Here is a 144179-nt window from a genome sequence, read left to right on the forward strand (position 1 = left end):
TGTACTAGAACTAAATCATCTTGAGCTTTTCATAAAGATAACCCACATGATACACTACATATTACAATCCTTGATAATAGATTGGCCAACTATTTTGGGGGAGGGTGGCTAAAGTCGTCGAGGAGAAAGTCTTGACCTTGGGTTCCATGGCGGCGTGTGTGGAGTGCTTGGACTAACCCCAGGTTGGGTTGGGGGTTCAGCCCAGCTTGGGGTTAGGGCTGAACCTTAGAACCTTAGCTAGGCAACTCGAATCGAATTGCGGCCACAAACAGAGAGACGCTCCCGACACGATTAGCTAGCTAAGGCAGGGATATGGACTTGAGGACAGGCGGCAGCTGAGGAGAGAAGCTTCGACGAATTTGTATGGAAGGGTTGAACTTAGACGGCGGCACTTAATGACGAAGTTGAATGAGCTGTACGAGGTTAGACGGAGGAGCTGAATCGCCGGTTGAGCGAGACAGATGAGAGCTGCTGAGGAGCTAGGCTGAAAGCTGCTGAGCGAGACGGCAGAGAGAGAGAGAGAGAGAGAGAGAGAGAGAGGTTTGATTGAATGGAGAACTTTGAGCTAGAGTAGCCAGCTGCCAAGCGACCAACAGAGCACACAAAGGGAATGGGTGGGAGCTTAGGAAGTGAGAGACGTAAAAATTCAATCCCTCCATCCTTCTACAATCCCTAAGGTCGTACACGCCAAAGTGTTACTAGAGAAGGCAGTGAGGATACATAATTAAATACTGGAGCTATTGAGGGCGTCGGTGTAGATCATTGGAGCCAAGCTTGTACCGTATCTTCTACACAAGTACATGAGACTTTATCTACCAAGCATGTACCGTATCTTCTATACCAATACATGAGACTTTACAGCTTCCTTCCAAGAGGGCACGTGGTAATATTTCTTCTACAAGCCCCACTACTCCTTGAGCACCATGCTTAAAACAAGAGGCAAAGGATACAAGGTCACACTGCGGAGGGCATTGGAGGAATTGTGGTCGCTTGAATGCTAGAAGGTCTTGGAGGGCATGCGTGGATCAAGCAGAGCTGCTCGGAGTTTGGGCGGAGATGCCTAGGTTTGGTTTGTTCAAGGTAGGGCTTATGTCTTGGGAGCAATGCAAGGTTGAACCAGCCTTGGGAGCATGAATAACAAGTGGTGATAGGTAGTAGCAGCGTGCACACATTGTAAAGAAGGGGAGTTTAAAGGCCTTATGACATGGGAGGGGTTTTGTGGGAAATTGCATTTCCCATATGTTGAAAAGGGTTTTTTGGGGAATTTGGTGGGAAATTCATTCTTTGTGGCAGCTTGTAATTTCCCACCTTTCCCGCTAGCATTTGACCTTGGTATATTTGTGGGAAAAGAGTGGCCTCCTCCTTATGACAGGGAAAAGCCCTAATGACATGGTGGGAAATGTGAGAAATGGGAAACCCACCATGTGGACAAATTCCATGTCACAATGTTTTCTCCAAAATTTTCGTCCTCCATCAATGAGCTTCTGGCTTTGTTCCCCCAAGCAGAGCTCAAGCGTGGAGGGAGAGTGGAGCCCCCGAATTTATTTATAGCCATGTTGGAGGGGGGTAAAAAGCACACACAAGCTAAAAGCTGAAAAGCCAACAACCACACACAAGCTAAAAGCTAAAAAGCCAATAGCCATCTAAAAGTAGAGGTTAAGAATTTTAGAAACTCCCAAAAACTACGAATAATCACAAAACTCCCACTCAACTCAATCCTAAAGCACTGTAGGAGAGCCAATGCTAATAAACATGTTAAATATGACCATGTGATACACTATGGACAAATAATTTACACACACTTCAATGTATAGACAGATAAGAAGTGCAATCAAAAGCCTATTTTCAACAACTCGTGAGTAGGATCAATACATATATTCTGCATTGTGAACGTTGGATCTCTTTATATGCAACATCAAAAAGAGTTGTGGATCACTATTATCTCTTCTGTCTCTTGCATCTGCATCCTCAAGAAAAATCATTGACTTGAGAACATAGGATCAATCAACCTTGCATGTACTAAAAAAATCGTGACCACTGCCAATTATACAAGGGGAGATGCTACTGCTTATGTGCTAGTTACATCAAGTTTGACTGTGATGTTCATCTCCACAGTCCTTGCATGTAATGACATGTGGATATGTGCTTATTTGAAAGCATATGTTCATGTGGTACACCAAATTTGATGGTTCATAATGTTATATTAGCCAGTCCCCTGCTATTGTGATGGATATCCCTTGTAGATGACTATCATGAGACTCAAAATGCATTGCTCATTGCTTTTACTGAATCAGTTTGGGAAGCTCATAGGTCCATCTAGATATATATGCTTCTCAGTGGTCCCAAAAGAAGGAAACAAAGGTCGCAGACAACAAGCTCTTGGGATGGTTACAAGGTTCCTTAGGCAACAAATCATTTGAGAGACACTCCAATGGACAAAAAAAGTCCTCTAGAAGAAATTAACTTTATGGTAGTTAAAAGCAGGAGGGGCACTAACTTTGAAAAGACAGTAGCTCTATTGTTTGAGCATTCTCCCTAAAATGCCCATGCCTTGTAAATGAGAAGGAAAATAAGAAAAGACAATGGGGAAAAAATGATAGCTCTTTGCCTTGCTGCTACTACTGCCTTCTGACTACTGCCACTACAACTCCAACCTAACCAAACATATGAAACATGTGTCATAGAGGTTGAAGAACTAGGTGCCACAAAATAGGGAACAATTTCTTGGCATAAAAGCTCTGAGAATAAGCACTAGCACCTATAGAATGTATCAAATCAAAGGGAAGGTGCCAGTATGGTAAGCCATCGGAGTTCTCATGGAATGCCATCAATCGGCTAACAAAGCATCCATCCATCTAGATCTATAAAAACCTAGAAACCCGCCCACCAATACAAATCAGAAGGATGGACATGAGCAAGAACTTCTCAGATACTAGCCAATACATTGCAACATCAACGTGCCTGCTTGGAGGAGCACCCACACCCTTTTCGATGCATCATAGAACAAAGTAGGTAACATGATTTGATTCTGCTTCCAACAGTAGAGGAGCAAAAGAGAAATAGTACGTAGCTCAAAAAGCTAACAATACACATTCAACCCATGCAAGAAGAGTGGGAGCTCAGTGGGAGTGGGGGGCTTTCAGCTCTTAAGATCCTATCACAACCTATCAAAAAAAGAACAAAGAGGCTAATTAGTAGTAGTGCAGTCGCATGCAAGGTGCCTTTATTCACCGCTTGCCTCTTTATTATGCGAGAAAGGATCAACGACTCAATGCAATTTCGTCATTGACAATGATCCTCCTCTTGATGCAACAATTTCCCAAAATGCTTAGCTGCATTCTAAAGACCCATGAAGAGCATTAGTTGCGCTATTTATTCAGCTTGCCATCCGCTTCTGCAAGCTAAAGCATGCACACCAGAGTGTTGCGAGAACTAAAAGGTTCTATTTTGCTAGGTATAACCTATGTTATTGTTGGTCATTTGAGAGCCACCTCTATCCACCCAAGCTTACTCTATTCGATGAGCTCTTCAAGGTATCTTTACAATGCCTTCTATATACAGACCAAGCTGCTGCTCTTCTCCACATAGCCTTCACGGTTTCAACCTCTTCTTCCAAGCTCGTGCCTACTTGATTGCCTTTTGCCCCTACCTACCTTAACCTCTCTGTTCCAAAATTTTCTTACAAGCATATGTATCGATCACCAAAACTCTACACAAATTTCTAGGCTTCTGGGTAGAACCCAAGATGGGAAATCGACCACATGAGCATGTGCAGGCGATGGAGCCACGAAAAGCCGAAGCTTCAAGGAAGTGGGGGAAAAAGGAATCCCCAGTAGACAATTGCATGATCAGAGATGCTTCGTCCCCCTTTCACTCCCTACTCTCATTCTTTTAGTCATGTCGCGTGGCTACAATCTTGCAAATTGAGAATGTAAAACTTACAAAACTCACCGAGTCGAAGGAAGCCATGCGCGAGAAGGAGATTTGGCGAATGTTGTCAGCCGAAAGTAGGCCAAAGGTTACCGAAGGTAGGTTGAAGGAGGTGTGGCGAAGGTAAATGAAGGAGACGTGGCAAAGGTAGATGAATGAGATGCCTCGAAGGTAGACGAAGGAGATGTGGCTAGGTAGATGAAGCTGAGTTTCCCACCATTACGCCGAGGTGGAGAATGGTGGGAAATTCCTACCATCCATGTAGGATGATTTTCCCAACAATTTCCCAAAAACCCCCTTTTTGTGATATAGGAAATAGAATTTCCCACGAAACTCCCCCCATGTTATAGGCCTAAAGATGTCCACATCATAGGAAAGTCTAGAAATGGTGGGAAATATCCATGTTCCCAATTTCCGACCATATCATTACCCCTTAAGGCTGCTATTGTGGAAGAGAGAGCCCCTCATATAGTCAAAAGCATTTTTGGCCTACCCTGAGGGGTAGCCTAAGCAACGTTTTGTATTCTGCAAACAAAAAATCAGTATTTTGTGCATGCTGAAATTTTGGTTTTCCAGTTGTCATATTGTTATTGGTTTGCAGGTTCGAAGCATGTGGTGGAGTCCATTTTTGGTCTTCTATGTGCTGTGGCGTACTCTCCATCTTATTCTCTCCCTCAATGCGAGGATATTTTTTGGCTATCTCTGGGCTTGACCTTCCTAAATTTAATTTATGCAACGCCACCTCGTCCTGCTACGAATTAAATTCTTGAATGTTTTAATCGGTACGATGAAACGAGATTGTTGCATTGGCTATCACGGGGTACTTATTATTATGGTGAAGCTATTATCACGGGTTACTTTCGGTGAAGCTATTATGCTTCTGTCTTTATAAACGGCGTTTCAATCAAATTGCATTGTGTATGTCGTCTGTTCTTCCTTTGCTCCATTCGGAATCCGTGCGATAAATGCTTCTACTGAGTACATGGACACAGACAACGGCGCATTCCTCAAAAGTTTGTGAGAAGATCCGAATTCGTCTGGCTTTTTTTCATTATGATTTCTTGATATCGTCTTTCCTTGCTTCATACTTACATATTTTGTCTCTAATTGCAGGTCTTGCTAAAACCTGTCCTGAGGTAATCCAATCTCCGTCAACTCCCGTCTCTGCAAAGCACTGTCCTGGTGAAGAGGTGGAAAATGTTGTCCAATCGACACATGCAAACGAAGGTATATGCATGCAGACTTTGGTTACCTTAACGAATACTTTAGGAACAAGAATAATATGTTAACAATGAATCGCACGCTCTGCGCTTCTCTACGCATGCAATCATTTTTGCCCTGCCCTAATTACTCACGCATACAGTTCTTTGTCCATTTTCTATTGTTGAGGTTTCTCATTCTTCTTATGGCCGCGTTTCTCTCGGATCCTTCCGTTGGGCCATTCCGTCCATCTTAGTGTAGTCTAAGAGCTTCATTTGCTTCTTTTTTGGTATTCGATACCTCCTCCTCTGTCCATCCTGATTAGATACATCCTCCTCTATCCCTCCTGAATATCGTTAGTGTAGCTTACAATTTCTTCATCTTTTTATTCAACACGCATGATTTCGTTCAAAGTTGTCTTTGATGTACTTACAAATTGTTGGAATTGTTATTCAGTACGCAAGGTTTGAAAACTGCTAAATAGCGCCACTTCTTGACAGATCCTGGCAATGGCAAGTTTAGTCGAGGAGGTTGCTTTTGTTCGTGATTTTTTATGCTTATTCAATATATTAGTGTCCTTTGTTCTATGCAATTATCCCACTTCACTTGTCAAAGAAGCAGCAATTATCCCGCTTCACCTGTCAAAGAAGCAGCAATTAGAGATTATAAAAATTGTGGTAGAAGCAAATTCTGATCGCACTCTTGTCGTCTTGCTCCCTCAATACATTGTTTTTTGGTAATAATTAACTCCATGAATTTTGGTTTATAAATTGCCTTGTGGACTTTCGAAATTAATAGATTTGTGCATTCACTTGCACACGCTATTCATTATACTCCCAAGTCTTGCACCCCTCCATTGTTTTTAAGAATTTTACAACAACTTTTTAGGAGTGTTTGACACGCAACTTAGGGAATGTTTGATATTCTGATTGTTTCTTTAATTTCCTGTGTTTAGTTTTGCAAAATTTTATCATTGCTATCACAATTGCTTTGTCTAATTTTACAAGTAGTGGTTGTCGTAACTCTAAATAGTTGACAACATAATCTTTTTTTAAGTCTCCTGGCTATCTCTGCTTGTTCATATACCAAAAAAAGTGCATCCCCACCTAGTCCAAGGTCAAGTCCCGGCACTCCCACTAGACCCCCAAACGAGAATCTATTGAAAAATTCTGCAATCAAGAAAACGCCATGCCGATCTCACTGAAGAGTTCTTTCTAGGAAGTGGCTCAAGAAGCCTACACTCAAGGAGACTACGTCATTACTATTTTTTTCAAGTTATACCTTTGAAAAGATGGTGTTTGCTTACTTTTTATTCCTCTTGTGTGTCAGTGAAGCTCCTCCACGAAAACCCAAAGTGTGTAAGCTTTAAATCCACAATTACATCTTGCATACAACGTAGGAGCATGTCTACGGAATTCAAACTCGAGGAACCCAAAAAATCCATACCCAAAGGAGGCATTAGCAATGTTATTGTGATTGATTGACAAAGTTGTGATTGAAGTTACTTAGTGTTTAATATTTTGGTACCAACTTGGTTTTGAGAACAAAAGTTTAACCTTGGTATTATGGGATTTCTTTTTCCAAATGTTACCTCATTTGGTGTGAATGCTAGCATTTATTTTCTTTAATATTGTTACAAAATTTGCTTGAAATCAATTTTCTTTGTAATATGGCAATGTCGTGCGACCAACTTTAACTATGCTCGCTTTGATGGAGATGCTACAAACCCCTCTACACCAGCAAAAAAATGTGAGAGTGAATCCTCTTTGGGAGAGCCACATTAAAAACATTCAAGAATATGAAAAGAGTTTGCACGACTATGTGTGCATGCACAATGAAACACTAGAAGACAATCTCACAACCGATGCTTTGGTTCATGGAATATATGCAAGCCAACAAGTTGTAGACTTTGAGGATAAGACTATTGCCGTTGCTCCATCAGAAGGGCTCTCTCCTGTAAGTATCTTCAAAGACAAATAGTGCGAGGAACTGGTGTACCCCAAACTCTTCCTCGGTGAACAACGTAAGTACGACATCCCTGAATGAACTTCATACCAAGACATAGCTTGTTGGGAACTAACAAATGTTGATCGTAGGCTCACACTATGTATAGATAATATGTTTTTCAAAATGATGAAAATTCTTGTACGCCAAGTTCTTTCATCTTCTTGGGTCCGCATGTGTAAAGCATTGACAAAGGGTGTCACTCTACAAGTAAAGGATGCACTCTTGGGTACAAGCATTGAAAAGCTTCTTCAATCAAACATAGGATTTTGAGATTTCACACACTTGAGGACTTCCATTGACTACAAGTATCAACTCAAGAAAAACATTTTTGCAATGTTGCAACAACTAGGACCTCCATGATTTTTTATCACGCTGTCAACAGCAGAGAAGTTATGGGAGCCGTTGATGAGCTTGCTTCTTAAACTAAAACCAAGTGAAAATCTTGAAGCAACTAATCCAAACTTGGTGACACATAATTTCATTCGTTCAGACCCAGTGACAACAGCCCAGTACTACGTGCACAGATTCCAAGCACTTAAAACTTTGTTGAAGAAAGATCAAACTATTATAGGAAAAGTGAAAGACTTCTTCTTCGCTTCAAAATTCCAAAATTGAGGTAGCCAGCATGATGGTTTGTTATGGGTAGAAAATGCTCTTGTGTTTGGTACATCAACAAACAAACACATCGAGGCATTCGTTGATAAATACATCTCCACCGACATCGATAAGTTTCCTCTTGGCAGAAAATACATGCAAATGCACCAGCATCAAAAGACATGCTTTAAGAAGAAGAACAAGTGCAAATTTGGATTCCCCGATCCCCTATGTGTGTAACAAGAATCTTACAACCATTGTTAGAGGGTCTAGAACACAAAGCCCTCAAATAAAAAATGAAACAAATTGCCGACTTCCTATTGGAGGACAAAAGTAAGTCAATAGACTACGTGGACTTTCTTAGAGCCTTGAACATGACCAAAGAAGAATACATTCTAGCAATACAATCAACCATTTCACAACCAACATTATTCTTAAGGAGACCACCAAAAGATATATACACAAACAATTTTAATCTCATTCTATCCAAGTGATGGATAGCGAATACAAATGTGCAATTCATCCTCAATCCACATGGCGCTACTGCATACTGCACCTCCTACATAACAAAGGTGGAGAGAGAAACCATAGAAGCTGTGAAAATCGCTCTAGTAGAAAGCATTTCCACAAATGCTCCACCAAATGAACGCATTCGCAAAGTCGGTGATGCCATCTTGAACACTCAACATATTAGCTCACAACAAGCACTATACTTAGCTTTGTCATTGCCACTAACATCCGCCATGAGTCAATTTGAATACATCAACACAAACCCTCCTGAGAAAATAACATATTTGCTAAAATGGCATGAACAGCTTCAACATTTGGATCCAAAAAGTACTGACATCTTATTTGATGACATTATCACAAAGTACTTGAAACGAAAAAACACCCTCCACGACATTTGCTTGGCAACATTCACAGGTGAATACAATGTTTCCCCATCCAAAACACAAAAAAGAAAGAAAAGAAAAATTACCCGTTTCAACAACTACAGTGAGATCAACAACCCAGAGAACTACTACAGGGAAAATTGCATTTTGTTTTTTACGACGACTAGACGAATATACAACTACATGGCATGACATGTACAATGATTGCAAACACATTATAGAACCCAACAGAAACAAATTTAACAAACTCATACCTAAGTTCCCCTTGAAATCAAATAGTACCTCATCAACATTGTCATCTTCTAATGACTCCACATTCAAGAACAATGACAAATACGACATTGGCATCGATATGCACATTCATAAAAAATCAGTCGATCATCAACAAAAAACGTTGCTTGCATACAAGATAATACCTAACAATGAATACCACTCCTCCTTGCGGCAAATTAATGAGGAGCAACATTTGATTTTCGAAGACATCATGCTAAAGAAAAGATGTCATCCCACCGCGAAGCTCTTCCTAATAGGCAATGTAGGAACATTGAAAACATTTGTTTTGCTGCTACTGATAGTGCAAGGACTTTTAAGACACTATTCTCACGTACAAGGTACCACCTTGCAACTACCAAAATACTTTTGCTTGCTTACATTGGAAAAGTGGCATTCAACATTGGTAGAACAATAATTCATTCAGCCCTTCAATTGCCTCTCATGGCATCCCATTACACGAACCTCTCCGCAAAAAAATTGCAAGAACTATCACAACTTTACAAGACCTTGAGGTGGTAGTTTTCGACGAGGTTTCAATTATCGGACATAGCACTCTAGTTGCAATAGACATGCGGCTCCGCAAAATAAAACATAATCATCTACAACCATTTGGAGGACTAGATGTCATCTTAGGTGGAGATTTGTGTCAAGCAAGTCCTACAAAAGATTCGTGGATATTCACAGACAAATCAAGAAACTCAACAATAATGTCATCCTTTTGGAAAGACAACGTCCCTTTATATGAACTGAACACTCTAATGCGCCAACAAGACAATAATTACTTAGAAATTCTCAATTGAATAAGAACAGGGGAACACAATCTTCAAGATATCTCTTACCTTAACATGCAATATCATCGTCAACCAAAAGAGAAAGAAAATGTCCCTCACTTCTTCTATACAAACGCAACAAAAGATGCTCACAATGAAGAGGTTTTTGAATTGCTTCAAGAGAATCCACACATCTTAAAAGCAATTGACAAAAGACACAAGACATGCAACAAAACCATATCAATGCCAATTTGCCCAAAAAATATTGGAGGGTTACACAAGACCCTACATTTGAAGCCAGGAATGATAGTAGAAACATGCTCCGGCAATTCGGACATACCGGATGGGATAGTCAACGAAGCGGACGGAATATTCAAACATTCCAGCATAAGTGAAGGACAACTTATTGTTTGGGTTTTGTTCAACAACAAAAACATAGGGAGAAGGACACGTTACAATAGCTCCAGCCTCTACCAAGAAAATATTCCGCACATTTGGACTCCAATACACCCAATAACAAGAGAATTCCAAATTGGAAAGAACTACTTAAACACCGCCTCTGGGCATCAATTTCCCATACAACTGGCAGTCGCTAGAATAATCCATCAATCCCAAGGGCTATCAATGGATTCGCTTGCATTTGATCCGTCTTTCATAAAAGCACATGGCCTAACATATACGGCTCTTTCACGCGTGCGCGGCCCAAAAAATCTTTTCCTTGTGAGGCCAATCCAACCAAAGCACATCAAAGTTGACAACAATGTCCTACAAGAAATTCAATGACCATGCATTCAGCAAAAATGGAATCTAGACCAGGTAGACTTCTCTTGTTCCAAAAATAAACAATTGACATTGCAATCACTAAACACAAGGTCTTTAAATTCACACTATGAAGACATACTCCGTGCGAAAAGCCTCCTAAATGCAACAATACTATGCCTGCAAGAGTTGCAGAGTCCTTTAGATAGTTGTCTCTCGCTGCCAGGATTTACATGCTTGCAAAATAACTCCGGTGTTGGAATAGCAACATGTTTCCAAAATAATTTAATCTTGAAGACAAAAGAATACATCTCAGGAAAAATGTGCAAGTGCCTCCTCACAATTTTAAGCTAAAATGATTACTTAGAAAACACAATCATTAACGTCTACAAGGGGCCCTCGATACCACAATCCACACTACATCTATCTTGGAAAAATTACTCAACAAGATACATCATGGGATCGTGACGAGTATCATAGGTGACTTTAATATTCACTATGATCATTCGAACACTACTACATCACAACTTCTCACATTCATGACAAAACATAACTTCGAACAATTGATACAACAACCACCAACAACCATTCGAGGGTCCAATATCGACCACATATGGACAAACACTAAAAATGAAAACACAATTGACCACTCACTTGTGTACACAAGCATTGTAAACCAAGGCCTTGTTAATGTAATTCAACTTGTTCATAAAGTATATTGACGTCATCATTTTAGGTACCAATGGAACTACGAGGTGAAGTTCAATTGTATGCACGCTTGTACAACGATTTTGTATCGGTGACTAGTCGACTGGTCATGGACGAAATCGAGCGGGGAAGTCTGGGCGACGCCTTTCTAAAACAGCAGGAGGAATCAGGGGGAAAGGGAAAGAATTTGGATGGCGAATTTCTAAAACAGCAGGAGGAATTAGGGAGTATAGGCCCTGAGAGAAAGGGAGAGAATTTGGACGACTCCTTTCTAAGAGTCGAGCAGGACGCGCATCAATCTCAGACTGTTTCACTGGGGACTGAGGGAGAGTCCGTGCTTTCTCAAAATGATCACGCAAGTACGTCACAGGAGGTGACACATGAGACGGAAAGTGCTGTTCTTGGAGATGCCTCTCCTGGCCTGGCTGAAGACCGGGAATTGGCCGACGACGTGAAAAGAAAGATGCTAGCTGACATCTGCAAGGGAGTCGTTATTTTGAAGCGCAAATCTGACGTACCTGGAGGCCACTGTTATGTGTATTTGGTTGGCACAGCTCATGTCTCGCAGGTGCTTATGGTGAACAATCAAATTCATTCATCGACTTTTTAAGTTACACTCCCTACACTTGGGTTGCTTCGTGGACGGACTGAATTTTGTATTCCTTTGCTGAATGAATTCATCACTTGTGCCAGGAGTCTTGCAGAGAAGTCCAAGCAGCGACTCGTCTCTTGAAACCGCAGGTGCCTTTCTGATTCTTGCTCGAGCGTATTATTTTGAGTACGTTCATGCCTTTCAATCAAGCACGATTCATGGTGTTGCCTTCACAACGTCGAGCCTGCAATTTGAGTGAAATTTGCAAGTGCATCAATTGGCAGGTTGTATTTTTGGAGTTGTGTGAAAAGCGGAGATTTATGCTTGCGTCAACACACTTCCAGGTAAAAGATTTTGTGCGGCTTCTTGGTAGCGTTGCCATTTTCTCATAGCCGGCCAGTAAGTAATGTGCTTGGGCACTTACTGTACAATATAGAGCACATCGTATGACCGTGTGTGCTTAATGCAGCGTTGTATGCTTACTTTTTGATTCAAATGAGGCATGTTGTGTTGGTGTGCATGATTGCTCATTGGTTGTCCGGATGCACCCCTAATATGGTTGAAGCTGTATCCTTCTCCATAAAGGTTTGGATCATGTGAGACAGAACGAAAGGCATATAAGTGCACTAAATCAGAGATGGACTTCGACTACTGAAAGGATAACAAAGGTATGAGGTAAGTGTGCTTCTAAGTGGGAAGTCTCTTTGTAGATCAATCTCACAGTGTGACATGGTGTCCTGCATGCCTATTCAAACTTTGGCGACTGGGTATGTTGGATGGGACCAACTATTTGATCTGGAAGATCAAGATCCAGAGCCACATGGTTGCGTGTGCCTTGTGGGAGATAAGTGAGGAGTGGAAAAGAAGCCTGCGGTTCCAAGTGGATATGAAATGCAAGGCAGACTGAAGCATGAACAATTCTGCGTGACCTGTACGAGAAGGCAAATACGGGTTGGATTGTAACACTCCAAAATCAGTTGTTCATGTTGAAGATGGAAGATACCGTGGACAGATTACTGGTGGAGGTCATCGCATCCTATACTTATTTGGGAGTTCCTTTCTCTCGCCCAATTCATGAGGAGACCAGCGATGCAAGCCCGACTAAGAAATTTGAGCTGTAGGTGGCTGGGTAAGTGAACATCTATGCTGTAATGAGCGAGCCACTCTAGGGTAAGGGGGCCAGTACTATGGAGGGCTAACTTTTTAGCACTAATCCATGGCGGAAATGGCCTTCCTAAAATTAGGATTCAGATTTGAAGCTATCGCTGTCATCGGGTCATAATAGGGACCTAATTTTTATTTTCAAACTTTTCAAAAAAATTGTGGAAGATAGAAATCTATGAGTGCCAGTGCTTAGGTCAGGTGAGGGCCAGTACTAAGGCACTATGTGTCCAAAAAATGGTGAAAGGAGGGCTTGACACATCATCTTTTTCTATGAAGAGAATTGGGTGGCACCTGCCTCCCTATTGGGGGGGTTGATGACATTTTAAAGGCACCCGCCTCTTTACTGGCCCCTTTACCCTAATGCTGAGTACACTACCTAGAAGCTACAATGGGCTTGTCACAACCCTCGCAGCTGGAGAAAGAAAGAGGGAAAGATTTATTAATGTCTGCTGAGGGTCAAAATAGCCTATGAGACCAAAGGCAATTGACTCCAATCATGGAGATACATACACCCTCCATGGGGGGAGGGAATTGGGATGTCTAGGACACCTCCCAAAAGTTGCTGATGATGAAGATGAAAAAGAAAAAGAACTTAAAACGATGGGAGGGAGCTCCGAAGGTTTATTAATGTCTCTTATTGTCTTGTGTCAGTCATGAGTAGTCTAAGCTTCGCATCCTAACTGCGGGAGGAAGCAAGGTAGAGACAGTATGAGGCAGAGACTCTCAAGCCGTCCTACTGGATGGGTAAACTTTGGCGTTGGCCTCTCTTGGCATTTTTGACTATGTATTTGAAGAAAGAAAGTGTCCTATAGGGAGCAGTCGCATCAGTCCACTCTCTCCGAGGTCCCATGGTAGGTGTTGGAGTGGGTATCCCAAGGTTGCCAAAGATAACCCATGACAATTGTTGGGTGAGTGTCTATCCATCACGAGTTAGTAGACACCATCGTCAGTCACCACTGAACCCGACCACTTTGATTGTATGAAGAACAACATCCTCAATTGGCTCTTACTTTTGCAGTCAAAGTAGTGTCCAACCCTCTGCAATCTTGTAAAGGACGGTCTTTGCTCCGACTTGAAGGGAAATCTGAGAGCACGCCTAGGCAGTGAACTTGTGGGCCGTCCGCCTCATTTGCAAGGGGTATGACAGAGTTAATCTCTAGGGTCCATCTATGAGATTTATCTAAGTCCTGAGTGATAGTGTAACTCCGGCAAGGACAGTTTTTAAAAGAGTCAGCAAGTGCCCAGAGTTGAGGTGGGTCCTCTCTTTCATGTGGACCACAACATGAATCCTGAATAGCCTAATGGACATTGTAAGTCATCAACAAAATGCTTGTTCCACATGATATACTATTTGTACCTTTTGCCCTAAGCTTGAGGAGGCAATAATCATCTCATGCTCGGCCTCCATCTTCGCCTCTATAGGGAACGCACCTCTAGATCTGGTGCGTGAAGAAATCGTTCCAAGGCTTGTTGCCCGAAAAAAGTCCTCTAACAACTAGCTTACCTAACAAGGCTCTGTATGAGATGCCACGGATTGATGATATTGAGGTCACCCACATGTGAGGACATATGATAGTGGTCTAGGCCACTTTGGTCCTCGTGTCATGCGTGTCATTGGATTTGAACCATAGGAAGTTTCATAACAGTCTCCTAAACTGATTAGTGTAAGGATGTGAAAAAGAACTATTAGGACCTGATGTACCAAGTAAAGGCTAACACTACCCGATTCACCACAAGGTCTGTGGGATAGGTCTAAGGGGGGTGGAGCACCAAAAAAGTAGCTTACTTCTAGTGTTTTAGCAAATTGCTGGGTGGGGGTAATATCCATTGGAAGTAGGAGAGTGTGCCATGTGTCACCATTGGGAAGTGTGTTGGGTGCGGGGGTCCCACTCCCCGCCCCATAGCCTTGCACATGTGCCCCCTCACCTCCCCAAAAGGTCCCGGAAGGATGTGAGGAAAGTTGTCCACTTAGGCCAGGGTCACATAGAGATACTAAGTGCTCATGGGATTACTCCCATGCCATGCGAGGCGACACGGCTCTTTAGCTTCCAATTTCTTAATGCACTTAGTCCAAGGTGCCAGGGGGGGGGTATTAGGACCACATGAGGCCCATTATTTCAACACCCCTCCTTGTTTCTAACTCCTTTGACTTGACCTAGGTGAACACCAATCACAAAAGATTGACCAATCATACAAAGCCACAGGTCAGAACAGTGCGGCCAATCACATAGAGCCCCCAATCAAGTGCCACCTATCAGGACAAGGAAAATGGCCAAATTATAGGCATTAGAACATTATTACAATGATGTGCCAATTTGATGGTGCAACATATGTTTATGCTTATGATGGACACCGACCGATATTGTTATGGTGGTGGATCATCTGAGTAGATAGGACCTGTTGTCATGGGGACGTTATTTTTGTTGTGCAAATAAACCCCCAAGGTGCACCCACTAGGCCCAAATGCTAGGGACAAGGCAAGGTTTAGAGGGGTCATAAAGGTTGGGCCCAAGGAAACCCAAAGTGTTTCATTGGTAGGAGGGTTAGAGGCATTAATGAGCCACGTGGCAGTCCCAAGTGTGCATGTGATGGCAAGTGTGACCTCTCTCTCTCTACCTGGATATCTCTCTATCCTTGGACTTTGATTGCACCTTGGTGGATTAAGGTTATGTACGGATCTTTCTCCCTCTCCGTGATCATCTTGAGGTGATTTCGCTATTTGTACGGCTGAGGGGCACGATTTCCAAAACACATTTTATGAAGCCATATTGGCTGTAGGAACATTTAATTAAGTCTGTACGGGCTGTTGTTGTACGGACTTTTCACTTGCTGTATGGAGTTGCTGGCACACATTCCGAGATGTCTCATCGCTGATTGTTCGGCAGATTGCACACTCCCCGAGGCACTTGCTGCTACTGTACAACCCATCCTTGCTGGCCCCTGATCACTCCTGCTCTCTTTCTCTCTCTCATTCCAGCCCGTTCTCTTCCTTCTTCTCTCTCTCTTAGCTGCTCATTCCTCCAACTGGCCTTTGCTTTGGGAGGTGCTGACCTCTAGAGGTGAATTCTTGTTCATTTGCTACTCTGGTTCGTGGCTGAGGGTCAATGTGCATTGCTGGGAGCCTGGAGAGGGGATAGGTGCAAGGGTAGAGCTTGCCCCTCTTCCAAGGACAGCGGGTATGGTCGTTCTGGTCCTCTTTTGATTTACGTTTTGTCATTTTTGGAAGCTTGTTGTTGCATTTTTGTTCGAAGTCTCCCCCTTGGTCATTCAGGCTGTGGACAGACACCCAATCACAGAGTGTGTGCCTAGATTGGTGCCAGAGGGGCAGTGTGTGGATTTCTTCCTGTTTTGAGGCCATAGGTGCAGTTTGACACCTGTGTTGATGCAATGTCGACCTGAAAGGCTGGACATTGGCTTGTGGGACTGCCAAACCCTGTGCAAGCTGGATGCCTTGTGGAATGCCTGGACAGCTTTGCAGTGGACAAAATAGTGGGAAAATGCCTTAGCCTTGCCCTAGCAGTTGGGAACCAGTGTGTGCACTGGAATTGGATGCAGGTTGAGGCCAAGCATTGGCTCTGACAGAGGAATTGCAGGAAGCACAGCACATGGGTGAGCCCCTGGTGTAAAAGCAGATTCCTTTTTCCAAAGAATTAAATAAATACCGAAAGGGGTGCCAACCAGTGGGTGTCTTGTATATGATTTCATTGAGCAGGGGCATTTTAGCCTTCATGTGGTATTTCTGCAAGTTTATTTTCTAAGTGCTGGAAGTAATGGAATATGGCTGTAAAATTGATGTAGTTGTCAGTTTAGTTACGGTACACTGCCCTTTAGACATCTGAAGGCCGGTTTCAGTGGATCCATTGAGGGTAAAGAAGGTCAGTATGATGAGGGACATCATGTTCTTTCGGGGCATGCCACTTAAGGTATCGAAAAATTAGGTGCAGAAGCCCTCTTCAAGATGAAAGTGGCAAGTGCAGTGGGCACTTTGACACGATTGACTTAGAATCTGGCTGACATTTTGAATGCCCCTCCCACGAACAAAAAGACAAGCAGAGGAAGCAAAGGCTTATGCACAATGATGCACCTTCAAGTGGACAGCCACCCGTGACTCCATCTGTAATGCCCTCAAATGCTCTTGGTATGGGGAATGCCCCACAAGGCAACAATTTTCAGTCGGTGAATTATGGACAGCAACCGTTTCCTCCTTTAGTGATGCACGCAGGATACTTCAGAGGAGGGTCGGTCTTCCAAGCAATGGTGAGACAACCCACAGAAGGACTAGGAATGCCTGGCACATACTTGGGAAGTCTTTAATCAGCAACAAATGATGGGGGGTATGCCGGCTGCAAATGCCAACATGATGTATGCAAACACAGGGATGTAGCCTGGAATGTAGATGGGGATGCCAGGAATGATGGGTGGTTCCATGAATAAGCCACAGATGTAGGGAATGGGACCTGGTATGGTCAATCCAGCCATGGGAGTTGGCAGTAATGCACAGAGTTTGGGCCAGATGATGCCACCTCCCTATTTGCAGCCACCTGTGTATGACAACATTGAACCCAAGGGCAAATTGAAAGACTACAAAGAGGGTGGGGCTGCTGTTAAATTTAAAACATTCAATGGGACATAGGACATGCTGAAAGCATTGACTTTTGTGCAACAATTTGATGCCGCCTATGGTGGTGGGAACTTCACGGAGTCATCAAAGGTCAGGAAGGCAGCCACATTTCTGAAGGGCAATGCACTTCAATGGTGGACTAATTTGCTCTTGCAGGGTAGAGCCCCTACCACTTGGGTTGAGTTCAAGCAGTCTTTTCATATGCTTGGCTCACCACCATTTTTGAAGTGGACATAATGACAGCTTTGGCACAAGCTGGATGCTGTGAACTGTAAGAACTTTGGAAGAGTACAACAAAAAGTTTTGGGAAGCCTTGCTGCCCGTGAGTTCTTACAGGCTTGTGGAGCTGTCCGAGCAGATTGAGAAGTTTTGTTGTGGGCTGCCAAAGGAAATTTGGGACTACTGCACCAAAGCCAGAGTCTACAATACTCAGCTGATAGAAAATGCCACTACAGTCATGCCCTCTTGTAGGGAAAGACTTCGGGCTTCAAGGGCAGCAACTAGGAGGCACAATGGTTTAGGGGCAGCAAGCAGGGAGGCCATAAACATTTCAGAAAATTTGAGCAGCCCGTCAAGTCTAGATTTGTGGCAGGATAGAGGCAAGTGCTGCCTCAAAAGAAGATGTCAGAGGAAGAGAAGATGACGCCAACAAATGTTTCATATGCAGGGAAGAGGGCCACTGAGCACATGAATGTCCAAACAGAAAGAGGAAGTTTCCCTCGTCGGATCAGAATGAGAACAAGGGAGAAAAGGAGGATGACCAGAGGGGTAAGAAGCCTAAACCCCTGATGGTCTTATACTGGATGTCACTGGAGCCATGTAGGATGTGGATGCTACGAAGTTATGCAGAGCATGAAATCAGTGGCCAGACCGCTTTGTTGTTCTTTGATCTAGGCGCGAGAGCCAATTTCATATCACCAGAGCTGGCTGGAAAATTGGGCATAAAGGCAGAAGAGATGGGGCCACTATGTGATGCGGATATGGCTTGCCCAGAGCACAGCGTGTCAGTTACATCGATTATTGGGAAGCTCCGCATGCACATTCGGAGCTACGTGGATACTGAAGAGTTCTATATTATGCCGTTGAATGGATGCGATGTTTTACTGGGTATATCTTGGCACCACAGGAAGGGAGCACTTTTGGATGCTAGAAACAGATGACTTTGACTCACCGGGGGAAAACTTATGTTTTGGATGAAGGGAGAATCTATTCCAGTTGTATCGGCTTCGGCCATTTCAAAATGTAATGAAAAAGCATCTTTCTACGTACTTGGTTTTTGCAACTGAAAAACAGCCAGCAGAAGAAAGCTCTAATTTTTATAAGCTGGATAAAGAGAAGACAGATCTCCTTTTTCAGTTTCATGAATGTTTTTCTGACTCCCTACCATAGGAATTACCTACAGAAGGCCTTGAGGACCATGCCATAGATGTCCTTCTAGGTAGCAGTTCGCCAAATAAGCCTCCTTACAGGGTTAGTGCAGCCCAGCAGGAGGAGATCATGAACCAGGTAAAGGATCTCCTGGAGAAGGGGTCGATTCAGCCCAACTCCTCTCCCTATTGCTCCCCGGTCTTGCTTGTGCAAAAGAAAGATGGCTCGTGGAGGATGTGCATAGATTATAGGGCTTTGAATAAGATAGCCATTAAGAATAGAATTTCGATACCCAGGATTGATGATATCTTGGATAGGTTAGAGGGGTTTGCAATGTTCAGCTGGATAGATTTGAAGAGTGGCTATCATTAGATCAGGATACGACCTGAGGATGTGCATAAGACAGCTTTCATGACCACATTTGGCTTGTATGAATTTCTTGTGATGCCATTTGGGTTGACAAATGCACGTGTCACCTTCAATCGGATGATGGACAGAATGTTTAGAGAGCAGAGAGCCTTTGTTGGAACATTCTTTGATGACATCATATTGTTCTCTAAGAAAAAAACTGAGCATAAAGAGTAGTTGCTGGTTAATGCCAAGAAGAGTGATTTTTTCATAGATGAGATCCACTTTTTGAGGCACATAGTATCCACGGATGGAGTCAGGATGGATCTTGCCAAAGTGGAAGCCATAAGGAATTGGCCACCATTGAAAAACATCCAATGAAGTACGGAGCTCTCTTGGCTTATGCTCGTACTACAGGCGGTTCAACCGCTATTTTGCTGAAATAGCATCACCCCTTCATGCCCTACAGAAGAAAGGAGTGTCTTTCAAGTGGGGTACTCAGGAAATTGCAGCTTTTGAAGAGCTTAAGGAGAAGCATGCTCCTTTCCTATCATTATCTTGCCAGACCTACGCAAACCCTTTGTTGTCTAGTGTGATGCCTATGGGAACATCATAGGGGGAGTGCTTATGCAAAGTGCTTATGCAAGATGGTAGAGTGGTTGCATACGAGAGCAGGGTGCTCACTGATACTGAAATGAATTTCGGAATATATGAGAAAGAGATGGCGGTTGTCATACATGCTCTTTTTACTTGGAAACATTACCTCTTACGTGCTGATTTTTATGTCCAGACAAATTGCCATCTTACTCTGAGAAAGCTGTCAGAAAAACACATGCGGTGGGCAAACTTCCTTTCAATGTTTCATTTTCAGATTGTGCATGTGCCTGGCAAGAAGAATGTTGTTGCAGGTGCACTTTCCAGCAAGTCAAGTCACGATGCAATATAAGAGAAACCGCAAGTTTCAGCTGTCACTATTGCATACCACAGTGAACTTGATGCCATGAAGGACCAATATGGCAATGATGATGATTTTGCAAGGATTTATGATCAGCTGGTTGAGGGCCATAGGCATGAGCACTATATACTCAAGTATGGATTCCTGATGATGCCTGGTAGACTTTGTGTCACAAAGCAGTTGAGGCCAAAGGTTTTAATGGAGAGTCATGCCCACCACATGCAGGACATCGAGGCATTGAAGCCACAGTCAAAGGTGGGGAGCACTTCTTCTACTGGCCGACTTTGAGGAAAGATGTTGAGGCATATGTGAAGACATGCATCACTTGTCAGAAGGTAAAGTATGACAGGCAAAAGCCAGCTGGATTGCTACAGCCATTGCCTATTCCGGATAGACCGTGGCAAAGCATTGCCATGGACTTCATCTTTGATTTGCCTGGTACACCACCAGGACATGATGGAATTTGAACCATAATTTGCAGATTCAGCAAACAGGCCCACTTTATTCCAGTGCGGAAGAAAATTACAGCAGATGAGATGGTGAGATTATTCAGGTCTCATATCTTCAAACACCACGGGATGCTTCAATCCATTGTCAGTGATCGAGACCCCCGTATGACCAGCCTTTTTAGGGGATGTCTTTTTGAGAACATTGGCACTATGCTGAATTTTTCATCTTCTTTCTATTGCCCTGGATCTTCTAAAATGCTATGTTTTAGAGCAGCAAACAAAATGGGAGCAATTTTTGACCTTTCTTTTGCCTTCCACAATTTCAAAGGGTGTTTTCCTTGTGGAAGAATGCACTGTATTGTTGTAGGCAAACTCAACCAAATCTTTGAAGCGGTTAGATTTAGATGATCAAAAGGTAAAAACAGCTCCCAGAAAAGCAATAAGCACGGGCGTGAATTGGTCTTGAACGATGATGTTGCTGTGTTTTCAGAAAGCAAGATTTAGACGGATGAAAGGCAAGGATAAAGTGTACACCAAACTGAAAATGCGGTACTATGGACCCTTCCAAGTCTTGTAGAAGATAAATGATGTAGCTTACAGGCTGAAGCTACCACAACATTGGACAATTCACAATGCCTTTCATGTGAGTTTGTTGAAACCTTTCCAAGGCGATGTGCCTGAAGAGATGCTTGATGAGAAACAGCCTGAAGTGGAGGAACTGGATAAGATCTTGGTTGCAGAACAGATCTTGGCGCACCGTGAAAGGAAAGTGAAAGGTAGAGTTTCCAGAAGGTATCTAGTTAAGTTTCATAACTACTCAGCACTGAATGCCAAGTGGATGGAGGATGGTGAACTAGCAGATTCACCTAGGGTATTGTAGCTCTACCTGGAAGCATTTCAGCTTAAGCCCACTTCGGTGCAAAGGCTCATTCAGGCTCAGCAAAGCGGAGGTATGCAGCATTGCCTGATACTCAAGAGGGGGTAGCGCTTCCACCCCTTCAGGACAGATAGGCTCACGTATCTAGAGGTCGCTTGGTGACACTGTAGGTCTCACCCGAGGGTAAGGCTGAGGGGCACTATTTCCAAGGCACATTTAATGAAGCTGTACGGGATGTACAGAACATTTATTGTCGCTGTACGGACTTTTCACTTCCCAAGGTGTCTCATCGTTGATTGTACAGCTGATTGCATGCTCTCCGAGGCACTTGTTGTTGCTGTACAGCCTATCCTTGCTGGCATGTGATCCTCCTGCTGTCTTTTTTTCTCTCATTCCAGCCCGTTCTCTTCTTGCTTCTCTCCTCTTAGCTGCTCATTCCTCCTACTGGCCTTTGTTGATCTGCTCCCTTTAGTGAATAGAGTGCAAGAGGTCGGTTGTGGTGTGTTTGAAAGATCAAGAGGAGTGGGCTGGTTCGATAAGGGGAGAGAGAGAGAGAGAGAGAGAGAGAGAGAGATGTATTAACGTCCGCGGGAGGCCTCGTGGGCCCTGGATCACATCCTATACCTTCTGCGTGAGGCACCTCAACTTCACTACTTACTTAGCACGGTCCATGTTGTGTTTCACGAGACATGCAGATACAGAGAATCCGATATTCCCCCCAAGCTCGCTATTGAGATTTTTACCCCTCAGCTTCAGCATCTCCAGGGTACTCTCCACCTCCTTCAACTCCCAGATATCCTCCTGAGCAGGTTTCCCCTTCCCAAGACAGTATTCACTCTGAAGGCACCCTCTCTTGGATATCCTCCTCTCCCGACAACAACTCCTTACCCTTTTCCAGATCCGTGGACTCTGCAACCAACTCCTATCCTCTCAAGAGTGGTAGCACCCACTTTGGCATCACCGGTGTTACACCTCCTCTACCAGATTTCCCACGGGTGGTTCCATCGTGCCTCCCCTGCCCCATCCAACATGAGCAATCTCAAGGAGCAGCTTGGATCTTCCTCCGGGAATGGTACAAACTAGAGCACAATCCCATGCTCTCCTCATAGGGACCCGAGACATGTCAAACCGCTATCGTCCAACCTCTCTAGAGATTAGTTACTTGAATCTTAAAAAGTTCCCTGAAGCGACTATATATGGCGAAGCATTACTTCAACTCTAGATTTCTCAACTTCATGACAACATTTCTGATATGGTCCAGAAAGTCCAGCAACTCGAGGATTCCCAAGTATCACACATACAGAGGATGACGAGACGCCACCCTCCACGACTTTGTGGACCCGTTTCACGAGAGGTAGAAAACGTTGAACTTTGTGCCCTCTACTGCTTACTTCAAGCTTCCAAAACTAAAAGACTTGACATAAAACTACCGGAAGCCTACACCGTTGAATGGAATCACCGAACAGTTGACCAGTGGCTCACCAAAATGCGCATGTATTTTGACACTGTCAACCTCACTAAGGCAAGAAGATTGCCTTGGTAGCCTCTCTCCTGAAAGATACAACTTTTCTTTGGTGGCAATGACGCTTCAAGGACGGCAAAAGTGTGCTAACCTGGGACCGTTTTAAACATGTGCTGTCGTGGGGACATGAATCTCATGTGTAGCTAACCCTGTGGCTACTTTCATGGTTACTTTGGCCGAGGGGACTGGCCTAGAGGAAGCACCCACTTCCTAGAAGTCCCTAGTCCATTTACCAGTGCACCCACTAGGCCCAAATGCTAGGAAAGGGAGGGGTCTAAATGTTGGGCCCAAGGAGAAACCAATGTTTCATTGGTTTAGAGGGTTAGGATTTTAATGTGAGGGACAAACCAATGTTCCATTGGTTTGCAAGGGTTAGAGCTTTAATGAGGGGGCCACGTGGCAGCCCCTCATGCATTACCTACCACCTCTCCTTTCCTTTCTCCTCTCCTCAACGTTACGGGATGGTCTCTTACGTTTCTCGAAGGTCAAAGGCTTGGCACGTTTCCAAAGCTCCCCGCTCCACGCATTTCTTGGGTCTCCATGCCTTTCGAGGCAGTCCGTACGGCTGTACGGACTGCAGGCGCTGCATTCAAGGCCCCCCCGTACGGGCCATTAAAGCTGCTGTACGGATATGTTCCACGCTGTATGGGGTCCTAAAGGCTGTTGTATGGGCCTGGTTTGACATAGGTTTGCTGCTTGCACACCTTCCAAGACAGCTGCACGTACCTCCAGGCTGCTGCCTGCATCCAGAGGTGTTTTTGATCGCTGAATTGCTGCTGCACGCTTTCTGAAGCACTCATTCCAAAGCAGTGCTGTCATTTGAAGCTGCACGGGTCAATTCCAAGCTGCAGGTGGATTTTTCCATGGAAGTTTAGCCCTTCTCCACTCGCCCAAGCCTCTGCACCCGTGAGCCTTGCTCTTCTTTCTGTTTTCAGCTCTCAGAATGTGTATCTGTCACTTTCTCTCTCTTTTCCCTTGGTTGGAAGTCTTTTCTACGTGCGTGGGGCCCTAGGCAGAGGATAGGTGCAGGAAAATCTCGCCCCTCTCCCATGGATAGCGGGTATGGACATTCAGACTTCCTTTTGGTTTGCTTTTGCTATCTTGAAAGTTTGTTGCTTTGCATTTTGTTGTACGGAGTTCTTTCTGGGCATTATAGGCTGTAAGTAGAAACACAGTCACAGAGGGTATGCCTGGTTGGTGCCAGAGGAACAAATTGGTTGCAGTTTCATGCCTTGAGGCAATTTGAGCATGTCTCGGGATTCGTATTGATGCCTTGTCACAGTCAGGTGTCACAGTTGATGAGAAATGCCTTAGTTTTGACCCTAGCACTTGGGTACTAGTGGTGCACTGGAATTGGATGCAGGCAGAGGCCAAGTATTGGCTTTGGCAGTGGAAAATGCAAGCATAACAATATAAGGGTGCGCCCTTGTTGTAAAGCAGAGTTCCACTTTTGAGGAATTAAATAAATACCAAAAGGGGCGCCAAGATATTTGGGGCCAATGTGGTGTCTCGTGTAATGTTTCTTTGAGCAGGGGCATTCTAGCCTCCAGCCGGTTGTTTTGAATTTATTTCTAAATGTTTTTCAGTGGCAATTAATTAATAGAAGTGATTGGGATGAAGCAATGTGGCTGTGAAAGGAATGAATGCTACGTTAGTTACGGTTTACTGCTCTTTATGTAACTAAAGGCGGGTTTCATGTGCTCTGTAAGCAGTTCATACCTGCCAATGCAGACTTCCAAGCATGCTCAAAACTTCGACAGTTGGAGCAAACAGGCTCCTGTCTTCCTGCATCTCCCAGTTCACCACATTGGTTCGATTGTCCAAGAAGACCCAAGCAAAATTCAAATATAGGATCTAGCACTTTCCAGACAGAAGATGCTACTCCCGCACAAGACGAAAGGCAAAGCTGTTCGAGTGGCAAATACCGTTCACATGAGCCTTGCCAACAACCCCGAATCTTCCCTGGCCACTCAAGTACTTTGCGTCCAAGGATCGATTCGAGGAACAATGGTCACTATCCTTATCGACAGTGGCTCTTCTCATAACTTCCTAGCTAGTTCTATGGTCAAACCACTTCGGTTGACCACTAGTCCTAACTATTAGATTGAACTTGCTAACGGAACTACCTTCTTTTGCAACACTAGGGTCAAAAACCTGTCCTTTCACATACAACATTGTACGGACAAGTTGAATTTTCACATCATGCCCCTTTCCCCATCCTGGGACAATAGTGGCTCTATGACTATGATCCTTCAATCAGTTTTCGTAGCCATACAATTAAGTTTGTCCACCAGGGAAAACTTATCCAATTAATTGGTTCTAGGGATGCTCCTTCAACACTAGCTGCCTCCGTCCTACAAGTTAAGAAGTGGGTTTGTACACGTCAAGTTTAGACTGTACTTCTGTTGGTTTTACGACAGTTGACGAGACTCCGATAAAGGATACCTCCTGAGTACCTCAACCAACTATTTTTCCAGCCTTACTTGGATATTTTTCCACAGGAATTGCCAAAGCAGTTACCACCTCAACGACCAATGGATGATCCAATCAAACTTATTCCACCGTTGAAACCTCTTTATCGGGTTTCTTACACACAAAATGACTCTGTGGATCCCAAGAAGATTGAGGTAATCCGAAATTGGCCTACTCCTAAGAGCATTCATGATGTCCGTTCTTTTCTCGGTTTGGCAAACTTCTACCGTACAAAGGTCTAAATTTTCAAGATTGCAGCTCTGATGTCTGAATTATTGAAAAGCACGGCAGTATTCCAGTGGCTTTCCGAAACAGAGTATAGTTTCTAACAGCTCAAGCAAGCACTCACTACCACACCTGTTATGGGTATTGCTGACCCAAACCCTCCGTTTGAGGTCATGACAGATGCTTCCGACATCGCTATAGGAGCAGTCTTGAATGGAAGAAGGCATAGTTATTGCTTTTGACAGCCATAAACATTCCAATATGCAAACCCGATACCCAGTTTATGATAAGGAGTTTCTTGCCATTGTACATGCTCACCGCTCATGGAAACATTATCTCATGGGAGCCGATTTGGGGACCATCATTCTCTAAAGTATATCTTCACTCAGCTAGTAATGAACGCTCGTCAAGCACGTTGGGTTGAGTTTTTGGCCAATTTTCACATGACCATTGAGTACACTCCATGACTATGCAATGTGGTTGTAGATGCTCTCAGGAGGTTACCTCTAGCCTCAGCTATGGTGATCTCTATATTATCTATGGATATCCCGAATTCTTTCAAAGGGAAGTATCTCCAGGATAAAGACTTCGGCACAGCAATACAGGTTCTTTTGGAAGATCAACCTTCTACTTCTCTTATGCAGACGACCTTTTTTATTATCAAGATCGCGTCTGTGTACTACATGACAAGGATGTTCGACGTCTTTTGCTAAAGAGCACAGGTGGTTCCCTATGCTGCACATCCTGGCATCAACAAGACTTACAGGCTACTCAACGCAACATACTATTGGCCTCAGATGAAAAGTGACGTCATCAAAATGGTTACATCTTGCTTATCTTGTCAACAGATGGAAGCAAGCCGACGACTTCCCGTAGGACTTCTTCAGCCTCTTTCAGTTCCAACTGAAAGGTGGGAAAGTATTTCCATGGATTTTATTACGACATAACCACGATCATCCAGAGGTAACGTTCAGATTATGGTAATTGTTGATCGATTGTCCAAAATGGCACATTTTGTTGCTTGCAAGAGCAGTGCCCACCAGGCTCTGGACATCGCCAAACTCTTCATACAACATATCTTCCGATACCATGGATTGCCCAAAAACATCGTCTCTAATAGAGATCCTAAGTTTACCAGTCACTTTTGGATTTCTCTTTTCGAATCCTTGGGTACAACTCTACTGTTCAGTTCAGCCTACCACCCATGGTCAGACTGAAAGAGTCAACCAAAATTTGACATATATTCCTTGTTCAGTGCTATTTCAGTCTCTTTTCTATTCCTTAGCACCTTTCTAAATGTAGTAAATCTAGGATTTCTTACACACTCAAGGTTTGGGCCTTCTCTACGCCCATGATTCTTCACTTACCCTGAATGCTTTCACAGATGGTGACTGGGCTGGATGCTATGACACTAGGGTGTCACAAAATGGTAACTGTTTTATGTTTGGAGTTTCATGCATTTCTTGGTTCAGCAAAAAGCAGCCTATAGTTGCTACTTCTAGTTGTGAAGTTTAGTACAGGGCAGCTTTTATAGCCACCGAGGAATGTATCTCGCTACGGAAACTACTTGCAGATTTGGATGTTGTTAAGCCATCTCCTACCACTACTACTCTGACAGTCAGAGTGCCTTAGCCATTGCATGAAACTCAGTGTTTCTTGTGAGTACTAAGCACATTGAGGTTCATTATCACTATGTCAGAGAGAGTGTTAGCAAGGGATATTTACTTGTCTTATGTTCCAACACAAGACAATGTGACATATATCCTCACCAAGGTGCTTTCATGACCCAAGTTGAAAGCTTTTTGGCAAGCTTTACACTTGATTCCATTTGTGATGTGATTCTGCCATCCCTTACTTCCATATGTTGCTATATCCTCTTGGATGAACATGTGCAGCTATGGCATTAGTTCTAGGTATCTTTGAGACGTTTCTAGCACCCATACCATGGAGGGGGGTTTGATAGGTTTTAGTCCCTGCTGGTATGGCCTTGTAGGTTTGTTTGTGTGCTAGTGTGCACATTGTGCACTATTAGTTCGATAGCTTAAAGTTAAGCTTATAAGTTAAAAAATTTCCCCATGCGTTACTAAGCTAGGGCTTTAGGGTTAGCCCTAAAAGCGATGAACCATCACTTCTTTTGTACTTCTCTTGCACTCTTGTGCTGCTGCAATAACTTACACAGCTCATTTTTCAGCTTCCAAGGTCAGTTTCTTGTGCTCCAAGGACCCAACAATAACACAAGTTTGGCCATGGTTTTATTAAGATTACAATGTTTATGTCATGACGATTAAGTATTGATTGGGACCATTCCAGAACTGGAAGGTTGCATCAAATGAAAAATATACTTGAAGACTATTTGGTGAGTAAATGTGTTCTACAATCTGGTTTTTCAAACTTTTGTTCACTCTACTTTATTTGCGGGTTACTAAAATGCAATGGTATTCTATTGTCTTTACAAGCAAGTGCTGTGTACTTTGTATTGCCTATCTTAGACAGAAACTTGCTTGGAGACCTTTTATATGAATTGTATGCTTGAGTGTACGAGCATGTGGATATGTGTTCATATGTGATAGCATATGTTAAAACATTGATGTATACTATACTAAAGTGGGCAGCAATTAAAATTTTAGCATTGGCATGACGCTATAAGCTTATGAACCTGCAATTATAGTTTTGCTGCTATAATGTAACACAGTTTAAGCAAGTTTCGAAATAATCTTGACAATTCAACATTTTAGAAAAATTAGCTGTTCGGTTCCAAAGTCAACTGCAGATCAGTTTTAATAAGAAGGTTTAACTTTATGAGTTGATGGATTGCTCAAAGAGATGTCCATATTGGTAAATAATGATATCTGATCTGTGCAAGTTTTGAATCACTTGATGGTGATATCCCTGCACAATATTTTTTAGTCTGTGTGTGCTTGCTACCTCTGAGGGATCATATGCTTATGATGTACAGGAGCCCACACTAAAGGAGATGCTAGGCATGTGGCAAGAAAAACGATTGAATTTTTTGGGCATTCTTTACAGTTGGTTTCTAGCAAAGGTAAGCTTATAAATAGCCCTTTTGCATATTTACATTAAAAAAATTAGGATGTCTAAATTGTAATTGCGGCAGGGTCTGGATAATCGCTGAAATGTCTGAACATATTCTCTTAAGGCTGGAAGAGGTAACTGATACCTAATGCAGAGTTTCGCTATGTTAAATTGGGCGTATGATTGCTTGGAAATACATGTAAACATTAGGACTATGTAAAGCCAGCTATTCTTAGTAAGCCCTTGTTCTTGTACTAATAGAAAGTTTGCCCCTTTTATTGGCAGGTCTTTAGGACTGCTGATACTTCTGTCCTTCATACTTCTTTTCAAAGCGAGCTTTTCTTAAACAATACAAAATTGTGGCTTTCTTCTTCTAAGGATTCGTGCCTATTAAAAGTCATAGGAAAGGAGTTTAAAGTTTGCTATCCAAGAAGAAGAATCTTTAGGGGTCCAAGGTCTCTTTCCACATTGGGAATTGATAGTTTTGAATCTAGTTGTGTTACGCTCTAGCCGAGGTAGCATGACCTCGGAAGAATCAGTCGACATTTCCCAATGAGACGATTTTTCTTCTTACTACAGCAGATCACGGGAGTAGCACCACAGAATATCCTCCCAGCCAAATCCTTGCTAGAGCGTGAGAGCTCTCAGAGAAATCGAAATCACGTGAAGGTCCATTCTCCTTGTCTCACTAACTCCAGCAAGCCCCATCTCCCTAGATGGATCTAGATGCCACATGTCATCATCATAGGGCCTTTCCTAATGCATCTTTTCACCCCTCTCATGGGATACTTTAATTTCCTTTGCCCCTAGGCACATTGCTTGCATTAGGCCCTTGGCCTTAGATCCACCTAGTCTGGTGCTATCAGCCCTCACCTAGGACCTTGACATTAATTCCCTCCCGATCATTTTACATGAAGCGCAAACAAATATATTACAAACGTAGATCCTTAAGGATTCTTCCGAGGTCATGCTGCCTCGGCTAGATCGTAACATTCCTTCCCTCTTTAGACATCAACGTCCTCGATGATAAAGTCTGGGAACACTCTCCGCAACTGGTATACGGATTCCCAGGTAGCTTCTGATAGAGGCAGACCATGCCATGCAACCAACACCGTAGGTATCTTCCGATTGCGCACTTGCATTGTTCCTCGGTCCAGGATTCTTGTTGGTTTGCGCCTTGGATTATCCTCTATCTCTTGAAACAAAACGACACCTTCGATTAGTGAGTCACCAATATGCAAAAATTTCTTTAAACGAGAAACATGAAAAACCGGGTGCACCTTGCAACCCTGTGGCAATTCTAATTTATAGGCCAGGTATCAGAGCCGAAGGTGAAAGTGAGTCTGCCTGGGTGATATCTGAAGCTACTGCGCATGCTGGGCCTGACCTGATTGAGTTACGACGAATTGAAGTCGCAGCAATCTCTCGTGAGGATATTTTTACTCAGCTACAGCAGTGCAGGATTAGTTCCTGATAGCTTCAGCGCCTGTTGTGGATGGGCGACGCGCAGGCAAAGAATACGGAGAATCTGGGAAGTGTGATAATAACCCGTGAGCGTGGTGTCGTCGTTAGAGACGTGGCTACGTATTGGACGCTCTGTTCTTCCGCTGGCTAATTCACAAGTGTGAATTAGAAAAAGATCGTTACGCGGGCTGACGAGCCTGAAGGTTGGGTGGGCTGATGAGCAGTAATGGGCTGGATCACGCACAAGAGCGAAGGCCAAAGGCGTATTGGGCACTGGTGAAGCTGTCGTTTTGAGGTCTCGTTGCAAGGATGTGAGCGCAGAGAGCTACAGACAAGCAAATATCTCTGCTTACTGTTCCAAGCGGTATATCTGCGCTACGTGAAGACTCCAGGGGTTGCAGATTTTGCGAGTATTGATATCCGGCGTCATGATCTAGCACAATATCAAATCGGGTGGCAGGAGCGAACAACCAGGGAGCTTTCCTTGGCTTTCGTCAATTCTGTGTTTTTTTTTTCCGACCTTAGTCTTTGTTGATGCTCCGCTTGCATGAAGAGGTTCTCGTGAATATTTAGTCTGCATGAAGGTTCGATGCCATAGCAGGGTACATAGCAGACTTGGGATTTTTTTGACTTCTTCAAATTCCTGTGGGCAATCTGGGAGACTATGCTTGTGCATATGCGTGTGTGCTTCAGTCAGAGTTGATTTGCAGGAATTTCCCTAGTATAGGAAAAAGCGGTATTTGGGTTATGCCTGTGTCAAATGCCTAGTCAGTGTGCATGTGGGATTGCAGGTATTCCCTAGGATAGGGAATTGTGTCAGAGTGCCAGTACACTGAATTTTGTCAGTTTGTAAATACAGTGTTCTAGCGGTGTTTTAAAAAAAAAAAACTACAAAATAAAACAAAACACCCATTGACCTGAATGGAAGTAGAAGAAGGAGCTTCCAGGATGGACCCTGTAGAGTCAGGACTCCGGCCGACCCAGTAGGTGTCGTGCCCAGTAGTTCACACTTTATCTGGCAGGATTGCATTACTTGAGGATGCCTTGCAGCAGTTATTAGCGCAACAGTTGCAGGCAAATGCAGGGTAGTCTGAACTTAGAAGAGTGATACAGAGTATGTCTGCCAGACCTTCACGAGATGAGAAAGGAAAGGCTCCAATGGAACCGGAGTCTAATGTCCATACGGTCGAGCCTAGGAAGGCTAAAGCACCTAATATTGCCAATTATAGGCTGGAAAAGTATTCTGGTCGGATGAATGACCGTAGTTCTGATGTCATTGAGACCTGGTTACACAAATGGAATGAGGCGTTCGCCATTTGTGAAATCAGAAATGATATCAAGAAAATCCGCGAGGCCACCCACATGTTTAGTGAGGAAGCGGATAGGTGGTGGATTAAGAAACAGAAAGATGGTATAGCATCCACTACCTGGGAGGAGTTTAAAAGAGAATTCAGAAAACACTTCTTACCTCCTGACGAAGCATCCCGAGCTTGGGATCAATACAGAAACCTTCGTCAGAGAAATTTGTTAGTGGCAGAATACACTGATAAGTTTCGAGAGAGCGTAATGAAGGTTGATGAACCCCTACCTCAATCAATCCAAGTGAAAGATTTCATATTTGGATTGAATGATCGGATTATTATGGAAGTTCGAGCTAAGTATGCGAACATGTTGGATGATGCAATAGCCATAGCCCTGAACTATGAAGATGCCAAGGGCAGCAGGCCAAGTGGGTTTGCGCAGGTCGGAACCCAGTATGGGTACCAGAAGAAATCTGGGTTTAAGAAGAAGTAGATTAGTAAAGGGAGTGGTTCTCAGCCGAGTGGTCAAGCCAAGCAGGTGAAACCAGCTGAAACTCCTAAATCAAGTACCACCATTGGAGTGAAGAGGAAAGTAACACCAATGGCAGCCCGGGCTTGGTCAAAGTCTACCTTAAACCCAGAGCAGAGAGAAAAAGCGAGGAGAGAAGGCTTGTGTTTTGGTTGCCTTCAGCCTCATCAGTGGAAGGATTGTCCACGAAATAAGGATCGTCGGATGGTTGAGATGGTAGTCTCAGAATGCGACGTGGAAATGGAGGGAAGTCCCAGAGCGGAACAGATGCAGATTTAGCTAGCGGGATCTTCTCAGAGGTCAGTACCTTGTTTATTATGTGTGTTTGTTGCTAAGCTAGTAACGAGTGCACCTGATAACATCCTATCTAGGCCCGCAGCAACGTGATATATAGCCTTTAATGATACGGAGTTAATTAAGATGAAAGGGCAAGTGACCAATCATGATGTCATTGTGTTGTTTGACTCGGCGTCAAGGCACAATGTGATTAACTCCAAGCTCGTGAAGAGGCTGAAGTTAAAGACTAGCCCATCTGACTATGCGTATACAGTCAGGATGGCAGATGGAAGTTTAACTGAAGTATGGGACCAAAGGGTTACCCAGTTGGAGCTTCGTATTCAGGACTACGCTTGATTTTGAAATGACTAAGCTTGCTCATGCAGATATAGCCCTGGGTATGGCATGGCATTCTAGGAAGAATCCAGCCATTGATTGAAAAAAGTACGTATATCAATTCAAGATGAATGATGTGCTTTATGTCTTACAAGGTGAAAAAGATATACCTCAGGGACCGTTGGTTTCCGTGATGGAAATCCGAAAAGCTCAAGAATAGTTTTTATTCCTTTGTACGGCATTGGTAGAGCCGGTTGATGATTCTTCGGCTAGCACTGATGTTGTTCAAAGTGGTGAGATGGCCAAGTTGGCTAATTTAATAGTAGAGGAGTTCTCTAAATGTTTTAGGGATGAGTTACCTTATGGGTTACCTCCAGAGCAGAACGTTCAGCATAAGATTGAACTGATCCCGGGGGCAGAACCTGTAAATAGACCTCCCTATAGAATGAGTTTTACTGAATAGGCGGAGGTGCGTAGACAACTGGAAGAATACCTCAAGTTGGGGCAGATTCAACCAAGTTTCTCACCCTTTGCTTCACCAGTGATATTAAAGAAGAAAAAGGATGATACGTTTCGCCTCTGTATAGATTACAGAGCATTAAATAATATCACTGTTAAGCACAGGTATCCAATGGCTCGGATTGATGATTTGCTAGATGCATTACATGGAGCCATGATTGTCAGCAAGATAGATCTTAAGTGTGGCTATCATCAGATCCGGATTAGAGCCGAGGATGTGCATAAAACCGCTTTCAGAAGCAGGTTTGGTCATTATGAGTTTTTGGTAATGCCCTTTGGACTTACCAATGCTCCTGCTACATTCGTCATGCTTATGAACGATATACTACGTCCGTATATCGGAAAGTTCGTAGTACATTTTATTGACGATATTCTGGTATTCAGTAAAAGTATTACTGAGCATCGTGAACACTTAAGAATAGTGTTCAGTACTTTGAGGAAACCCGGTCTTTATGTAAATAAGAAGAAAACTAGACTGTGTATGGTTAGACTTGAATATTTAGGATTCATAATTACTCCAGAGGGGGTAGAAATGGATCCAAAGAAAGTGGCTGCAGTACTAACTTGGCCGATCCCTCAGAGTCTGACCGCTTTGCGATCATTCTTGGGATTTGTCCAATTTTATCGAAGGCATATCAAAGGATATTCCGAAATAGTATCGCCATTGACTGATCCGACCTCAGATAAAGTACCTTTTATATGGGGACAGAATCAACAAGAAAGTTTTAACACCATAAAACAAGCTGTGGTCACAGGACCGGTGTTAAAAATAGTTGATCCGCAGAAACCGTTGTTCCTAGAAACCGATGCAAGTGGCATTGCGGTAGGAGCAGTTCTCCTTCAAGAGGGAAGGCCAGTAGCCTTTGAAAGCAAGAAGCTTTCTCCCTCTCAGCGAAATTGGCCAACTCATGAATTGGAGTTGTATGCTGTTATCCATGCTTTGAAAACATGGAGGCATTATTTGTATGGTTCAGAGTTTTATGTGGATGTGGATCATGATACTCTGAAACATTTTTGTAAACAGCTTGACTTGAGGGGCCGCCAAGCTAGGTGGGCAGAGCTCATGCAGGAGTTTAATTTGATGATTCGGTACCGAAGAGGGAAGGATAATAAGGTTGCTGATTCGTTGTCTTGCATTATGCACAATATGAGTTTTATGGTATTAGAGAGTGCTCTAATGACCGAGACTAGAGAAACTCAAAAGGTGGACGAGTTTGTCCAGAGCTTATGGCCTAAAGCTCATGTGTTTAGACCCGGGGAAGAAAAGGATGACCTGGCATCCAGAAAAGGCCAAACATATGCAAAATATACCATAAGGGATGGTATGCTGAAAAGAAATGGCAAGGTTGTAGTACCTAGTCAGAATAACCTCAGGCAGAGAGTCATTCGACAATGCCATGATAGCCCATGTGCGGGACACCCAGGAGTCGAGAAGACATATAATCTCGTGAAGCGAGATTTCTTTTGGCCAAGGATGAAAAAGCATATTCATGAATATGTGACACAGTGTTTTTCGTGTCAGGTAAGCAAGGCCGAGCGGGTGAAGCCACCCGGACTTTTACAGCCCTTGGAGATACCACTAAGTAAGTGGGAGAGCATTTCCATGGACTTTATTGTAGGGCTGCCTACGACACAAGGTGGATATGATTCTATCCTTATGGTGGTTGATCGTCTAACCAAGATGGCTCACTTCATTCCGACTAGAGAGTCTGTTAGTGTCCCGCAAGTGGCAGATTTGTTTATTAGACATATATTTCGTTTGCATGGATTGCCTAGATCCATAGTGTCAGATAGAGATGTCAGATTTACCGGTCATTTTTGGACAGCGGTATTTGAGACACTAAGGACTGAGTTGGGAATAAGTAGTAGGGATCATTCTGAAATGGATGGTCAGACGGAGAGAGTCAACCAGATTTTAGAGGATATGCTGAGGGCATATGTGTCATTGAGGCAACAAACGTGGGACAAGTGGTTGCCATTGTTAGAGTTTGCCTACAATGATAGAAAACATTCCTCTACGGAGTTTAGTCCGTTTGAATTGAATTATGGCCATAGACTAGCAAATCCAACTACAGTTGGAATACCTCAGAGAGTGCCTAGTGCCGCGAACTTTGTGATTCAGATGCGGGAGATGCTAGCACTTGCGAGAGCTAATATCCGCCAGGCTATGGATAGAGCCAAGGCGTATGCGGATGAAAACCGGTCTATAAGAGAATTTAAGGAAGAAGAAAAAGATTTTCTCAGAGTTCCTTCGCACTCGAAGTCGTTAACTTGAGGAGAGTGTGCTAAGTTACCACCTCGATATTGTGGGCCGTGGTTAATTCTAAAGAGGATAGGCAAGGTGGCCTATAAATTAGAATTGCCACAGGGTTGCAAGGTGCACCCGGTTTTTCATGTTTCTCGTTTAAAGAAATTTTTGCATACTAGTGACTCACTAATCGAAGGTGTGGTTTTGTTTCAGGAGATAGAGGATAATCCAAGGCGCAAATCAACAAGAATCCTGGACCGAGGAACAATGCAAGTGCGCAATCGGAAGATACCCACGGTGTTGGTTGCATGGCATGGTCTGCCTCTATCAGAAGCTACCTGGGAATCCGTATACTAGTTGCGGAGAGTGTTCCCAGACTTTATCATCGAGGACGCTGATGTCTAAAGAGGGAAGGAATATAAATGCTCTAGCCGAGGTAGCATGACCTCGGAAGAATCAGACGACATTTCCCTTAAGGATCTACGTTTGTAATATATTTGTCTGCGCTTCATGTAAATGATCGGGAGGAAATTAATGTCAAGGTCCTAGGTGAGGGCTGATAGCACCAGACTAGGTGGATCTAAGGCCAAGGGCCTAATGCAAGCAATGTGCCTAGGGGCAAAGGAAATTAAAGTATCCCATGAGAGGAGTGAAAAGATGCATTAGGAAAGACCCTATGATGATGACATGTGGCATCTAGATCCATCTAGGGAGATGGGGCTTGCTGGAGTTAGTGAGAGAAGGAGAATGGACCTTCACGTGATTTCGATTTCTCTGAGAGCTCTCACGCTCTAGCAAGGATTTGGCTAGGAGGATATTCTGTGGTGCTACTCCCGTGATCTGCTGTAGTAAGTAGAAAAATCGTCTCAAGTTGCAACACACGAGGCCAGGGGATATTAAAGACAGTGGTACTAGCTTGTTCCATGTACAGCTCTAGTTGCTCCCTAGTCAGAACCCTCAGATCACCTTCGTTCCATCTCATGGTTGCCATTCTGAAAGCATGGGCCAGTTTCAAGAGCACTCTTCGGAGGATTCCTCCTTGCTCTCGTGAAGAGATTGATAGGCAACCCATCATGCGGAATGACAGTATTTTAGATGATCATGGCAGACCACTTGGTGCCTCACTCTACATGCAGTGGTCCAGGTGGGAGAGGGGAGCTGCATCATCTTTGGGGTCTTGGAAAGCTTTCCACAGGCTTCCAGAGGAGACCAAGTCTCAGTTGACAGGACATCTCAGAGGGAGTGCAAGGAGGATCTTGCAGATTGAGGCAGCCCTTCTAGAGGAGTGCGTAGACACAGATGATATGCCACTCACTTGCTCCACTTGGGCAGGTACTTTTACGAGAGGCGGTGTTCCGCTTCAGGTTTTGGCCTTTTGAGATGCACATGAGGATGCTTTAGTTTTTACTATGCAGGATGGTGGCAGATTGCTCAGATCCATAGAGGACATCTTGCTTGAGTCTGCTTTTCAGCCTATCAGGGTTGTAGGTCTTTTGGTGCAGGGATCAGATTCAGAGTGGTTCCTCGACCCAGACCCCCGGCTACTCTCCATCGGGTCTTGGAGGCTTTGGCTCTACGGGGGAGTTCCCATTAGGTATTTGCAGTGGGACCTTGGAGAGTGGGAGTGGATTGACGCAGGGCATCGAGAGAAGAGCATCCCTTTCTTTCATTACACGGTGAGATTTCAGCTTAGTAGTAGAGGTTGGAGACCTTCCAAAGTTCCATTGGGAGACATTTGATATCACTGCGGATCTGCAGAGGTGCTTCTGGAGGAGACTCTGGAAATCCCACAGGAATAGAAAGATCACTCTCTTCTTTTGGCTTTCTATCCATGGTGGGATTGCTGTGAACCTTTGGAGATCCAGGTTCGGAGCCGACCCTACTTGCCCTCGTTGCCTCTCTGCTTCGAAGACTATTCAGCATTGTTTATGGGATTGCAGACAGGCGAGGATGATTTGGATGGGGGTAGCCAGGATTTTCAGTCACTTTGCCCACTCCCCATTCTTTATGACATGGGGCTCAGTGGCTTGGCTCTCTCTTACAGGGCCTCAGGTATTCTATGAGAGACTTGACTCCTCTCGGGCCATTTTGGTTCGACGTCATCAGATTGAGTCCTATTCGTTGGATGTGGTACCACACCTTTCTTTTACAAATGTACATGCCTCTGTGGATACTTCTTGGGAGATTTTAGCGAGCATAGCATCCTGGCATATCTGGAGAGCCAGATGCACAGAGGCTATGGAGGGTACTCAGGTTCATTCCTCGCACACTTTGGCTAGTATCTGGATAGACACCGTACATACTTTGATGGCTGTATGGATGAGTATATAGGGAGACTTCCGTGCAGCCTCAGCTAGGAGGGCTTCTTTCTTCAGGGAATGGAAGGATTCTCCTTTCTTCTCTGAGACTCCTATAGGGTTGAGGTGGCACTTTCAGCCTTAGCCTTGGTTGTTTGCCACCTCACTTTGAAGGGGTTTTATTTATCCTCATGATTTCATGATGTTGTATTTCCGCTTAGAGCTTGCTCTAGCGAGTTTCTTTCTTACTTAATAGAAGTCTCTTTTTTGCAAAAAAAAAAAAAAAAGAACACACAGACCTCACAATGACAACATATGACTTCATGGGGCCGCTATCTACGAGGGGGCTCTATAGAGTGGCAATAGATGCAGACCTCATAGATGTTTTGGAGATGTCACGGCAGCTCGTTTCTGCATGCTTGGATGATCTCAATGCCTTGCCATTCATGATCTTTGGGATATACTTCCAATACTGTTTTTCAGTTTTCCTTCTTTATGTACACATTTTAGAGTTGTGCTAGACACCTTTAGCTCCCCTACATGGGGTGTATGGGCATTATCTATTCCACCTTTGGCCTAATAGGCCTTTTTGGTCTTCTGTAGATGTCAATACATTCCCTCTCTCCCTTGTGTCAGCACATGGTGTCTTTATGAGATACTATTTTGGAGTGTACCTTGTTTCATAGGCCCGTGAGGCCTCCAAAAGATGTTAGTATTCTTTCGTTCTTTCTTTTTTTCTCTTAAGTAGCAACTTACTAAACAAAAAGTTACACTAACCTGCATGTGGTCTTGAGACTCCAAAAGAGTCTAGATTCTATCTAAACAGGCCTGCAAGTGAGCTAGCTGAGTCTCCTCCCTCCTGTAGGCTCGATACATTGACCCAGCCCCAAGCCTAGGGTCTAGACCATCCTCAGACGGGCTGTTCCACAAAGTAAGAACCTGTGTCTCATACTGTCGTCCCTCCTCCATGAGGGTGACATCGCTATTTTTCTGAGAAGCTTACCCTTGTTGCCTTGTCATTTGAAAAGACTCGTGCATGTGTTCCCTTTTGAGCGACATTCATATGTCATGTTGATCCCATTCTGCTTGTGGCATTTTCTCCTTGAGCTGATTGATTTGAAAAGACTGATGTGGACTTCTCTTTATCAAACCCCCATGTGTAAGATCAATTTATTATTAGCCCTTATTTCCTAGTCTTTCACTTTCGCGTAGAGGTAAGCTTTATTCACTTTTTCATTGACATCGGCGATCATTTCTTGTTTACTTTACCTCACATGAGTGGTGACCATTTCGTGAACCGTAGAAACAATTGGCGGGGATGTGTTACATTTATGCAGTGTCTCTTTGGTGACTTCCTACTTTCCACATCTTTCCATGTTGTGGAATCTTCTTTCCATAGCTGCAAGTCAAAGCTTGAGCTCTTGGATTTCTTCTATCTTTGATACTTCTTCGCGTACGGGGTGGGTGTTGGGGCCACTGCAATGTTTGAGTACGAATACTGGTTGGTGGGGGTCTAGGTAGCAAAAGTTTTCATCTTCAGGAGCTCCATGGTGGCTTGCAACTATCTGGGCACCACTTCGTTGATGCTAACCCCGAGTTGAGTCAGGGGTCTCAGAGTAGAAGAGAGACCTGCAGAGTCTAAGAAGAGAGACCTGGGCGAGCTGGAGCAAAATCTATATGAAGGGCTAGATGAGTGAAGGGTTGGAGTGGGAGTGGTAAACGATACTACTGTTAAAGATGAAGAGTCTACTATTAAGTGACGGACTATGTAATGCTTGAGTGTAGGGTTGCTACCCGAGTGATGCCTAAGTGAAGTGTTGCTGCTCGAGTGACGCCTAAGTGAAGCGCTGTTGCCTGAACAATGGAGCGACGGAGAGTACCCTAAGCAGCGATGGTTGTTGCCTAAGCAATGAGATCAGACAAGAAAGAGAGCTGAATGGAGCGACAAAGGGAGCTGAGCAAGAGGCAACGGAGAGAGCTGAGCAGAGCGACAGAAAGAGTTGGGTGGTGAGCGATGCCTAAGGGGCGGCTGAGAGAGAGAGAAAGTCTATTAATATCCACGGGAGACCAAAAGATCTATGGATAACAAAAAAACCAGCTAGTACATCCGCTTAGGGAGAGCACATGGCAGCTCCCAAGGAGTGCAAAAAAAGCAACTCCAAGCTATTTAAAGTACCTACATTCTAGTCTGAAAATCATCCGCCATACATCAGTTTAAGATCGAGAGTCTTTTGATTTGGATTTGAATTAACCCTCGCGGTATATTGTCTTGCCCATTTTCCATCCTTCCTACCAACCTTGACCTTGGCTAATTCCATTGCCTTCTATTTCAACTGAGTTGGTGTGAGCTCCTTGGCTATCCAAATTTTGGTCCCTTAAGATTGTTGAAGAAGTTTGATCTGTAAATCTCGTGAGTTAATGGCATGTCCTATACAATGCAGGATACTAGTTGCTCTGGCATCTTCATCATTGTTGATTATCCATTCAATGTTAGAGATGGTTGCTTTGATATGTGCTAATGTATCACTGAAAGAGTCCTCATCTCTTCAGGAATCCCCCCTTTTCTTATCTTAAGTGCATTGTCACATTGGGCTTCATGTGCCTTAATCTCTTGTTGAATGTCATTTTTACTTGCCTTTGTATCAACCTCCACAATCACTTCTTTCTTAATTGTTTGTACTTCAGTGTGGACTTAGATCTTTGACTATAGAGACTAGTTGAGGGTAGGGGGAGTTAATTACCTCATCTATTATGGCTTGCTTGTCATGTCCTTCAAGAACCTGAAGTCTAGCTATCATGGCTGCCAACTGAAACTTGAACTCACTCACTTCTGGTTGTAAATAGATGGCTGGAGCCCATAAATAGGCCCCCCTTCCACAGATCTATTCTTAAGGTCCAATGATGGGTCCATCGAGCCCCCCTCGGTGATATATCTTTGCATATGGAGAAGATGTTGAAGCTGCAAGCATAGAGTAGAGAACTCTGCTGGTTGGATAGGCTGAGGAGGGGAATTTCGAAGAGGAACCAGGCTGTTCTATATTAGCCAGATTTTTTCTTACCCCCTGTCTGAGACTAACCTCGGGTTGGGGTGGGGTTTTAGCATAGGCTTAAAGAGGGGTTGTTGCTGCTACTGCTTGTGAACCCTAGATTAAAGCTTGAAGCTGTGAACTGTTTGGAGCTGGATGTTGACTGCTGGAACGGCGAGTCTTGGAGCTATGAACTGCTTGAAGCTGACATGTGGGCTGTCGAGTTTGACCTGCGACGTGGAACTAGTGCTCATAGTCGTGCGACCTAACTATGTGGCAGCGCGACGAGTTTGAATTGCGGCCTGGAGGCCACGACCTAGTTGTGTGGAGGCGTGACCTAGTTGTGTGCCTGGAGGGAGGGAGGGAGAGAGAGAGAAAAGAAAGATATATTAACGTCTGCAGGAGGCCTCGCAGGCCTACGGGACAAAGTGCAAAATACACCAAAGGGAAAAACTCATACAAGCCACAAAGGGCTGGAGCAAAGGGCGCGCTAAGGCCCTTGCTGAGTACTATGCTGAAATAAAGAGCTAAATACCTCAAGCAATATCAAGTACAAAACATGCTATATCATATCATATCATATCATATCATGTACTATCTGAAGCAGGATGAGAGCTGGAGCTGGAATAGGAACTCAGAATCTGAAACCCAACACTGTGGTGGCTCGTCTATGACCTTCCACTATCTCGAATGGAGCTTTACCTGTAGAAGAATGGTTGAAATTTCTCCCATTGTGAGTGGTGCTCTGAAACATAGCATTTCAGCAAATCCAATGATGTGGAATTAGCCTCCTCCGATTGCCATCTGACTGTGGAAGAAAAACAGAAGAAAATTGAAGACTAGTGCCCATATTATCAAAAAGTCCCCGCCAAAACAAGCTAGCCTAGCGAGGATCTCTATCACTCACGATAGACTTAGGCATGCCATGATATTAATAACTTCGCCATATGATCTGCCCCAATCTTCTTTTGAGGCCCCTCTAGGAGATGAAGTCGAGCCTTCACTTCTGATAGCTCCAGCCTCAACTCTCTCACTACTTGGTGTAAGTAAAAAATCTGTTCATGGTGTCCAATGATGGGTCGTTTTGAACCTTCTTGTAGGTACGTGCGTGCATACGGAGGCGGGGTCATGGCTGCAACTGTAGCATATTGTGTCCTAATTGAAGTTGCTGGGGTAGAGGGAGATTTTGAGGAAAGAGTCGGCCATTCCATGTTGGCTATTGCTGCTGCGACCCCCTGGCTAAGCTAATTCCCCGGCTGGTGGGCTGGGGGTTCAGCCCAGCTAGGGTTAGAGAAGTGTACACTGCTTTGAGCTGGAACGACCTGTGAAACCCTAGCGGTGGTTAGGGTTTGCTGTTGGAAACCTGCGTGGCCTGTAAAATCTAGTGTCTAGGGTTTGCTGTTCGAAGGCATGTTCGACGACCCTAGCGGCTAGGGTTTTCCTTGCCGGATGACCCTTGCGGCTTGGGTTGTTGGAACGACGGTCTAGCGGCAGCTAGGGCAACCTGGTTGCATGCTGCTGGCTGAGCAGCGACTTGGAACCTGGAATGACGGGTTGGTTGAACGACAACCTGGCTGGCTGAGTGATGACCTGCGAGGGGGCTACATATGACGACGGAAGGGAGGGAGGAGCTACAAGCGACGACGGGAGGGAGGGGGCAACTGACGCGTTTCGGACGCGTTTCGTGTTTCGGGGGTTCGGGCACGAGGGAAACGCCGTTTCTAGCCTAAACTGCGCCGTTTCGGCGTTTCAGCGTAACTATGTGTCCCAATGCAGGCACCACTTGATATGTCCACTATGTCCAGGCCCACCACTTGCCACTTGTTCACTGCACAGAATGTGTAGGCTGCACTCAGCCGACTTCTCTGGTGTCTCGACCTCACCTACTCAATGATAGTCCTTAGGGTGAAGATGTGGTCTAGAGTGGAGTGTTGTCTCTGAAAACCTACCTGCCCTAGAGCACGTTGCCCATGTGCCTCTGTATGGCTGCTGATCTCCCTCTCCAGTATCGATCCATATATCTTGGCCATCGTGTGGCCAATCATGAGAGTTCTATAGTTCCCAGTATCCATGGGGTCACCTGCCTTGTGTATCGATACTATGGTGGTGGTACCCCATGAAGGTGGGAAGCCGTGACGTATGGCGTGGTTGAACATCTGTGCTAGTACCGGAGACAAAACCTCCTATCCATGATCGAAATGCTCAATCCGTAGCCCCTCATGGTCTTGTGCTCCATTGATGAGATTACATCTTTCATAGACCGTCTAGGGGGCGAGGGAGCACCACTAGCAGACTTAATGATACAAATTCTACTATACGCGGATGACATAGTCCTCCTGTCATCTTCGGCAGGTATGGGGCGCCTTTTTGGAGGTGTGATATTTCAGCAGCAGAATGGAGGAGATTTGAGCAGCTACAGGTGATTATGGGCTCTAGGATGATTCAGAGTAAGCCCTCAGTCCCCCATCAAATAGTATAGGGAGAGTTTGCCATGACCCCCCTCCAGGTTGATGCCATCTTTCAGACAGTGACTTTCCTCCATATAGTTTGGGACCTACCTTGCGAGAGACTTCTGAGGCTAGCACTAGAGTCCTCCATACGACTAGCAGAGAGTGGGGTAGATACAGCATGGTTTGCCAGTCACGGCATTCAGATGGATTGGCTTCCCCCGTTTTAGTATAGCATGGATGCACTGCCTGAGTTGATCCCATGGGATGAGATTAACCGCATCATACAGTTAGATCTCCTCCAGCTCCACAAATCTCGCACTTGGGGGGGGGGGACCAGGAGTTCCCCACCAAGACCCAGCTCTACTATGACCACTTTCTAAGAGTATCGGAGGATGGACTCATCATCAGACCTCAGTACCTAGAGGATAGAGGAGTCTCACACGCATTGAGGATTGCCATCGAACAAATGCGGGTCTCGTTCCATCAGCTAAGGATCGAGGCAGGGAGAGTTGCACGCATACCCAGAGAGCAGCGGACTTGCAGGTTGTGCATAATGGGGGCGGTCGAGACAGAGGAGCACTTTCTATGTGTCTGCCCAGCCTACTATGAGATCCGAGGGTGCTACCACTGCCTTTTTCAGGAGGGGCACAGCTTTGGCTCACTCTCATGACTGATCCACTTCCAGAACTAGGTCTGTATTAGGCTCTACCTGATGGAGATGCGACGACATAGGAAGACACTACTATGACATATCAGAGAGCAACAGGATGGGACCACCGCAGCACAGGGTATTGAGGTAGACCAAGCGCAGAGACAGGTCACAGATTTATATGCATTTGACTCAGGTCCAGGGCACTCTGGGATAGAGAAGGCGGCGCTAGCCGACATGAGAGATACATGGATCGGTGGAGAAAGCCGACACAGCACTGCTAGGCGAGGGACACAGAGATTGCACACGCCGCGACAGCCGACCAGAGCACACACGATCGAGGTTCGACTTATTTCAGCTCTCCTTAGGGGAGATCGACGGAGGCGAGGTGTCACCCTTGACATAGCCCATCGGATCCGGAGATCGAGGAGACCACACCCTCCACCACCACGGGAGACATCCCGACAAATGCAGATACGTGAGCTCTTTGCATCTCATCAGAGAGCCACCATGAAGGCTGGATATGTGGAGCCGGTTCATGCACTCAGGACTCTAGCTCTGAGCACTTCATATTTTTTCATGCCACCCTCATGCTATTTTGCTACTTTTTTGCTATTTTGTCCTAGTATAGCATTTTAGTACTCAGCAAGGGCCTTAGTAAGCCCTTTCCCCCAGCCCACAGTGGTCTGTATGAGTTACTTGATTCCGTACGAAACGCGGCCCGAAACGGCGTGCAGAAACGCCGAAACGGCATTTCAGAGCCGAAACGTGCCGTTTTCGGTGCTGTTTCGGGCGTGACCTAAAAACAGGGATAGAACCAAAAAAAAACGCCGCGCGCCTGTTTTTTTCGTCACGTTTTTCTGCTCACCTGCCTGCTGCTCTCCCCCACGATTTCTTGGCCCGCCTAGTTCCCCCCCAGCCCTACGAGTGGTTGCTCTTTTGGACACCCGGCTTTGGTGAGCACATTTCCTTTCTCTATGCTTCTCTTGCCACAAACATCTTGCTGTTTTTTGGCTGCAACCATTGATTCTTGGCTTTTCCCTTTGAAATTTTATCTATTGCAGCTTGTACAAGTGCTCTTTTTGCTCATGGATATGGCTTCACAAAGCGTTGTCCCTCAGCAAGAGAAGGAGTTCACCCAATCGGATTATTGGTGGAGCCAATTTGATTTGGTAGGCAAGTATGACTCCAAGAAAGGAGGAGCTCGCAAGTTTAGATGCAGATGGTGTGGATTGGAGCGAGGAGGGAACCCTGATAGGGTCAAATGTCATCTTCTTGGCATTAAGGATGGGGGGATTGGGCTATGCTCCGTAATCTCACCACAAGAGAAAGAAAGGCTGAAAAGAGAGGTTGAAGTATTGCCCACTACAAAAAGGGCAAAGACAATGGCTTCCACTGGTGTAGGAGCTTCTTCAGGTGCTCATGCAACACATGTTCAGTAGGCCACTGCATTTCGGAGTCCTCTTCCCTCTGCTACTACGGCTTCTTCTTCTGCGAGTGCACATGGAGCTCCTGCTGATATTCCTGCTACATCTTGGTCTACTTCACATAGGCAGGGCAGTCTTTACACATCATGGCATCCGCAAAGGAAGGCATAAGTAGATGCAGCTGTGGCCTGATTTTTTTACTCCAATGGGATTAGCTTCAATGTTGCTAGATCACCCTACTTCAAAGAGATGGTGTCAGAAATCAAAACATTTGGATCCACATATACCCCTCCCACATTTGATGCTTTGAGGGGCAAGCTTCTAGAGGATGAGGTGGTGGCAGTTAAGCAAGCTATTGAACCTGTGAAAGAGAAATGGGTAAAGTATGGGATAAGTTTGGCTGCAGATGGATGGAGTGATGTGCGAAGTCACTCACTAGAGGGTATCCTTGCATATTGTAGGGGATCTGCACTCTACATACACTCCATAGAGTGTGGAGTGCAACAAAAAACAGCACCTATATTGATGCAAATGTGGGCAGATGATGTGGAATATGTGGGGCCATCTAATGTTTTGCAACTTGTTTCAGATGGGGAAAATACCAATAAGGCAGCAGGTGCATTGTTGGAGCAAAAGTATCCTCATATCCATTGGAGTGCTTGGGTAGCACATTGCTTGAATAATTTATTGAAAGAAATTGGATTGGGTCAAGAATGTTATTGACAATGGAAAAGAGGTGGTTAACTTCATCACACGACATAATTTTTCTCTTGCTTTGTACCGTAAATTTGCCAACAAGGAGCTTTTGAAGTATGCAGAGACTGTTGGAGATAAGTGCACACTAAGTGTACTATTTCCTAGTCTACATTTGTCTAAGTCTAAGTCTAGTCTTTATGTCTTGAGTGTGTGCCATGTGGCACTTCTACAATTATCCCATAAGCACTCTTGCTTTATGTCTTGTACTTTTGCCCATATATTCATGGGTCACATCATTGTAATCTATCAGTCTAGCTTGTGTCTTGTCTACACTCTTCTCAAGGTATTTCTTGTCTTTCAATCTTGTTATTTCATTTCCAGTTTCTAGTTCTAGTTCTTGCTTCCATATTCCAACATGGTATCAGAGCTAGGTTGATCCCTCTTCTCTCCCCTCAGTCTGCCTCTTCTCAGATCTCTCCCCCGCTGCAGATCTGCCCCTCTTCTCAGATTTCTCCCTCTTTCTGTACCGCCATTGCGCTCCAGATTTGCATGCCAGATCTGTGTATTCCCACTCCAGATCTGCGCCAGATCTGCGCTCCAGATCTGCGCACCATTTCTGCCAGATCTGAGCGCCAGATCTGCGCAGTTCAGCCACAGATCTGAGCGCCATTTCTGCCAGATCTGAGCGCCAGATCTGCGCAGTTCTGCTGTCACTCCTGCATCAACGTACCTGCTATCCGTACAGATCAGCGTCGTCCGTCCGTACTCCGTACTCCGTACGTCGTCTGTACTCCGTACTCCGTACGCCGTCCGTACTCAGCTGTCTGTACAGTCCGTATGACTGTACGGAATCCGTACCTGCACAAGCCGACTTCTCCAGCTGCTGTTCGAAATCTGCTCCATCTTCACGGAGATCTGCGCCATCTGTTCGACCTCCTGGACTGCGCCCTTTTTTGCACCTCTACCTCTGCCTGGGATTAAGGTACTGTGCTTTGCCTCTTTCAGTTTGTTGAGCAGTCTCTCTTTTTTGCTGGTTCCTCCTGCTTCGATGGGCTGTCATATGCTATGGCCTTGACAAAGTGGTGAGAGAACCGGCTTCTTGGATCTCTCCTCTCATTTATTTCTGCAATATTGTAAGGGAATAGACACTGCCCTTGCATCCTAGCAAGAGGGAAGACCTTCCCACATGGCATCTTCCTCTCATTCTCTTATATCTATCGACAAATTCAATGGGTCCAACTTTCATACTTGGCAAATCAAAATCAAGTGCCATCTTATGAAAGAAGGTCTTTGGGACATTGTTCACCGTGCTGCTCCCGAAGGTCCCTCTGAGCAAGTTGTCACTGCCAAGAACGACAAAGCCTATGCTATCATATTGCTCGGCCTTGGAGATGATTACATTCATCACATCTCTGACATACAATCTGCTCCTCAAGCATGGATCACTTTGGATACCCTTTTTGGAGCCCGATCTAAAAACTCTAAGATTGCACTTATGATCTCATTCTTTGATCTACATATGCAGGAAGGAGCTACTATAGCCTTCATGTCAATTATCTTCGCAGTCTTATGGTTCAGCTTGCGTCAGTCAAGTCTCCCATCTCCGAAGACATTGCTATTGCTGTGCTTCTCAAAAGCTTACCTGACACCTATGCTACTCTTGTCACTACCTTCAAGTATCATAATAATCCTTCTCTTGAGGGTATCATCAATGCTCTCCAAGAGGAAGAAAGAACTGAACAACGAAAGGTAACTGACACTGCATTTTTAGCAAAGAAAGGAAGTTCTAAGGTAAGAAAGCCTTGCACCCATTGTGGCAAAACTAATCATATGGAGAAGGACTGTTTCAAGGCTCATCCATGCACCATTTGTGGCCGTGATAATCACTGGGAGAGGGACTGCTACTCCAAAACCTCTACATCAGCCCCTGCATCTACCTCAGCCCATGTTGCTGCAACATCTCCATCAGCTGATCCTACTGTTCCTTCCTCACATGATGAGAAGTGGGCTTTCTGATTACTTCTATGTCTTGTCTACCACCTTGACCACCGATGATGTAGGTCAAGGGGTAGTGTCTTGGTATTTCTATTTGTCTACAGTCAGTCTTCTGTCTATCTAGTCTTGTCTGTCTGTCTATTTGTTGTCTATTTGTCTATCAATCTGACTGTGTTTTAGATCCATCTTGTCCCTACCCTTGTGGACCCATATGAGGATATCACTTGAGGAGGGGTGTCTCAGGATCTTTTGTCTGTCATGTTTTCTATCTTGTCTCTTAGTCTATCAGTCTTTATGTCTGTCTTCTAGTCTTGTCTTTCTGTCTTACTCCTAGTGTCCTCTTAAGGAGGGTGTTGGAGATAAGTGCACACTAAGTGTACTATTTCCTAGTCTACATTTGTCTAAGTCTAAGTCTAGTCTTTATGTCTTGAGTGTGTGCCATGTGGCACTTCTAGAATTATCCCATAAGCACTCTTGCTTTATGTCTTGTACTTTGGCCCATATATTCATGGGTCACATCATTGTAATCTATCAGTCTAGCTTGTGTCTTGTCTACACTCTTCTCAAGGTATTTCTTGTCTTTCAATCTTGTTATTTCATTTCCAGTTTCTAGTTCTAGTTCTTGCTTCCATATTCCAACAGAGACAAGATTTGCATACAACTTTGTGATGCTTCGCAGGCCCCTTGAAATGAGACCTGAACTGAAACAAGTTGTGGCAAGCCCAGAGTGGGATGCATGGCCCACTTCTAGGCAGGCTCTTGGAATTTATTGTTATGACTTGTGCATAGGCAGTGATGAATTTTGGGCTGATGCATCTCACATTGTTTGGTAAGGTGTATGAGGGGATGGATTGGATGATTGAGAATATCAGAGAAATAGAAAAGGATCCCCAAAGATTGAGAGAATTGGAAGAGTTGGCTGTGAGCAGATGGAATCAATATTACTCTCCCATGCATGCAGCTGCCTTTGTATTGGACCCGGAGTTTCAACACAAGGCAAGTGCACAACAGAGTGATGCAGAGGTTGTTCGTGGTTGGAACCTCACTCTTCAGAAGATGGTGCCAACTCCTGATGGACGGCGGAGGGTAAAAGACCAGCTTGCCAATTATCGCAATAAGGAAGGCATGTATGGATGGCCAGATGCACAGCATGATAGGTAATATTAACTCATTTTAATTTTCAGATTTTAGGAACTTGTAATTTGTTATTTAATACAAAATTAGAAATCTGAAATTTATGAGTTTTGGAATTTCAGATTTCGAGTTGGGGCTGTTACATGGTGGGAGGATTATGGAGCTGATTCCCCCGAGTTGCAAAAGCTTAAGCCAATCTTGCACCTCCTCTTCTCGTGAGCGTTTGTGGAGTAGCTTTGCCCATATCCACACAAAGAAGAGAAATCGTCTGCGAATGCAACGGGCCAATGATCTTGTCTTTGTTAATGCAAACTTGCGTTTGCTTAACAAGATGAGACACGAGTATACGCATGACAAATATATTGGATTTCATAGCCCAGATGATGCCCACTCACCTGATGATGATGATTTGTTAGTAGAGGAGAATGATGATGATGAGGAGGAGGAGGCAGAGGTTGAGTCTCAGGATGAGGATGAGCTTATTATTTGATCACATCATCCTCGATGTAGCCTTTTTTGGGTTTCAGCTTTCTTTTTGTTACTATGACATTTGGGCTTTGAAAGCTGAATTACCATTTATGAATCATGATTGGTTTCTTAAATATCATGAATCATGAATCATTTTTCCATTTTGTAACTTGTTATAGGATTTATAAATTACCCCACCTTGCGTAATTGAAATTTGCATTGTGTGATTGGTTGAACAATGAAACTTGAATCTTCAAAGTTACAATCAATATTAATGGTACTAGGTAGAGCTATAGCTTATTGTGCACTTTTTTTGAAGGTAGAGCACTCTAAATGTGTGTATGCATTACTTTAACCCCCCTTTTGTAAAACTCCTTGATGACGTGGCGTTTCCCCATTTCACCCCCTCTCAAAAATTCCGAAACATTTCCGTTTCCCGTTTTCGTTTCCCCGTTTCCCGTAACTATGTCGGGACATCATAAAGAGAGCATGCATAAGTGTTCCAAACACCTGGGTCTGTGATGGGTATAGGTGACTTCCCCTCCGATAGAAGCCCCCAACCAATGGTGGGATCCCCCCCTCGAAAAGAATTGATCACCTCGTCCATTTTGTGGGTGAGGAAGGCCCGCCGCTTACGACGTGCCAATCGCCATGAGATCCGCTGTGCCTCGGGTGATGTCAAGTGGCCAAGGGCTCGCTCACGTGTGAGGTGAGCTCTCATCTCTCTGCACTCATCGTCATACCAATGATTTTGTGGCATCTTTCATAGTGAAGCACGTGCAAATTGAGTCGTGGGGAAAGACTTGATGGATGCGTCCATGACTACTATGGCAAGGGTGTTTGAGGCGTGGGCGAGGTCTACAACATCTCCAAGTAGTAGGGTTGGAAGTCCCTTCGCCAGGTTCCTCACATAGGTGGGGTCCAGGGCACGATCAAAGTGAAACTGTACACGAGTAGATGTGGGGGGGACCCTCCATGTGATTGGCATAGTGGTAGAGATACAAAAGGCTAAGTATGAGTGATCAACACCGAGTAGGGGAGGAGGCACAATGAAGTTGTATATCTGTGAGAAGGCAAGGGACCCAATAGATAGTCCACTGTGCTTGTCCCTCCGCCATGTGGGAAACAAGTGAGACCACCGGATGATGGCCCTCTCTGTAGACCATTGTAAATGATCAAATTATGAACAGCTCGTAGCTCAAGTAGATGTCATCCATACTCTTTTACCTGTGGTGCATCTGCAGAGTGTCTCACTATCCCGAGCTTAGCTGCATCTAGTTCTGGTACTATGAGGGAATCTGATGCAAAGTCCAGTAGGTCACGTGCCTGTTTCCTGTGCATGCATTGAAGTCACCAAGAAGGAGGATGTCCCCTTGCTTGGAGAATTCAATGATATCATCCTAAATCGACTCATACGGGCTGTGCCCTTGTGTGGTAATCTCACGTGCATAGGATGAAGTATTTGGGGGGAAATAACACACTGCTATGAGAATCGGTCGTGCGTCTGGTGTTTGAATTATTATTATATTCTAGGCAGTGGCCAATGTAATGCAATAAGTGGGTTAGGGGCACTTTTCCCTCTTAGAGGTTTTTCCCCCTAAGCACAGTCTAATCCCTAACTATGGTTAGTAATTAGATAGGGTTTTGTCACTTAGACAAAACTCCTCATCTCTTCTTTTGTACTTCACTTCATTTAGTCCACTATTGAGTGACCTACGTTCAGCTCACTCTTGCTTCCCTTTTGTTCACATTTGGTATCAGAGCAGTTCTCCTTTTCGGACCTGCTCCCAACTCCCGCATTTGCTCACTTGCCTAAGCTCCTACGCTCTTTGCTCTCGGACCTGCTTCTTACCCGCCATTCCGTACTGTTCGTACGATTGTACAAATTTCGTACATGTGTCTGTACTGTTCCATCGCCAAGCATTCTGTACATCGTCCATACACGTCGACGTCCGTACAACACATGGACTAACAGTCAGTACTGCTCCGTCATATTGCTTGCAGCTCATCCGTACCTGCATGTGTGATGTTGCCTTTGTCTGTATAGCGCCACCATCAATTCGCCGCTCGTCCGTACAACAGTACGGTCGGCCATACTGTACTGTACAGCTACTGTCAGCGCATTGTATAGGCATCCATACACTATACGGATTCCGTACATAGTCTTGCATTCCGTACATTTGCAGGAGTCCCTACTGTTCTCTGTACATTTGCAGGTCTTCTAAGCAGGTGGTCTTTGCCAGGCATTCGTGCATTGAGCCATTGTTTGGCTGTGATTTGGGACATTTTGTATTCGTGGGCAGACATTGCAGATGTTGAAGAAATTTGGGGCTTTCGCTTTTACACTGCAATTTTGCAGTGAAATTTGGGGCTTTTGCAGGTAGAGTGCAAATCTTGCAACATTTGGGGCTTTCAGTCTATTTGCCGTCTTTTGTATGCAATTTCCCACAAGAAATTGGGGCTTTTGCATTTGGGTTGCAATTTTGCAGTTGAAAGAGCATTTTGGAGGTTTGCAAGCAGTTCTGGACTCAATGTGAGTCAATTTGCAGACTTTTGCCATTTTTTGCAGATTTTATTCGCAGATTTTTGGGCAATTAGGAGAGCATTGTGGTGCATTTCGAGCCTGTGACCAGCCTGTGACAATATTTGTCATTGTGGGCAGATTTTCTTTGGCAGATATTACTTGTGCATTTTGCATCCTAGGAAGGGATTTTACTTGTTCAGTTTGCTGTATTTTTGAGTTTATCTAGCAAAAATGGCTCAGAACAACCCCAATGAGGTGTTTGGAGTCGTCACACAGGAGGATAAGTTGGATGGCACCACCTACTCCTTGTGGAGTTTTAAGGTTCGCAACATCTTGGTTGGCAGACATCTTTGGGATTATGTCAATGGAGATGAAGCAAGGTCAGATACAGTGGCTACACCTGTCACTCCTATAGCTGGAGGCAGGTGTAGAGGTCAAAATGCAACACAAGTAGTTGGAGCTACTGCTCCAGGGGCTCCCATGGCATAACAAAAAAGATGGGATTCTAGAGATGCACAAGCTCTATCAGTGATCTCTCTCTTTGTCAAGAGGTTCATTATTCCTCACATTCGGTCATGCAAGACATCTAAGGCAGCTTGAGAGATATTAGAGAATATGTTTGCAGCAAGAAATGATGCGAGAGTTTCCTTCCTCAAGAGAGAGCTTTCTCACATGCATATGGATGAGGGAGATTCCATGAATACTCACCTCACAAAGCTTCAGGATTTGAGGGAGCAATTGCTGAATATTGATGAAGTCATTCCAGATTAAGAGATGATTAACACCACTCTGAATTCTCTTATCTTGGTTTCCACACCTCGCTGAATTTGTCATTGAGGGGGGGCAGCAATCCTCTCTTTTCACGAGTTGGTAGGACTTCTGTTGCAGGAGGAGCAAACACGAAGAAATATGGCAACACGGGCTGGCGAGCATGCCATGCTTTCTAAGTTCAACCCTAAAGGAAAAGGGCAGCAAAAGAAACGTGCCTATCAGCCCGCACATCAGCAGAAGGCTGATTCAGGACAACGCTCTTATAAGGCTAAGGGTGATGCAGATAAGCCTAGAAAGAAGGGCATTTGTCACTACTGCAAGAAGCCATGTCATTATATAGGTGAATGCAAGAAGCGCATAGCTAAAGAAAAGAAAAGGGATTCAGGTATGGCTGTGTCAGATGCATCAGCCCCTCATTCACATGATGGGGGAGATGTTACAGCCAACTTTGTGGAAGAGCACCATGCCTTTTTGTCTTGCATTTCAGATTTTTCAGTCGGTAGTTCAGATGCTACAGCCACTATTGAGGATGACCCTTGTGCTTTCTTGACTTGTAGTTATGATCCTTCAAAGGATGCATGCTCTCTCAGTGTCAATGAGACACTGAATACTTGGTATTTTGATAGTGGTGCTTCTAAGCATGTCACTACTAGAAAGCCTTTTTGCATTTCTGCATCCTCCACCTACTAAAAAGAAGGTGACTTGTGTAAATAATTCTTCTTATTTAGTGTGTGGAGTGGGGGACATCATTCTCACTTCCACAGATGGCACAGATTTCAGAATTTTAGATGTTCTCTACGTGCCAGGTACAAAGAAGAATTCGCTTTCAGTGTCCTCTCTTAATAGAGGAGGATTTCAAGTTATATTCGATTTGATGTTTTCTGGCACTTTGTATCGGGGTCTTTTTCAGCTTGATATTTATGAGAAAAGATCCGATCTTGCATTTTCAGTGAGCACTCCCATTGCTGCGATGTAGAATGCAGAGTTATGGCATGCCAGGTATGGGCACATGAGCTATGGTAGCTTAATGACACTTCAAAAGCATGCTATGGTTGATGCATTGCCTCCTTTAGAGTCACCTCCTCCTCATGCATGTGAGGGTTGCATCCTTGGCAAGATGCGCAGATTTCCTTTCAAGAAGGATGGTGCAGTGAGAGCTACATGCAAATCACAGCTCATTCACAGTGATGTCTCCGGTCTCATGAGGACACGTGCTTTTGGGGGTTATCTTTATTATGTTACATTCATAGATGACTTCACCAATTACACTTGGGTCTATGGTCTTAAGGTAAAATTAGAAGTGTTTTTGCATTTCAAACACTTTGTGGCTATGGTTGAGAATGAGACAGGACTCAAGGTGCAGACACTTCGCACAGGAGGGGAGTATATGTCTCATGAGTTTGAGGCATTTTTGAAGGAGAAAGGCATCATGCATCAGCTTACAGTGAGGCTTACACCTCAACAAAATGGCAAAGCTGAGCGCAAGAATCGCACTCTTATGGAGATGGATAGATTCATGCTTACTAGTAAAAAGTTACCTCACAGGTTTTGGCTTGAAGGTCTCATGTGTGCAAACTATGTTTTGAATCGGGCTCCCACAAAGGCTTTGAAGATAATCACTCCCTATGAGGCATGGCATAGGAGAAAGCCTTTAGTGAATCACTTCAGAGTTTTTGGTTGTTGCATATGCCCACGTGCTTGTGGAGTTTCTACATAAGTTGTCAGATAAGGCACTTAAATGCATTTTTGTTGGATATAGTGCACAAAGCAAAGGCTATCGTCTCTACAATCCTGCTTCTCGCAACATTTTTGTTAGTAGAGATGTTATATTTTCTGAAAATTCAGCACATACACATTTTGAATTTACAATTCCAGCTTCTTCAGATGATGTTTTTTAGGGGATGCTTCCTATAGCATTTGGTTTCCCAACTGAGGCTCATGCTGAAAATCAGAATTTACAGCAACCTCCTCCTGATCCACATGCCCCGATTCAGCCACAGGTTGATTTTGTACCTCCACAGGGTGTGGATGAAGTTGTCAAGTAAGAAATTCAAGAGATACACGCAGCCAAAACAGCCCCGAATTGGTTGCTACAAACTCTTAGGGAGAGTAGGCTTGAGGCCCCATTGCCTGGTAGGACTCGTAGTGCAGTAAGGTAGGCAGGGGGGGCTCTTTCAGTTGAGACAGCTTATGCAGGTACTCTTCTTGATGAGGAGGAACCTGACTCTTTTGAAGAAGCCAAGGATAATGTGCATTGGATGCATGCCATGCACACTGAATTGCAGACCATTGAGAAAAATGAGACTTGGGATGTTGTGGATTTGCCACCAGGTAAGCATGCCATTGGTACCAAGTGGGTTTTCAAGTTTAAAAGGAAGCCAGATGGGTCTGTTGATAGGTACAAGGCAAGGCTGGTTGCCAAAGGCTATGCACAAAAGAAGGGCATAGATTGTGAGGAGACTTTTGCTCCTACATCCTGGATGACCACCATACAGTCAGTTATTGCCATGGCTGCAAATTTTGTTTGGAATGTCCATCAGTTGGACATAAAAACAGCTTTCCTTAATGGGGACTTGCAGGAAGAGGTTTATGTCAAACAACCTCTTGGATTTGAACTTTCTGGCAATGCACTTCAGGTTTGCAAGCTTAACAAAGCTTTATATGGGTTGAAACAAGCCCCACGTGCATGATATGCCAAGATTGATGCATTCCTGGCAAGTAAGGGGCTACATAATAGTCCCACAGAAAGCACCCTCTACATCAAGAAGGATGGGGGGGATATTTTAGTCATCATTTCTTTATGTAGATGACATGCTGCTCACAGGGTCAAATGAGGAAATAATTGCAGATTTCGAGTTGAAAGCTGAATTTGACATGACAGATTTGGACATGTTAAATTTTTATTTGGGGATCCAGTTTATACAAGACAAGCGTGACATCGTTATGTCTTAATCCAAGTATGTGCAGAAGCTCTTGGATAGGTTCAACATGCATGGTTGTAAGCCTATAGCCACTCCCATGGAGCCGGGGCTGAAGCTTACTATGTATGATGCAGGTGAATTAGTGGATGCCACACTTTACAGCCAGGGTGTTGGATGCCTCATATACTTGTGCAATACGCGGCCCAATATTCAATATGCAGTATCTCAGGTGAGCAGATATATGCACAGCCCAAAGACAACACATTGGCAGGCTGTAAGACGCATCTTCCATTTTTTGCAAGGCACAAAGTCTTATGGCTTGATGTTTCCCAGTGGGGGTGACTTGCAGATGCATGCTTATAGTGATTCAGATTGGGCTGGAGACTATGATACTAGGCAGTCCACTAGTGGTAATTGTCTTTTTTTGGACAAAGCTTGCATTTCTTGGCTGAGCAAGAAGCAATCTACAGTGGCTACTTCCTCATGTGAAGCTGAGTACAAGGCAGCTTCCACAGCGATAGTTGAATGTGTTTGGCTGAGATGTTTGTTCGCTGATCTTCGTCTCTTATTGGAGGGTCCTTCTCTAATTCTCATTGATAGTTAGAGTGCTATAGCAGTGGCAAAGAATCCTGTGTTTCATGCTCGCACAAAGCACATTGAGGTTCATTATCATTATGTCAGAGAGAAGTTGCATGCAGGGGAGATCAATATGATCTATGTGTCAATACATGACAATGTTGCAGACATCCTCACCAAAGCACTTCCACGTGAGAAGTTTGAGGCATTTCGCAGTGCCCTAAACTTATTTCCTTTTGGTGATTGATCACTACCTTGTACACCACATTGGCACTGCAGGGGGGTGTTAGAATTATTATAATATTCTAGGTAGTGGCCAATGTAATGTAATAAGTGGGCTAGGGGCTCTTTTCCCTGTTAGAGGTTTCCTCCCCTAAGCACAGTCTAATCTCTAACTACGGTTAGTGATGGATAGGGTTTTGTCACTTAGACAAAACCCCTCATGTCTTCTTTTGTACTTCACTTCATTCAGTCCACTATTGAGCTCACTCTTTGCTCACTCTTGCTTCCCTTTTGTTCAAATCTGGTAGCTGGACTCGTATCCACATGTGTCGCGCATGCTTCTCTCTCCGTGCCACTGATATGAGAGGTCTCATGTGTGATCTAAAGAGGATAGCCACTCCCTCTGAACCCCGCACACCTTTGTCTCTCCTCGTCTCCTTCCTATGAGATGACTCCCATGTATATCCTGTCATAGTGGGCAGTCCTCTCTTAGGGCTCTCATGTGTCTCAATATAGAAGACCATGTCTCTGTCAAGGTTGTCTCCGAGAAACCACCCGGATCAGTCCAGAGTGTGCCATTGCAATTCCACACTGTAATTCTCAGTCCACTTTGTGTCCCCTTGGCCTGACACCGTCATAATTCACCCTCTTCTTTCTCTTCCTTTTCTTCCTTCTCTTCCCGGTCCTGATCTCCTCTCTCTCGGATGATCACCCTACCATCTCTGTATGCAGCCCATTTCCCTACTACCATGACGTGTACCATACCTTCCCTCTGGTGTTCCTGCTGTAGGAGGGTGAGGTCATGGTCCAGGTAGATCTGGGTTCCTTTCAAGGTCACCCTCGTGCTCATGAGGGTCTTCCTATCCATGGCTGTTCGAAGCTTCATCACAAGTGGCCTTGTGGGTGCATCGGGCTTGCCAACTCTCCAAGCTGTCTCACATGTCAGGTTGACACCCATTTTGGTGAACAAAGCATTTGCATCTGCCATAGGAGTATCTCCTATTGTGAGACCTCGGACTAAGACATTTAGGGCTTTACTGTTTCTCCTTTTATCCTCCTCTAGAGCATCTGAAATGAACTCTTTCTTGGGAACAGCAGTACCTTTTTTGACACATCGCTTCATTCCAGATTGCAGCCTCTCCTTTCTTGATTTTCTGGGTGATTTCAGCATGTTTACCCTTCATAGTGTCTTGCAAAAATGCCAAGTCTTTTCAGAGTTTCCCATTCTCAGATTTCAGTTCATCTATAATCTTGTATCCTTCTTCTGAAGTTCCCTTTGCCCCCTTGAGCTGCTTCATTTGTTCCCTGATGATATTCAGCTCCTCGTGTAGGGATGGCTGAAGCTCCCCTTCATCTCTGTGTGTATTTGCCTTCATCTGAGCTTCCAAGCTCTCTATCTTGGATGTAAGAAGACTGTTTTTCACGTCCATATCTCGCATCATATGTGTTTTTTCTTGTTCCCAATCCTCTTTCTTGGCCTTTTCCTTCCTCCACTCTTCTTGTATTTTTCCTCCTTGCATTTTAAATTCAGCAAGGGTTTTGTCAACATGAGCTTTTTCGGCTAGTAAGGCCACATTTGTGGCCTCTAGGTTGTCTATTTTTTCAATCAACACAAGGCATATTTTGTTGAGGCATGTGAGCACTTCAGTGGTACCTTTGTGAGATGTCCCATTCGAGAGGGCCGTCAAAGCAGATTCCAAGGCTTGTTTTCCCCAAATATCCTCCACACATCCATGTGTAGGCATGTTGCAAATGTTTACTGCTTTTTTTACAAAGATAATGCAGAGAAAAGGGGGTAATATACTGAAATCACATATCTACATGCCTCGGGGTGAATGTCAGGCATGTTGGTGCAGTGTTTCCTCTCCCCCCTGCTTGCCTTGCCTGCGTTAGTACCTCATTGTAGTGCCTTGTACCTTTTTCTGTCCCTTCTTTGCTTCAAGGTTGATTGAATTAAAGCCTTCGGAAGACTGATGGGTCTGAGACTGTGAAAATCCTGGTACAAACGAACTGTGAGGGTGGAGCTACTAAAATGAGCATCCACACCAATGCAGAATGCAAAAAATGCAAAATGGTAGTACTAAATACTAAGTACAACATAGTGATGTCAATGGTCGACCACATATCAATCTCATCATCATCATCATCATCAACATCGTCAACATCATCAGGGCATCAGGTTTTGGCTATGGCAGACAATGGAAGCTCAGAAAAGAGTGATGGAAGAGCAAAAACGAGATGCTGTATTGAAAATGCTGAACAACAAGTGTGGAGGCTCAAGGGTGAGGCAACATAACAAAACCCTAGGGCTAACTACCCTAACTGGATTAAGTGTCCTAACTGACCTAGGCGGTACATGTACTAACTGTACCAATAGTCCTAACTGACCATAACTAGGCCTACAAGGCACATATTACCAAGGAATAAGTGGCACCTATGGATAGCCCATAGAATGGCTTACAAACCCCCTCCATGGTATGGGCTGAAGTATCTTGGACATGGCTCAAGATACCTGAATATCTAATGTCATGGTTGCACACGTTTGTCCTGTAGGGATATAGCAACCTATGATTATATAGAGTACAAGAAATCAAGTTACAAAACGTACTAAGTTTAAAGCTTGCCGAAAAGCCTCAAACTTAGGTCGAGGTAGAGCCTTCGTAGAAAGATCTGCCAAGTTGTCTTCAGTGGGAACATAAGACAACTGAATATCACCTGTTGATAATTGTTCTCTGACATAGTGATAATGAACCTCAATATGCTTTGTGCGAGCATGGAAAACAGGATTCTGTGCAACAGCCAAAGCACTCAGACTACCACTGAAGATGACAGAAAGAGCAGTCTGACATGCATAAAGATCTGCAAGTAGCTTTCGAAGCCAAACACACTCCACTGTAGCTGTACTTCACGAGGCAGCACCAAACTACTCCGAATTGAAGAAAAGTGCAAAAAAAAAGCTTCAAGTGACTAGCACGCAGCTCGAGGCAGACCGTACTGTTTTAAAAACTTGCTGCAGTTTCCATACAGTCAATAAATGGCCAGTACACAGTTCGTACTGCAATCAATGCTCTTGTAGCAGGTCCGTACAGGTTGAATCTGCAGTAAATGCTCCTGCACAGCTCCGTGCGGAGCGTACGGACCACATGTGTGACCTGACCTGCAACAAATGTGACCGTACAGCCTTCAATGCCTCCGCACAGTCTGTACAGCGTCTTAAATACCTCTGACAGGTCCGTACAAGGTGTACGGCTGTCCGTACAACAGCAGCAGGCCACACGTGTGAAGTACGACAAAAAACAGCTCCGCTAAGACCACGAATGCACCGAAAAAGCTCAGTCTAGCAGGCACCTATGCAGCAGCAGCTCTGAAATGAGGTTTTCCTGCGACAAAACTGCTTGGAGAGACCTTAGGTCATCACACATGTAGGGCGCCTTGGAAAATGTGCCAACCAGCTTCAGTACAGCTCCGTATAGGCCGCCACACAGCCCCGAATGAGAGTACAAGAGCTCGGGGAGGCTGCCAATGGCTGGAGGGAAGGACCCTAGCCTGCTCTGATACCACTGTTGGCTATGGCAGACAATGGACACTCTGGAAAGAGTGATGGAAGAGCAAAAACGAGATTCTGTATTGAAAATGCTGCAAGGAAAAATGGGAAGACTTATAGTAAGGGAAAAAATCGAGAGAGGAGCTCCCCGCCTGCTGCTGCCCGCCATCAGCTTTCGCCATCACCCGCCCCCGCTCTCTAGCTGCCTCGCGCCCTGCTGCCTCGCGCCTCGCACCCTGCTGCCTCGTGCCCTGCTGCCTCGGCCGTGCCTTGTGCCCTGCGCCCATGCTTTGTGCCCGTGCCCTGTGCCCTGTGCCCTTTGGCCCTGCGCCCGTACGCCCTTGCCTTGTGCCCCTACGCCCTGCGCCCGTACGCCCTTGCCTTGTGCCCCTGCGCCCTGCACCCTGCGCCTAGGCCTTGCGTCCTGCGCCCTGCGCCCTGCTGCCTCGGCATCCCGCTGCCTTGCGACCTTGGCGCTGCTGCCTCGGCATCCCGCTGCCCTGCGCCCCTGGCCCTGCGCCCTACGCCCTGCTGTCTCGGCTAAGCAGGCCTTTTGGCAGCGCCCCGCCCAGGTAGCCTGCTGCCTTGGCTGCGCAGGCTTTCTATGCAGCGTCCCCCCTTCAGCCTTTTTTTTTTTTCCGCCCCCCCTTCAGCCTGCTGGCCGCCTTTCAGGTCCTCTCGATTGCTGTTTGCCCGCCCCCCCTCCCTTGCTTCAGGTCAGGCAGTTTCAAGGCCCTCTCCGGGACTGTTTGACTCGTGTTCCGGGGAGTTGAGATCCTGGCTGTTTCCAGGCATTGGCGGAGTTGTCTGTTTCAGCATTGAGCGTTCTGTTTGCATCCCACACAGGTTGAAGATCGGAGCTTTACAGGTTTCTTTTGGGGATTTACTTGTGGTTGGTTGCGAGTTCTTGGTGGGTATTTTCAGCAAGGGTAGCTCCTCCCCTCAGGACAGCGTAAGTTGAGACAATGGAGGACACTAACGCCACTCCGGTCGCCGAACCTGAGGAGATTGAAGTCACGGTTTCTTTTCCTCCCGACATTGTGCAGATGATTGAGGTAGTAGAGGAGGGTTTTCGTTCTACACACATCATTGGCTTTCTACCCGGTAGAGGCCAACAGTTACGTGATTGGGTGTACACCAGCATGGCCTCTTTGGGTGTCTCAGTTACGGTTTTTCGTTTGCTTGGCAGAGGGTTCTTTTCTTTTGGCCTTCAGTTTGGCTCAAAGAGTACTTATGAGCTCACCTATTCAGTTTCTACTTTGATCTCGTACTCTACTGGAGATGGGGTCGAGATGCAGCAGAGGGTTTTGTACGAGGGTCTTCTTGATTAGTGTCTCTTCTGTCGGAAGAGAGGTCACTTTATTAGGGATTGCCCCAGTCGTCGGCATCGATCAGAGACTCCGGATACATCTCATCCTCCGAGTGACCCAAAACCTACAGCTCAGCCTCCAGGGGTCTCTGAGCCTGCTTCGACTCATCCAGCAGAGCGAGGAGAGATTCCTCTAGGGGGGTCTCCTATGAACTCAGAGGACTTGGAGATGCCTCCAGCGGAACAGATTTCACGGAGAGCTCGGAGGAGACGGAGACAGAGGGAGAGTCAGCAGTACGAGCAGCCTCCAGGGGTCTCTCTGAGCCTGCTTCGACTCTTTCAGCAGAGCGAGAGGAGACCTTTTTGGGGGAGCCTCCAGTGAACTCAAAGTACTTGGAGGTGCCTCTAGCGGAACAGCTTTCACGGAGAGCTCGGAGGAGACGGAGACAGAGGGAGAGTCAGCAGTACGAGCAGCCCTAGGTACGAGCTCACAGTTGGCAGAGAGTTGAGACACAGGTGCAGGAGACCCCAGAAAGGGGAGATACAGAGCACCTTCCGCAGACAGGTCTTGACACTGTACAGGAGATAGTAGCTCAGGGAGTTGAGATTTACGTGCAGGAGACCCTGGAAAGGGGAGATGCAGAGGACCATCCGCAGGCAGGGCCTTACACTGTGCAGGAGACAGTAGTTCAGGATTTGATGACTCTTGACACTTCTACCCCGAAGGTTCATATTTTGGTTTCTGAGACAGTTATCCAGCAGGAGACTGCTCAGGCTACGGACACGGTGATAGATGCCTCTTCACAGCAGTCCAGTGAGAGAGAGGTATTTCACGACACAGGTCAGAGTCAGAGTCCGCCCCAGGATCTCATGCGCCTGTATGAGGTTCCCTCGAGACCTCTTTCTCTTCCCAGTCGCGCAGTACCTTCCTTTGTTGCTATGTGGAGTGTCCTCTCAGACACCCCTCCCAGTACAGCCTCGTCCTCACAGCTTTTCACTCCTGGTTTATCCAGATCTTTTGTGAGTGCGGTCACAGATTTCGCTCAGTACCCAAAGGCGTGAGGGTTGGGAGATCCTAGCAGAGGAGATTGAGCGAGATTTTTAGTCACCCATGCGTACAGGCACCTCGTCGCAGATTCTTCCTCTCCCTCTTACCTATTCCAGGAATAGAGTTAGGACGGCTCAACCCCCTTTTTCAGCTCTTCTGACTCCTAGACCTGACCCGAGGTTGGTTGACAGAGATCTGCCCGTGGAGTTTTGGTCCTATTTGGCTTGAGGGGCTTCCACAGACTCCCTCACTAGATTGGAACTTCTCCCGGTATTTTGTTGACGGTCAGAGGAGGTAGAGGAGTACTTGGGATCTGTTACTCTCTCCAGAGAGGGGCACATTCTTCATTTCTCCGCAGGCAGCTTTCGTTCTCGGGGGAGCGAAAGCTGGTCAGCTGAGCTACTTGACAGTGAGATTGATAGACAGCTTTTGAGTATGACTCAGTTTTCATCGGTTCAGCGTATTGTCGGCTCGCAGATTCACTCTTGCCCTAGGACTCTTTGACCTGGCTTCGGTGGCAGGGCCTCTCTTTGAGGTTCAGGGAGACCTCGATTTGCCCAGGAGTGCTAGTTGGTTTGACTTTCAGCTCCTCAGTTCGCGCCAGAGTATTATTCCCTTGGATGGAGCCATTTTACATGAGTTGGGGTAGATTTGGAGCTTGATCAGAGACCGACTTTGGATCACGCCGTCAGAGAGTCATTTGTGCCGCTGCCACTGGCACCCCCTCACTTCCATCCGATGTCTAGGCTGTCCATCATTTCTTGGAATGTGAGAGGACTGAACGGCCGCAGATTTATTTCAGATGCAGATGGTCGTAGATCGGGAGTTCCTAGATTGCAGTTGCTTAGGGACTCCCTTCGTTTTATTTCCTCAGGGTCCCCTCCAGACATTGTGCTTATCCAGGAGCATAAGCTCTCCCAGGACAGGATTGACAGATGCAGATCCTTACTCAGAGGAGAGAGTCGGACATATTGGAGCCCAGCGGATGGTACGAGGGGAGGAGTCTGCATTTCAGTTTCAGCCAGGTGGGCCTTAGAGATCACCCAAGAGGGTACACTAGTGGAGAGCAGGGCATGCTATGTTATTCTTCAGATTGAGAGCACAGCAGTTGGTGTTCTCAATGTGTACGCTCCCACGGATCCAGCCCGCAGATGTGCATTTTGGAGACAGCTTAGAGAGTCCCTTCCTTAGGCAGACACCTGGATTGTTGGAGGAGATTTCAACATGGTTGAATTCTCTGAAGACAAGTTGGGCCAGATAGAGGGTGGACTTTCTGATAGGGAGAGAGTGGAGTGGGATAGTTTTGTTTTGCATGCTGGACTTCATGATGCAACTTGATTGGACGACTTTTGTCACTTGGCTGATAGTCTCCAATTCTCTTGGTCTGGGGTTTTCCATGGCTCTCTCTTTTTGGCTAGGCTGGACAGGTTTTATATTGGCCATTGGGGCCAGGCCAGAGGAGGACAGATTGGGATCCGCCCGGGTTATGTTTTATCTGACCATGCTCCAGTCCTATTACAGATTCTTCCTACCTCTTGATTGGAGAGCACAGGCTTTGTGAGAGTTCAGGACTTTGTTTTTCAGGACACAGAGTTTGTGGAACGGTTGAGAGAGGTTTGGTTGACAGAGGACACTCCTGAGGATTAGGGCTGGTTGATGTGGGTAGAGGAGGCTTTGGCCAGAGTCAGCATGGCTGGCCAGTTGAGGGCAAAAGAGGAGAAGGAAAAGCTCAGAATCAGAGATCAGAATGCAAGAGCGGAGGATTCGGAGCTTTCCTCATTCTCTTTTCATCAGAGGGCAGCTTTCAGAGGCTCAGGAGAGACTAGAGGAGATCCAGGGCAGGAGGGCCCAGTTCAGGTTTTACTCCCAGCAGACCTTCTGGATCCAGAAGGGGGATAGATGCTCTAGAGAGTTCTTTAGGGCAGTGGGTCAAAGATACTCTTCGGACAATCTTCGTAGACTTGTGGATGAGGCCGGGTCTCTTCAGACGGATCCTCATCGTCTTGTTGAGATCACTTCTGATTTCTATTCCACTCTTTACACCGCCGATCCAGTCACCGAGGAGATGATCAGAGCCAAAGATGAGATTTGGAGTCATGTCCCCCAGATGGTCTCAGACAGGATGAGTCAGGTTTTGGATAGCCCGCTATCACTCTTGGAGATCACAGATTCGTTACATGAGCTGCCCAGAGACAGATGCCCGGGGGAGGATGGTCTGTCGCCACTTCTTTTTACAGCTCTCTGGGATACGATTGGACCTCATCTACTTTCGGCCTTTTCAGAGGCTCTCAATGCAGGATCTTTGGGTGAGGCATTATGCACAGGTATGATTTGTCTCATCCCGAAAGGGGGAGACAAGACAGTCCTATGTAATTGGAGACCCATTACACTTTTAGGGACAGCCTACAAGATCCTAGTGAAGACCTTGGCCCTTCGTTTAAAGCCTATGCTGCTAGATATCATGAGAGCTACTCAGACAGGATTTGTCCAAGATAGGAGTATCTTGGATAATATCTTCACTTTTTGGGAGGCCACTCACTGAGCGAAGGAGAGTCAACAGGAGATTGCAGTTCTCCTTCTCGATTTTGAGAAGGCCTATGACAGGGTGGACTGGGGTTTCTTGGAGGCACTATGAGGAGGCTAGGCTTTAGTGACAGATGGATTTTATGGGTCTCCTCACTTTACTCTCACTCTTCTAGCAGGATGGTGGTCTGTGGAGGCAGAGGACTGGCTTTTCAGCTATCCAGATCAGTACGACAGGGATGCCCGCTTGCACCTTACCTTTTCCTTTTCGTAGCGGAGGCTATGGGATACTTTATGCAAGCTACCAGTCATGGCACTTTGGGACTTCATCTGCCTATCCGACAGGAGCAAGAGCTTCTGGACACTGAGTTTGCTGATGATACGGCATTGATAGTCAGAGGAGATGCATATAGTCTTGCTACTGCTGCGGATGCAATTGACAAATTCTACAAAGCCTCAGGGGGACTGTCAATTGGAACGAATTGCTGGACTGGAGATCAGCAGGATACCCCAGCATGGGGAGGAGACAGAGGCTTTGTATGGATACCCAGAGGCACCTCCACGAGATATCTTGGCTTCCAGGTTGGCATTGAGGTGTCCCCGACGCAACAGTTTGCCCCAGTTCTTGAGAGTATCTGAAGAAAGCTAGCCTACTGGAGTACGGCTAGACTCTCTTTGGCCAGAAGAGCGTTGGTACTCAACCAGGTTCTACTAGCGACTATGTGGTATGTTCCGTCATGTTGGTGCTTTCATGCTGACTCGATTCGTCAGGTGAGGAGATTGCTTCGAAACTTTCTGTGGAGTGGTGGTGATGGTTCTGATGACACTAGGGCCAGAGTTTCATGGGATACTATCACTTTACCTTTCTCGCAAGGAGGACTTGGGATTCTTGATCCGGAGATGCAGAGCAGAGCCCTTTTAGTCAAACTTCTTGTTAGAGGTTTGACTCCAGGAGAACAGCTGTGGAAGCAGTTCCTACTGCATGGGATTCACCAGTGCACCCCCAGAGCATCAGGTCAGTGGGCAGGTAGAGTCAGTTGGATCTTCCTGACGGACCAGCATTCTCAGCCTTCCTCACCACTTGTGAAAAGGCTTGTTCAGATATGGGATCACTTTCGACAGCACCTCATCAGGCAGTTCCCTCCTCCAGAGGAAATTGTCCGACAACCACTTTACCATAACCCCCTAGTTCGGTACCAGGGATCTTCCCTTGGTACAGAACTCAGGACTCCCTTGGCCAGATGGCATGCTCAGGGGGTTGTGACGGTTGGAGATTGGTTCAGGGAAGGTGTGGAGATGTCAGAGGAGGTGATCAGAGATAGACATGGGCCACTTGGATAGATTGCTGCCACCAGATTACAGATCATGAGAGCTATTCCTCAGGAGTGGAGGGATGTACTTACAGATCCAGCCTATGTTGATCCTATTTCTACTTGGTCAGGTTGTTTTAGTGAGGCTAGGCTATGCATTGGAGTTCGCTTAGGACCGGCACCGTTTATTTATTTTGAGATGGACTCCTCTCACAGATTGTATCCCACTCAACCCATGGATCGTCAGGAGCTTCTTTGGCAGAGAGTCAGGGTCATTGGTTGCCTGGGTAAGGGATGATGGGTCACAGATCCTTCCAGGTTGACCTCTTGCGGAGCTTGACTGGGACCCAGGTGAGTGGGCATGGCCTGCTCCGGTGACAGGCGATCGTCCTCTTTCTTTCTTCCAATACTCGACGAGGGCAGGTTACAGGCTTCAGCGGAGAGACTCTCATCACATTCCATCTGCCTCCTAGCAGTGGCACGCACAGGGACTTACTGCAAAGCTCTTGCGGAGCTACTGGACTCACTTTTGGGGCATCAGTAGAGCCAGGAAAGTCTCCTACTTTCTTTGGCTCACTATACATAGGGGTATACCTATGGGTACTTGGCTCCAGCAGATGGGTAGACCCTCCTTGTGTATGCGTTGTCAGATTGTAGAGGAATCTAGCAAGCATTGTTTATGGAGTTGTACCAGCTCTAGAGTGGTATGGATAGGTATCTTCAGGTTGTTCTCATATGTTACTTCTGAGTCCTTTCTGATGACGTGGGGCGTTGCTCTTTGGGGGAGAGGATCTGGAGCCTTTACTCTCTTTGAGGCAGAACCAGGAGACTTTGGTTTCTTCATGCAGCGACGCCAGAGACGGGATCCCACGGAGGCCAGCATCATGGAGCTGCAGGATTTACTTTTGTTACCGATACCAGCACAGGATTCCATGCCTATTTCAGCTGTAGGGTCAGCTTGGGAGGTGATTTCCAGCATTACCCTATGGTGGATATGGTGTTCGCGATGTTCTCTTGTACTTGGGGACCATTTATGCACGGAGGCTGACACTCTCGCTTCCATTTGGGCAGAGATTATTTTCACTCTTAGAAGTCAGTGGGAGCGGTGTACAGGCACCTCTTTGGCAGCTCGTGGGAGACTTATATCCTTCATGAGGACATGGGACTGCTCTTTATTTTTTCACTTGACCCCTTTTGGGATGTCGTGGCATTTTAGACCACCTCCATGGCTTTTTTGCCACATTGTTGAGGCTAGGGATAGAGTACTTTCTTTCCCACCTGTTGTATGATTTGTTTTGAATGGAATATATCACTCTTATTTTAAAATGCTGCAACAACAAGTGTGGAGGCTCAAGGGTGAGCCAACATAACAAAACCCTAGGGCTAACTGCCCTAACTGGACTAAGTGTCCTAACTGACCTAGGTGGTACATGTACTAACTGTACCAATAATCCTAACTGACTATAAATAGGCCTACAAGGCACATACCAAGGAAATAAGTGGCACCTATGGATAGCCCATAGAATGGCCTACATCAGGTTGGATGAGGCAATGGAGGCATGAACGTGGCGATAGAGTGCTGTCGACCGCTCACGGGTGTGGCCCTGTGATGTCTCCTGGTCATAAGTCTGCGCCTAACAAGGGCTATAGTAACCTTTGTCGGTTGGGTTCCGACTCTGAATAGGGAGGGGATGTCCGCAAGTGTAATCTGCGCATCAACCCTCTGTCTGAGCTATTGAGTCGCTGGCTCTGGGTCATGATCATGTCGAGGAAGAGAGAGGGAGAAAAGAAAATGTAGATCTGGATTGATGCTGCCCAAATGACCCTGAAATGGAATTATGGAAATTCCCCCACAATTTCAAACAAGTGAACACACTATCCCTCTACTGAATGCCAGTAGCCTTCTTGCAGTCTGCTCCAAGCAATGGGCACAAGGCCTGCTCCTTGCCTTGCCATCTACTCTCCTGAATGGAGGAGTGAGGGCCTAAGATGTGTTGGGGAGAGCAGGGTGTAACTCTTTCTTATACAGGCCACCCTTGGTGGCAGAGGAGAAACCGACTAGAGCAAGGGGTATAGCTGACAAGCCAATGGACCTGCAACATGGCCGACTATCAGCAGCCAATAGCCACATGGCCGATTGCAACATCAGCAACTGATTGATACGTGGCATGTTTGCCACATCATATGCTACCTTGACATGTGGCTATTTGCAACGTCACTTTGCTGCCTGTCTGCCACATCATTCGCTGCTGCAGATCTGTGTTGTACATGCCATGTCATTATTCAGCCCTTATTTGTCACTGTTTGACGCCCAATACTGCTGTCCACACATCAGCCTCTCATGTGGTTGATATAGAGGGATGGAACATGATCCTAGGGGCATCCACCATCCACCAACGATGTTATTGTCTATGGCTTATGCTCATTTTGGGGGCCTGCCGCCTTACATGTGAGCCTCTACACTAAGTGGACGTCCAAAGGGTGGAGCATGGATTTCCAATGGATATAATTATCCTTAGTAAAATGAAGCAAGATCATTCAAAGCATTTGAAGTTAATGTTTCAATTGCATAGGCAACATAGGTTGCATGCCAATCAGAGTGTTTGAAGTTAATGTTTCAATTGCTTAGGCAACATAGGGCGCATGCCAAAAGTCTAGTGTGACTTGTTTTGTAAAGAAGTCAAGAACCTGGGTCGTATAATTTTTGAAGCGATACGTATGGATCAAGAGAAAACTAAAGGTATTCTAGAGTGGCCAAGGCCAACTACTCTAAAAGAGGTGCAAGTGTTGCATGGTCTTGCGGGCTTTTACCCGAGATTTCTCAAGGATTATGCAGAAGTTGCGGAAAGGGATGTACATGTATGTGGACTGAAGGCTGAACGAAGGTTTATGTTATTAAAGTGTTGATAGCTACAGCCTTAGTGTTGAAAGAAGGCTGTCGAGTCGCTAGCTCTGGGTCACAATCATGTCGAGGAAGAGAGAGGGAGAAAAGACAATGTAGATCTGTATTGATGCTGCCCAAATGACCCTGAAATGGAATTATGGAAATTCCCCCGCAATTCCAAACAAGCCTTCTTGCAGTCTGCTCCAAGCAATGGGCACAAGGCCTGCTCCTTGCCTTGCCATCTACTCTCCTGAATGGAGGAGTGAGGGCCCTAAGATGTGTTGGGGAGAGCAGGGTGTAACTTTTTCTTATACAGGCCACCCTTTGTGGCAGAGGAAAAACCGACCAGAGCAGGGGAAATAGCTGAAAGGCCAATGGACCTGCAACATGGCCGACTATAAGCAGCCGATAGCCACACGGCCGTGAGCAACTGATTGATACGTGGCATGTTTGCCACATCATATGCTACCTTGACATGTGGCTATTTGCAACGTCACTTTGCTGCCTGTCTGCCACATCATTTACTGCTGCAGATCTGTGTTGTACATGCCATGTCATCATGGGGGCATGCTATGTCATTATTCAGCCCTTATTTGTCACTGTTTGACGCCCAATATTGCTGTCCACACATCAGCCTCTCATGTGGTTGATATAGAGGGATAGAACATGATCCTAGGGGCATCCATCCACCAACGATGTTATTGTCTATGGCTTATGCTCATTTTGGGGGCCTGCCGCCTTACAGGTGAGCGTCTACACTAAGTGGACATCCAAATGGTGGAGCATGGATTTCCAATGGATATACTTATCTTGAGTAAAATGAAGCAAGATCATTCAAAGCATTTGAAGTTAATGTTTCAATTGCTTAGGCAACATAGGGTGCATGCCAATCAGAGCGTTTGAAGTTAATGTTTCAATTGCTTAGGCAACATAGGGTGCATGCCAAAAGTCTAGTGTGACTTGTTTGGTAAAGAAGTCAAGTACCTGGGTTGTATCATTTTTGAAGCGATACGTATGGATCAAGAGAAAACTAAAGGTATTCTAGAGTGGCCAAGTCCAACTACTCTAAAAGAGGTGCAAGTGTTGCATGATCTTGTGGGCTTTTACCCGAGATTTCTCAAGGATTATGCAGAAGTTGCGGAAAAGGGAAGTACATGTATGTGGATGTTATTGTCTATGGCTTATGTTCATTTTGGGGGCCTGCCGCCTTACATGTGAGCGTCTACACTAAGTGGACATCCAAAGGGTGGAGCATGGATTTCCAATGGATATACTTATCCTGAGTAAAATGAAGTAAGATCATTAAGAGTATTTGAAGTTAATGTTTCAATTGCTTAGGCAACATAGGGTGCATGCCAATCAGAGCGTTTGAAGTTAATGTTTCAATTGCTTAGGCCACATAGGGTGCATGCCAAAAGTCTAGTGTGACTTGTTTTGTACAGAAGTCAAGTACTTGGGTTGTACAATTTTGAAGCGATATGTATGGATCAAGAGAAAACTAAAGGTATTCTAGAGTGGCCAAGTCCAACTACTCTAAAAGAGGTGCAAGTGTTGCATGGTTTTGCGGGCTTTTACCCGAGATTTCTCAAGGATTATGCAGAAGTTGTGGAAAGGGAAGTACATGTATGTGGACTGAAGACTGAAATAAGGTTTATGTTATTAAAGTGTTGATAGCTACAGCCTAAGTGTTGAAAGTAGATGATCCAAATGAACCTTTTGTAATTGAAACCAATGATGTAATCAAGCCGTGGAGCTGTGTTGATCCAAGATGAACAACCGGTAGCTTTGTGACCAAAAATGTAAGATCCAGCAAGACAAAATTGTTATGTGGTGGCTGAGAAAAAACTCTATGCCATTAACCATGATTATAATACATAGAGCCCCTTGAAATGGTAAGCAATACTATTTTGGGTGATTTGTGGCTGTATTTTGGAACTGACTATCATAGGGTCCTATGTTTTGGCTGCCAACTGCTGCTTGGACGTGATATCCAGCCCATACGGATGCTTCTTGATGGAGTCACAGGGCCTCTTGGCTGTGGAATGAGATGGAAGTTTCTTCATCACTATCTTTGGAGTCCATCTTAGTTTAAGCTAGGATTTGTAGGACTGCCAAGTATTTTTTCCGGCTGATTAACTACACTTTATTGATCATCTGGGGGTAAAATGGCCTGATGTGGGGAGGTAGATCCTTCTAGGCATACAATACCTCCATGCCCGTTTGGGAGAGACTAAAATGAAATTGTTTAGACTTCACAAGCAGTTGTAGCTTGAATGAAGAGATTTGGACTACTTTTTGATTAGCCTTCTCCTTTAGTGCTAGCCTTCGTCATGGCTGAGTTTGCCCTTCACCTCCGGAGTGCCGACAGAAACTCAGTACGAAGACTTTGTGTAAATGGATGCTCAAGTATGTGTGGGTGTGTGGATTTGTATGTGTGAGAGCATACTTTTATGCTAGAGAGAAGATCGACCATCAATATATAGGTTTGGCCTTGTGAGAAACCGGCATGGAGGTATTGTATATACCTAGATGAATCCAAGAACATTCCCAAACTCATCCTCTAAAAACACAACATAGTGCAGTTTCAATCTCACGATAGTCACTCATAAGATTGAAAACCATAAACTCCATCATGCGTAGCAGGGACTAGCTACTATGACATCCCCACTGACGTCATCAACGCCCAACAGTGGGTGTAGACCATAGTATAAAAGTATGCTCTCACACATACAAATCCACACACCCACACATACTTGAGCATCCATTTATACAAAGTCTTCCTACTGAGTTTCTGTCGGCACTCCGGAGGTGAAGGGCAAACTCAGCCATGACGAAGGCTAGCACTAAAGGAGAATGCTAATCAAAAAGTAGTACAAATCTCTTCATTCAAGCTACAACTGCTTGTGAAGTCTAAACGATTTCATTTTAGTCTCTCCCAAACAAGCATCTAAATCTAAATCTAGCTGATAGGGCAACGCACCATTTAAGATAGAAAGAATTATCGCAATACCAGCAAGCCGCAACTTGGACAAAAACTTCACAAGGTGAAATTTGCATGTCCCCTAATACGGCAGAAGCATATACCTAGATGAATCCCAAACTCATCCTCTAAAAACACAACATAGTGCAGTTTCAATCTCACGATAGTCACTCATAAGATTGAAAACCATAAAATCCATCATGCATAGCAGCGACTAGCTACCATGACATCCCCACTGACGTCATCAGCGCCCAACAGTGGGTGTAGACCATAATTGTCACAGCTAGATAGCGTGTGGCATTCCTTGCCAGCCTCACCACACATGGCACATGGTCTTTAAGGTGATAACTGAGCCACTACAATGTTACAATCCATGCTGGACAAGTTTTGGGTTTTTGTTTGAATCCAACCCAGTTTGCATCTGCCATGAAATGATTCAACATGATCATCTTGTTACTGAATCCTCTCTGAACGTTGTGCTGCTGACATAATCTTTATGTACTGAAAGAATGCATGTGCTGGCGTAATGTCTTTACGTGAGGGCATGCATAATTACGACCGTTCAAGGATCAACTGACATTGCATTGCAGGTGGCAGCAAAAATGGATGTTTCTCCTGGATTGGAATTCCGGGTTGCGTATGAAGAGGCCAAAGCGTGTGGAGCCAAAGTTGTTCTTGGTGATCGTGATGTCCAGGTGAAGCCTAGCTTATCCAACTCACTTGGAATTTTGAGGTTTACCTTGAATTATATTTGTCAAAAACTATAATACACTGTTGAATTTCAATATCAAGATGCAATGAACTCCTGCAAGCTGAATGAACTCCTGCAGGCTCAACATCGGAGGACCTCAACTCGTCTTTGAATAGATGAGCCTTGCTTTGAATTTTGAGGATGTCAAACAGTCTGCTTTGGTGAGGCAGTAATGAATACAAATATGTGCCGTGTACTTAGTTAATTGATTTGATCATTATCTTTGCATGATTTGGTTTTTCATTTTATGCAGTGAGGGTGTGGTTTGTGGAGGAAGTATTAAATACACTGGCATCTTTCTCCTGCAATGTTTTCCTTGTGACTAGTAAAGTCACACATTAATTGGATTAGTGTATGTGAGGTACTTGAAAAGGGGTTCTAATCCTGTCATAATCTAGACTGAGCAATCCTGGTTAGTGCAATTTTCATAAAGTATCATTTGCAAAGTATTGGTTGAGATTTTACATGTTATAGCTTGATTTTCAGTTGAGGAAAGGTTAAAATCAGCAGAATGGGTACCCCATTTGCAAGGTATTGCAGAGAAAAGGTAACAGCAGCAGAATGGGTATTTTAGTACCTGGAGAGCCCCATGTGTCTCTGCCAGTTTCAAAAGCCAGCATGGAAATCATCAGTATGCTCTTATGTAGCACCTGAGAAAAAAATCCTCAAATCTCATTTCTAGATGCCTGTATGTATTTTGTATGCAATAATCGTCTGCAACTCTAATTAAGTGAAACTGACATCAAGTTATGTCAAAGCATGTAGTCTATGGTAGAGCAAATGCTTTGTAAATATCTACAACATTAATTGCATAAGGAAGAGGTCTTTAATGTTTATGAGGTCTTCTGCAGGAGGATGCAGTTGACCATACTAACTGTAATTTCTAATCCTCGAGTTCATTTGTGCAAGTACTTGACAATGCCTTGCAGTCCTTTTCTCAAACTGCTTGATTGACGCCTTCTTTGCTTGTAGAAATCTGTAATTTGAGTGGGTGTATGAGAGCTTGATACTTATCTGGTTATAGTTGTTTCTTTAAAAAAACACGAGATTTTTTTTTTGGTTTTTAAAATTTTTGTCTAGTTCCCACTGGATGAAGGTGATATTTTTCGATATGCTTCAGCGAGAACAAAGTTTCTAGTAATTGCATAATCAATTACCTAAGCATCTTTTAAAAGGTCTGCATACCAAATTGTCTACATTTTTGCAGCATATCACTTCTTAGATTTAAGACATTGCTAATAAAGGAAACAAAGTTGCTGATGCCCTGTTCAGAAATGCCTCACTGATCTAGAAGCCTATGATGATTCTGATCAGCTACTAAAAGCGTATGGTATTAAATAGATTTCCACCTTTAGTACCACAATTAATTAATTTAGTGACTGATTTATTATCACATGATGGTTCTTTTCTTCAAAAGGAGGTTTTTTTTTCACATCTCAAGCAGGAAAATTTGATGAGACATTGTGGTATTAGACCTACATCTGAAGGTATTAAGGCAATTCTATTCGACTTAGTTGAGGACAATACAATTCTATTAAACTTAGTTGAGGACAAAACAATACCCAATGTGGAATTGAGTGCTTAACTTGGCAACAAGTTCTTCATGGTTGTGGGAACCTTAGTGGTTATGGATCATACGCCTATCCAAGATGGAAGGTTCACCAACCCAAAGTGGAAAAATTGAATAACTCAAATTTCTTGATCAAGCAAGTCTGTACATGGATGGTTAGCTTGGCTTTCAAATGGTTGGACTTGCAGAGGGGTCTATTCTATGGCGAAATTTGTATTGTTGTGGGCTGAGAGGAGTGAGAGAAGATCTTGAAGACACCATGGTAGCTGAAATTCAAACTGGTGCCTGATTCATGGACTGATTCAGCTCAGCCCAGGTTTTTACTGTGGAGTCATCTACTTTTACTGGAATTTACAAGGTTTTATTGATGCCTCCATTTGGCATACGAAGACCTCCGGTTCTTGTATTGATTTCAACCTTTGGGATTGCTTTTGGACATATTGCAGTTTTTGTTACCTCATTTTTCTTCTCTTTCGTTTCTCTTTTATTTTCTGTGTAGAACTTTGGACTTTAGAACAACCAAATTGCTAAATTTGTACGATTGGATATATTCTAGTCGTACAAAGGTATGTATCTGTATATATATATATATATATATATATTGCAGTCTTTCATGTGGTGCCTTGTGCATAAGCTTCTTAGATGTCTTATTCAAGAATTTGATACCACTTTCTCTCCTATTTTTTAGTTATCGGGTTATTTCTTTCGAATTTGTGTTGGCAAAGATAATCAATCTTGCTCTAAGAATTCTAAATTCATTATTGTAAATTTTTTTCTGAGAGAAAATTGTTGTGATGGGTCTAAGCGCCCAGTCTAGTTGCAGGTAATGGCTGATGCGTGTAGTGTATGCGAAGGAAGGGAACCTCTGTAATCCTCTCCAAGTGTGAAGGAAGGGAATATTCTTTCCAAGAGTGATGCAAGCTGGAGCCATGAGGCTTGAGCTCCTCATATAACATGGAGTAGATATCCCTCTCCTTATTTTGAATGTCTCGGGTCTTTGTAATGTCAATTTTATCTGGCTTGATTTTATGAGGCTCAATGAGGTTACTTTTCTGCTCCAATAATCGCAGGTTGCAATGGCAGAAAACAAGCCTCTCTAGTTCTGCAGTGGATAATCTATTCTTCTTCTTGGTGTGGAATAGAGCCCATGTGCTCCAGTTTCTCTTGCAGGCACCCAGACTAAATGTTGTGAGAGAACTCGCATGGCAATGTGTCTGCAAAAAAAGAGGGGGTAAAATTCGCAATGAATTCACATTCGTATGGCAATGTCTCTCTGCAAAAAAAGAGAGAGTACAATTCAGCATGGAAGATAAAAATGAGGTGTGGAAGTGGATGCAAAAGCAAGTGACAAGTCACACATTTCTCACTTAACTTGCATGGTTCATAGTACTTAGTACTTACCAAATTAGGACCGCCACAGGCTGCAATTGTGTCCCCTGCAATGACAATCCTGTTTGGCATCCAAACATGTGGCTGCCATTTCGATAGACGAGAAGCTCATCCTCTAGTTGTCTCATCATCTGCACATCCCCATCCACCAACTTGCTAATGTAAGAGTTCCATCCTTCCTCGAGCTATTGACTGAGGTATGGCTGCTTACTTCTCCATAGGGGATGCAAGATATGTGCCACCGCATGGATGGCCTGGCCTATGGAACCAATGCTATCGTCAGTTCCATCTCTCTCTAATATCTTGACTTTTGTGTATGACACAAGTTGAACATCATGCTAGTAAGTGTCACATCAATATAATTAAAAATACTAAAACACAATTCAACACTCAAAGGCATATATATGGAAAGAGGCAGATTAGAATGTTCCTGCATTGAGACCTCTCCAATCTTATCCATGAACCTGTAAAGCAGTCCCATTGTGTTTTCCTCCATGTCCATGAGTCGGAGAACACTGTAAATGGGCTGCATTGTCTTCACAAGTGCATCAGCCTCCTCCCACCAAGCTGGGTGCATAATCATGTGAGCAAAAAGAGAGAGACTTTGGCTGGTCTTTATCTCCTCATGCAAACCAGCCTAGCCGCACTCTGATCAATCTCCCCACCACGATGAACATGTACACAACGCGAGTTTTTGATCGGTTCAAGAGTTCAAGATCACTATCAGCCCTAAATATGCTCAGCACTTTGGGCTGCTTAGTGACAAAATTCACCATAATAGAAGCCTTACAAATAATCTTGCTCACCCAAGGTACCTTCCCCACATCTTCAATCAGCAAATCTTTGGAGTGTGAGGCACAATGTGTCCATACAAATTTTGGGAATTCATCTTCGAGCATTCGTCCCATGTAGACACTACTTGGACCATTGTCAGTAATCACCTGCACAATATTACGTTCCCCTAATATGGCTTGTGATATATGGCGAAAGATAAACTTTTCTGTAACTACAGTACTTGCCACACTAGCATCTATCACATGAAGAAACATTGTGCCCTTACATGAAGAGACTAGATGTTATACACATTCCACTTCCTTACATCACTCCAACCATCACACAACAAAATGCATCCATATTTTGCCCATGTTTCCTTAATAGGCTTCATCTCCCCCTCCACAAATGCTCTCTTTTTTCGAAGTTCTATGGTGCGTAAGGCTCATAAGAAGGGCCATTTTGTTCACAGTCTATGCGGTAGGTTGCCCGAATAGGAGTCCACACTATATGAAAGGACAACACACATGGTATAAATAGCTTTGTGACCTCTCTAGTTGCCTCCTTCATGGCAGCCTTTTGAAAACCTGCTTTCACATGTCCTTTCTTTAAAAGAGGTAAGGTGGATCTCTTCGCTCGTGGTGCAAAGCTAGATGTACTTGTATCTCTATGAACACACTGTTGACTGTTTGCAATGGTAGACCCCGGCTAGAAGTGCTCATCAATGGAAGGCACACATACATGTGGTGGTCCCTCAGCCTCTTCAACTGGAATGCCTACGAGCCTTCCAATCCTCTAGCTATAAAAAAATATGGCTTGGGATGGCAACACAAGGGCCAACACACTTAGGTGGATTAGATGTGCCTTCAACCTCCTAATGCTGCCATTGTTGAAGGCCAAGGTAGCAAGACCCAATAGAAGAGGGCAAACCTGATTGAGATGATGACGACTTGCTGCTGCTGTAGCCTGCTCTTGTGTGAAAAGCTTCGTTCAAGCGATGGCTACCTGATGCATAGGGAAAAACGTATGCAAGTTTGGATAAGTTTGAGGGCAATGTGCCAAGCTCAAATAGGCTGTAGGAGACTCCAAGGATAGGTATAACATCATCCAAAAACTCCAAGGACAAGCAGAAGCGTTCAAGCGTGAAGAATAACTTACTCATTCGAAGCACAAGCAACATTTGCAGGCTTATCGTTAAATTCCAAGATTTGCAAGGCAGAATAAGGGTGTGAATTCGAAGGTGGAAAGGGTACGGAATGGGCCGGAATTCCAAGGTAGCGAAATCTTTGACAAGAAAGCCCTTTTTTTATGGTATGCACATTTGCAGTGTATAAAAAACACGTTTCATATAGCGAAACGTTTCAGGGATCTAGTGACGTAGAAAATGCTACAAAAATTATTCCAAAGACATGGGGGCAAAATGCAGTTCTACAAACAAGAAATGAATTCGATGGACAGCTATTTAATGCAAAAATACCTCGACAAAGACATATCAATGTTTAAAAGGTCAAAATGAGAACCATGTCAGCTACTTAAAAGAAGTCTTGGAACACCGCAACAAAGTACTCAGAATAGCACACAAGCTAGCTCAACAAGTACTAACTACATAGCGAGTTTGTAAGATTCTTCTTTCTCTAGATGTGAAAGACCACTATTAGTTAATAGCAATCACCAGTCCCATAGATCCTGAAGGGTCTTATGCGGAATATAATACAGTCATGTCATATCTCTCTTTCTCTATACATACATACATGCATATGCATGCATGTGTTTGGGCACGTGTGCCTGTGCACTTGTACTCTCAAATGCACATGCTCAAGCTCAAGCACAAGCACATGCACATGCACAAGCACAAGCACAAGCACAAGCACAAGCACAAGCGCGCATGCCCATTCGCATACACATGTGGATGCATAGACGCACATATACACACATGTAGAACAGACCTTGTAGATATTTTTATGAGCATGAAAATAGCTTTTCAAAAGCTCGTCTTGCTTCTTCAATAGACTTTACTACAACATTTATTGCATATTCTCACAGGCTACAAGAGGCTATCAAACTTTTCTTTAGATGGCAATTCAAATGGATGGATGCATGGTTTTTTTCTTGTGATGCTTTGTTCTATTAGACATTGCAAATAGCCATGATTTTATGCTTAGTAAAGGACAGAGAGCTAGCTTATGCCTTGTTCCTAGGAACTTGCATGCGATGCGTTGTGAACTTTTTGTGCTAATTTTAAGACATAAAGAGCTAGCTTATGCCTTGCTCCTAGGAACTTGCATGCGATGCGTTGTGAACTTTTTGTGCTGATTTTAAGACATAAAGAGCTATTTTATCTTTAATGATAGGCTTGCTCTACTTTTGAATCTTTTTAGAATAATTTGGAAAGCCATGGGACACAACGGTGCGACACTATCAAGTATGTTGCAACAAATTAAAATTCAAAGAAAACATTATGTTTGTTCAAAGTACCAATCGTATAGAACACGTTTTCTCACATAGTAGACATTGATGTGGCAAGTGATATAATTTTTTTATGGCTATGTTTCTCATCTTGAAAAAACTAACATATTTGGAGGAATTTTATTGCCTTTCAACATTTGCTTATTCTCTGTATGAAACAATGTAGATTTAACAATATTGAGAAGGTTGACATATTTGGCTAATAGGTTTCTTTAATGTCTTTTTTTGTAGGTGACACTAAGAAGAACTTGGTCTAGAATGAGCCTTTGGAACAAAACAAAGTTTGTCTTCTCCATGGTCTTTCAGGCCATTTCCCTACCTAGCGTAGAGGATCTGCAGGCAATGGTAGCACTTTACTTTATGCAAGAGATTTGACCTTTAGAGTAAAGTGTTATCATGTTGGGATGTCGTAGAGATGATTAGAACTAATGAAGACAGAGATAAGAGGAACAAACATTAATGATGAAAGTGATATTCGAACCCTATGAAGGTGTCACCAAGTTGTAAAAATCGTAAGTAAATAATACAGTTGTCCTTTTATTTGACTACGAGAAAAGATTTCTTTTATATGATCAAAGTATTGACTCTGGTCAAAGAGACTTGGTTCTAGCCAAGAAGGGTTGACTTTAGTCAACCAAAGACTAGTTAGAAAGATTAGGCTATGATTAAGGTATTTTGACTTCTGGTCAAAGCCCTTAATCATGGTCAAAGAGGGTTGACCTTGTTCAACCAAAGAATTAATGTGTGCATTGTGTTGCATGGTGGGGACGCCCATAATGACTAGGAATAGTCAAAGAATTGATTTTGCATGCAAAGCTAATGATTAATGGGTGCCATGGCTATGTGCATTTAATTAATTGTTGTAGGTTCTCAGAAGTGGTTTATTCTACCAGCCAGGAGGTGTCCATGTGACCGTGGCCTTAGAAGGCTCCAGGTTGCCATGTCATTGGCATGTAACCAGAAAATAGTTAGGAATGCTACAAGTGGCACTTGCTAAGCTTGGAGAGTTGGTTCTATCCTTCCTCTCTCTCTCTCTCTCTCTCTCTCTCTCTCTCTCTCTCTCTCTTTGTCTGTCCGTCTCTCTCCTTTAAAAAAAACCTAATCTTCAACTTTGGGAACACAGTAGTTGGCTGTGAGCTTTGTACTCTGATTTTACTTCAATAGCAATAAAAGATACCTTTGGGGGGGGGGTCCAGCCCGGTTTTGGTTTTGGGCTCTTCTGTGGTGTGCTGTTCAAAATTCATTTTCTTCCACCTACACCATTGCTACTTTTACGATCAGCAATTTGAATCAAGATCGTTCCTCTCCTGTATTGAAAGGTCGAACTACAGGTCAGATTGTAGAGTGTGTTCCATAGAAACAATTGAGGAGAACGCTCGGAAGAACATCTAAGGGCTTCACTACAGGTGGAATGAGCACGGCGTAATATTCATTGAGGCTGAAGGGTCGTCAAGAAGGGATTGTCTACCAGGATGTTCACGTTCTGACCTCTCAGATCATCGCTCAACCACTGGGCTGCATGGCTTGGCTGCTGCGTGACTTGCCCACGAGATCTCTAAGGGAGACAACAAGGCTATTCTGGAATGTTGGCCCAAGGGTTCTATAAACCCATGCAACGATGGCACCTATTGCAAAATTACATGCAACCTTGAGCGCATGTCAATCTATGAGTTCATCGTATCTCACGACAATCCATTGGCAAAAGCAATGAATTTGACCAAGGCATCTGTACGGTGTAGAAATTTCTATATGATCACACGCCTTGTCTGGTGATTGGCGATTCCGTCTTGTGTAAAGGGAAGAGCCGTCGCTCCTTGAGCGTGTATTCCTACGGCAACTAGTGGATTGACAAGTACAGGACATGCCCGAGTCAGTTGGCGCACGTGCACCGGGCACACTTCCAAGACAGCTTCAAGTATTCACAGAAGACAAGAATCGCTTACATCAAAAGATTGGAAGGTTTAGACGCGATTGCATATTCAATTATCACGAGAAGACTTCAAATTTTAATTTGGATCCTTTTTAATTGCTGCCTTGCACATTGGTTTGAGTTTGATTGGGCCAAGTTTTCACGGTAGCCCCAAGTTGACTGGACCATAAGTATGGTTTCTTCCCCAAACGGCACCTCTTAACGGGGTGTAGGGACAGAAAAATAGGAACATACAGAGCCTATTGCAAGAACAAGGCTCAGAGATGTAGATACTTACAGAGTATTGCTGGCACAGAAGCTAGGAAGTGAAACCGGCCTTCAAAAAAATCAAAGGGCATTTAACTAATAAGTAACCAGCCAACAGTGTTACATTAACAATTAAGCAAAAGTATTACCAGCAGTCTGGGAGCTAGAGCGGCCTTGCACCAAGACAAAGACACAGATTGGCCCCAAACCTTGGCGCCTCTTTTGATATTTCTTTAATTAAGTGAGAGGCCCTGAAATCCAGGCATAAAGAATACATTCCTTCTTACATTTGGGGCATATCCACATCCCCTACATAGCCTTTACTGTTCACTGTTCTCACTAAACCTAGCAATGAGCATCCATCTCTATTCCAGATTGATTGCACTCAGCCTGGAACTGTTACTAGCAGCCCACTCAGCCACTCAGTTCCCCACAGCTGTCACTAGTGCCCAATTAGCCATCCATCTGTTCAAAGCAGAGAAAGAAAGCATACAGCATTGTCTAGGTCTGCCATGATCAATAGTCTCTCACCCTATGGGTCGCACATATCCTACGTGTTTCCCATAAGAGAACTAGCATCACAACATGATGAACACTATGGCAGTCACACCTGTACCATCCTTCTCGGGTTTCTAGGGATACTTCCCATTCCAAGCATGGATTCCCGACCCGTGCCTACGCAGCAACGAGGTTGTACCAAAGATGTGCCGTCTTCCTAGCAACCATTGCCTGCATGTTACCCATCTCCTAGAGAAACCAAAAACATATTCCCGCACGGAACATGTTACTTGCCAAAGCCAATAAATAGGATACACAATGAATTCGATGCCACTTGCATTCAGTGCTCTTCCCACTCTCAGTAGGCAAACATTAGCCCTGCTGGGCCCTGCTCTCACACCCAAATGACCATAGGCATCCATTTCTGTCCATACACTTGCATAAGGCTTAGAGTTATTACTAGCAGCCCATACGGGGTCACTCAACTCCCCTCACTGCCACAGGTATCCACGGACTCACTGAAATACCCAAGCAATAGGTGAGTGCATCCCCAAACAAGAATCTCTTGAAGTATTCTAAGACCCGCTTTGCATATAATTTCATCATGTTAAGGCGTCTTTTTAAGCTGAAAACTCAATTGAGACATCTTGTTGTTTCGAGTGAGTGGGATGCATGGCGTGAGCGTAGCACTGCAGGGGCTCAGAGATGCAAGACCATTGTCTTGGATGAGATATTTTGAGATGATGTTCGCCTCTTGCTTCGGGTTTCAAAGCCTATTATTTTGATGTTGAGACTTATTGATGGAGATAGTCCTTGCATTGGGAAGGTGAATGAAGGGCTGGATAGGATGATTGAGACTATTCAAGGCATTGTTGATTTATATGCTTGGAGGAAGGAGGAGATTAGAGCACTTGCAACCTCTCGGTGGACGGAATATCATTCACCTTTAGAGGCTGCAGCCTTTGTTTTGGATCCAGAATTTCAAGGGAAGGGGCAAGAAACAGATAAGGAGGTGGTGCAAGGATGGGAGCAGATATTGAGACGACTTGTCCCAAGTGCAGATGATAAGAGGAAGATGCGGGAGGAGCTGTCATTTTGTCGGCAAGGAAAAGGGTTATTTGGATTGGAGGATGCACAGGTAGACAAGTTCAAGATTTCCTCCGTTCGTTTGGTGGGAGGACTATGGGGCAGATACTCCATTGTTGCAGGGTCTGGCCATTCGTATACTCAGCCAGGGGGCTAGCTCTTCGCTTGTTGAGTGGTTGTGGAGTAATTTTGGAAACATTGCAACAAAAAAAGAGGAACATGCTTGGGGTTTCGAAGGCAAATGATCTTGTATTTGTTAATGCAAACTTGCGTTTTCTTAACAACTTCAGGGCAGATTGCACTCCTGAACCATATCTTGGATTTCGCCCCATGAAAACTCCAACAGTGATGCAGAGGGTGCTCCTGAGGTTGAGCTTGAGGATGATGAGGCTCAACAGGATGAGGGAGAGTCCTCTCTGTTCTTGTAGACCATTAGGCGGAAGCCCGACTCTCTATTTTCCTATATACCATGTACTTGACTCGAGAGTCTCGAGTCCTATTTTGTATTTACTATTTGGTATTGAGGGCCCAGGGCTCTGTTCAGGCTTGAGGCATGGCCTCCTTTTCTTGTATTTGCCATATAATACGAGCTTCTATGATCTGCAATTATATAACTTAAAGCTTAAAATTTATGGACAGTGCACATTGCACAATGCACATTGCAATTTGCATTGATGTATATTTCAGTTTTCTAAGGATTTTGTGTCTTTGAAAGTGCAAAGCTGAAACGGAAAGCTTAAAGCTGCTACATCTGGTTATTCTTAGAATATTTTGGTATCTTTCCATGTGATTTGATGACGTGTCATATGACTGGCGTTCCCATTCCCGTCTCCCCATTCCCCTTTCCCAAAACGTTCCCGTTCCAACCTCCCCCATTCAAGAAACATTCCCGTTCCCTGCTAATTCTGATTACAGCAGACCAGATGGCGAGACTTTTTATCTCTCGTGTGTTCAAACATCACGGGAGACCCGCGGATGACAAGTCTTTTCTAGAGAGGTATCTTTGAGAAAATGGGTACCACGCTGAATTTCTCATCCTCTTTCCACCTTGAATCTGATGGACAGTCCGAAGAAGCCAACTTCACTGCCCTTGATCTTCTCAAGTGTTATGTTTCATTCCAGCAATCAAAATGGGAGCAATATCTGCCACTTGTTGGGTTAGCGTACAACAACACTGTACATTCATCCACAGGGAAAGCACCCTTCGAGATTGTGGCAGGAGATCGCAAGGTACCTCCCATTCTGCATTTGAAAGAGAAGATTTTTGAAGCGGACAGATTTGTGGAAAGTCTGGATATTGCCTATCAGAAGGTCAAAACAGCCCTCTAGAAAAACCAGGAGAAGCACCAACGGGCAGCAAATAACATCGCCACAAGCTACTCTTGAAATAGGGTGATTGCCACATCAGATAAATAACTAACAGAAATTCACATATGAATTAAATAGCTTGTACACACGACTTCCACTATTTTCATAAGATTATTTCTTTTCCAGTCCCCGCTTTGATTTTTCCCTTTTTTGTTTGCGAGACTTTGCACTTTGTCATGTAATACAAAATGAAATTGTAAGACTCTTCCTGTCCCTCTTTCCTTCCCCTCCCTTCTTAAAATTTTTTGGCTATGTATTTCTATGATCTTTGTTCTTGCCTGCTTTCACTATCGCAAGCCATTATTCTCTTGTGATAATGGTATTCACATTTCTGTCTATTTAAATATGTATTTAAAGCATCATACAAGCTTATCTTTGTTTCCAGTGCTAGTGGTTTCTGCTTGAAAAATGTTGTATTTCAACACTACAATGGCTTAAATTGCATTTACACTTCTAAGCCATGTTTGAGGGTTGGATATTTAGGACCATGAGTTTGTGAGCAAACTCTTATGGGTAACCTCATGGTCAGAGATCTGACTTGTGAATTGTAGGCATAGAAGCTATTTCTATTCCATGGTATCAGCTTGTTTAATTAATGTCATGGGGTGATAGCTAGAGTGGTGCTCATTGTATGCACACGACAATCTGACATGTGGATTCATCCATGCTCCCTTTTTGGAGATGTTAGATCAAATTCTAGATCTATTTGGATAGGCCAATTCCAATTAATAGACAAAGATTTTAGGCCCTATCTCTTTTTGGAAGTCTCACGTACAGGTTGAAGGACTTTTAATTCGATTGATTGGAGAGAATAGGGTGAGGTGGCCCCATGCAATAGATGGGTGGCTTCTTCTCGTGGAGAGTGGATTTTATTTTTCCCTTAAGCTCCTTAAGGATGGCATTTATCCTAGACTTACAAGTCTTAAGAGACTTCCTCATCTTTGGTCTATTGTTAAGATAACCTCTCGACATTGGAGAGAGTTGTGGTAGACTCCATTTTCATAGAATGATTGTTTGATTTGGACTGTCAGTACTACTACTCCAACAATAGCTTCTTAGTGTATTGGCTTTGGGTTGCTCTTATCTTTCTGTAATATTATACCTCTTTTGTCCAAGATAAAGAGCTATTCTTTTTTATGGGTTCATTGATAATACATGAAGCACTCGAGTTGTGCATCCATTTTGTTTATCGAGGTGGTTGAATACTGGACTTTGGCCTCTACACTGCTTTGTTGGATACATTTTCTCATTTGCAATCTCTGCTCTACTCATGTCTTTCTTTGGTACATAATTCTTAGTCGTAGTCTATGGGGCTTTGGTCATTTGGCAGAAGGCTGATGGTCCTAGAGACTTTATTGAAGGACTTGTAGAGTTGATGACCAGAGGTGCAGCCTCTAACAAGACGCTTCTTGGATAAAGTATTCCTTAAATTATTTGAGTACCCTTCTGTGCATTTGGAAAAAATATGTAATTGGGTTTTTCAAAGCATGAGAAAGCATATCAGATCAAGCCCTAAAACGAAGTGACTAATCATGTTGTAAAAAGATAGACTTGGTTGCATCATTTCTGCTATATAAACTTGCACACATGTGAGCCTTCTTTTTTGTAGCTTGCTCTCCCACTTTAATAATGTAACCTTTTGGTTTAACTTCAATTTAGCAGTTAGCACAACTTTGAACCATTTTTGCTTTGTTGCTGCTTTTCCTAATGTTTGTTTTGCTGAATATATAATGAAGGTACGAAACGAAGAGAGAGAGAGAGTGCAGGTACAAGACAAGTCGATAGAGCAGTCATGTCAAATCTTAGATAAAAAGAAGAAAACACAAGTACAAAGTACTTGTACCTAGACCTAGGACTAAGTGTCCTAGGTGTCACATAGGACTAAGTGTCCTATGTGGCCTAGAAGGCACTAACACTATAAGTGCCTACACTTATGCCTACAAGGCACATACCATGGCCTATAGGGCATCACTAGAACCACCAAAAGATGGCCTACAAAACCCCCTCCATGGGATGGGCTGAAGTACTTTGGAAACGTCTCAGAATACCTGGTAGTTTCTGGTCATGGTGGCACATGTTCATCCAAAAGGATATAGCCACCTATGAATGTACAAGGAATGTCAGATCATGTAACAAAGGGAACCAAGTGTAAAGCCTGTCGGAAGACTTCGAACTTGGGATGAGGAAGTGCCTTTGTAAACATATCTGCGATGTTGTCCTCTGTGGGAAGATAGGACAACTCTATGTCTCCTGCTGACAACCGCTCCCGAACATAATGATAGTGAACTTCAATATGCTAGGTATGCGCATGAAACACTGGGTTACGCGCAATGGCCAAAGCACTCTGGCTGTCAGTGTCGACAATAGTGGAGGATGTCTGGCAAATACCAAGATCTGTAAGTAACTGTCGAAGCCAAACACACTCTACTGTAGCGGTGAAAGCTGCCCTGTACTCAGCCTCACAGCTAGACGTGGCAACTGTCGGTTGCTTCTTGCTGAGCCAAGAAATACATGAATTGCCAAGCAAAAAACAATTGCCAGTATGTGACACTCTGGTGTCGGAACATCCTGCCCAGTCACTATCCGTGTAAGCATGCATGGTAAGTGAACCCTGATCACTGTAGAAGAGGGCTAAATCCTGAGTGCCTCTGAGATATCTGAAGACTTGTATAGACCCATTGCTACGTTCCTTGATGACTTTGTATGGACCGGTCCACAGTGGCAAAAACTTCTTATCCATTTGGTGGTCCAATCTGTTATCAAAGCATAGCTCAACATCCCCCTCAGCAAAGTGTCTTTCCCATCCCTTGTGAATCTTAGCATCCAAGCGGGCCTTTTGTCGATTCTTTTGAATCTCTGTTTGATGTACGGCAAGGCGTCGGGTTTCATCTAGCTTCTCAAGTTGCACCAACCGGGCCTCTACATGTTCATCTTCTGTCATTCTTTGTTCTTGTGCCAATCTCAAAGCTAGAATCTCTATCTCTAGTGGTAAAATGGCCTCAGTACCATATACCAACTCAAAAGGAGTGTGACTTGTAGATGTTTTATGAGTGATGTTGTAAGCCCATACGGCTTCTGTGACCTTCTGATCCCACTGGCTCCTGTTCCCTGTGGCCATTTTTCCCATGGTTTTACAAAGGAGGCCATTGGTCCGCTCCGTTTGACCCATGGATGCTAGATAATAGATGCTAGAAGTGCGATGATCAATACCCATGCGATCCATGAGTAACTCCACTGCTTCATTTAAGAATGGACTCCCATGGTCGGAGACTATTTCCATGGGTGTCCCAAACCTTGTGTAGATATGTTCAAATATGAAATTTGAAACTGCCTTACCATTTGCAGTGGGGAGGGCGATAGCTTCAGCCCACTTAGTGATATACTGAGTGGCTACCAAAAGATACTTCTTTTTGTGGGCCGTCATGGGCAAGGGCCCGATAAAATCTATTCCCCACTTATGAAACGGATGAATGGACATCACTGGGTGATGTTGCCCAGGATGCAAATCCTTCCTACCAAAGAATTGGCATGGTTCACAGGTTTGCCAATGCTGTGAACTGGGCATGTGCATGAATCTGCTGAGGTTAGATACTGCATACTGCAAGTCAGGTCTGGTATGACATAAATAAATAAGACATCCAACAGCCTGTTGATAAAGAGTGATATCACATGGTGGGCTCCCATCATGAGCTGAGAATTTGAAGCCAGGGTCCACTGGAGTAGAGATTGGCTTGCAATCCTCAAACTGAAAACGATCAAGGAGCTGTTCAATATACTTGGACTGATTTATCATGATACCCCCCTCAGCATGAGCAAACTGAATGCCCAAATAATAATGGAGCCGTCCCATGTCTGACATGTCAAAAATCTGCTGCAAATCAGCCTTGAAGGCTGCAATTTGCTAAGTATCTGGGCCCGTGATAAGTATATCATCCACATATAAAATCAGCACTAAAAAATCAGATCCACTCCCACGGAAATAAAGAGTGGGTTTTGTGGGACTATTCTGAAAACCAAGGGATAGTAAGTGTGCATGAATTTTGGCATACCATGCCCTAGGTGCCTGCTTCAAACCATAAAGGGCTTTTCTAAGCCGGCATACCTTATTTTCAGAATTAACAACCTCAAAGCCAGGAGGTTGTGTGACATAAACTTCTTCCTGCAGATCCCCATGAAGAAAAGCGGTCTTGATGTCAAGTTGGTGCACTTGCCAATGATGATGGGCTGCAATGGCAATGACACATCGAATGGTAGTAATCCTGGATGTGGGAGCAAATGTCTCCTCAAAGTCAATGCCTTGTTGTTGGGCATATCCTTTTGCAACAAGACGAGCTTTGTATCGATCTATGCTGCCATCAGATTTCCTTTTTAATTTGTAGACCCACCGCGTTCCAATGACATGCTTGCCAGGTGGGAGATCTACTAATTCCCATGTGTCATTTTTGGCAATAGATTGTAACTCAGCTTTCATTGCATCCATCCACTCTTTGCTGTCAAAAGCATCTTTATGGCACAAAGGCTCTTCATTGCAAGCTGTAGCAAGGAGTGCAAACTCAAGAACGTGACCATGCTGTCCCAAACCTTGTGTCCGGGCAGCAAAAGGCTGATCTTGTTTGCTGTCCCTCAATGTATCCAGAAGCCATCTGGGAACTTGCCTTTGCTGTCTATTGACAGCTCTTTCTGCAATGACTGCATCATGAGTAATGGGATCATTCTGTGCCGGAAGAGTAACCTGCAAATCAGCATGAGGGTGTGGCTGATTATTGCTTAGTGGAGGGCCTGCAGGAGGCTCATGTTGCTGCTCAAAATCCTCTTCTGTTGATGGCAGAGGTAACCAAGATTCAAAGGCATCAAACATGTCAATATCTGGCTTTGCTTTGCAGTCCACAAGAGGAGAAGCTGAATGTTCAGCAAAGATCACATCTCTACTGACCATAATAGTATTTGGTTGATATAACCGATACCCTCTGCTCTCTTGGCTGTAACCAATGAATATGCATTTGATTGCCTTGTCATCAAGCTTATGTCTCAGCTGAGATGTACATGAACATATGCAAGAGACCCAAAAACTTTCATGTGTGAAAGTGAAGGCTTCCTGCCTTTCCATGCTTCATAAGGTGTGATAGTCTTAAATGCCCGTGTAGGTGATCTATTCAGCACATAGTTGGCATACATTACTGCATCAAGCCAAAATTTATTGGGCAAAGACTTGGCCTTAAGCATGCATTTGGCCATCTCCATTGTGGACCTGTTTTTTCTTTCAGAAACAGGATTCTGCTGAGGAGTGTAAGGAGTAGTGCATGAGTGAATAATGCCCCGTGAGGATAGAAATGCATCAAACTCCTTTGACATATATTCACCCCCCCTATCTATGTTGAGGGTGACAAGCTTGCATCCTGATTCATTCTCAACCATATTCAGCCATCTCTGAAAGCATAAGAAAACTTCAGATTTGGCCTTTAAAGGATATACCCAGCAATACCTTGTGAAATCATCAATGAGAGTCATGAAATACTTGTAGCTTTGCAAGAGCTCTATAATTGAGATGGCCCATTCTGTCATGCCAAAGATGAGTTTCAGCAAGCTGTGAATCTGAAATAGCCAATGCTTATAGAAAGTGCAGTTGAATGATGATTAAGGTGATAAAGCCCTTTTTGCAAAGTGCCAGTGAGAACTATAGCATTGTCATCACGAAGATCATATACTAGGCATCTGTAGCCATCAAAAATTACTTTGAAACCTGAAGTAGCAATTGCTGAAATTGAAATCAAGTTGACTTCAATGCCAGGCACAAAAAGAACATCTGTCAGAGTGACAGGATGGCTGGAAATGGATGTGAGCTGCACATCTCCAATTCCTTTTACAGCATATGAAGCATTATTAGCAGATGTAACAGTCCCCCCCCGAGGTGCATCAGCCAGAGAATGAAACAACTGTCTGCAAGATGTGACATGCTTGGAAGCACCACTATCAAAGTACCAGGATTGAGCATCATTAGCAGTAAAGAGTGCATCAGCTTTGGAGGGATCAAATGAGCAATGGACAGCCCATACCCAATCATCCAGAAGAGCATGTGCATGTGAAGCATCTGCTGGCTTATGCGATTCAATGGCATGTGAGGCATTAATTGTCAATCCTGCTTTCTTTTTCTTCGAAGCAATGCGCTTCCTGTATTCTGAAATGTCATGTCCAGGCTTGCGACAATAGTTGCATCTTTTCTTCTTTCCCTTATCTGCTGTATTTTTAGATGCATGGGAGGAATTGCAGCTGCTATGCGCAGATTTTGGCTTGCCCATAGGCTTGGAAGCCTTGCCTCTTCCTGTCTGCTATGAAGCAAATGCATGATCAGGAATAATGGCTTGTCTGTTAGCTCTACTTTGCTCTTCCTGCAAAAGCAAAGTAACTAGCTGGTCAAAAGAATAGTGGTCTGGATTACCCATGGCCACTAATCGAAGGGTTGTGGCAAACCCTTGATATGTATCTAGCAGTCCATTCAATGTGGTACTAACAAGCTGTGAATTTGGCACCACCTCATTGATGTTGGCAAGCTGTTCCATGAGGTCTTTGACCTTTGTCAAATATGCATCCATTGACTCACCTTCATTCATATTCACTTCCTGTAATTGCCTTCTCAAATATGCAACACGAGCTTCATTGCGTATCTGATAGAGAGAAGCCAATTTATCCCAAGCATCCTTTGCTATCCTGCAAGACCAGATGTGTGGAATAATGATTCTCTTGCATGATAAAGCAATGCATGAATGTGCATTTGCATCTCTTGCATCCCATCTTTTCTAGAGTTGGAAGAGCAGCAGCAGGAGTGCTAGAGGAAGAGGCATCAGGAGGAGTACCACCTGCAGAAGGACCATCAGTAGAAACAACCACTGTAGCATTGGTTGGCCTCAGATCAGCCCCAGAAACAATATTCCACAAATGCTTTGCAACAAGAATATGTTTCATGAGATAAGACCACATCGGATAGTTGGTGCCATCCAACTTATCATCTTCACGAAGAACTCCAATAAATCTTGATTGTTCCCAGCCATAGCAACTGTGATAACCTGTAAAAGACCTGAAAAACCAAAAGCCTCAAGGCTATCACTGCAAAAAAGGCTGGCTGTCCCAAAAAATGACAGCAAATATCTGCAAATTTCTGACCCAAATCAAAGGGGAAATGCAGATCTGACCCAAATGTGACTGTGACAGGCAATGTTTACTGCAAAAACAGCAAATTTGGCAAAAGCCCCAAATTTATTGAGGGCAAATAGGCCAAAAAGAGGGCAAATGTAGAAAAACCCCAAATTTTGCTGAAATTTTGCAAATGTGACTCAATGTATGATAATCTGACCCAATGTCTTGCAAATCTGACCCAATATCCTGCAAAAATGACTCAATGTCTTGCAATCTCTGTAGATCTCACACGTAAGAAAGTGAGACTGTACGGTTTGCACGGCGTACGGATGTACGGCTGTATAGTAGCCAATGTACGACCTGTACGATTATACGGTGTAGGAAGTATAGGACACGCAGTACCACTGAAGGTTGCAGGTACGGTGTACGGATGCAAGTGATTGTATCCAACGTACGGTACAAGTACAAGTGACGACGCAGAGTACGGAGCAGAGCCGTACGATTGTACGGCGCAGGTACAAGTGACGATGCAGAAAGGTACGGTTGTACGGAGCAGGTGCGACGGGCAAAAATCGGAATATGTACGAAAGTCCGTACAATCGTACGGATTGTACGGATGGAGCGCAGACTGTTGAAATCTGTGCGTGATGCAGATCCGGAGGCAGGGGAACAGGTCTAGTAGCGCTCTGATACCACTGAAGGTACGAAACGAAGAGAGAAAGAGAGTGCAGGTACAAGACGAGTCGATAGAGCAGTCACGTCAAATCTTAGATAAAAAGAAGAAAACACAAGTACAAAGTACTTGTACCTAGACCTAGGACTAAGTGTCCTAGGTGTCACATAGGACTAAGTGTCCTATGTGGCCTAGAAGGCACTAACATTATAAGTGCCTACACTTATGCCTAGAAGGCACATACCATGGCCTATAGGGCATCACTAGAACCACCAGAAGATGGCCTACATATAATACTTGAATAGTCTATTTGCAATTTCACGGTTCCATACCTTGGGTACAGTTTGCAGATCATCACAAGCAAGGGAGTAGTAGGGTTCTTGGTAAAAGCTGAGCTTTGGCAAATAGATAGAACCTTTCCATAATTTTACAAGCAGTTTAGTATATGCTACAAATATTTGTGGCATGAAGAAAATTCTGACATTTATTTGAATTTGTGCTTTGTAAGTAAGTTTCATCAGTTGGGATACCTTTTAGTGTCCAATTATATTTGGCATTTTTGGTTCAAAAGGTAATTGTTTTCGGAGTGTCTCATTTGTTACATTTTTTCCCAGATCCAAGAGCTACAGGATGTCGACATGCTTACATTGGCATTCCAAGAGTTGGGCAAATCGTTTCCTACTCTCATGGAGACCCTAGTTCATGAACGAGACATGTAAGTTTTTTCCATCGCTAATGGAGTTGCCAAACACTTTTCTGGATGATATGTTACTGCAGTGTGCAGGAAAGCCATGCTTTTTCAAGTTTTTTGGCATATTATTTGAGGATGCCAAGTGGGTTCCTTATTCATCTCTTTAATGAGGCAACTTCCCCCTTTGTTTCCTGGAGTATGGTTCAAATTCAACCAATCCTTTCATGTAGGCAGCATAGGATTTCAGTTCTGGCTTCTCAATCTTATTTTTTTCACTCTCCCCTCTTTTACTCAATCGGCATGTCTGCCTTTTTGGCACATTTGGCTTCTTCACATTGATTTTAATCACAAAAGCAGCACAGTTCAATTTGAGTCCATAATCCTTCCAATCGTCAATCATTTTCTTTCCGTCAGTTGATCTCACCACCCACGTAAATTTTGATTTTTAGTGATTGAATATGTTAACTTTCTAATTGTCTTGCTTGAATTCAGTAACATCTGTGACTTCAGACTTATGAAAGTGGCCATTTCATTGCCATGTGCAATGTTTGACACCGAATTAACTCTGGTTTATATGTGTTGTTGGGACTGACCTAAGTGTTGATTTGGAATTAGCTATTGTTGTAAACTCTAGGCTTGGAGATGGATTCTGTGCAATCTACCCTAGTTGTTTTGTCCTATGCATTGCTCAAGTATGCATCAACTGTGAATATCTGCTGGCACAGATTGATGTTAATATGGAGTGCTTATTTGTGGTAATGGTCCGTGGATGTAAGAGACTTGCAAGCGAGGAGGGAGTAGTAGAATCTTGGCTGGAAATCAAAATTTATGGTGATTTATTATATCCAACGCTTGAAAAAGGAACTTTTAGAAGGTGAAGTCTTGTGTGAAATCATTCTAATGCTAAACTGGAGCCACTTTAACATATTTTCTGAGAATACTGAGAGTCAAAGAGAGGCATAAGTCTAAGTCCCATCTAGGGCCTCTATGCATCTTGACCTCCGAATCCACACCATGCAGTAACATTGGCAATGATCTCCCAATAGAATGAGATTGAGGTTTGTGCAAAGAAACATGCTTTGCTTCTAAAGTGATAGTGGGTATTCACTGCAGGCTCCAAAGCTGGCCTTGTTTGGCACTTCTGACTGTGTAGATGAAGAATGAGAGTGCCTTATAGGGAGGTGCTGCATCAATCCATTCTCACTCTTTAGGATCCCGTGGTAGGTCCTTGAGTCAGCATCCACCATAAAGCCAAAGACCCATGAGTTAGTTACCCATGACTAGAGGGGTGAGGATATATGTACCATTGGCCATTCCTTACACCAACCACTTTGATCATGTGGAGAATAGCATCCTCAACGGGCTCATGCTCTATCTATTTGGCTAGTCTCCAACCCTCTGCAACTTCGTAGAGAACTCTTTCTCCTCCTGGGTTGCAAAGGATGCATAAAACTTTTGTAAAGGATCACCTTTGCTTGAGAAGACACCCATAGCTATGACAATATCTAGGATGTATTTGCAAGCCTCACAAGTTCCAAGTGATCAACGTGACACTCAAGCGAGGGAGCTCCTTGAAAACGCCCTCTCCAATTTGGACCGTTGCAGGTATCCTACGTAGCCCAGGGGACATCCTAAGTTGTCAACAAAAAAGTCATTCCACGTCACGAGGACGTGAAATTATGAGACTTTGATTTGCGACTCGTGTATTTTGCGCGTGATTGCCTTGAGCCTCTGGGTCCGGCCATGGGGCGGTTCAACTAGGTGGAATTGACTTATATACAAAGTGGCATTCCCATCGCATAAGTACTTCAATAGGGGGCCAAAAGAGTGGTGCAATTAAAATATGCTAATTTTAGCACAGGATTCCAAAAAGAGCAGAGAGCCCTGTTTTTGGGGGCAGAAGGCCAAAATCAGTTCAGAAGGAGCCAGATCATCAATTGCAAGCTGCCAGAGCCTGCAAGGTGCTGCCAAGCCAAATCGCTATTTGCTAGGAGCTTCCAGAGCCTGCTAGGGAAATCACCATCAGCCAGGGCAAGTTCCAGTGCATCCAGGGCCTCCCAGAAGAAATTGCTTCTAATTTAGGAGCCTGTTGCAGGTTGCGATTTCTGCCAGGGTGTCTTCTTCAGATTGCGACCTGCTGTTCCAGGTGATTCCAGGCTGTTGTAGAAGATTGCGATTTGCTTTTTCAAGCTTTCCAGACTCTGTAGGAGATTTTGACTTGAATTTTGGAGCTTTCTGGGTGTTGCTGCTGATTTTGGTAACTTTCCAGGCGTGGGTGTTCTCTTCTAAGTTGCTTTTGGGGCTGTGCCAAAGCAGAATCAGCGTTTCTCTATAGGATCTAGGGTTTTCCAGCCCCAGTGACCTATCTTCTATGGAAACTGGGTAGAAGAAGGGTTGCTTTTTGCTTGCTTTTGTCGTTCCCTGATTGGTTATTGGCTAGTGATTGCTTTTGGGTTTCTTTCCTCGCGAAGAAAGGTTGATTTATGCTGTTGGGCAGTGGCCAAAGAGGCTATAGATTGAGGCAGCCTGTTTGGAGGTGCTTTGTTGATTGATTGCACCAGAGTTTAGCTATTGAGGGCTTCTCTTGTAATTGTTCAGTCGTGTCTGGCTGGTTGGGCACTTAGTTGTGCAATTGCAGGTGTGGCAGAGACAGTGGATGCTTTTGAGGTCTATGTTGCATGCTTTGGTTGGCTGAGGATAGAGGGTCGCCTAGTAATTGGATGCCATTTCAGCGTTTGGAGTTGAGCAAGGAATTACAGGGTGGGCTGGACGGGAAGTCTGCGGGCGTTGGTTTGCCTGTCGTGCAGCTTTCCAAAGACCTTTGTAATCAACCGCTTGGCTTCAAATGAATGTTAAATAAATACCGTAAGGGGCGCCAACGTTTGGGGCCGATTGGGGTCCTTGTATCTGAGTAGGAGCACTCTAGCTCCCTTGTGATTTGATCTATGGTGCATAATTATTTGTCAATTTACTGTGTATACTGTAATTAAGTGGATCCTACCACCCTTTACGTTGTTAAGGCTGGTTTCAGTGGTTCCATTGCCGGGATCCACCGAACTTCTTCAAGAGGGGAGCCTGTGGTTGGCTTGGTGCAAGTCCAATAGACTAGGCGAAGAAGACAGCATACTATCCAGTAAATATGTGTCACAGGGAGAGATCTATGAGTCTTACTAGAGAGGAAGAGGAAGAGCGGATCTCTCAATCTCATGATGATGATCATGGTGCAAGAGAGGAGTTCCAGCATGTTGCTGAGCATCAGGATGATCGGACTGATGAGGAGGATGTGGATTTATTCAGGGCACAGATGCATAGTTTCATGAGTGCTTTCACGCAGTGATCCACGCTTCCAGAAGATGCTGAATTCTGATGTGCAGCCAAAGAAAAGGAAGCCCGATGACGGGGATAGGGATGTTGAAGCTAACAAGAGACCACATGTCAGCTTTCAGGATCAGCCCTCTAAAAACCTCTATAGTCTGCAACAGCCTAATGCTATTCCGGGGCCAACTCAAGGTAATAATTTTCAGTCCATGGTTTCCAGACAACAAGGAGTTATGGCAAACCAAGTGCAACCAGGTTATTTTGGTGGTGGTTCAGTATTTCAGGCCATGGTCAGCCACAAGCCCAATTTCCGGGTATGCCTGCTAGTCAAACAAATGGGTTTAATGTTGGAGAAGCCCTAGGGATGCAAACAGGTATGCCTAATGCAGCAGCAGGTAACCTTGGTTTGGGAAATATGCAAAATATGGGTGCTGTTCTGAATAATACAGCTTTCCCAATGCTGGGAGTGTGGGAGATAGAGTGAGTGCTGCTGTCCCTTTTGCCCAAGCACCTGCATACGATAATTTGGCACCTCAAGGGAAGATGAAGGATTTTAAAGAGGTTGGCGCAGCAGTAAAATTTGAGACATTTAGTGGGGTGTAGGATAAGCTTAAGGCCTTGACCTTTTTACAGCAGTTTGATGCAGCCTACATAGGAGGGAATTTCACAGTCTTATTGAAAATATGCCGGGTCGCAAGTTTTCTAAAGGGGAATGCATTTCAGCGGTGGACCACTATGCTCATGCAAAAGACCGCACCAAACACGTGGGTAGGTTTCAAACAAGTGTTGCTGTCCACAAAAGACAGAATATGCAAGCGCAACTTCCCTATGATAGGTGTGACAGGAGTGGTGAACTCCGGGCTAGCCATACCAACTTCACAGCTCGGTCCCATCTTATCGGCTTGAATGCCCAATCTCGCTAAGAAATAAAGTTGGCCTTTGCACTTGGATCAAAGAAAATAAGGGCTGTTTGATCCTGAACCTTACCCCAATCTTTGCATAACTCAGTTTTCTCACCCTAGGGCTGTTCACTGATCACATCAGGCATCAATCCAGCCATGTTCTTCTGTTTCCTCCTCTCTTGATCACCTTTGCTTGCATCAGCCTTCTCCTCATTCCACTTTGGGCAATCCCGAGACACATGACCTGGTTCTTTGCATTTAAAACATTTCTTTTCTTCATAGAGAGTTTTCAGCTCCTCTGGACTCAAATATGCAGCTTCAGATCTCTTGTCTATGTCATCCTTCTTACATTTCTGCTTTTGTCCACCTTTGAACCCATAAGTCTTCCCCTGCATCAAAGCATATGCCGTGTAGCATTCTCGATAGGATGAGACATATTCGAGACTTAAGTCTTCGTGCACTAGTCTCTCAACTCCTTAGGCAGCCCGCAACAATATTTCTTAACTTGCTCAGTAAAAAGAACAATCCGATAGGAGCTAACAGGCAACAAGGCCGCCCAAAGGCAATTATTGGAATTCAGCTCATGCCAAGCAGTCATGATATCTACCTTAAAAGTTGTGGTAACTTGTAAGCCACACGGGAAGACTTTTATATTATGCCCCTTGAAGGTTGTGACGTTTTGTTGGGTATGCCATGGATGCATCACTTGGATGCGGTGATAGAAGCCAAGAAGAGAAAAATTACAGTTTCACATAAGGGGAAAACCCATGTAATTGATGCAAAATTAAAAGGGGAGTCTGTCCCAATTGTAATGGCTTCTGCTATTAATTGTGTAATGAGATAGAGAGATAACCCCTGTAAATGAAGAGCATATTGTTTCTTGTTTGGAAAAGCAAAGGACTGTTTTTCTAACTGAATTTTCAGATTGCTTTTCTAATGAGTTACCTCCTGAGCTTCCACTAGAAAGGCCGGAGGACCATGGGATTGACATCATACCTGGCGGTAGTCCACCAATAAACCACCTGACAGAGTTAGTACGGCGCATCAGGAGGAGATCATGAGCCAGGTAAATGAACTTTTGGAGAAGGGGCTGATTTAGCCTAGTTCATCGCCTCATTGCTCTCCAGTTCTGTTGGTTCAGAAGAAGGATGGTTCTTGGCGTATGTGTATTGATTACTGCACCTTGAATAAGATCACCATTAAGAATCGCTTCCCTATACCCAGGATAGATGATATTCTGGATAGGTTGAAGGGGGAGCTGTTTTCAGTCGCATTGATTTGAAGAGTGGGTATCATTAGGTTCGCATATGTCCAAAAGATGTGCATAAGATGGTGTTCAGGACTTATTTTGGGTTGTATGAGTTTTTGGTGATGCCTTTTGGACTCACTAATGCTCCTGCCACCTTCAATCGCATGATGGACATGATCTTTCACTGTTTGAGTTGAGCAGGGAATTACAGGGTGGGCTGGACGGGGAGTCTGCGGGCGTTGGTTTGCATGTGGTGCAGCTTCCCAGAGACCTTTGTAATCAGCCGCTTGGCTTCAAATGAATGTTAAATAAGTACCGCAAGGGGTGCCAACCATTGGGGCCAATCGGTGTCCTTGTAATTGAGTAGGAGTGCTCTAGCTCCCTTGTGATTTGATTTGTGGTGCATAATTATTTGTCAATTTACTGTGTATGCTGTAATTAAGTGGATCCTACCACCCTTTACGTTGTTAAGGCTGGTTTCATTTTATATGAAGGGTTGCCTATAACCCTCATCCTGAATGTGAGAAGGAATACCATGAGAGGGCTGATCTAATTTATCGATGGGCTTTGATGATCACTGCCAAGAGGGAAAAGACAGCAGTCTAACATCTATGAAGATCCATCTCATGCTCGATATCCAATCATCCCCTGTGAATCAGCTGAGAGAAAAAACCCTTCCACCAAAGCTCATTGCCAAGGAGTCTAACAACAAGCTTGCCTAGCAAGGCCATGCATTGTATGTCAGGATCGATAATAAAGAGGTCTCCCTCATGCTAGGGAAAAATGATAGTGCCTAGGCCACTTTAGCCCTTGGGTCATGTGTGCCATCAGATCTAGGACTCATAAAACCTGATTCAGGATAGGGGCTCTAGAGGTTGAGCCTAACGCGATGGAGCTCCAATAGAGTAGTTTCCTTTGGATGCTCTCCAAACAGGAGCAAACTACCCTGTGGGTGTGGTATCCAAGCGTATTTCGTGTCCCCGATATTTGGGATTAGTGCCTCTCTCTATCCATATGAAGCCAACCCTTTCATTGTAGAGCTCCCTCCAAGAAACTCGAGTCCTCTCTATCATAGGCCTTCTCAAAATCAAGTAGAAAATGGCTAGGGGCTGATGACTGTCCTTTGCCCATTGAACTGCTTGCCAGAATGAGAAGATATTATCAAAGATGCTCTTGCCTTGTACAAAGCCTGCCTAAGTGTTGTGTAGGAGGTAGGGTACGAGATGTTGGAGTTTGCAGCTTACTGCCTTGGTGAAGATTTTGTAGGTAGTGCCAAGGAGGATGATAGGCCTCCCTGAGAGAAGGGGTCTATTTCCCCCTTGGGGATGAGGTGATTTGAGTCTTTCCATACAGTAGGAAGGTAAATCTGTCGAAGGCTGAAGTGATGGAAGCCCCAACCTAAAGCTAGTGAGTGATGAAAAAGACAGATGTGATGCCATCATCACTTTGGCATTGCCTTTTGGCAAGGCAGGAAGTGTTGTCTTGATCTCCTATGTTGTATAAAGTGGCATCTAAGTGCGTTGTTATCTCCATTGTGACTAGACTAGGCATGTGCTTCCAAACTTTGCACTGAGCTCTATATCTGGCTAGGATGGACGCCTCAGTGGAATAGGGCGAGGAGTAGAAATTTGTCGCAACTTGTTTGACCAAAAGGGGTCATTTTGAGGATGTTGTAGTTGCTTGATACCCTTCCTGCTATGTCTCTGTTCCATGATGGAGAAGAAGTCTTTGTTACACGTTCCTCCAATCTAGGTCCTAAATGCCTTTGGAGCATGGTATCAGTACTTTGATCTTTGGTCACAAAGATGCTGTTGCTCTTGGCATGCGATAGTCTCTCATGAATTCAAGGATCTGAAGGGTGGTGAAAAGAAGTCAATAGGCATCTAACCATCGTCTTTTGAAGACTGATTTCCTCTCTCGATTTTTTTTTTGCGCAAAAAGTAGTGCTAGTTATATTACTTGAAAGCGAGAGTACAAGAAGGCCTGAAGGCCAGCGGGCTGTAATCACAAAACGGATTCAGCCCGAGAAGTCAAAATGCTAAATACAAGCCTCCTAGGGCATAATCGTCGGAGAGTGGACAAACAGCCACGGTGGAGGGGCGTAATGCCACTGAAGACTCTGAGTGGAGTGCTGGAAGAATAACTCCCGGTGGTCCCAGTCGCGAAGGAAACGTCGTCTCTTTTCCTTCCCTGCCCGAGACTCTCTCTGAATCTGATCCCACTGACCCTTGAGCGTGTGAATGATCGTGCTCCAGATATCTGCGAGGGTCTGGGTGGTAGAAGAAGTCTGAGCTCCTACAGTTTGCGCGCATTTGGAAGTCCAGATATGCCAGCCTGTGATGCTCCCTATGATCTCCCAAACTGGGTGCCGAGGCATCGCTCCTGCATCTGTCTCTGTCAAATGCCATGGGAAGCTGTCCATGTATGCCGAAGTGGCCTGCGTGATGAAAAAGACGGGATCCTGTCTAGAGAACTCATAGGCCAAGTGGTGTCCCGACTCAGTGCTGCACCAACAAACGGCTCCCCAAGTGATCGGTCCTAGCTCGGGTGTAGCCCTAGCTAAGATCCCCATGATTCCCTTCCAAACCGTTTGCGCGTGCGAGCAGCTCCAAAGGCAATGCTTCAGGGACTCCTCCTCCAGAAGACACATCTGGCAATGCCCCTCCTGCCCCATCTGTCTCAGCCAGCTACCAACTGGAAGCCCCTTGTGTGCCACCATCCAAAGGAAGTAGGAGATCTTCCTCGGATGCCAACTAGCCCAAAGAGTCTTCCAGAAAGTGTGAAGAAAGACCAAGGATATCCCCTGGGCATACCACCTATGTGCCTGTGTGGGTAGCCCACGCTGGAGAGCCCCAAGAGCACGTCGACCCGTGCGTGCACTGTAAGAAAAGAAGGGGGTAGGGTTCTCTGAGGTTTCCGACGGTGGCCAAAGCCACTCCCCTGGGTCCCATTCCACCTCTGACAAGGAACGGCCCTCCCATATCCAGAGTCTCCAATCCTGGTCCTGCGTAATCAGGGGGTCTATATGCCAAGTCTTCCCTTGCAGCCCTACAATGCGAAGGCGCTGCCAGGGAAGCTGGGGGTCGATCACGGCCTCTCTGCTCTGTAGGCGACTGTCATCAGTGATGGAGAAGAAATGTACCGAAGAATCCGAGAAGAGGCCTGCCACCACCAAAGGAATGCCTCATGGAGTGAACTGTCCTAGCCACCTCTCATCTCCCGAGAAGAGCTGTCCGGTGCCTACGGGAATCCTCCAACCTGCAGGGATGGCAACATCAATCTCTGCTCGTCGAGCCTGGATCCCACGTGCCGTACCTACTGCTGCTGCCAGCTCGCCTGGGCTCATCTGGCTGTAGACGTCCCTCCAAACCCGAAATGAGCATGCGGGCCCATGCGCCCAGAGCGCCCAAGGGATATGGGATCTCTCTCCAAGCTGACGACCTGTATCATCTGTCACCTAGCTGCTCCAGATCAAGGGCTGTCTGTCTGTCTCCTCTCGGTAGCTAGGGGGAACCTGGGAAAGGCTGTGTCGCAACTTCCTCCAGACCGAAATGAGGCTACGGAGGAAGGGGGAACGGGGCTGAGTCAAAGGAGCTGAAGTGAAGATCCATCGAATAGAAGGCTGCCAAACACCCCCTCTCTGGGGAGTACACCCACTGAGACCATGCTGTAGCAAGAGCTTCCACGTCAGTCCTCTTGGGGTCAGAGCGCGGACGACTAGCTTGCCAAGAAGTGCCTGACTCTGCAGCTCTGGATCTATGATGCCAAGGCCGCCCTCTGCCTGGGGGAGAATGACCGTCTGCCAGGCGACCCTAGCTCTGGTGGTGTCGGAACCGTTTGAACCAGACCATAGGAAGTTCCGCACTAGTCTCCTCAGATGGGCTACACAAGACCTCGAAAAACACCAACAGGAGGCCACATACCAAGCAGTGGCAAGAAGGACCTGGTTGACCACAAGGGCCCTGCCTACTAAGGAAAGCCGAGCCGTGCTCCAGAAAGCAAGCTTCCGTCGTATGGAGGCTAGGACCGGCAAGAACTGTTGAGCCGGTGTGATGTCCAGGCCTACTTGGAATCCCAGGTAACGTGTCGTCTGTCCTCTGGGGATCCAGCGAAACCCCAGGAAAATACCCCACTGTGCTAAGATGAAGCATTGTTTAAGGCCTAAGGAGCCATGTTAGTCAATGGAAGCTACATGCTCTAGATATCCACAATCTGCTTTGGAACTCTTCATCAAGGTACATGGAGTCTTGTATCCTTACGTTGGTAGAAGATGTTGTTCGTACCAACTCCTTGATGAGGAGGACAACGGAAAGGTGGTTGGACATGGTTGTACCTGCTAACATGAGAGTGCAACCTCGTCTATCCAAAGCCCAATCCTCAATGTAGAAGCAGTTAATCCCTATTTGAATAGCCCCCATTGAGTCTCCTATTAGACCACTCATAATGAACATTGACCTCACTGATTTGAAGAAGCTCCTCATACCAACTATCTTCTGAATATGAATTCTTCCCAAGCCGCTCTCTCAAATGCGAGGACAACACCATAATTTCCCCCCTCTTATCAATAGGCTTCTCTACCATATTCTATCCAAGAGCGAGCGTGTGGTAGGCATGTATAAACATTTCTTGGCACCTCGATTCCTTCTAAGATTGGGTGCTATAGATCCAATATGAGAGCTCCACAGAAGGAGTATGATCCCATTGTGAAACCAGCCTTAGCAACATAAAAGGTGGTAGGATCCACTTAATTACAGCATACACAGTAAATTGACAAATGATTATGCACCACGGATCAAATCAGAAGGGAGCTAGAGCGCTCCTACTCAGATACAAGGACACCAATTGGCCCCAAACGTTGGCACCCCTTGCGGTATTTATTTAACATTCATTTGAAGCCAAGTGGCTGATTACAAAGGTCTCTGGGACGCTGCACCACAGGCAAACCAACGCCCACAGGCTCCCCGTCCAGCCCACCCTGTAATTCCTTGCTCAACTCCAAACTGTGAAATGGCATCCAATTACTAGACAACCCTGTGTCCTCAGCCAACCAAAGCATTCAACAGAGACCCCAAAAGCATCCACTGTCCTGCAATTGCACAACCAAGTGCCCAACCAGCTAGACACGACTACACAATTGTAAGATAGCTCCCACACAGCTAGATTGTGGTGCAATCAAACCAAATCGCTATCCCAAAACAGGTCGAATCAACCTAGAGCCTTCCTGGCCACAAACCACGGCATGAATCCACCTTCCCCGTGAGGAATCAATTCCAAATGCAATAACTAGCCAGCAACAAGTCCAAGAACGGCAAAAACAGATAAAGAGAAGCCTTCCTTCGCCAAGAATCCTCTAAAAACAGGTAAAACCCTAAATCCAGCGAGAAATAGTAGATCCAGCTCTGGCCTGGCCTAGAAACAGCTTAGGATAAGTCTTCCAAGCCTTGAGAACAGAAAAACCAGCAACAACAGCCCAAAAAGCAAGCAGAAAATAGGTCGAAATCCTTGAAGACAGCTCTTGTTCAGCCAAAAACAATTCACAGCACCTAGTAGCAGCTCCTGGACAGCCCATAAACCAACTGCAACTACTGGAACAGCCCCTGATCAACTGCGAATTTCCCAGACAAGCGCCTAGGCAAATTGCGATTTCTCCTGGAGCTCCTTGGCAGCCTCCTGGCAGATTTGCGAATTCTCCTGGCAGTCCCTGGATCCTCCTGGCAGATGGCGATTTTGATCTGGCAGCAGCTAGCAGCTCCAACAGGTCACGACTGATGATCTGGCTCCTTCTGGGCTGATTCCGGCCTCCTATCCCCAAAAGCAGGGCACTCTGCTCTTTTTGGAATCATATGTTAAAATTAGCAATTTTTGATTGCACCGCTCTTTTGGCCCCTATTGAACACTTTAGCCCTAGGAATTAATTGCCTAGTAACTATGTGCACATTCGCCAGATGCACTCTCACGAAAGCCCACCCCAGATGCAGTGTCTGTTAAGCCGCAAGTTTCAGCGATAACCATTGCATATCATGATGAGCTTGATGCCATGAAGGATCAATATGCCAATGATGCTGATTTTGCAAGGATTTATGATCAGTTGGTTGATGGACAGAGGCATGAGCACTATACTCTCAAAGAGGGTTTTCTGATGATGCATGGTAGACTGTGTGTCACGAAACAATTGAGGCTAAAAGTGTTAACAGAGAGTCATGCTCCACCCTATGCAGGACACAGAGGCATTGATGCCACCATCAAAGCTGTGGAGCACTACTTCTTTTGGCCATCATTGAGAAAGGATGTCGAGGTATATGTTAGGACATGCATCACCTACCACAAGGTGAAATATGACAGACAAAAGCCGGTTGGACTGCTGCAGCCTTTACCTATTCCCGATCGACCCTAGCAAAGCATTTTATCTTCGATCTTCCTCGTACACCATCGGGACATGATGGGATATGGACCATTATTTATAGATTCAGCAAGCAGGCCCATTTTATTCGCATACGGAAGAAGATTACAGCAAACCAGATGGCGAGTCTTTTTATGTCTTATGTGTTCAAACATCATGGGATGCCTCAATCAATTGTCAGTGATCGAGACCCGCATATGACAAGTCTTTTTTTTTTTTCCCCCAAGAAAGAGACTTCTATTAAGAGAAAAAACCTGCGAGAGCAAGCTCAAAGTGGAATACATCATGAAACCATGAGGATAAATAAGCCCCCTCAAAATGAGGTGGAAAACAACCAAGGTTGAGGCTGAAAGTGACAAGTCTTTTTTGGGGGGGTATCTTTGAGAATATGGGTATCATGCTGAATTTCTCATCCTTTTTCCATCCTGAATCAGATGGGCAGTCAGAAGAAGCGAACTGCACTGCCCTTGATCTTTTCAAGTGCTATGTTTTGGATCAGCAATTGAAATGGGAATAATTTCTGCCACTTGTTGAGTTTGCGTACAACAACGCTGTACACTCATCCACAAGGAAAGCACCCTTTGAAATTGTGGCAGGCGAACGGAAGGTACCTCCCATTCTGCATACGAAAGAGAAGATTTTCGAAGCGGACAGATTTGTGGAAAGTTTGGATATTGCTTACTAGAAGGTCAAAACAGCCCTCCAAAAAAGCCAAGAGAAGCACAAACTGGCAGCAGATAAGCGTCGCCGCGAGTTACTCCTGAAAGAGGGCAATTGGGTGCTGCTGCGTTTCCAAAAAGCACGACTCAGGAAGATGAAAGGCAAGGACAAATTGTACACAAAGCTGACGATGAGGTACTATGGTCCTTTCCAGCTTCTTGAGAGGATTAATGATGTAGCTTATAGGCTGAAGCTACCTGCAACCTGATAATCATTAATGTTAGAAAAGAGGTTTGTATTTGAATCTTAGAAAAGAGGCGTGTTTTATCATCAACTCGTGGGAATTTGACACCAACTCCACACACAAACTTTCAATTGCTTGCAATGGAAGGGCACCACTCCAACCAGGGGATTGTATTACTCACTCATACAATTTTTTGTACTCCAGGGTCTTGTTTAAAGAGCACGATATGTCAAATTGATGTCAAATGAGTGTGGAGTCATCTTTTTGAAATCTCCACGTGGTACTTGTTACTCCAGCAAGTTTGTTTGTTGACTTAACCCTTAAAACTCTTTGACTTCAATGGAATGCTGTGTTTACATGTTGCCTTCTCCCCAAGCAAGACTTCGAGGATCACATGAGATCAGACAACAAACTGATACTCTAAATGTTGAAGAAAGATATCAGAAGACCTTAGGAGCAGACTGCACTGAGGATGAGACAGCTGATGACCCTGCTTTGCAGACTTAACCCTTAAAACTCTTTGACTTCAATGGAATGCTTTGTTTACATGTTGCCTTCTCCCCAAGCAAGACTTGGAGGATCACATGAGATCAGACAACAAACTGATACTCTGCATCTAGAGTTTTATGAGGAGGGGCATGATTGAATTTGAGAAACTAGCTGACTATTTTATATAAAACTAACATGTCTATGCATCTAGAGCCTTATGTGGAGGGGCATGATTGACTTTGAGAAACTATATTTTATTTTTGGTTTGAACTTTGATCTTGACTGTAGAAATTAAAATTAGATACTGGATGCTTTGTTTTTGTCAGGTGAAAAACACTGGAGTAGTAGTTGTCTCAAAATCATTTTAATAATTTGCAGATAAAATACCACTACATAGCTTATCTTGTAAGTGGTCAAAGTTTTTCTTCTCTGAGATCATTCTCACCTTTATGATGTGGCTGTAAAGAGAAGTGTCTTGTGAATGTGTATGTCTTTCTGTTCTTTATCCTTTATAGCAGTGGATTTCCCAAATGTAGATATAGCTGTGGATTTTGAAATATTGTCTTACTTTTTTGGAATGATCATCTAGACTGCCATGCTTTCGAGAATGCATTTGCATAACAAATTTGTGTATGGATTTGAAGTAACAGCTCCCTAGTTTTTGTACGACTCATATTGAGAGGAGTTGAGCAATCTTGTCTTTGAACAGGAATTCGGCTGGGAAAATAGGTTTTTGTGGGCAATGGAGATGTTACAAGTGTGCTCAAATAATAGATGATAGTACTTGTGTGAATGAAACTTTGTGATCTATGGAGAAGTGTTATGCAGGTTTATGGCGGCAGTGCTGCAAAAAATTGCAGAGCATCATGCTTCAGTTGTTGCTGTGGTTGGTAAAGGGCATATTTCAGGCATAGCAAAAAATTGGGATCGTGATATTTCTGTGAGTATGCAATTATGCAATTTTACCTATGTTTGAGAAAACATTCATACACATTGCTGACACCACCTGTTGGTGCTCTTTCCAAGTGCTCTAATAGCAATGGCTAGTTGTGATTTGTGAATGCCTAGCTAGAATAGTATGATGTGGGATGTGATGGAGAGGATGCCTATATTGTGAGAATATTAACACGTCTTATAGTGGATGCCATTGGATTGGAAATGATCCCCATTTTACTCAACAGAGGTAACAAGGTGCCATTCCTGAGCTATTGAGTATCATGTGTCTCTCCAATCTCAGAAAGATGGAGCTATGTGCAAGAAATAGGTTGACATATGTGCATGTGTAGAGAGAGAGAGAGAGAGAGAGAGAGAGAGAGAGATTAACATCTTCAAGAGGCTTCATGGGCCTATGAGGCAAAATACAGCCAAAAAGTGTAGCTACCAAGTCTGGGTACCGGAGAAAGAAAGAAAGTTTATTAAAGTCTTCGGAAGACCGATGGGTCTATTAGGTTGTGAAAAACTTGGTACAAATAAGCTGTGGGGGTGGAGCTACTAAATGAGCATCCATGCCAATGTAGAATGCAGAATGCAAAAATGCAAAGTGATAGTACTAAGTACAACATAGTCATCCGAGTGGTCGACTACAAATCATCATCATCATCATCATCATCATCATCCTCGCCATCAGGAAATCAGGGTGGATGAGGCGGCAATGGAGGCATGAAATCGGCGATAGAGTGTTGTTGGCTGCTCATGGGTGTGGCTCTATGACGTCTCCTAGTCATAGCTCTGCGTCTAACAAGGGCCACACTAACCCCCGTCAGTCTAGCTCCAACTCTGAACAGAGAGAGGATGTCTCCAAGTGTGATCTGTGCATCAACCCTCTGTCTGAGCTGTCGGGTCACTGGCTCTGGATCGCGATCATGTCGAAGCCTCGTTTCGCGGGTGTCCATGTAATTTGGCAGAAAGAACTCCGTAATAGAGCTTTGAGAAGGATCTGCTAAGGAATAAGTGTGTTCTTGTCTCCGTGATCGAAGTATCCTCTCGCGGTGCCTGACTACCTCACGGATTACCTGGTTGACCTCGTGTGACAGGAGGGGAGAAAACGGAGCATCCATACTGTATTGGAAGGGAGGGAGTCTATCCATGTGGAGCCCTAGTCGCTCAAACCATCTCTGAGTGCGTGCATACCAGTATCTCTGGTCCCCCCCTACTATTAAGTGCCATAGAGGAAGATAAAGCTAGCCAAGAGTCTACTGTGCCTAGAAGTGTAATCCCCGTACTCCCTCACTCGGTGCAGATACGTGATGACCTGAAATGCAGCATCTAGCTGTAATGGGGATGACCCAAACTCAGCTTGAATGATCTGGTGAGGAACTGACGGCTTACCACGAATCATCCGTGATAGCATGAGAACTTGTAGCCGCCCCACATGAGCCCACTCTGTATCCGACAAGTCTGGCCCCCAACAAGGGCTCCCATACATCCCTACTGGGCGGACCAAGGATTCAAAGAGCAACCCCTTGGTCCGTGGATCCTGAAAGTGCGAGCAGAGGCAATGTATCTCTAGTCTGGCCAGTGAAGTGTATCCCCTACGCAAGCAGGCGTGCATTGCGGGTCTCATAGTGAAGATGGGTCCGGAGAAGACAACCCCCAGATACGTGTATGATGAAACTATTTGAACAGGTGACCCATCAAACGTGAACTGCTCTTGGTGCAAGATGGCTCGAGGTGTGTTGAAGACCATATCCTTGGTTTTACCAAGGTTGACCTTAAAATAATGAGACTCACAAAAGGAGTGTAGTGCATCAAGGTGTCTCTGCGGCCCCTTTGCTAAGGGAGACAAAAGTGCCACGTCATCTGCATATAGCAATATCTGGATGAGAGTGCCAGCAAGAGAGCATCCATCCCCCCCCTGTGTCTGCATCACTGTCTCGAGCTCGTCAATGTAGAGGCCAAATAGGGTAGGTGATAAAGGACACCCTTGTTTGACCCCAATAGTGCTCATGATCTTGTTTGTCCACCTCGACCCTGCCTGGACTCTACTTGAGACTCTCCTAAAGTTCCATGACAGCCTAAATAATCTCCTGGCCATAACCCAAATCCTGTAGGAAGGCATCTTATCAACGATGACGTAGTGAACTATGCTAGAGCGTCCCCCATGTGGGAAACAAGTGAAACAACTTGAAGAGGGCCATCGGCTAAGACCATTGTAAATGATGAGGTCATACATCCTAGCCATATCCAAAAGTGCATGTCCATATAGATTGCGGCCGAGAGAGAGAGTTTATTAAAGTCTGCTAAAGACTGATGGGTCTATGAGACTGATAGAAAACCCTCTCCTTTGAGTCTTCTCAAAATGCCTTGACCACCTAATCCTTGTTGTGATTTATACACCACCTATGTTGGTGCTTCCACTGTCGGGCTCTGGTATCAGGACATGGAGGTGTGGCTATTGCACCAAAGTGGAAAATAGCTCTACCAATCGAGTCCTCCATCATATTTTTGGAGGTAAGGGTGTAGGGCCTTGTCAGTTATCCCACAAGACGTAACTGATAAAATATTGCGAGAAAACTCCGACCTTGCAAACATAGCAGTAGCACGTGCCCTTGGGCTTCCTCACAGAATCCACAGTCAAAGGTGTGGAGCACTTCTTCTACTGGCCGACTTTAAGGAAGGATGTTGAGGCTTATGTCAAGACATGCATCACTCGTTAGAAGGTAAAGTATGATAGGCAAAAGCCAACTGGATTGCCACAATCATTGCCTATTCCGGATAGACCCTGGCAAAGCATTGCCATGGACTTCATCTTCAATCTGCCTCGTACACCATTAGTACATGATAGAATTTGGACCATAACTTGCAGATTCAGCAAGCAGGCCCACTTTATTCCAGTGCGGAAGAAAATTACAGCAGATGAGATGGTGAGATTATTTATGTCTCATATTTTCAAGCACCATGGGATGCCTCGATCCATTGTCAGTGATCGAGACCCCCATATGACCAGCCTTTTTTGGAGAGGTTTGTTTGAGAACATGGGTACTACTTTGAATTTTTCATCTTCTTTCCACCCACAGTCTGATGGACAGTCAGAAGAGGCAAACTCTAATGCCCTCGATCTTCTCAAATGTTATGTTTCAGACCAGCAAACAAAATGGGAACAATTTTTGCTACTGGTTGAGTTTGCGTACAACAATACAGTGCATTCTTGCATAGGGAAAGCAACCTTCAAAGTTGTGGAAGGCGGAAGAAAGGTACCTCCTATTTTGCACACCAAAGAGAAGATCTTCGAAGTGGACAGATTTGTGGAAAGCTTAGATGTAACCTATCAGAAGGTAAAAATAGCCCTCTAGAAAAGCTAGGAGAAGCATAAAAGAGCAGCAGATAAGCATTGACGTGAATTGGTCTTTAAAGATGATGATTGGGTGTTGCTGCGTTTTCAAAAAGCAAGACTTAGGCAGATGAAAGGCAAGAATAAGGTGTACACCAAACTGAAAATGCAGTACTATGGACCTTTCCAAGTCTTGCAAAAGATAAATGGTGTAGCTTACAGGCTGAAGCTACCCATTGGACAATTCACAATGCCTTTCATGTGAGTTTGTTGACGCCTTTCCAGGGAGATGTGCCAGAAGACATGTTTGATGAGAAACAGCCTGAAGTGGAGGAACGGGATGAGATTTTGGTTCCGTAATAGATTCTGGCACACCGTGAAAGGAAAGTCAGAGGTAGAGTTTGCAAAAGGTACTACTCAGCACTGGATGCCAAGTGGATGGATGAAGGTGAACTGGCATATTCACCTAGGGTATTGCAACTCTACTTGGAAGCATTTCAGCTCGAGCCCACTGCAGTACAGGCTCATTCAGGCTCAGCAGAGCAGAGGTCTGGAGCATTGCCTGATGTTCAAGAGGGGGGTAGCACCTCCACTCCCTTGTGACAGCTCACAAGATATCTAGAGGTTGCTTGGTGACACTACAGGTCTCATCCAAGCTACTGGTTGCTGACAATATTTCAGCCGTGAAACCTCTATGATGAGTGTACTAGTCACTCCACACAGGTGATGCATTGATGTATGGATGGATTCGCGCGCTCTCCTAGACCATATCATCATTGCTGGTTGTATATCACAGATCATGTATTATCTGGTATGGGCCATTCATGTCTTTTCCATTGTTGTTTATTTGTTGTATTTTACAACAGCAAATGAGATTGTTTGCTGTCTCAAGAGAGGGGTATGTCACGGAGACGTGAATGTGTAGCTAACCCCGTGGCTACCTCCATCGTTACTTTGGCCGAGGGGACTGGCCTAGTTGAAGCACCCACTTCCTAGAAGTCCCTCGTCCAATTCTCAGTGCACCCCCTAGGCCCAAATGCTAGGGGTTGAGGGGTCTAAACGTGAGGCCCAAGAGAAACCATTGTTTCCTTGGGTTAGAGGGTTAGGATTTGAATTCTTTTCAGTGGATATGAGTCGGGTGATTATTACGAGTATCACTGACTGTCTCATGATCATCTAACTTTAAAAATCTCACTAATTAATTGCAATAGTCACACTAATTTGCACAAATCATATAACTTGCACCAGCCTCACTAATCACAGATCTATCCAACTTCTTTAATTCACAATGGAGAAATCACATTGTGAATTATCGTACACTTTGATGGCTACTCGGTGTAGGATGCAAGGGACTTCACGTTCTGCATCGGCCAAGAGGACCATTTTTCTTAGAGAGTGGAGAGGCAGTCCCTTCTCCTCCCAGTCTCTCAGCATTTTCAGCCACAATCCTGGTTTAACTTTAAGTTTATATATTTTTGAGTGGCACGTCACCACTTTTTTAAGGTATGTATGATGTATTTGGGCCTTGAAAGCATTGCTCCAAGGCCTTTCTTTCATATTAATAGAATCTTTTTCACGTAAAGATGTCAAGCATTATTGAAATAGATTTCATGAAGCTTTTCATGGTTGAGGAAATGCCTCGGTGTTTCTTTTAATGCTAATTATTTGGCTGCAGGTTCATACACTCATGGAAGTTCCAAGGAAGAAACCTCTTTGGACCACATCATCCAAATTATTTTTCTCAGGAGCTTTGGCAGTATCAATAGTTGCCTTTATCTCATTTAAATTTTCTAATGCAGAATGATTAATCGCTTTTGTCAGTAAATAAAAGGCTAATTCAAGCATGGTTTCAAGTTAGCTTCTGTGCAGAGTCGTATTGCATGGTATGGGCATCAACGTTGTACACTTGATGTGTTCAAGTAATTGTACTGTTTTGCAAAGACGCTATTTTTGGTAAAGAAGTTACTCATCAAGATTTCATTCTCAAGAAATCAAATTTTATTCTTTTGGTATATGTTTGTCCATGCTGAGAGAATCCTGATTATAAGCTCACATTATAGAGCTTCAAAATGCGACTAAATTCTCCCAAGAGCGAGGTTGTCATAGGGATAGGGTTCCATTTTATTTCTATTTAAGTCTCTTTCTTTTAGGAGAGGGTTCTATTTGATTTCTGTGTAGATGTTTTTCTTTTAAGACATGCTTCGCACACTCTAACAAGTCTTAGCTGCGGTTGTGTATCTCCGTCTCCCACACCTATGTGAGGGAGAGCAAACAGGTTGAATACTTATATGAATAAGTGAGAATAGCATACGAGGAATCTGAATGAATTCTAGCACATAGGCAAGAAAAGTTTATATTATGAAAATGTTTCTAGAAACGTGTTTCAAGATCTTAATCCGAACTAAAGTCTAATACACATATGACCACCTCGAATGTCTAGACATCAATGATCATACTCAGACCCTCTCTCTCTCTCTCTCTCTCTCTCTCTCTCTCTCTCTCTCTCTCTCTCTCTCTGTGCTCAGCTCCGGTGCTTGCTCTAGTCACTCATCTCCCACGCTCTCTCCTCTGCTCCCAGCCGCTCACTTCTCCCTCTCCCATCTGCTCCTAGCCGCTCAGCTCCAGCCGCCTTAGCTCTCTCCTAGTCATAGCAGACTCGAAAAGGTAGCCGCCGTCGTCCACAACCTGCTGGTTGTTCATTTCTTCGTTTTGCTCTCACTTCAAAGGTTCCTCGAAAGTTCTACACAGTGCCGCCACAATTTGTTTTTGAACTTGAGTTTAGTTCAGTTCAATTAGTCCAGCTCGGTTCAATTCAATTTCAGTAACTTCAGTCCGGTTCAGTTTAGTCACTCCAGTTCAGTTTCAACTCCATGTCTTGACGCCAGGTTGGGTTGAACCCCTGGCCCAGCATGGAGGTTAGGATCAGCATTGGGTTAGGCAAATTTATGCAGGCCCTTATGGAGCCTACCAAGATGAAGTCATTTGCTACCTCGCCCTCAGCTAGTAAGATTTCTTACTCAATTGTTTTGCAGCTTTTGCCCCGACTCAGCGTGCAAAGACATCACCAAATAGAAGACCATTTTAAATCCACAAGAGCTTATATATTCTCTAGAGCTTGAAGTTCAAGAGTTCAAGCTTTGGCTTGCAGCTCTAGAAAGAAGAGTTCATGATATGGAGGGTAATGGAAAGCAAGAAGTCAACCATGAGGTATAAAAAAATGTAATGCATCTCCACCAACACTACAACTAGTTTCTAAAATGCAGGACATGGTCACCACTCAAGTGAAATCTATGAAACAAGAGATGATTGTTGGCTGATGTGAATGGCAAATTGAACAAAGTCGATCTTTACAGGGAAATGAAAGAGCTAGAATGTTAGATGAATAATAGAATGATCCTACATGTTATGGGTTTAAAATATGGATGATGAAGAGAAAGACATGGATGATTAAGAAGGAAATACCACAAGTTGAATGGAATGAGAGTGATATAACCAATATCTATCAAATTGGCACTCAAGCACAAGTCTACTTCAAAGAGAAGGCAGCAAGAGTTAGGATCTTGAGACAAAGAGAGGACCTGACTTTAAAATAATGAAAGTAAAGAAAGCACACAAATCAGACAAATGGGCAGTTTATTGAGATAGGTAAGCACTGATTAGGGATTCTAAATCTAAACCCAAAGACTCTTAGTGTTAAGCTAATGTTATAAAGGCCACCTTATGATAGTATTAGAATGTAATTTTTTTCCTTAATAACTCTATTCTCTGGTTATCCAAATGTAGTCAATCACTTTTTTGATGTAGTACTTTGTCTCAGACCCGTCGTGAGGTCTTCTGTTGACGTTAATAGATCTCTCTCTCTCTCTCTCTCTCTAACAAAAGATGACTGTTGATGCCAGCAATGAAGTGAAGAAAGTCAAGCTTGATATGAAAGTAAAAGAACACGAAACCGAAATAAATAATAAAATGATTCTATGCATTGGGGATTACAAGATGGATGCCTTGATGATGAGGAGAAAGACATGGATGACAAAATCAAATGCCTAGAGAAGGAAATGCACAACTCGAATGAGATGAAAATGATATATACAATATTACTTTAAAAGAAATACAAGTACAGGTCTACTTCAGAGAGGCAATGAATTGAAGGGTACAAGGATTTGGATATCTAAGGAGGTAACTCTGACATCTTAAATAAAGAATATTCAACTCACTAAAGTAAAGAAAACATGTAAAGCAGGCAAATGGGTGGACGGGCAAACATTGATTAGGGACTTCAAATCCAAACCCAAAGACCCTCAGTCTTAAACTAATGTTGTAAAGGCCATCTTATCATAGTATTAGAATGTAGTTATGCTGTATAATAATTTAGAGGAGCTTAGCTTTGTGCACTCCCTCAACTCTCTGGATATCCAAATGTAATCACGTTTTTTGTGTTTGTATTTTATCTCATAGGCTCGCGAGGCCTTCTATAGACGTTAAGATATCTTTCTTTCTTTCTTTCTATGTGTATGTGTGTGCACGCACTGTGACCTTGTATCCTTTGCCTCTTGTTTTAAGCATGGTGCTCAAGGAGTAGTGGGGCTTGTAGAAGAAATATTACCACGTGTCCTCTTGGAAGGAAGCTTTAAAGTCTCATGTATTGGTATAGAAGATACGGTACATGCTTGGTAGATAAAGTCTCATGTACTTGTGTAGAAGATACGGTACAAGCTTGGCTCCAATGATCTACATCGACGCCCTCAATAGCTCCAGTATTTAATTATGTATCCTCACTGCCTTCTCTAGTAACACTTTGGCGTGTACGACCTTAGGGATTGTAGAAGGATGGAGGGATTGAATTTTTACGTCTCTCACTTCCTAAGCTCCCACCCATTCCCTTTGTGTGCTCTGTTGGTCGCTTGGCAGTTGGCTACTCTAGCTCAAAGTTCTCCATTCAATCAAACCTCTCTCTCTCTCTCTCTCTCTCTCTCTCTCTCTCTCTGCCGTCTCGCTCAGCAGCTTTCAGCCTAGCTCCTCAGCAGCTCTCATCTGTCTCGCTCAACCGGCGATTCAGCTCCTCCGTCTAACCTCGTACAGCTCATTCAACTTCGTCATTAAGTGCCGCCGTCTAAGTTCAACCCTTCCATACAAATTCGTCGAAGCTTCTCTCCTCAGCTGCCGCCTGTCCTCAAGTCCATATCCCTGCCTTAGCTAGCTAATCGTGTCGGGAGCGTCTCTCTGTCTGTGGCCGCAATTCGATTCGAGTTGCCTAGCTAAGATTCTAAGGTTCAGCCCTAACCCCAAGCTGGGCTGAACCCCCAACCCAACCTGGGGTTAGTCCAAGCACTCGACCCACGCCGCCATGGAACCCAAGGTCAAGACTTTCTCCTCGACGACTTTAGCCACCCTCCCCCAAAATAGTTGGCCAATCTATTATCAAGGATTGTAATATGTAGTGTATCATGTGGGTTATCTTTATGAAAAGCTCAAGATGATTTAGTTCCAGTACACTCTTGAGGTGCTTTGCGAGTATACAGGTGTTGTACATGTGGATCAGTATTGCATAACATATAGTAGAGCTTTAACTAGTGAAAATTTGACTTGAACTTACCTTACATGTGGAATTGTATTATAAAACATATAATGAGAGACTAAATGACAAAAATGAGAGCTTGACTAGTGGGTAACTTCGATGGGTAGATCGTGAGGATTATGCAATGCATGGGGGTGATGCAAGGCAATGTCAATCTTATCCATCGACGGTTGGTTTGGTGGGTAACTAACTGTAGGCCAACCGTTGTTTGACTGACTGTGAAAGGCATCCATGTGGAAGAACAATCGGTGGAGAGGCTTCGTGCATGGGTGCATGGGCCCGAGGCATGCCAAGTGGCAGCACCACTAAGGTAAGGGTGGTGTAGTCCAAAGACATGTAGAGGTAGAGAGGATGGGATTGGGCACTTAGCTTATCATCAAGCACAGTCACAATTGTATGAATCAGGTAGCAAAAAATTTGTTTGACAACTTGGCAATGGAGAGGGCCAGGGTGTTGAAGATACTGAGGGTGAGGGTGGTGTAGTCTGAAGACATGAAGAGGTAGAGAGGATGGGAAGGGGAATTTTTCAACACTCACAATGTCGTCAATCACAAGTGGATCAATCGGTTGGTTGTTGATGGAATGATGCATGTCGCCTTGCAAAAAATAACATTCCTTTAATAGAGGAGGGAGGGAGTATGGTGTGTTGTAAAGATGATAGGTTTTGACAATGTTTGGATGCTCGTAGCCAAGAAAAAGAAACAATGTTGGGACTTTGGATCAAACTTTGTACGCGTGTCATTGGGCACTTGTGCATAAGCCTAAAAACTAGGTGATGGAGCATAGGCTGTTGATTGGTCCATAGTTCATGAGGTGTGGCCCAATGGAGGCACGCTTGAGTGGAAATGTCCAAATAAGTTGCAAAAGCAACAGATTCTCCCCAAAAGCGAGTCCAGATGGATATAGGGGTCGTCAACCAATGGACGATGCCATGTTTGGCACAATATTCATGTAAAGTGCCTAAGAAATATTTGCCCCCATTACCCATGCTTAGAATTTAAAGAAGGTGACCAGTCTATTATTCGACCTCGAGATGAACTTGAGCACCTAATGTTTATGATGTAGAAAATAAATATAGGTGAATGTGCTAAAATCATATATGAATGTCAGGAAATAGGTTGTGCCTCCAAGAGAGGGGTCTGCATCGGACCATAGATATCTCAGTGGACCAAAGTAAGTAATTCTAAGTTGCGATGACCGGTTCCCCATGAAAAATGGCCATGCTATGCTTACCGAGAACATAACTTTTGTAGAATGGATTGGTTGTGATCAAAGAATCTGGGAGGTCACATCAACCAAGGAATGCTTTGCTAGTTGGCAAAGACTTTAAAAGTTGGGATGACGAGATGACCCAACCACTCATGTTAAAGATGAGCAGGATTAGTGTTGGTGGAGACTGTAACTGCATGAAGAGGATTCAAAAGACAGACACCAAATGAAATAGGCGATTGACTTGGGGTATGGAGCAGTTGATATGCTCCATACATAATGTGCAGGAATTACCCAATGATGGGAGAAACTAACAATTGATAGGAAAGAGTTCAACCAAGAAGCGGTAGAGATGGAAAAGTCTATACAAAACTTAGGAAACTAGGACATTTGATACTTAACATACGCAAGATGGTCATCCCTATATTGATCCTGATTTCTTATAAGATTTGCAAATGCATGTCCTCATTCTATAAAAATTGGACTTTGAGAATGTACCTTCAATTCTTCGCATAAACGAAGCCAACCTTTTTATTTTGGGTTGGCTTTTTGGACTATGATAGCCACAACAACAATGCTGATGATTGAGAAGATGTATAGGTAGATTAATGCAGCACTTTTAGTGCATCTTGCAAGAGCTTTGTCTTCTATGAAAGATGTTACTTTCCAAGTAACTAGGATTAGTGTGTATCTAACTTAGTGGAAGGAAGCTCCCAGGGGTTATTCGTACAAGGTAAACCAAATAGGATTGATTACAGGCCAGGTAAATATAGACAAAGGGTTATTCGTACAAGGTAAACCAAATAGGATTGAATACAGGCTAGCTAAATATAGAAAAAGGGCTTGGGTTATATACAGCATTAGGGACATCAATCACCTGTAGCGCAGATCCTTAAAGAGATCCAAGGAGCTAGTCGAATTGAGTCTTGGTGCTTATAGATTGAGGACTAACCTCCATCTAACCTCCAAGTGTCAGGTAACACACCTATGACTGGGAGATATATAATCCTAGGGGCCTTAATTGAGAGGCAATTCTTCTCAAACAAGAGCGCAGCTCATGGTATGTGAAAGAAACCATGGGTGTTCAAAGGCCTTGTTTCAAATCCAGCTAATATGGAGTAGATGTGGAATAAGATTAGAACCGTGATCTGCAATGCACAACATGACAAATAGGTGCACTATGAGATGAAAAATGGGAAAGCCCAATTAATTAGTTGTGGAGAAAGGAAGAGGGGTGAAAAGGAAGAGGGGAAGACCATGATTAAATTAAGGTATAAAGGGGGAGGGCATTAAAGGAGGAGGGACATGAGATTGGGAAGGGGAGAGGGACCACACATTAAAGAGGAAAGGACATCTCAAAGGGGGAGGGGTATGAGGGAGCATTTATAATATTATTATAAGAGGGGGGGAAGGGTAGGGACCACACATTAAAGAGGAAAGGACATCTCAAAGGGGGAGGGGTATGAGGGAGCATTTATAATACTAGATAATACTATTATAAGAGAATGGGGATATAATATTACTTTATAGCTTAGTGGTAGGACTCACACATGGCAAAAAGAAGGTTTTGGGTTTGAATTAGTGTTCATAGAAAACATTTTTCTCAACAAATCACATAACTTGGGGTTTCAAATTTTGAAAATTTTTCCCGAGAATTTGCCAAAATTTCAGCTAAAATATAACTAAATTGCCTTAAATTTGTAATTTTATAAAATTGAGAAAATGTTTTTTACGGGTGAAAATGAAAATGAGTCCTTTGTCTTAATGTAGAGAGATTGAAAATCCACATATACATCGATCACCTATATCCAATTCACGTTCTTTGCATTGAGCCTTGCGTTAGTCAATGATGTATATAATTCTTATAAAAAACAATGATCAACAATATAGGAAATTTGATCACACCTTATCAAGCACATAGAGATCTCCTAAATCGTGGCTACTTTGAGTAAACCTGCATGGATCCACTCTTTGGCAAGTGCAAGATTTTTCAAGATGCAACACTCATTCTATAGCTATGATTGTGCCTACTTTCTATTCTTCTCATGGTGCAAGTCTTAACTAAGGAGATCAAGACTCCTCATCAAAAGTATTGCCTTCCATTGAACTTTACAAGTCTATGACAACTGTGTATACTCATCAACTTCAAATGCAAACTTATTTCTTCTACCAAGACAATCCTTTTCAACCTACAAAGAACCCGATGCTCAGTTATATAAGTGGATTACCTATTTCAGGAGACAAGCACATAGCTCAAGTTGCGAGGGGTGATTTGCTTCCAAAACTCACCACTTGGGCAAAGTTCATAGTCAGTTTTGTGAAGGCTATATTTCAATCAATCATTTCGACTAAATCTTTGTATGATGTTTCAAAAGCAACAACAAAGAAAGGAAGAGGTTAGTTAGTGCAGTGCTCTTTCAAGAAACGTTTGTTTGAAAGGAAATTGCTTCACCAATAATTCCACACAGACGAAATGACTTAAGATGGATAAAGCAAAGGTCAAGGGAAAACCTTTTTTGAGTGTATGCGGGATAGCCACTCAACTTAGCATTGCCTTGACAAGTGGAAGGGAGCATGATGTTAAACATAACATGGTTTTATGATAAACTATAAATCTCACCTTATCTCTTTTGTGCATGATTGGGATAGTTTGTACTTAAAGGTGATAAGGAAACCTCACCTAGTCAAAATTAATAGAATGATTAAGAATTCAGAGTATCATTAAATTTTAATGTGTTATAAAATGTAGCAATGATGAACGTGCTTTGTCTCCATCTCAAGATGAGACTTTCCTTTCATTAAATTCTAAAAACATTTAATGATGTTTTAGATAATGTAGCCTTGAACAACAAATCATTCAATCTTAAGAGTGATTATGATGATGTGTTTCCATCTCAATTATCTTTTGGTATAGTTCTACAATGTACCATTGAAGTAACCAATGTAAATGGTAGGATGAAATACATATGACCACTTGTACATGAAAATTTATGCAATCCTTTACACTCGATATTTTCTTTAATTGTGGTACTGGTGAGGCCTTATGTTACATCATCATTACAAATCTATGTGCAAATTCATCATGTATTTTTTTTATTAAAAAAATTGTAGTTTACAAATCACTCACACTAGTCTGGAAGCTTCAGTGCAAAGTCCATGTCTTCATGAACCACATGGTTAGCTCTGCATTGCATCCATTTTTCCTAAGGACATCTAATGCAACTTGAGGTGTTTTCCTTTCTAGAGGGTTTCTTGGCACAGTCATGCCACAATATTCATCACAACAAATTTTAGAAGCAAATGGTCAAGGCATGCGGACACTACTCTTGAAATATTGGAGACCATTGATCATATGGTGCATATCAGTGTAGAAGAAGTTGACCCTATTTACCATGTCTCTTGTGATTGCATTCTAGCATACCTTTTGCTTCTACCTTCATCTCTACACCTCGCTTCATGTACTATCCACATATTGCTCAGATAAGCCTTCATCTAATGGCATTGTTTGGAAAATTTGAAGCACGCTCTTGCCATTGAAGAGTGGCATGATAGTCCTTATGGGTTTATCTCCTGTTCTTGCAGCAAAAGTTATTGGGAGAAGCATAGGATGTGCCATCTATTTATGGGTACTTTTGTTTGTGCCTCTTGTCTACAATTCCTAATTGCACTCTTGCCAACAAATCGTCTATGCTATAATAATCTAGGAGAAGCTATCAAATAGGCTTGTTGGACTATCCCATATGTTCTAGGTCTAATCTTTTCACCAATATGGATCTTCTATATACTTCTCAATTTCCCCTTCAAGAACACATTGCCTCCTTCCTCTCCCTACTTGGCTTGCTCATCATCCCTCCCAATCTATAATGCTAAATTCTTCTACCAACCCTCAACCACTAGCGTTTTCTTGCTCGATTGTAGGACTCTATTCTTATGTGATGTGCATATTAAATCCCACCACTCCATTTGTGGCACCATGACATCATCTATAAATGATGGTGTTGCAATGCATGCTTCTTTGAATAATGCCATGACATCACCGATGTAGGATTGAACCTAAAACATCACATCATTCCATTTTACAACACTAACAAGTGCATTATTCTAGGCATCTATTTCTAGCAATTGCCTTGTTCCTCTAGCAATTGCCTTGTTCCTTGTTTTGCATTTTATAAGTGCTTTATATTTTGTCCTCCTTTTCTCTCTCTAACATGATTCTATCTACTCTAGCACTTACTCTTGAAGCTCCTAGTTAACTATATTGCATTGACACTCAGGACTAGCTATAATCTTAGAGCTAGCCATGACTTGATGCCATCTCATAGACAACTTTTGAGTCCAAAAGTTTACAAATTAATGGAATGCCTACATATTGCAAGCCATATGATCCATCTTTTAAAACTTGTGATACACATATGTCTATTGAACAGGCATCATGTTCATGATGGTAGACTATCGTACCCTAAAGGCTACAAGCTATAAGTGCTTTCTAATCTGTCCTCATTATCTCTCTCTAACATGATTCTATCTAGTCTAGTAATTACTCTTGAAGCTCCTAGTTGAATAGCTTGCATTGACACTTAAGACCAGTTATAAGCTTAGAGCTAGCCAAAATTTGACTTGATGCAGTATCATAGACAACTTTTGAGTCTAAAATTTTACAAATTAATGGAATGTCTACATACTACAGGCCATATGATCCATGCTTTAGTGTAACTTGTGGTGTACATATATTTATTGAACGGGCATCATGTTCATGATGGTAGAATACCATACCCTAAAGGATACAAGCTAGAATTGGGCATATGTGTTCATTGCACAAGCTACTTGTAGTACACAATGATACATACATTATTTAGTTTCTGTGACCTTGAATGGTCTAGGAAAGGATTATGCACAATTTCGGACATCCATTGCCGTCCATGAGAATTTTACTGATTTTGAGGAGTTGATTGCTCTTCTAATTTCTGAAGGGCAAAGAAATGGTGGTGCATCTTCTTCAAGAGGAACTTTAAAAGAAGCTGTCTTCTACTCAAATGCTGGAAGAGGTAGAGGCAGAGGTAGAGCAGGCCAATTTGGAGGCCGTGGTAGAAATCAAAATATGCAGCAAATTCAAGAAAATCAATCCTATGGAGGAGGACATGGTAACTTTAGAGGTGGGGGGAGCCAAAGAGGTTGTGGTGGATGGCAGAGAGGCCAAAATGCAAACAGCAATGTTGAATGTTACTACTGTGGTAAAATGGGTCATATGGTTAAAGACTGCTATAAAAAACAGAATGACATCATGACTGGAAAATTGTAGCAATGCATTTATGCATCCTCTAGTAGATAGGGTGATGACAAAAATGCGCATCTGTTTATGGTGCAACACATGACCAATTCTGTGACAAGTGCAAAAGAAAGCAATTATGTGTGGTATGTTGACTCAGATGCGTTAAACCACATGACAAGTCATGCAGAATGGATGCAGGATGTAAGGAAAATGGAAAGACCAGGATTTGTGGAGACTGGTGATGATACTGCACATCCTATTGTGCAGATTGGTAAAATTCCTTTATCTATGTAGGATGGAAAAAAGAAATACTTGTCTGATGTATTTCATGTCCCGAATATTACCAAGAACCTGGTTTCCGTTGGCCAAATGGTTGAGCAGGGCTTGCAGGTCAAATTTAATCCTCATGGATGCTTTGTTGAGGATATGAAAAATAAAGGTTGCTTGATAGAAAAAGGGAAGAAGAAGGGCAGGATGTTTACGTTGGATGCAGACATGCCTAAATTGAGTGCAGCAATGTTTGCACATGGGACCGGTGGTTGCAGATATTGATATTCAGCATAAATGCATTGGTCATATTAATGTACGACGACTTAAATTAATGTAGGCCCAAAATATTGTTGCAGGATTGCCTAAGTTCAAGGTTGCAGAAATGCAAAAGTTATGTGAAGCCTGTCAATTTGGAAAACATGCAAGGAAACCATTTCCTAGACATGTTCAAGAGAGTAAGAGGCCATTGGAATTAATCCACTCTGATGTGTGGACTACTAAATCTGCATCTGTTGGAGGCTGTCATCATTTTGTCACTTTTATTAATGACTACGACAGAAAAGTTTGGGTGTATTTTATGAAAAAGAAAAGTAAAGTGTTTGGGCATTCCAAAGCTTTTAAAGCTATGGTTGAAAAAGAAATAGCCTACAAATAGAATGCCTAAGGTCAGATGGAGGGGGAGAGTACCTCTCAAATGAGTTTGCAAGTTTCTTGCAGGAGCATGGCATAAAGCAGCAATATTCATGCAGTCATACCCCACAACAAAATCGACTTGCAGAAAGGAAAAACAGGCATATTGGAGAGGTATCTCATGCCATGCTTAACGAAAAAGACCTGCCACATTATTATTGGGCTGAAGCAATTGCTACAATAGTCTACATAATGAACAAGACTCCCACTACAGTAATACATGGCATGATGCCAGAGGAGAGGTATACTAGTAGGAAACCAGATATTTCTCATTTGAAAGTTTTTGGTTGCATTGCCTATGTTCATGTGCCAGATGAGTTGAGATCCAAGTTGGGGATCCAAAAGCTGAGAAGTGCATCTTTAGTGGAGTAAGGAAGACAAGGGATGTTTTGAGAGCACCTAGTAGTGAGCCTATTTTGCACAAGTCTACCAGAGCTAGGTATCCTATGGATAGGCTGAAATATGATGGATTTACAGCCATTCACTATGCCTATATGGTCAAAGTGACACATGAATCAGAACCCACTTCTTTTAAGCAAGCCATGGGAAAAGAAAAATGGGAGAAGGCCATGGATGAAGAAATGGATGCCTTGGAAGCAAATGCTACATGGGAATTGGTGCCTTTGCCTAAAGACAAGAATGCAATTGGCTGCAAGTGGGTTTATAAGGTGAAGCACAATGCAGATGGTTCTGTGAATAGATACAAGGCAAGATTAGTCATTAAGGGGTATGCACAGACATATGGCATTGATTTTGAAGAAACATTCAGTCCGGTTGCAAGGATGGCAACCATAAGAGCAGCCATTACTATGGCTGCATTAAAGGGATGGTCTTTCCATCAGATGGATGTAAATAATGCTTTCTTGCATGGTGATTTGCAAGAAGAGGTCTATATGGAGCAGCCACTAGGTTATGTTCATGCTGTTCATCCTGAGTTTGTTTGCAGATTGAAGAAAGCCTTGTATGGCTTGAAGCAAGCACCCAGAGCATGGTCTGACAAGATAGGACAGTATCTTGTCACTATTGGCTTTCAGATTTCCAAGGCAGATTTCTCACTCTATGTGAGAAAAATAGAGAAAGGCATTATGCTGCTTGTCATTTATGTTGATGATTTGATCATCACAGGTGATAGTGATGAAGATATCCTTCATGTGAAAATGCTATTGAAGCAGAAGTTTGAGATGAAGGATTTGGGAGAGCTGCGTTACTTCTTGGGCATTGAGGTGATTAGTTCCACCAGTGGGATATGGCTCTTGCAGAGGCGGTATGGATTGGACATGCTATCCAAATATGGGATGACAGGCTGTAAGCCTATTTCAATTCCTTTGGAGTAGAATGTGAAGTTGAGCACAAATGCAGGTGAGCTTCTAGAAGACCCTACTATGTATAGACACATAGCAGGAAGTTTGATTTATATGACTATTACCAGGCTAGATTTGAGCTATGCTGTTGGGTTGGTAAGTCAGTTTATGCAGGCTCCAAGGAAACCACATTTGGATGCGGCTAGATGCATACTGAGGTATGTGAAGTCCACATTGCAGTATGGACTATTTTATGAGACTGGGGTTCAGATATAGTTGCATGGATACACTGATGCTGATTGGGCTGGTAGTATTTCTGATAGACGATCTACCAGTGGATATGTGTTCTCTTTTAAGAGTGCTGAAGTCACTTGGAGCAGCAAGAAATAGCCTACAGTTGCCTTGTCGAGCACAGAGGTGGAGTACAGGGGTGCAACAATGGCTACATGTGAGGCAGCTTGGTTGCATAAGCTACTTTATGATATTCATTAGTCTACTTTATGATATACACTTGGCAAATAACCCAATCTATCATGCTAGAACAAATCACATTGAGGTGCATTATCACTATGTGTGGGAGAAGGTTCTAGTAGGTTTTATTGATATAGTTTATGTCAGCATAGAGGATCAATAGCTGACATATTCATGAAGGCATTGGGTGCAAAGAAGCTATGCAAGTTCAAAGACCTGCTTGGTGTGCAAGAATTGGGATTGAGCTCGAGGGGGAGTGTTGAGATATCGAGCTCCCTTCGTGATATGCCAGGGTGACTGTTGTGCATTTATGTCACCGACTTGTTAGCTGCAAATGCGGTTGGTACACCGCCCATAAATAATAGCTCGATGACAACTATCTTTATGTACTCTAGTTAGTGGCTCAGTTAGTATGCCACCTTAGTTAGCTGAGTTTGGTTTGAGACGCACATATAGGGTTCACCTATTCTTTTTTGTACTTAGAGTCAGGGATGTTTTTATCGAAGGTATAGAAATATAGTATTATAATATACTGGCAAAAATTTTCATAAATTATTCTTAAAAGTTTCAAAGAATTGGCAAATTATATATTTTGTTATAATTTTTGTTTCAAAACTTGGCTAAATATTCTAGAGCATTTAAAAAACTTTCAAGTTTCACAAATATACTAAAAACTAGTTATATTGATGAAAACTCTGTCTTTTCCATTTTACATAATTTCAAAATACATGAGATAGCTAGCATTTAGGATGCCCCACAAGGTGGCGCAACCCACTGCCAACAGTAGGCCTACCCACATGGTGGCACCTCGCCACGCCCCGCCTCATCGGTGCTGCTACGCTTTGCCACCCTCTCTATTGGTGTGCACCGCCAACCTCCATTGCAACCTCCGCCTCCGTCTGCACGTGCCCCCTTCTCTCCCTCCTCCACTAAGCCTCTCTCCTCACACTCCTCTACCCTCCCCACTCCCCTCTGCCCCTCCCCCTCGGCCACGACAACCCCTCCCTCCTCCCACTCATCTGCCGTGACCGTCGGTGCCCCCCCTTTTTTTAAGATATTTATTTATTTAAAAAAAACCTAAAACTAACCCTGCTACTAACCTAGAGTTAGTTAGCTAGGCTGGGTTAGGATAGGCTAACATATGGTTGGGTAGCCAGATTAGGTCAGGTTAGATTAACTTGAGTTAGTTGGATTAGCTTACACTAACTAGTATTAGGTTAGTTCAATTGGAGTTAGCTTATTGTGACTATCATTAGGTTAGTTTAGCCACAATTATGTTAGAGTAACTAATTCTCAGTTAGGTTAACTTAACTGACTAATTCGGTTAGTGGCTAACTACCAGTTACACCAATTGGAGTGGTCCAATTAGATTACCCTCTATGGAGCACCTTTGTTTGCTAAAGATGCATGGTAATTTAAATATTTTGAATATCCTCATAGATATTTTGGCACATAAGGGGAAGATGATGCTAGAATTTTTGCCAGGGTGACTAGCCTTCGGCTGCCATGATGCATCACTTGCTTTCGCAGCTGACTACTCATACCTTTGGGCATTGGCATCCCACTCAATGGGATTATATTTTGGGATATATAGTTGGTAGAGTTAAGGCCTACCCTTTTGCCTCAAAATTTTTTAAGGTCGGAAAGAAGTTATTTCTCATCTAAAATGGCATGGGTACAACTCTCTTAATGGAAATTCCCTGCGTGTTGTGTTTGAATTGGCCCAAGGTGTTTTTTCAAGCCCTTGCCTTGTAAGAACCTAAACACTTTTATTTTATCTCATCTACAGGGGTCCAGCTGGTGAGTGATGTGGTTCATGCAGATGGTACTTTATTATCTTTTCCATCAATAGCTAGGTAGTTTGGTTTGGGGCTGCATTATCGACCCCTTTGGCATTATCTTTCTTGGATGCTTCAATGTTTCTTACCAGTGCCAAAGATAGACCTTAGTGATCATCTTACAGATTGGGCTCTACACCACTAGGGTTCAAGCACTTATCATTATTGTTGTCTTATGCCTTAGTGGCTAGTTTGTATAAGGTTTTGATGCATCCGCCTTGGATTTTAGATCGAGAAAATTAGATTTGCACTATGAATTATAATGCCACCAAGTAGTGGCGCAAAAGATTCTCACAACTTTAGAGCTATAAACTTCCTCTTCGTTAATAGGTCTTTGAATGGTTAGTGATGCCTAAAGTTATTCCATTCGGTCAAATCCTAGCAGTAGACATATTGCTCCTATTTTGTTTGTGTATATACATACATGCATGTGTATGTACATACATGTGTGTATACGTACGTATGCATGTAGAACAAATCCATCTCAAAGAGGGGGTAGTCGTGGTGGCAAAATTTTTACACATGGACTTCTTAGAGCTAGAGATGCTAGATCAATTTATGAGGGATGCATGTGGTAATGTCAAAGGCATGCATAGAAACAATAGATGAGGGAATATTAATCAAGAAGTCACATGAGCTATCAATCAACCAAAAAGCATTAATCTTCTTTTGACCGAATTTCCATGCATCATTGTGCATATCAGAAGTAACGTCTTTGAGTCCAAAAATCATACTAGAAAGGCTAGAGTTGATTATTCTAGTAATATGAATGAGCATTCATGATCCAACAGAAGCTATTTTTATGACTTCTATAACTTCACATAAGCTAAGGTAGAGTCATAACATCTATTCCACCCATCTCAAAGGACTTTAACCTTTCTGTAATACATGTTGTGATGTCATCCTCATTCCAAAGGGTAGCCTCAAATTCATTACCAGAAGTACTATCCAAGGCTAACAATTGGCACAATCTTTTGCATATAAAAGTGGGTGTTTGAATTGATTTATCCAATCCTACCAAAAAAAGATGTGAGCTCAAATACTCAGCTTCATTCATGATGTGTCCATCTTTATACCATGTTTGAGAGGCATTCTAGTTATGACATCATCTATCAACTATTTTAAGGCCCTAATCTTGTCTTTATGATGGGCACTAGGCATGATATTCAATATTTTGCATGAATCGCACCATACTTTATATAGTTCTTCAATGGCCACAAATGGGTTCAAAGGAAGTGGGAGAATGTGATCAAGACCCTTAGAGAGAAACTCTTTTAGGTGATGGCATATAGAAATATCCATGTTAAGGATATTTGACTCGTTTAAGAATCCATCGTTGAGAAAGAGGGCAAAGCTTTTGCTTTGTAAAGATATGCAAGAAGTGTTTTGGGAATTGGTAAAGGTGTCCAAGGGATAATAAAACCATTTGGAAATACTTGAAGTGTAAGACCATGCAAAGCCAATGTTATTGAAATATAAAGTTGAGGGATCAAAACTTTTAACCACTTCCATCAAAACCCACCTTGGCTTTATAAAATCAAAAGCTTTGGAGGAGAAACATATATGAATAAACTTTTTGGAATTCTTTCTTTCCACAAAAAGAGACTTCAAACCATTGACTTGAGTACTCACAACTCGTTGGGGGCCATCATTCAAATGTGATTTGCTTGGCCATGTTGGAGATGTCATTGTATCTCTTGGTTCCTCGCATGGGTTGCTTGGAGGAGTGCGATGATGAAGAATTATGTGGAGTAGAGAACCTGGATTTCTTAAAAGATCCTTTGGAAGACTCAATGGCAAGGTTTGGCTTCAAAATTTGCTCAATAATGTGAGCAGGAGGGGTATGGTTGATCTTGGGGAGGAGAGGGGAATGGGTTAAGTTGTGGGTCCCTTTAAAGTAACTGATCTTGAAACAAGTAATAAGCAATGATACTGGTTCCAACCTTGAGAGGAAGATAAGCAACCCAAGCAATAAAGGCATAAAATTGACCTTTGGGGAAATTGAGCCTGAAAAGGTTGCGGAGGTTGTGGATCATATACCAAAGGACTTGGTCCAACCACATAATAGAGGAAGTGCATCCACACCCATCCCAAGTAGAACAACAATATTTGATATATGGCCCATGGATATTCCAAAGAGTTTTGAGGTATTTCTTGTCAGACTTTTCAGTAGGAACTACTTTGGTATGAAAATAAACACAATGGCTAGCACACTTGGACTAGTCAAAAGTATGGAAAGAAAAGAGGGGGAGGGTAGAATTAAGATCACCATAGAGGAAGTCTTTGCCTTGCCACATGGAGACCTTACATTGGTCAATAGCATCAAAGGAAAGACTGCATAAGGTGATGACGGACTCAAGAGTGAAAGGGGCACTGTGTTTAATGGTCTCAAATGCCCAATATTTGTCAACAAGGCCAATGGAATCCAACTCAAGTTGACGAGGGGGGACGAGACAGATGAAAGAGGATTATCGGTAGAGCACTTAGAAGAGGAAAAGTCTTGGGTCAAGTTGGCTAAGGCTTCCTTGTCAGCTGGATCGAGACCATCCACATCCACAATACGGTTGAGGGAAGCATAAACAAACTAGGCGAGTAGGGGAATCGAGGGCAAATTATTTACTAGCAAGAGTTTGTTGAGAATGGCAGGTAGTGACTTGTGGTAGAAATCCATGTCCTGCTCATCCAAGGTGTTAACATCAATGAGTCACCAAAGAAATGCATTGAATGTGGCATTGGCTAATTAAACCAATCATTGATGGAGGCAATGCTGATAGCTGAGGGGGTTTCCTTTCCTTTTGCCTCTTTTTGGAATTGGATTAGCTTTGGATAAAATTCATTGCTAGGGAAGCAAGCAAGAATAGTTTGAATGTGAATGATAGAGTTTTTTAATATGTAGCTACGTAAAGGGGAGTATATATATAAAGAGGGGGAGAAAAAGCCATTATAAAGAAGGCTACCTTACTACAACATGGGCAGTGGCACGAGTAAGGGGAGGAGAGGTTTAGAGTTTAATTGGGGTGGTTTTAGTTACAGTGTTTTAGGGGTTTGGTTGAGTTTTAGGGGTTTTTGGGACTAAATGTAACTAGGCTTGATCAGAGAATAAGAAACATGTAATCAATTAGGTAAAGTTAGGATTAGATAAAGGACAACCACCAAATTAAGTTAGAACAACTGCCCTCAATTAAATTAAAGAATATAAGGGGAGATGGGGTTAAGCAAACTCATATGATAAAATTAAAAAGAAGGGGGGGGGTAAATATGGCTATTAACAAAATACCTTAATCAAAATGGTCACAAGTGGCTTATAGGTTACACAAATACTACAAGAGGGAGAATCTTTTCCGAAATTGAAAAAGTTTTTAAAGCAAGCCACTAAGAGCTAATTCATCACACAAATTATTTATAAGAGAAGGGGAAATTTTATTACTATGGCCCATAAACAAATCAACCTCATGTGGGATGTTCTAGAGCAAGGAGAGTAAGTGCATAAAGGATGATGTGCTTGTGTGTGTGTGTGGTTGTGTACTTGATGGGAACTGATGTAGTCGGTTCATCGTTCCAATTCCACTCGATTTAATTGATTGGATTCTAATCGATTTTTCCTTAGTTGAAACTCTAGTGTTGCCAATAAATTTTATGCCTAAGTTGTCTAGGTATATCTTGTAATATTTAATGTGGCATGTATAGTGCATGTATGGTATAACCATATCAATTGGCAGACGGACTATTTCCCCAAAATGTTTATCAAAGTACTATAAATCAAATTTACAATGCGTGCTATTTATAAATGTAGCATACCGTCCTCTCTCTATATACACACTTAATGAAAACACTTTGTGTGTGTGTGTGTGTTTAAAAAATAAAATCTTTTAACAACACGACACACGAAGCTCAAATAAGGGTGGATAAAATAACATTTCTTATATACGGGTGTACATAAAACAAAAGGTGGTACAAAAGTGTTGAATACGTTCAGTAGTCTAGGCTCCGAGGTCAGGGTCCACTTACCTGTCACACCATCCATAGAAAGAACAAATTTGGCATCATGTGGGAAGACAAGTAGGGCCTGTGTTCCCTAGCTTGTTATCGCTTTTACCAGGAAGCCTTAGACATATAGACAGATTCTAAATGTATACAAAAGCATGCAATTAATTTGAATGCAATTATCAGGGGGGAGTCCACATCTAAGAGTAAAAGCAACATAATTGAAATATTAGACAGGGGGTAGTCCACAGCCACAAGTGAAAACAATTGAACGGTTTTATCAAGGGGGGTAATCCACAAAAAGCGACTTAATTGAAATAATCAGCAGGGGCTAATCCATACCCTTCTCAAGATTTCTTTATTTTATGTTTAAGAAATAGCTTGAAAGAGGGGGTAATCCATGCCCTCAATAGAGTCATTCCAAGGATCAGTAAGTTGATACTCCATGCCTTTATCCATCTAAGATGAGTCAATAATGAATCATTTGCTAGTGTTTAAATAAACTTTGTTGGGAGAGCATTAGATTAAGGGTCATTAGGTGAGCTATTAAAATAAGGAGCAATTTACTTAAGGAGAAATTTAAAAATAAAGGAGCGATTTAAAATTAAGGAGCAATTTAAAAATAAAGATCTAAGAAAAAGCATTAATACAAATATCTAAGTAAATGTGAATAAGTAATTAAAGCAAGATTAATCTCATATTGAAAAGGGCCATTGAGTGAATGATTAAACCATGGTCAATGGTTATTTTTTATCCACTTGGAGGAAGAAAGAATAATACACATGTACATATATATATATATATATAAATCAAATATCTTAATATAAGGGATAATACAGTGATAAAAGGATATAAGCTACTAAGGGGATAAGGGGACAAGAGATAAGTGGTTTTATATATATGTTCTAACTAAGACAGATTAAAAAGTAAGGATGGCACAATAGGTAACTATAGTAAGTACAAACTGACAATATATAGACATAAATAAAAGGAACACACACACACACACTTTTCCTAATATTTTCCTTTTTTTAAATAAAACTCCTTCCCCTTATTGCAATATATCTCTTAATTTCTTTCCATTTCTTCACACATTTTTTCCTAATTTTTTCCTTTCCCCTATCCATATCTCCTCTTTCTCCTAAATTCCCCCCATTAAAACCTCTCCCTTCCCGACTTCTCCCCACTACTATCCTGATTTATCTTAAAGAAATTTAGTTAAATTCCTAAACTTCATAAATCTTCCTTATGTTTTTTTCAAAATTAAGTTTTCTATTCTCAACCTAATTTTCCCTGTTTTTTCCTGTTTTCCCTAATTTATCCCCTAATTTTTTCTAACTTCCCCTATTTCCCCTAATCTTTCCCTACTTTCCCCTATTATCCCTATCTTCCCCTAACTTTCCCCTATTTCCCCTATTTTCCCTTTCTTTCCATATTTCTCCCCTATTTTTTCCTAATTTCCCCTATTTTCCCTATATTCCCTATTTTTCCCTAAACACTTCCCTATTTTCCTCTATCCCACCTTCCTCCCCCTAATTTCCCCTTATTCCTTCTAATAATTCTATATAACCTACTAGCCCCCAAACCAAACCCCCCCCCCCTTGCCTTTCCTTATGCCTTCCTTAATAAACTGACCCCCCTAATTCCCTACGCCCGCATTCTATGCCTTGTTTTGCGCTTCACACCTCGATCTGTGACCTACTGGCTCTACAACCGACTGTCACACTCACAGGTCCTCGTGCTCTACACCTCTCATCTCCCTAACTTCCACTGATGGCCCACCTCCCAAAAAACCATTAAATACCCCCAGGCTCCCGACTCTCCCCTCCCCCAACTACCCCTCTATATAAGCCTACCTCTTTACTTCCCTCCCCACCTCAAACTCTAAACTTACCTACGGCCTCTTACCCTCTACAACTCTGTCCTTAGCTAGTCTCCCCATCACTAGCTACACCCTGTAACCCACATCTTCTCTTCCTGCACTTACTCCCCTCTTCCTTACTATGCCTTCTGCATGCATTCTCCGTTGTCTGCTACCCAAGGACCCTCGACTCCAACACCCCTCCTCGACTGCTGCACCCCTCTTGTGTGCACACCGCTCAGTACCTTATACTCTTCCCACCTCTATAGAGTCTAAAGCCTTAGTTACCTTCTATGATCGAGCTTTCGAGTCCCGTGCTCACTGACCCCGCCTTCCTCTCCATTCATCGATTGTGGTATGTCTTCTGATCTCTGCACGGACTACACCTCGACTGCAAGTCCTCTCTAACCATTTCTCGCCCACCGTGTGCCCATGCTCGTGTGCGACCTCGCAGTTTGTGCGCATCGTTACGCCCGGGCTTCACCACCCTCATCACCCCTGAACATGGATTCACAGGTTCTTCTATCTCTTATTTCATTTTGATTATCCCCCCCCCTTTTCTTTTCTTAGCTCTATAAAGCGCCCCCTTCGGTCTTAATTTTTTAAATTTTCTCTTACCTATTAATATCTTCCTTATTACCCCCTCCTTCTCTCTGTTATAACAATCCCCCTTCCTTTTTTCTCCCTCCTACCTAGTTACTTAACCTTCCTCTTGTTCCCTCCCTTTATTGTTCCCCCCCTCTCTTCCCATTAAACACTCCAACAACTTCCCTTTAAATAAACACATTTACTTAGAAAATAACCCTTTCCCCCAACTTTTCCTAATATTTTCAATACCCTCCCCCTTCTTTTTCTCTTCATACACTAATTTTTCTCTCATAACCTTCTTTTAGGTTTACCTTTTTCCCTATGTGTTCCAAAAAAATCCCATTTTAACTCCCCCATGCCCTCATTATCCCATTATTTACTTGTAAATGTTCAACCTCTCTTCCAAAAATACCCTTCCTCTCTCATTACAACTTTTTCACACACTCAGCTAACTTCATTCTTTTTATTACTCTTGTTTTCTCCTAACCCGAAAAAAAACACCCTAATGTATTCTCTTTCATTTTTCGTATCATTTTTCTTATTGGATGGTGGCAGGTAGGCAAACTCCCCTCTTCAATAAAAATGATCCTGCCAATGACCTGGCAAAGCTCTACTACTCACATTTCCTCTTTTAGAAAAAATTGTTCATCCTATAGTGATGCTACTTCCTTTTTAAGTGGATATTTATTTCAAAGTTTATCTATTAAACATTTCTCATTCCTACTCTAAATTGTCTACTCTTCACTATGGAAAGGGGTGTTGTAAATGTCTTCTACACATACACACACACACACACACACACAATTGTATACATGTGCATATATGTATATGTAGTGTGTGTAGGAAGAATAGAATCTGGGATAAGGAGAAAGGATCTTTATCAGATTGAAAGGGGAGGCGCCATCTGCTCGAGCTAGTCGGGGTCATAGAGGCAACCCAAGACAAGAGACCAAGTGCCACCAAACAAGCCGAAGTGATGACCAAAGCGTAGGGTGAGCAGCGGACTCGCGTAAGAGTCAACGAAGCCTTGAAATGAACAAGTGCCACACCAAGCATAATGGAAGCTAATTATTGGAAGTTACGATAAGTATAGAGTCTCATAAATGAGGAGACTACGAACAAGAGACTACTCATGAAGAGAGAATGTTAAGAGATAGGTCAATGAGACAAGAGCTTGCGAACAAAAGATAAAGAACCTGTCTGTCCCATGCAACCGGACAAGTAGTGATACAAGAGGAAGAACACCATGTCTTTATACACCTCACGTTGTAAATAACTATCATTTATAATAAGCAACCTTTTAGTCGACAATCTATCCTACTGCACGTCAAGAAAATATAGTTGCAACCAAAGTGGAGCATGATTCAAATCCGAGAAAGCATAATCAAGCCACAAATTCACGTGAATGCATCATAGTGATGCACATTAAAATTAAACATATACCATCATTCGAGAAGGGCTCTATAAATTGACTGTGCATTATGTTGAAATGTCTAGCCAGGAGATGAAGCCAATGTGCCTTTCCAAAGGTTAGCAATTTCAAACTAGAGGAGAAGTTGAGTCCATTGCACTCGCTTCAAGGTTAGCATATGAGTATGACCAGATGTATTATCTCCTATCTATAGAGCACTATTGAAATCCCCACAAAGAAAGACATTTTGTCTCCAAGGATACCGTTGCGTAGCCTGCCAAATTAATGCTCTACTTTGCGATGATTGTGGGGCATAAACTGAGGCAAACTCAAAATATTTCTCCATACACAAGACATTGCTTAACAATCCATCAACCTTCTCGGTTGTTGACGGCGACTACAAGATGGTCATGTTTCACAAGAACTACCACTCCAAAAAACTAGGTGTCACCTACATAGAAATGTCACATCTTGTAAAGTTCCCCATTTGGCATCCATAACCTTGCTGATTATGCACCTGTAAGGGCACTATATCAGGTTGCAATGTCTTGACATATGCCCATACAACTTTCCATTTCTAAAAGTCACATAACCCCTGTACATTATAAGTCAAACGTTTTATTTGTGCCAGCATAGTCACATATTTATAGATATGTACAAACTCTATCCCATAGAAAAATGCATTCAAGATTCTATGTCAACCTCAAGATCCAAGACATCATCTTGCTGTGACACCAGATCCTGTGAGCTAGGCAATAACAAGGCAACTTCATCTTTCACGAAAAGAGTACGACTCACTATCACTCCAACCCAAGTGATACCCATGCTAGAATTCTTAGCAAGGGTGTGCCCTTTAGATGGTGCACAAGTCCATGTACGAGGCAGAAGAGTCCTCCTAACTGAGACTATTTTCCTCAAGGTCTATCAACTTTATTCAAGGTCTTTTACTTGAGCTATAGAGGGCATTTGACCATTACTAGGAGTGACTTTGGCCTTTCCTTATCCCAAACAATAATGGCTAGTTTATTGACTTTGTTTTTAAGCCCAGAAGTTCTAGGGGCATCGTTGTTTTGCATTGGGGTAGGCATTTCTTCTATTGGCATCAATATCCTAAATATTGATATGCATATCCTAGCTCATAAGGGGAAGACGATACAATAGTTCACATAAGGAGATCAACCATGGGTGTACATGGTGCGACATTTGCTTTTGCATTTGTCTACTCCAACGTTTGGACATTGGCAGCTTACCCAATGGGACTACATTTATGGTAGATGTCTTCTTGTCTCTTGCTTGTTTTCTGACTGGAAGCACAAACTCTCTCATCTTAAATGAAATGACAGGGATTCTCTTGCTGGACACTCTTTGTGTGCTGCATGCCTTTACTGGTCAAAGGTGTTTGCACATCCGTTGGCACTGCAGGAGCGCCATCACTCTTACTTTATTTGGTTTGAGGCCATAGGTTTTGTGAGTGATGTGCTTGATGATGATGGTGTAGTATTATCTTTTCCCTAGAGAAGTCAGACATTTTGGCTTGAGGCAACAATACAGACCCAAATTAATTATTTTTAAAGAACAAGCAAAAGTAAGAAAATTTTAAGAAATGAGTAGCTGAGAAAAATAAAAAAGAAAAAAAAGAACTTAGTAAGCAAAGCTACACTTATGTTCTCATAAATACCCAAGCACAAGCTGCCATCTAGGTTTCTAAAGACTCTGGAATCTCTTGGGTAAACCCAATGCTTACTATGCTTTGAAATCGAAACCAAACGACAAAGCAAAAAGGAAGAATGAGCGTAAAATTAGAAGAAAAGCGAGACGGAGAGAGAGAGAGAGAGAGAGCATGCGCAAGATCTTGATTATCCTGCTTTCTTGTCATACAATGAGATCTTTTGATCTTGTACTTGCATGTCTCCTTTCTGGGGAATTGCATAAGATAGGGTGACTGCTTAATGAAAAACAGCATACCATGTGTTATTTTTCAAAGCAAAATCTCAGGAGAAAGATAACATACTGCTCCATTGGCATACATTGACTACATGTCTTGCAAGATTGAAGTAATCGCATGACCAGCATTAGTCAATAGCCATAATCAGCAAGAACATTACCAATATAGTAGCTATCCTTACATGGACAGTAAATATTATGAAGAGAGCATCCCCACTTTCTAAGGCTCAAGCAAAAGTAGAACTTCATTGCCAGACTAGGATCTCAGTAAATAGAGCATTAAAAAAAGTCATCAAGTACATCGGCTTGGATGAGTTTTTTCACATCAGTGCCCCCCATACAGGTAGAATTTTATTTGCCAGATGAATCAACTCCAGCAATACTCATTGTGGGAAATATTGGCTCCTCTTTCACAAATGAACCCAATTGGCATATGGAGAAGACTCACTCAAGATTAGCCCAAATCTACTGTGGTTCCTCTTTCCACTGAGACAGGAGGCCAGACAAAGAGCCAACCAGAGAGCAAGAGAGGGAGAGAGAGGGAGGGATCGAGGAAGCGGGAGAGAGAGAGAGAGAGAGTCCATAAACCAATAAACATACAGTACATATCCATCAAATAAAAGCGAGCCCATCGTTTCTCCTATTTAATAAACTGACCCCTCAAAATGAGTGTCATCCAGATTACAATGTGGCGGGATCACAGAGAAAGAGAGAGAGAGAGAGAGAGAGAGAGAGAGAGAGGATGCCTAATCTATTCTCTGTATTATAAACAGTTTATAACACTGCGGATCCAAGTCTTAAAATGGTAAACTCTTGGATTATACATGAACCTTCAACTTAAGCATTGAGACATTAGAAAGCATGTAAAACTGGGCTGACCTGGCAAGTAAGGGCTTTATGAACTCCAAAACCTTAACAGGAGATACACAAAATCATTCCAGGATTCCAAACCTACCAAAACAACCTGCTTCATATGGAGGGATTTGACCAGACCTATTGCATGCTGAAAGTAAGGAAACTGAATCCATAAGAGCATACCCTGTAGTTGCAGAAGGACCCAGAGCTTGCATGTTCGAAAGGCGTCCTCCCCCACACCATGGAGTAAAATTCTGATTGCTGCCTATGCCTGGCAAAAAGCTACCTTGGCAGAAGGTTGATGAGCTCAATTTATCATCATGCAGTCCACTTACAGCTGAAAACTCAGGAAAAACCTTCATTCCAGTGACAAACCCTAGATTGGCATTTGCCTGGATAGACAATAGGTCATTATTTCCAATGTAGGCATAATCTTCATTAAAAGCCCGAAATGTCTTCTCTTGACTATTTGTCACAAAACATCCTGACAAGGTGTCTTCTTCTGAGATCCTGATCTGTGAGTTCAAATACCCTTGATTACATGAAGAACCTGTGCTACAGGAGTTCTGAGAAGATGAACTAGACTTTCCCACGTGAAGCAATTGAAGCAACTGAGAGAGCTCTTCATCAGTATCATCGCTTTTTTCAACTCCGCTACTACTTCCAGAAGCTGATGTAGTTACACTGCTAAAAAGGGAGGAAGAACCATTGCTATATTGCAAAGACAAATGTTCTGAGGAAGTATTAACAGGTCGACTGAACTTCGAAGGCCATGTGGTTTTTGAGTTAATTAGACTAAAAGGGTTTTCAGGGGATGGGTTCACGTAAGAAGTGTAAGATGTAGGGTGAGGGTCTTTGATACACTGAGATGATTGCACAATCATATCATCATGAAATCCGTGTGGACTTTCCCTTGACAGAGAGCCACTATTATCATAAATAAGCTCGCCTATCCGATGACAAGGAAAGCCTTCCTTGATTTGACTTTTATCCACAGTTTGGTCTTCTGGACAGCAAGATAGCACCCCCTGGGGAGGAACTTCAGGAGGCTTGCTGGCACGTTGAGCTGCACACTGAGGAAGCTGTGCAGTTTCAAGGGAAAGAGATGCCTGTGACAGTGATGGACGATAACTGTCGGAAAACACAGCAGTTAAATGTGTTCCGTCTACAAGGCCTGAGCTAGAAGAAACATGACCAGAGGAAAGAGAGCCCTTCAGGGATGACATATCCGAGAAAAAAGCAGAATTTCCTTTTCCATCACCCAGCTGCGACTCACCAAATGACACGGCTTTCTTCACTTCAACCTTTTTGCCTCTAATAGGCAGGAAATGCCTCTTCACTGCTTCATCTGCATCTCTCTGCTCCTCAAAAAGGACAAAACCAAAGCCACGTGAGCGTGTGTTTCCTTCATTATCATTTCCATATATAATAACAGCATCCTTTACTTTCCCAAACTTTGCCTCAAAGATCTCCCAAAGATCACCAGAAGTTACATAAGGGGGCAAACCACCCACAAAGATCTTGTTGGGGTTCATTGCTTCTCCATCTTCACTGCAACAGGACCCCAGTGATGAAGCTGTTGATGGACTAGGACATAATGGGACACTTGAACAAATCGTGCAAGAACCTGATGTTTGGCAAAGTTCTGCCCTTCCCTTGGCAAAGTTGCACTTGCCATCACGAGAACAGAGTTTCGTTTTCTTATACTGCGTACACAGCTTAGTTTTGAAATTTGTCTCTGCTACTGCTTGCATATCTGTAGTCTGCTGTCCTAGGTGCAACTCATTGTCAGAAAAGTGGCATTTACCTCCCCACTCAGATCCAGTCAGATTGTACTGAACGGGATGCTTTGGTGAACGAGAGCAATACAGAGCAGAGGCACAGGTTGAACTTCCAGCCATTGAATCAGTCACCACAAAGGCTGGAGCACGAGCAGGATCCAGAGAAAGAGGCAGCTGTGCTGGGCCAGAACAAACCAGCATTAACTCATCTGGTGATCTCTCCTGTATTATTCTATCCTCTAGACTCATGAGTAACTTCAACTCAGCCGATGAAACAAGGTCAAAAGGCTTCTGATTTCTTACACTGCACACATTCCTGTTCGCTCCATGCTTCAATAACAGCACTGTGCAAAGGAAATGGTTGTTCTTTACTGAATAATGAAGAGGAGTTTCTTTTGTAGCTGCCATAACATTCAGACTTGATGATTCTCTTTCAAGGAAAAAAGTAAGAGCCTCGAAGTGTCCATGTCCAGCTGCCGTGTGGACAGGTGTGGCTCCAAGCTTATTAGCAGCCAAGACATTTGCACCAGCACTCAAAAGCTTCTGGACTGTCTTAGAATTCACCTTGCGCTTCTGCAAAGGAGAGCTTTGACGAATGGCCCAATGCAGAGCGGTATTGCCATCAGCATCTGTTTCATTTATCAGTGCCCCAGCATCTATGAACAGATCCACTAAACCTTCATCACCCATCTGTGCTGCTCTAATAAGTGGTGGTGGATAGGGACTTTGTGAATGGGAAGATAACCGAGGCTTGAATAGAAGAATACAATCTAACAATTTTCTTGCTATCTCACAGTTCTTTCCAACACCATTACACGCTGAAAGAGTGCCAGTTCTTTCCTGTAAGACCTCTAAAGAAGACTCTTCAAATCCTGTTACAATACAAGAGGCACTGGATCTTTTCTTAGTTTCGCTGTCACAATTCTCAATTCCACCAGATTTCAGGCAATACTTGGAATTAATCTCCTCCCATTCGCCCCAATCCTTCTTATGCTTAATCTCTACTGAGCTGCTTACCTCTTTTCTATGTTGACAGTATGAAGCACTACCATGTGCCTCTCCCTGGCTCTTTTTGACGTGAGCCCTAGTTCCAGCATTCTCGTTACACATTTTCCTGTACATGCTACTGGCTTCAACTGGCCATGCCTCTCCCTCCCCCTGTACCTTAGCGGTTGAGCAGTTTAGCAGTTTTTCAGATTGCTTTTCTGACAAAGAAAGAGCAGAAGATTCCAACACTATTCCTAGAACCGTATCAATGATTGTGCCGCTCAGCTCCTCCCCTGATATTTTAGATACGGAACTTACAATGGAATTTCGGGTCACGTGCAAAAGGGCCACCAATGGCACTACCTTAAGACCCTTGGCAAGTTTAAGTGCAACGGAAATAAGTTGATCCTTACACTTTGGTTCAAGAAGCCGCAAGATGGAAAGGTCCCTTTTCCCCACATTCTCAACTATTTCCACTGCTGGAGTGGACAGATTCCATTCAACGTGCAGCCCTGAATTTAAGAAAAATTCCTCTAGCGGCAGCATTAGCTGCTTGTTCCTTAGTCCAGCATTTGCTCCGTGCTTGAGAAGAACCTCCACGCATCTCTGAGAATGATGCAGGCAAGCAAAGTGGAGAGCCGATCGATGATCAACCTCCTCCACAGCATCAGGACGAATTCTAGGAAACTTCTTTGATGTAAGCAGGAGTCTGCAACATTCACTAGCATTTACTGCACATGCATAGTGTAAAATTCGCCTTCCTAAAATTAAAAAGTCGCTTTCGTCTTTAATATCATATGCTTGGCTTTTCTTTTTCAATTTCTTGTTTGGGAGCTGCAGTTCAAAGGTCCTTTCTCTTAGAATAGCATCCTCTAATCCCTCTGCATCATCCTTGTTCACAAGGGTTAAGAAAATAGTTTTCACATCACGCTGAAGACTTCTTTCCAAAGTTTTAGTATCCGCTGAACCCAAGCCATGTTCTGTTGGTTGAAGCAACGCCGTTTTCATTTCCCCTGCGATCTCAGGATACAAAATCAGTTCTGAAGAGATTGAAGCCCACGAACTATATCCTAGAATACAACAATCAACTCTCTTCTAATAAGAGTCATACAGATGTCACTTGTAAACAAAACTGTGAACATCTATTCGCATAATATAACCAACTCCAAATTCATGGACATACCTTAAAAGATTAGATCAATCAGTGAGCGTTATGACTTGGTTCACGATGTGCCAAGAGCAGTTCGTCATCGCTCAGGGTTTCGTGTGCCGTTAAAAGGGATTCGATGACTTGATAACTGAAGCGTAACTCTGTCAGATCTATCACCTTCGTATCCTCCTATTTTAGGTGCGAATTAGATAATGCAACGTAAATTGGTAAGAACTTGCAAGATTTTAACATGCTTGAGATGGGAGATACTTAAATTTCAATCCATCTCACCTGATGGTGACATTCTTGCCGGACATCCAGCAGAGTTTAAGCTGCCAACGCTCCACCAAGAATTTCGATAGCCTTTGAGCTTTGGATTAGAAAAAATGTACGTTCAAAGTGTGCTAGACTCCTCCAGCAAGAATTTGGACGACACACACTGGAGTCTATAATCTGAGAGCGTGATTTGCGGGAAAATGCGTCATTTGCGAACATGAAATGCGAGGCTAAAACTGAAGCATGTTGCCTGGCCGCAAATGCTGCTCAAGGTGTGGGCCCATCTAAGGTACAATCGCCTTTTTGGCCCATTGGCAAATTAATGTGGCCTACCCGAGATGTGCACCAAAAAGGGGCGAATTGAAAAAGGAGAGAGAGAGAGAGAGAGAAGAGAAGAGAAGAGAAGAAGAAGAGAGAGAGAAGGAGAAAGAGAAGAAAGAAGAAGAGCGAGAAGAAGAAGAAAAAGAGAGAGAGAGAAAGGGGGAGAAAAAGATGGGGAAACAACTAGCAACTTAAAGTTAGCCCAACCATAAAAATCCAAATGAGAATTTCGAACAATCAACATTTTTGGCCTGCTGTTGGCCCTGTTGTTGACGTTGGAACTAGTAAGCTTGTGTGCTATAATGCCAGGATTGTGCTATAATTCACCCTACTATAATCAACACTAGGGTGAATTATAGTATACTCACTGTGCTATAATTCACCCTACTATAATGCCAAGAGCTTGTGTGCTTCATCATACGCTTCCTGCTGTCGCATAGATGTTGCACGGTCTACTGTGGGCAGTGTAGCAATTCCTTTTGAAGTTCATGAGGGTTGCTCACGTGATGATGTACCCCAACCCAATGTAGTTAAGCCTTTGGCACTTGGAAGCAACGGGAAAAAGTTTCTTAAAGAGCATTTCATGCCGCAGCAAAATATGCATATGAAAAATGTACCTTCTATTCTGATTCCGTTTTCTTACTAGCAATATAGCAAACTTATTGACAACCTCCATCCCTTGCATAATTTGTGTTTTAGGATATTTTTTAAGGAATCCACGTTTATGCACCACTTATGGTGGCTATTCATGGACGCTCTCTATTTAGTTTGCTGCACCTGCATACAGCCCAAACCCTTTAAAAGTACATCATTATATTGTGCTGCAGACATGTAGGTGTAGGGAAACCTACTTTTGGTTGATGTAGAGACTTCCACATAGGCAAAACCTTTTTGTTTTTGGCAATGCAATTTTGTGAAGCAGGCAACGCTATCACAGATTATAAATAGTATGTTATTTGTTCTTTCTTATATATATGTTGCCATTAATTGGAAGATATTTCTTATTATTCTCCTTCTACCAGAATTCTATGATGAAGCAACGCTGAGATAGAGTGAAAACAGTTTCACTCTTTTCAAATTTCTTATGGCCTGGTTAACATTAATTGAAAAACTTTTCTATCCTTCAAATAAGTGTGTGTAATTTCAAAACTACTTCCACTTTTTCACATGATATGCAGGGTTGATTTTGTGTCCCCTCATCTACCATTGTAACCATCGCACCTTCTAATTTAATTACATGTGTAATGTCCCTACATCATAAATTTATTGCCTCTGCATTGGAAATTACGTGCCTCATAACTTAACTTTCCGTTGTGATCCAAGGCCAATATCTTTTTTTGGATGTTCTGTGATTAGAAAATCAATTTGCATATGATATCATTTCCCATATTTATATTTTTTGGTCCATTTCTAGCAACAAGGCAGTCATCAATAAAAAGGGAATATGAAGATGATAACACATCAAATGCGTCACTCCGAGATAGGCATAGTGATGTTCCCCCTTTGTATACTAGTCCATACAATGTCCATGCCATTGTTCCTTTGAGAGAGAACTTTGTTGGTGGGGGAAAATCCTTGCCCATATTATACATTGATGTGATATCTGAATTCATACGGCATAGATTTGCCTTTGAGGGAAAACTCTTAGCAAAATATGAAACATATAAGGCTTGAAACCCAAGCTATCCCATATGCATTAGGATTGACTTTAGCAACCCCTAGAATTGTGACACCATTAGTTTGGTGGTTTCACACGCATTGTTGACCAATATAGGGACTACTTGGAAGTGGACTGCTTTTACCGAATAGAAGGAGCTACTATTGTTTCAAAGCGAGTGGTGAGGGCGGCACTGCTAGCTACTCCTTGCATGTCAACGCAATGACTGCAGTTATTCGTGGTGAGCCATTTGATGGAACCGTTTCCTTCTTCCCTAAAAGGACCAAATGTTGATGTTGATGTTGATGTTGATGTTGATGTTGCATTATACTTTCCTTGGGCATTGGAGACAATGAAGTCAGGTTTGGGTAACATATCCATCATGGATGGAACACTTGCTTTTGTCAGCATCAAGGTTGATTGTAAGGGTGGATCAAATGACCAAGTCATTA

At 43.6% G+C, this 144179-nt stretch overlaps 2 protein-coding genes across 5 annotated transcripts; one reads left to right on the top strand and one right to left on the bottom strand.

The window, feature by feature from the left end:
- Positions 1-11186: 11186 nt before the first annotated feature.
- LOC147894827 (uncharacterized) lies at positions 11187-112385 on the top strand. The gene is made up of 9 exons (XM_087384337.1): positions 11187-11702; positions 11828-11875; positions 12011-12070; positions 28684-28770; positions 72778-72882; positions 79366-79479; positions 92681-92781; positions 106848-106959; positions 111965-112385. The coding sequence occupies exons 1-9, from the start codon at positions 11244-11246 to the stop codon at positions 112091-112093; spliced, it is 1215 nt and encodes a 404-aa protein (XP_087240463.1). The 5' UTR covers positions 11187-11243; the 3' UTR covers positions 112094-112385.
- A 25058-nt stretch (positions 112386-137443) lies between these two features.
- On the bottom strand, positions 137444-141999 carry LOC147894828 (uncharacterized). 4 transcript variants are annotated; one of them, XM_087384915.1, is made up of 4 exons: positions 141765-141999; positions 141507-141662; positions 139640-141336; positions 137444-139510 (listed from the first exon to the last, which is right to left on the bottom strand). In XM_087384915.1, the coding sequence occupies exons 3-4, from the start codon at positions 141329-141331 to the stop codon at positions 137633-137635; spliced, it is 3570 nt and encodes a 1189-aa protein (XP_087241041.1). In that variant the 5' UTR covers positions 141332-141336; positions 141507-141662; positions 141765-141999; the 3' UTR covers positions 137444-137632. The 4 variants fall into 4 exon arrangements, with proteins under 4 accessions (XP_087241041.1, XP_087241040.1, XP_087241039.1 ...); XM_087384914.1 differs by having other exon boundaries at positions 137444-141336; positions 141507-141621; XM_087384913.1 differs by having other exon boundaries at positions 137444-141336; positions 141507-141634.
- Between the last annotated feature and the right edge of the window lie 2180 nt (positions 142000-144179).

This window comes from Dipteris shenzhenensis, chromosome 14, assembly GCF_047967505.1.
Source record: "Dipteris shenzhenensis isolate YYH24624 ecotype China chromosome 14, Dip_SZ_1.0, whole genome shotgun sequence".
Lineage (NCBI taxonomy): Eukaryota > Viridiplantae > Streptophyta > Polypodiopsida > Gleicheniales > Dipteridaceae > Dipteris > Dipteris shenzhenensis.

What these genes read in the sequence shown, in the direction of transcription:
- LOC147894827 (XM_087384337.1), top strand. Translation starts at nt 11,244, where the DNA reads ATGGACGAAATCGAGCGGGGAAGTCTGGGCGACGCCTTTCTAAAACAG. An exon ending in CTCGTCTCTTGAAACCGCAG is followed by an intron (nt 11,876 to 12,010) that starts GTGCCTTTCTGA and finishes ATCAATTGGCAG; the next exon opens with GTTGTATTTTTGGAGTTGTG. An exon ending in TAGAGGATCTGCAGGCAATG is followed by an intron (nt 79,480 to 92,680) that starts GTAGCACTTTAC and finishes ATTTTTTCCCAG; the next exon opens with ATCCAAGAGCTACAGGATGT.
- LOC147894828 (XM_087384914.1), bottom strand. Translation starts at nt 141,331, where the DNA reads ATGAAAACGGCGTTGCTTCAACCAACAGAACATGGCTTGGGTTCAGCG.